Source organism: Theropithecus gelada, chromosome 17 (assembly GCF_003255815.1).
Source record: "Theropithecus gelada isolate Dixy chromosome 17, Tgel_1.0, whole genome shotgun sequence".
Lineage (NCBI taxonomy): Eukaryota > Metazoa > Chordata > Mammalia > Primates > Cercopithecidae > Theropithecus > Theropithecus gelada.
Genome location: NC_037685.1, coordinates 90,284,728 through 90,428,906, shown reverse-complemented (window position 1 = coordinate 90,428,906; position 144,179 = coordinate 90,284,728).

Sequence of the window (144,179 nt, the reverse complement as noted above, 5' to 3'; positions counted from 1 at the left end):
TAGTTTTCCTTATAGAAGTCTTTCATCTCCTCGGTTAAATTTGTTCCTAGGTTTTTTTTGTTTTTTTCTGTTTTTGTTTTTTTGAGGTGGAGCCTTGCTCTGTTGCCCAGGCTGGAGTGCAATGGTGCGATCTCGGCTCACTGCAACCTCCACCTCCCGGGTTCACGCCATTCTCCTGCCTCAGCCACTCAAGTAGCTGGGACTACAGGTGCCCACCACCACGCCCAGCTAATTTTTTGTGTTTTTAGTAGAGATGGGGTTTCACCATGTTAGCCAGGATGGTCTCGATCTCCTGACCTCATGATCCACCTGCCTCGGCCTCCCAAAGTGCTGGGATTATAGGGATGAACCACTGTACCCGGCCACTAGGTATTTTATTTTATAGTGATCATAAAAAATAGGATTACCCTCTTGGTTTATTTTCAGCTAGTTCATTATGTGTGGAAATGCTACTGATTTTTGTATGTTGATTTTGTATCCTGCAACTTTACTGAATTAATTTAGCAGTTCTGAGAGTTTTGGGAGAGTCTTTAGGTTTATCTATATATGATCATGTTGCCAGCAAACAGAGATGATTTGATTTCCTCTTTTCCAATATGGATGCTCCTTATTTCTTTCTCTTGTCTAATTGGTCTGGTTAGGACTTTTAGTACTATGTTGAGTAAGAGTGGTCATAGTGGGCATCTTTGTCTTGCTTGTTCCAATTCTTAGAGAAAAAGCTTTTAGCCTTCCCCTATTTGCTCAGACATTAGTTGTGCCTTTATTGTGTTGCTGTACTTTCCTTCTATACCTAACTTATTGAGAGATTTTATGATGAAGGAAGATTACATTGTATGAAATGCTTTCAGCATCGATTGAGATGATTATATGGCTTTTATCCTTGATTCTGTTCATGTGATGTGTCACATTTATTGATTTGGGTATGTTGAATCATTTTTGCATCCCTGGAATAAATTCCATTTGATTATGGTGAATAATATTTTTGATGTGTTTTTTGCTGGTATTTTGCTGAGAATTTTTGTGTCTATATTGACCTGGGATATTGTTCTATAGTTTTTTGTTGTGTCTTTGTCTGGTGTTGGTACCATGATGATACTGACCTCATAGAATAAGTTAGGAAGAATTTAATCCTCTTCACTTTTTGAAATACTTTGAGAATAATTGATATTAATTCTTTAAAAGTTTGGTAGAATTAAACAGTAAAGTCATCTGGTCCTGGACTTTTTTTTTTTTTTTTTTTTTGGTGATAGACTTTTATTACTGATTCAATCTTGTTACTTGTTATTGGTCTGTTCAGGCTTTCCATTTCTTCTTGAATCCATCTTGGTAGTTTATATATTTCCAGGGATGTTTCCATTTCCTCTAGGCTTTTTATTTATTGGCATATGGTTGTTCACAATAATTTCTAATGATCCTTTGTATTTATGTAGTATCCATTGTGATGTCTCCTTTTTGACTTCTGATTTTATTTATTTGGGTCTTCTTTCTTTTTTTCACAGTCCACTGAGTGGTTTGCCAATTTTGTTTATTTTTTGAAAAACTAACTTTTTATTTACTTGATCTTTTTTATTTTGGAGGAGTCTCAAATTCATTTATTTTTGCTTTAATTTTCATTATTCCTTTGCTTTTCCTAATTTGGGGTTTGGTTTGTTTCTGCTTTTTTAGTTCCTTGAGATCGATCATTAGTTTGTTTATTTGAAATCTTTTACTTTTTTATTATAGGAATTAATTTCTGTAAACTTGCTTCTTAAAACTGCTTTTTCAGCCAGGCGCGGTGGCTCACGCCTGTAATCCCAGCCCATCGGGAGGCTGAGGCGTGTGGATCACAAAGCCAAGAGATTGAGACCATCCTGGCTAACATGGTGAAATCCTGTCTCTACTAAAAATACACAAATTAGCTGGGCATGGTGGCACGTGCCTGTAATCCCAGCTACTCAGGAGGTTGAGGTAGGAGAATGGCTTGAACCCAGGAGGCAGAGTTTGCAGTGAGGGGAGATGGCGCCACTGCACTCCAGCCTGGGTGGCAAGAGCGAAACTGTGTTTCAAAAAACAAACAAAAAATGCTTCTTCTCTTTTCCAAAGCATTTGGTATGTTGTGTTTCAATTTTTATTTGCTTCAAGGAATTTTGCAATTTTCTCCTTAATTTCTTCCTTTACCCACTGGTTATTCAGGAGCATGTCATTTAATTTTTTTGTTGGTATAATTTCCAAAGTTTCTCTATTATTTATTTCTAGTTTTATTTCATTGTGGTCAGGTAAGATACCTGATATGATTTTGATTTTAAAATTTGTTGGGACTTGTTTTGTGTACTAACCTATGGCCAATCCTGGAGAATGTTCCAGGTGCTTATAAAACGTTCTGCAACTGTTGGATGAAATATTCTATAAATGTCTGTTAGGTCCATTTGTTCTACGGTGCAGTTTAAAACTTATGTTTCTTTGTTCATTTTCTGTCCACATGATCTCTGTCTAATGCTGACAGTAGGGTGTTGAAGTCCTCAACTATTATTACATTGGGGGCCTATCTCTCCCTTCAGATCTAACATTTGCTTTATATATCTGTGTGTTCCAGTGTTAGATGCATGAATTTACAGTTGTTATATCTTCTTGATGAATTGATCTCTTTACTATTACATAATGTCCTTCTTTGTCTCTTTTAACAGCTTTGACCTGAAATCTGTTTTATCTAAGTATAGCTACTCCTGCTTGCTTTCGGTTCCTGTTTTTGTGGAATTTTTTTTTCCATCCTTTCACTTTCAGTGTATGTCTGTCTTTACAGGTGAGGTGAGTTTCCTTAGGCAGTATATAGTTAGGTTTTTAATTTTATTTTATTTTATTTTTATTCAGCCAGTCTTTATCTTTTAATTGGAGAATTTAGTCCATGTATATCCAAGGTAATTATTGATAGGTAGGAGCTTACTCGTTTTGATTTAGTTCTATTTTATTTTATTGATTGTATTCTGGTTGTTTTGCATACCCTTTGTTCCTTATCTACTTTCTTAATGTTTGTTTTGGCTGTTGGGTATTTTTCTGTAGTTAAAATGTTTGATTCCTTTCTCTTTCTGCTTTAGGTATCAGCTCTGCCATTGATTTTTATAACTTTGCGTGTTTTCATGATGGTGGTTATTGTCTTTTCACCTCCAGATGTAAGATATCCCTTGAGCATTTTTGTAACACCAGTCTAATGCTTAGTTTATGCTTCTCTGAAAGACTTTGCTTCTCTTCGTCTCTGAAGAATACCTTTTCTGAGTATGATATTCCTGGCTGGCAGTATTTTTCTTTCAGTGCCTTGAATGTGTCATTCTATTCTCTCCTGGTCTGTAAGGTTTCTTCTGAAAAATCTGGTGTTGGTCTGGTGGAGAGTCCCATATATGTGACTTGATGCCTTTCTTTTGTTGTTTTTAGAATTCTTTGTCTTTGACTTTTGACAATTTGACTAAAGTGTGTCTTGGAGAGGACCTTTATGAGTTAAATCTATGTGGGGACATTTGAGCTTCCTGAATCTAGATGTCCATCTCTCTCCCAAGACTTGGGAAGTTTTCAGCTATTTTTAAATTAAATATATTTTATACATGTTTTTCTTTTCTTCTTCTTCTGGAACACCCATAATTCAAATATTTGTTCACTTAATGGTGTCCCATAAATCCTGTAGGCTTTATTTTTAAAATTTTTAAAATGATTCTTCTTCTTCCTCTTCTTCTTCTTTGTCTGCCTGTTATTTCAAAGGATGCCTTTGAGTTCAGAAAGTCTTTGTTCTGCTTGTTCTAGTCTGTTGTTGAAGCTCTTGATTGTGTTTTTTATTTCCTTCAAGAATTCTCAGTTCTAAAATGTCTGATTCATTCTTTTTTAATGATATCTATCTCTGTTGAATGTCTCACTCAATAAGTTATTTTTTTCTGATGTCATTAAATATCTGTCTGTATTCGCTTATTCCCTGAGTCTCCTTAAGATCATTATTTTAAATTCTTTTCCTGACATTTTATATATTTCCTTATGATTGAGGTCTATTACTAAAGAATTATTGTGTTCCTTTGGAGAGGGGTCATGTTTTCTTGATTTTTTATGTTTGATGTGTTAATATGTTGATTTCTATGCATCTGATAGAGGAGTCACCTCTTCCAATTTTCTGGGGTAGGACCAGGTGTGGTGGCTCATGCCTGTAATCTCAGCACTTTGGGAGGCCGAGACAGATGGATCACTTGAGGTCAGGAGTTCAAGACTAGCCTGGGCAATATGATGAAACCCCATCTCTACTAAAAATACAAAATTAGCCAGGTATGGTGGTACACACCTGTAATCCCAGTTACTTGAGAGGCTGAGGCAGAAGAATCACCTAAACCTGGGAGGTGGAGGCTGCAGTGAGCTGAGATTTTTTCATTGCACTCCAGCCTGGGTGACAGAGTGACATTCTCTCAAAAAATAAATAAATAAATAAAAATAAATAATTTTATGGGATAGGTTTTCTAGGGAAACACTTATTTTTATGGGTGGATTTTGGCATGTCAGTTGGGCAGGGTAGTTTCATTATAGGTAGATGCAGTAGTATAGTCTTTGTGCAATTTCTTCAGCTATAATCCATGCTAGTAATATTTGTGAGTGTCTCAGTGGCATAGGCGGTGTATTATGGCAGTGGAGGCATAGCTTTGCTGGGGGTTGGTTTCCTAAAGTGTTTCTCCAGTCAAAGACATTTGTGCACACATCATGGGTCAGCCAACTTGAAGTCTGGCTTGCTTAGGTTGGGGTCACAGGGCTATTACTCTGGCCAGAGGCTCAGGCATGCAACTCCTCAGCCAGCTTGGAGGCATGACTGCCTGGGGTGGGACTGCCTGGCTGTTTCTCTGGCCTTGGGTACTGCTGTTCATCTGCTCACCCAACCTAAAGGTGTGTCTGTTGGGGTTGGGCCCATTATGTCTTTTTCTCGGCACTTAGGTGCCAGTGTGCAGCTGCTTGGCTGGCCTGGGGGGTGTTTTCACTGGGGATGGCTCCTGAGTTTTTTTCTCAGACCCAGAGTATGCGTGTGTGTCTCCTTCAGGGCTAGGGGTGTTTCCACTAGGAGTGGGTGTGCTGGGCTGTTTCTCAGATCCACAAGCCTGCATGGGCAGCCTAGGGGTGTGTTTGCCAAAGGTGGCCCACAAGACTGTTTCTCAGACCCCGAGTGTAGGCACAGGGCTGTTGGGTAAGCTAGGGACATGTTCATGGCAGTGGAAGACGTGGGGCTATTTCTCAGGCATGGAAGGCAGGCATAAGCCATTGGTCAGGTCAGAGGTATGTCTGCAAGAGGAGAGTGCCCCAGGTCTGTTTCTCAGACCTAGGTGTCGAAGCATATCCGCTATGCTGGCCTGGGAGGGTGTCAACTGCTTGGTGGTTGTGGACCTCTCTCTTAAGGGAGGGTGTGCAGCAGTTTGGCCAGCCCAAGGGTGGATTTGTTCTGGGTAGGACTGCCAGACTGTTTCTGAGACTGGAAGTGCAGGCAGTGGGAGTTGGTATCCTGGTTGTGCAGGACCAAAGACACAGCTGATCCTGGGCCCAGGCTTCACACAGCTGGGGTTGTGGAGTTCAGTCACTCATGTGAGCTTGGTATAATGAAGATGGAACCCCAGTGCTGGAGATGTACAGTAGCTACTGGCCCCTGGAGCAGGGTGCACTCCAGAAGTGGCTCTGGTCACTAGATGGGGCCATGCTGTGGCAGCTTGGCTCACAGGGGTTTGGTAGGGGATAGAGAGTACACACCTTGTACTCCTAATGTGGAACAATACAGCTGCTCGAATTCTTGGAAATTCTCCAAACTGGGCTCAGAGCTTGTGAGGATTGTTGGATTCTCCTGTAGTAAAGACTACAGGGTTTGTGGTGGCAATGGGGACTGATAGGGTACTTCTGCTTACTTTCCCCACAAACGGATGTCCCTTCTGACTCCAGGTCAACCCAGGCATGAGAGCTAGGGCTACAGGGGCCAGGTTCTTGCAATGGGCTTGCAATTAGCACAGATTCCTCTCTATTTCCCTGCTGAACTCCAGTGCTTTCCCTTCAATACTCTAGCCAAATCTCAGCTGCTTATGTGTTATCTTGATCCTTTCTTGTAGTGGGGATGAGTGCCAGGTGCCTCTGGTCAACTGTCTTGCCAATGTCATCTTAATATATATTTTTAAAGAAGAAATGGACTTTGCATAATTATTGTAGTAGGCATCCTTTTCATTCAGAGCTCAATAGAAATGCTTATAGTATTTTACCACTAAATGTTGATATAGTTTGTACATTTATTCCCACTCAGATCTCACGTTGAATTGTAAACCCCAGGATTGGAGATGGGGCCTGGTGGGACGTTTGAATCACGGGGACAGATCCCTCATGAGTAGCTTGGGACCATCTCCTTGGTGATGAGTGAGCTTTTGCTCTGAGTTCACACGAGATCTGGTTGTTTAAAATGTGTGGCCCCCTTCCCCCCATTGCTCCCTTTTTTGCCATGTGACAGGCATGCTCCCCTGTCACCCTCTGCCATGATCGTAAGCTTCCTAAGGCCTCCCTAGAAGCCAAGCTGATGCCAGCACCATGCTTCCTGTAAAGCCTGCAGAACTGTGAGTCAATTAAACCTCTTTTCTTTACAAATTTCTTTATAAATTACAGTCTCAGGTGTTTCTTTAAAGCAATGCAAGAACAGCCTAATACAAATATGATATGACCTTTTGGGTTGAGATAGACATTCATCATTATAGAAAAACAGTCTTCTATTCCTAATTGTTAGAGACCTTAAAATTAAGAATGGAAATAAATTTTTATCAAATTCCTTTTCAGCATATACTGAGACTATCCTATAATATTTCCTACTTAATTGACTTTTTATGTTTTTATGTACCTTAACCTTTTTATGTACCTTAGCAAATTTTCTGTAACAAATTATGCTTGATGATAGTGGATTATTATTTTAACATACTGTTGAATTAAATGCACTGGTACCTGATTTGGAATTTTTGCAACAAGTTTCCAAAGTAGCTTGGAGGGTATGAAGTTCAACCACATGCCACTAAGTTCACTTCCTGCCTCACTTCCTCATGGAGTGTATCCCATGTGTTCCTGAAAGGAACGGAACTGATACCAGAATGGACAGTATTAGCACAGCCTCTAAGGTAATTAGCTGATCTTGCACCCCGGCTCTGTGTAGCCAGGGTTGTGGCACCCATGTGGGCTTGGAGGAATGAAGATGGACCCCCAGGGCTGGAGAGGTACAGTGGCTACTTGGAAATCAATCCTCTTTTCCTTCAAATCTTCTGAAGCCGCTAACTGACCTTAGCTTGTGATGTCTGATTCCTATTGTTAAGCCAAAGACCTTCCACCAATCCCTAATTACCTGAAGATTGGTACTCTCTTTTCCATTGTTGTTTCCTTGAACGAGACTAGAGTTACCATAAAATTTGCATTTTCCCATCTTTTGGGATGGTTTTATTGTTGTCGTTTATTTGAGACAGGCCCAGTACTGTTATTTGCACACACTTTGTTGGACATCAGAAGTTAAAGCCCAATTCATCTCAGAATAACTAGTAAAAAGGATTAAACAATACACAGGCAGAGCACGACAACACAGAATAACCTGAGTGCTACCTGACTGGTCACCGTCAGGAACAACTGTTAACGTAGCACCAAGAATGCACAGTGCAGTCTACCATGCATATTTTTGTCTCTCAGAGTACATAATGGTGTACTCTGGGCATGGGGAAAATCATCAAGTAACTTTTTCTGGTGGGGAGGAAATGCTTCAGACACAAACTTTTTGGACTAATCAGTGCTACTTATGACAGCATTAAACAGAATATGCCTGCTTTAGAAAACCCCCAAAGACAAACAGAAATGATTATCTTTAATGTGCCAATTTGAATTATAGAGAATATTATTGCTTCTTTGCAGAATGTAAAGTTGACTCTAATCTAGGTCCTTTTCTAGGTGAACACGGTGGATTTGGAAGAGGCCGAAATCATGTTTGGGTTGTTAAACTGTATTTCTTCACCCATACTGTAGGTGGAGTTATGGAAACATTCCTGATATTCTCAGACTGTTAAGAGGCACCTAGGTAAGTTGACTTGACCTAAAGTCAATGCCAGATCCACTAGATATGGTATTCACAGTACCTGGTACATTCTAAATGTTTAATAAATATTTGTGGAATAAGTCTATGAATAGCTATTTTTGTACCTAAAGATGCAGCTGTTATGTTTTAATAAATATGAAGAAAGTGGTCAATATTTTCCACCCTTTGTGTAACATTATAATCTTTGACATAAGAACACTATAATCTTGAAATACACAACTTAAAAAAAAAAAAACAGAGCACCAACTTGCATGAAACTACTTAAAATATCTCAGCCAGAGACACTGGGTAGCTCAGAAAGTTATGCATGCAAGATTTATCTGAGCATATTCTTTTTCCCTCATATCTGTTCAAAATAACGGAGATGGGGATGGGGTGGGGTAGAAACTCAAAATGGACTTTACCTAAGAGCAATAAAAATGAGCACGGGCGGGGCGCTGTTGCTCACGCCTGTAATCCCAGCACTTTGGGAGGCCGAGGCAGGCGGATCATGGGGTCAGGAGATCGAGACCATCCTGGCTAACACGGTGAAACCCCGTCTCTACTAAAAATACAAAAAATTAGCCGGGCGTGGCGGCGGACGTGCCTGTAGTTCCAGATACTCGGGAGGCTGAGGCAGGAGAATGGAGTGAACCCGGGAGGCGGAGCTTGCAGTGAGCCGAGATCGCACCAGCGCACTCCAGCCTGGGCGACAGAGCGAGACTCTGTCTCAAAAGAAAAAAAAAAAAAAAAAAAAATACAAAAAATTAGCCAGGCGTGGCGGGCGCCTGTAGTCCCAGCTACTTGGGAGGCTGAGGCAGGAAAATTGCTTGAACCTGGGAGGCAGAGGTTGCAGTGAGCCGAGATTGCGCCATTGTAACCTGGGCGACGGAGAGACTCCATCTCAAAAAAAATGATGAGCAGGTTGGATATGTTATCATCAGGAAAGGCTAAGGGAATCAGGACTTCAGATAGGTGAAGAGGAGAATAAGGAGAACATCATTTGTCTTCAAGGATATGAGAGGTTATAATGAAGAAGGTACTGATCAGATGTTCTTTGCTGTCACAGAGGACACAACTAATACAAGAGGGATACTTTACAGAGAAGTAATAGAACTTCATCGTGAGGCCTATTTAATACTTGTCTCTATTATCAAAGTAGGTGGGCTTTGGGCAGATGAGAGGGTCTCAAGTGTTGCCAATGAACCAGCATCATTAATATCGCCTGGAAACTTGTTAGAAATGCAAATCCTTGAACCTTGCCCCAGACCTGCTGAATAAGATACTCTGGGATTGGAGCTCAGCACTAGGTCTTTTAACAAGCCCTCAGGTGATTCTGGTAGATGTGAGGTTTGAGAATCATTGGGATAGGTAAACTCTTGTGGACACTGTGCTTTCAGATGTCCTTGGAAAGCAGGGTTCCAGAAGAAATGAAGACTTTAAGCTTCTTCCAGCTTACTGTTGTCTATCTTTTGTGAAGAAGACACCGTTATCAATGTAGTTCATATCCATCTGTATTCTAAACTATAAGGAATAAAAGCTGTCTGTCTTGGAAGATAAAGTTAGCGGCTATAGTGAGGTATAGTTTGTAATCAATAGTAGTAAAACCTGCCCCGAAGGAAAACGAAATTCCTTTTCCTCCAAGAGTTATTGAAGATATTCCACAAAGAGTGCTACCTTAGAAAAAATGTGAACCACCAGTCTGATGTCAAGACTTTCGGGATCTAGCAAGTGATGTGAGCACATAGAGGGATGATTATGATTAGAGATAGTCTTATCAAGTAGAGTCAGTGAAGAGATAAGTATAAGAATACTGAAAACTGGGGAGGGTGCTGTACAATAGGCCCTCTTATACTCTGTGATATGGTTAGGCTTTGTGTCTCCACCCAAGTCTCATCTTGAACTGTAATCCCCAGGTGTTTAGGAAGTAACCTGGTGGGAAGCAGCTGAGTTATGGGGGCGGTTCCCCCGTGTTGTTCTCGTGATAGTGAATTCTCAGGAGATCTGATGGTTTTATAAGTGTTTGGCAAGTTCCTGCATGTACTCTTCTCTCTCCTGCCACCACGTGAAGAAGGTGCCTTGCTTTCCCTTCCACTTCACCTTCGGCTATGATTGTAACTTTCCTGAGACCTCCCCAGCCATGTGGAACTGTGAGTCAATTAAACCTCTCTCCTTTATAAATTACCCGGTCTCGGGTAGTATCTTTATAGCAGTGTGAAATTGGACTAATACACTCTGCTAGGTGGATTTAAAAGGCCACAACCACAGTCTATCTTAAGAAAAATTTGGCAACATCATTTAGAATCTTAAAAATGTTCTAACTCATTAATTTGCTAGTTTAACTTTTAGGAATTCAGTCCAAGGAAACAATTGGAGGTGTAGTCTAAAATGTTCGTTGCAGTTTCATTTGTAATAGTGAACATTCTTAAAGCAAAAGAAGAAACCCAGAAGCCACAAAGAAAAAGATAGGCATGCTTGACTATATACAAATCAAACATTTAAACAATTGCTGATAGCAAATGCAAAATCAAGACACAAATGATTTATTAGGAACAATAAGTGCAACACATATATGATAGACTAAACTTACAATATGCAATAACCGCCTACAAAGCAGAATAAAAAGATCTTGTTAAATAGACGAAAGATATAAATAGGCGTTTTACAGAAAAGGAAATCCAAGTGGAAAATAAACATATAAAAGGATTAAACTTTACTAGTGGTCATGAAAAGACTCATTGAACTAGCAATGAGAGAGAGGATTTCTCCCATTAGAATGACAAAAAATTAAAGAGTGATCACACCTCCCACTGGTAAAAATCTGAGGAAAAGGGCACTCTTCCACTTGGCAAACAGATGTGTGAATTCTGAAAGGTTTTGTGGCACATGATTTGGCAAAATTCATTAGAATAAAAAATATACACAATCTTCAACATAGCAATCCTACTCCTAGAAATAGTCAAAGGGATAAAAGTGCCTGGCATATTGAGAATATATGTAAGAAGATAAGTACTCATACCTGGTTTGTAGGGACAAAAAAAAAAAAAAATAGAAAAAAATATGAATCCCCATTATGCAGAGAATGAATAAACTCCAGCTATCTGTATTATGGAACATTATGCTGACATTAAAAAATGAATGAAATGTGAACCATTGGCTTGGAGAAATTTACAATGTTTATTACTAAGTGATAAAAGCAAGATAAAGTGAAGAATATATGCAAGTTTTCATTCAAAACAATGACAAGTCCCCCGTGTGTGTACAGATGTTTATGATTCTACTAGAATGCGTGACTGTGGAAGTAAGCCACGATTTAAAAGTTGTTAAATATGTTAAAAACATTTTTTTAATTGTGTTAAAATTTAAAAATGTGTTAAAGAACCATGATAAAGTAACATGGATAAGATGGGCCCATTTATGTAAAATTATACAAATTTACATGTATTTGTATTAATAAGACATATAAAAGTTAGTTTGCTAACAGTGGCACTCTTTGGATTGTAGGAGTTAAGGTGATTTTTACTTATTTTTTTTACATGTCACTTGAGTTCTTTTTATAATAGGCAAGTAGAATAAAGCAGAGCTTTTTTTAATTATAAAAAGAAAAATATAGGCTGAGTGCAGTGGCTCATGCTTGTAATCCTGACACGTAGGAAGGCTGAGGCGGGAGGATTGCTTCAGCTCAGGAATTTGAGACCAGCCTGGCAACATGGTGAGACCTCATGTCTACTAAAGAAAAAACAACAAAAACCAGCCAGGTGTGGTGCAGTGTGCCTGTAGTCCCAGTTACTCAGGAGACTGAGGTGGGAGATCACTTGGGTCCGGGGGATCGAGGTTGCAGTGAGGCCAAGATTGTGCCACTGTACTCCAGCCTGGGCAACAAGTGAGACCCCATCTGAAAAAAAGAAAAATATAGCAGAAACGTAAAAATGAACAGAATCACTAGTTGACATCATTTTGGAACTAGGAAGCAGAGGAAAGGGTGTGTTGAAAAATAAAAATGACCAGTTTTTGCCTTTCCAGAGATCTAACAGTCTCTAGAAAAGTGTTAGATCAGGCTGAGTAGAAAGGAGGTTGTTAAGGAGAAATGGTGGAGACAGTAGTTTCAACAGTTTAGAGTTGGTTGGTGGGAAATGGACTCAGAATGGTGTGTATTCTGTGAAGAACAAATCCATGTGTCTAAGGACTGCTGAGGCTACTGTACCAGCCCTGCTGGTGATTGGGGAAGTTACGAGTTGAGTGTTCATAGGACGCTTTCATGTTACTCTCTGGCACTGATGCTATCTGTCCCCTCTAACTAACTATCATGATTTCTGCTATGAAATGTTGGTGTCCTGCAAAATTCATGTTGAAACTTAATCCCCAATGTGATAGTATGAAGAGTAGGGGTGCGGGGTGGGGGGTGGGCCATCAGGAGGATGTTAAGTCCTGAAGAGTTAGATATATGGTATTAATGCCCTTATAAAAGAGGTTGGAGTTGCCTTTCACTTCACCATTTATTTATTAAAATAAAACCCACTCTTAAGAGAAAAGACCATTGGTGAAGTGAAAGGCAGCAACAAAGCACCATCTTTGAAGCGGAGAGCAAGCCCTCACTGGACCCTGAATCTGCTGGTGGCTATATCTTGGACTTCCCAGCCTCTACAACTGTAAGAAATAAATGTTGCTATTTATAAATTAACCAGACTAAGGTATTTTGTAGCAGCCGAAATGCACTAGACAATTCTAATTCTCTACTCCTGGCTAATGCCTCCCTAAATATTTTCCATTCTTCCCTAGTTATACTTCTAGACAACTGAGGCAGGAGGACTGCAGGAAAAGGAAAAGTAGGAAAGGTGATTCCTGACTCTTGACTCCCACAACCAGTCTTGGGTCTCTGGAAACAGAAAACTGTTTCCTCTCTATTAAAAACCCTGTCATGGGCTTCCCATATAGCACTTACCATGGTTGCTACTTTCTTAGCTGTTGTTGTTACAATATCTGTAATTACTTTCAAAGTTCTTTAGCATTATCTAGAAAGCACAGTCAAGAAGTGGTCAGTTAGTCTACCAATTAAGAAAGTGTAGCCCAGGGTGTCAGATAACATTCTATCAGCAAGGACCACACTCCAGAGGCAGCTATCACAGGTCTTCCTGTTATCCGCATCTCCATCAACAACAGATGCTTTCTAATTAGCACACTACCTGTCAGAAATAGGCTTTTATTAGTGTAAAACAGCCTGTTGCTTAATGTGAGTAATATTAGAAATGACCTGTCAATTGTGAAATAAAGATATTAAATATACATTGATTGTTTTTAAAATAACATGAATAGGATATAAGAATTCAATAGGATCTGTAACTATATGCATCTTTAGGGACTGCACTTAAAAGGCCTGGTTTCTAGAACTCTAGATTCTTTCAGATAAAGGTGGCAGAATTCTGCCTCTGGAATCTTGCATTGTTCTAGAATGAGCCTTTCATACAAAATTGGTGGTCAGATCATCTGAAAAGAAAGACAACAGAAGCCTTCTCCAGTCTACGGAAGTCATATAAATAGTTTATTTAATATTGTCTTTGCTAATAAAATTTTAATTGATAAACATCTAATTAGCAACTCAGATTGCTTTTAGTCTAACCTATTGTAAGGAACCAGCTGATCCTCTCCACTTCAAACTTCTTTGGCAGACACGATAAAAGACCTTAAGAGTTGTGCATACAGTCAATAGGTCAGTCTGGAATAGTTTGCAATATTGTTGATTGTCTTCCTCCTTTCTTAGACTATAAACTCATCATGTTTAATACATGGGAGGCTAGCACGTGGACGGCTATGGAAGAGATATGAAAATAATTAGGTGCATGTTGTGAATATGTTGGCTGAGCTCTCCAGAGCTCTTTCCCATGCTTCTCCAATCTTCCCACTGAAAGTAATCAAAGTAGCAGGATCTTTTGAACTGCCCAGAGCATAATCCAAAGCTTCAGTGGGTTCTGGCAGTGAAGAGATGCTCTTTCCAGGCTAAGTTAATTTTATTCTTGGGCCTTTTGGAAGTTTTACATCATGGCCATATGTTTACCCAAACTTCTCTTCAGGTGTGGTTGTGGCAGATTGGACAAGTGTAGATAGAATAGTGTTGTGATAAAAAGAGTGGTCATGGAATCAAATAGCAAAATTAAACTGTGGTTCACTACTTACTGGTATGATTGTAGGCAGCTGGTACCTTAGTCTCCTTATAAAAACAGTAACTACTTGTAGGTTTGTTGGATTAAAGGAGATAATACATACAAAATACTTAGAAAAGTGCCTGCCTGGCCTGAGGTAAGCTCTAGGTGATAATTAGCATTTCTTATTACTATCATTATTTATCCCAGGAAACACAGAGTTGCAAATAGTGTGTGGGTGCCAGGTGCTCTTTTTTTTTTTTTTTTTTTTTAAGTAAGTATTTTCAAACTGGAGAAACATTAGAGTCAGCTGGAGAACCTGTTAAATATTCAGATTTTCAGCCCCTGCCCCTGGGGACTGATTCAGAACGTCTGTTATCTGTAGCCAGAGATTCCCCTCAGGTGATCTGTATTATAAGGCAAGTTAGGGAAACACTACTTTAAGTGAATAAGGAAATGAATTTCTAAGCCTACATACAATCAACTAGTTTAAAGTTGGCTTCTGATTAAGAAGCCTGCCTAGGGCAGTTTTTGGTGCCTTAGGGCATCTTTTGGAAGTCAGAGCTAATTTTATTTCTTAAAGCAGTAGGTTAAGAGTATGGACTTTGGACTTTAAAACACTAGGTTTGAATTTGTTATTGGAATGTAACCTGGGCCTTTCTTCACTTCTATTTCCTTATCTGTAAAATGTAAATAATAACAGTTACTTCGCACTGGGACTCCTGTAGGACTAAATGAGATAATGTATAAAAAGCACAGTTCCTGTGCAGAGCAAAGGCTCAGTAAGTGATTATAAATCATAATCGGGAATGTTGAATTTTCCCTTCCTGTATGACTGAGTAGCTCCCACTAAATCTCACCCTCCTGCTAATAAAAACCGCAAATTCTGGACCAGATAAAACACCAATGACCTAAACTCACTGGGGAGAGAACAAAAGCAGGTTGATTCTGGAGAAGAGCTGACACTTAAAAAGATGAGTTACCAGTTTTTTTTTTTTTTTTTTTAACAACATTCTATCTGAGGGTCGGTCAAAGTTGATACCAAGATGTCACTATAATTCTGAAAGGAAATTCTCAGTTTTTCTGGTCTGAAGAACCAAATAGCAGAGTTAGGGCAAGTGAAAGGGAAATTCTGGAGAGCTAGGGACAGAGAAAGCACCCAAGTTCTGTTACAAACTCTGCCCAAATCTTTGTCTAGCTGCCAAACCGTCAACATGTGTGATAGACTCCAGCTACAGGTTAAAGAACTGAACTGAACTTGAAGGTGCTTCCCAAGAGTCTGTGTTTGCAGTTTGAATCCAACCAAATCAATGCTTGCTAAAACAGCAAATGTACAATTTTCAGAAGAATGTAAAAGAACCCAGTCTCTCAAACAATATTCACAATGTCTGAGATAAAAATCTCAACTTATTTGCCATTCAAAGAACCAGAAAAATCCATTCTTAAGAGAAAAGACAAACACTGAGATAAGTGAGATGTTCGAAATAGTGAATAAAGATTTAAAGCAACTTATTTAACTATCCTTGAGGACACAAAGAAAAATATATTCGCAACGAATGAAAATATTTTTAAAAATTCAGCAGAAAATAGCAGCAATGTAGAAGAAACATTTAGACATTCTAGAACTGAAATGTATAAAGTATCTGAAATTAAAAATCACTGAATGAACTTAACAGCAGAATGTAGATGACAGTAGAAAGTAAGACTTCCTGGAAGACTGGTTAATAATAATCCAATCAGAATAATAGAAAATAGATTGAAAAAACTGGTGCCTCAGGAACATATGAAATAATATAAGAGTATAACATGTAAAATTGTATGTAGCATAAAGGTGGGGGAGATAATGAAATAAACCATTAATTTTATTTTTTTCTTCTTTCTCACTCTGTCTCCCAGGCTGGAGTGCAATGGCGTGATCTCGACTCACTGCAACCTCCGCCTGCTGGGTTCAAGCAATTCTCCTGCCTCAGCCTCCCAAATAGCTGGGGCTACAGGCATGCGCCACCATGCCCAGCTAATTTTTTGTATTTTTAGTAGAGACGGAGTTTCACCATGCTGGCCAGGCTGGTCTTAAACTCCTGACCTCGTGATCCACCCTCCTCAACCTCCCAATGTGCTGGGATTACAGGCGTGAGCCACCATGCCCAGCCAATATATCTTAATTCTAATCCAAATAAGTGAATAAAGATGAGATAAAGAGGTAGGAGGAAGCATAAGAAATTTAACAGAACTTCACCCTGTGGGAACAAGTTCTTTTAGATGTTTTTGTGTTTCATCTATGGTAGCCCTTTTAAGCTTTCTTTTTTAAAAAAAGAAAAAAGAATCTATTTTTATATAAATTTACAAGTTATATATGTAATTTTGTTACATGGATAGATTGCATGGTGGTGAAGTCAGGGTTTTTAGTATATCTATCAACAGAATAACATACATTGTACCTATTAAGTAGTTTTTCATCATCAACCTACCTCTCATCCCCTCACCTCTCCAGGTCTCCATTGGCTAGCATTCCGCACTCTATGTCCACGTGTATACATTATTTAGCTCCCACTTATAAGTGAGAGTTTGTGGAACTTGTCTTTCTGCATCTGAGTTGTTTCACTGAAGATAATGGCCTTCAATTCCATCCATGTTGTTGCAGAATACATGATTTCACTCTTGTTTATGGCTGAATGCTATACTATTGTGTATACTTTGTAGACTTTCAAAGTGAAAATGGGCTCTCCTATTTCAAGTGATGATTCTCCTTCCTTCCTCCCTCCCTCCCTCCTCTTCTCTCCTCTCCTTTCCTTTCCTTGTCTTTCTTTTTCCCTTCCTTTCTCTTCCTTTCCCTTCCTTTCCAAACTTTTCCTTTCCTTCTGCTTAATGTCTTTCCACTGTATTTTGTGAAGAACAATTATTTTATCTAGTTCCTTTGTGTTACAGTCCCACCTGAGAGTACTGATAAAACTCTCTACTTGGTTAAAAGGGTTCAATGCATGCCGAGGGTGAATTGAAGGAATCTGATTCTGCAGGATTTTTTTCCCCCTTGCGTTACAGATTTGGTTGAGGTGTGAAAGGTCAGAGGCAAAAAGCCACAACTATTATCTACTCAGAACGAAGTGGAAGCCTGGTCTTCATGGCACCATGGATGTGGATGCTATAGATGCTGCTTTCATTCTCTTGAGCACTTCTGAGAGTATTTACTTACGTAATCTCTGTACTATTGCTGCTAGTAGCTTCCTTGCATGTTTACATTCCTGAAACTTCTCTTTTGCAGGATGAGAGTAATTTTTCTTGAATAAAATTTTTTTTATTTGTACAAACTTCTAGTGTTCGTGAGTAATTTTACTACATGTATATAATGTGTGGTGATCATGTCAGGGTATTTAGTGTCCATCATATGAGTAATATACATTTTTTTTTTAAATTTTGAAGCAAAGTCTCGCTCTGTCACCCAGGCTGGAGTGCAGTGGAGCGATCTCAGCTCACTGCAAGCTCCGCCTCCCGAGTTCATGCCATTCTCCTGCCTCAGCCTCCTGAGTAGCTGGGACTATAGGCACCTGCCACCATGCCTGGCTAACTTTTTTGTGTTTTTAGTAGAGACGGGGTTTCACCATGTTAGCCAGGATGGTCTCTATCTCCTGACCTCGTGATCTGCCCACCTCAGCCTCCCAAAGTGCTGGAATTACAGGCGTGAGCCACCGCACGAGGCCAAGTACAATATGTTTTCTGCTATCAAATATTGAATTTATTTATTAAATCTTACTTAATGTTTATACCTTTTAGTCTGCTTGTCTTCATCTTCCCTCTTCTCCCATACTCTCTTTCTAGTTTCTATTATGTATATTTCTCCTTTCTACTTCCATGTGATCAAATATTTTAACTCCCACACGAGTGAGACATGCGATATTTGTCTTTTTCTGTCTGGCTTCTTTCACTTAAGCTAATGACCTCTGGTTCCATCCATGTTGCTGCAATCATGTGATTTCATTCCTTTACCACATTTTCTTTATCCATTCAACTACTGATGAACACTTTTAGCCTTCCAAGTGGCTGGGGTTGTTGGCGTGAAACACTGGGCCCAGATGAAGTTCCCCACCATTATTGTATTGCAATCTATCTCTCTCTTTAGATCTAAGAATATTTGCTTTATGAATCTGGGTATTGCAGTGTTGGATGCATATATATTTAAAATTGTGTATCCTCTTGCTGGATAGATTTTTAAAATTATTATATAATGACCTTTTTTTTCTTTTCCTACTTTTCTTGACCTAAAGTCTGTTTTATCTGATATAGTATAGTGACTCCTGCCCACTTTTTGCTTTTGATTGTGTAGAATATCTTTTTTCATTTCTTTCCTTTCAGTTTATGTGACTTTACTCATAAGGGGAGTTTCTTGTAAACAGTATATAGTTGGATCATTTTTTAAAAATCCATTCAGCCATCCTATATCTTTCTAGTAGAGAATTTAATCCATTTACATTTAAGGTTATTATTAATATGTAAGGCTTTGTTTCTGTCATATCATACATTTGTTTTATATATTTGTTGTTTCTTTATTTTTCTCTTATTGTTTGTTATGGTTTGGTTGCATGCTCAGTTGCCTAAGGTGGTGGATTGTGTTGAGCAATCCCTGGGAACCTGGGCTATGTGCTGTTTCTTAGAGCTAGGGGGTGAAGCTGGGCTAGGTTGGCTAGTGTTCAGGTTACCCAATGGTGAGAACCAGCACTAGCCATGGTGGACAGAGTGGGGTGATCCTTGGGTTCCAGGTGGAGTGCTCAGGTGAGGGGCAGTAGCAACTATGGAGAGACTTTACCACTGGAACAGGTTGTGCCATCATCATTGCCCACAGCATAAGCTGGTGGGTGGGAAATGTGTGTCCTTCCTGTACCCCATTTTTGGTGGGGCTCACCCTCTGGCCCTGGTGGCCATAGCTCAAGCCTAGCTCATGTCCCTGCCCTGGCTGCAGGAGCAAACACCCACCTTGTGACCAAGTCCCAGTAGCACCTCTATGTTCGCATTCCGGTAGCAGTCCTGGCAGTGTTCCCTTTCTAGCACTGGCAGCTGTAGCCTGTGCCATGCTTGCTTCTTAGCCCTGGCCATGGCAGTATTCCCAGCTGGCTTCCCAGTCCCAGCAGTGACAGCCTGACTTCCATAACACTTCAGTCCCAGTGCCACTGGGCCCAGGACAGCATTCAGTCTGTGAGGTTTGAAAATGTCACCTCGCTGTAGCTACTTAGCTCACAGAAAGGGTGTAGGACCCAGCAGGAGCTCCATCTCAGAGCAGTTCTCCCCCATCATCTTCCAGCAGCTTCCCATGTTAGTTTCAGGGGTTGGGAGGGTCAAGGGGTTCTCCTGTGGCACGGATTGCACAATCCCACAGTGGGACTGTGGGCTAGTGGAAGTCCCTTACTCATCCTTCCCTGCATTGGGAAGAAGTTACTCCCTGCTCCCAGCCCATTCTGTCCCAGCAGATTGCCTCTTCCTTCTCCTTCCCCACTTTTGGTGTGCCCTGTCACTGCTCTGTTCAATTCTAGCATTCTCTTAGATAATGTATTCAAAATGTGGCTATCTATTTTTTTTCTAAGTGAAGGAGGTGGGTATGAAATGCTTCTAGTCATCCATCTTAAGCCTCTCTGAATCAGATCCTAACACTCATTTAACATCTTGGTAGCTCAATAGTAGCTTGCCCAACAGAGTCTACACTTCTTGTTTTAACATATAGACCCTTTTGACATTTGTCTAGATATCCAGACTCATCTTAAGTTCTCACCAACTGCTTCAATCCCCAGCTTACCCTGTTGCTTTATGTCTCCATGTATTCCCCTTTTATACCTGTTGAATGCTTGTTCAACAATTAAATACACAAACAGAAAACCAAATGTGGTCAGGTGTGACTTTTTCTCAGAAACCATCCCCAATAATCCCAGAAAAATGTAACCATTCTTTCCTTTATACTATCATATCAAATCCAAAACACACACTATTTTTTCCTCCACATCTTAGTTCTGAAATCAGGATGTCTTTATCATTACTGATATTTTGTGATCACTGGTAGCCGGGAAGCAGTTACAACATGGTTGTTGTTTCATGCACATACTCAAAGCTGGTTACTATTCATGGAAGCATGACTGAAAAACTGCAAACTCTCATTGTCAACAAACTTTAAGAGAGCCATTCAGAGAAGGATTATGAGACTTAATTATTTGAAAGTCTTTTGTTGACAACTTCTCCATAAAGTCAAGAAAGAGTTGTCATCAAAACTTGCAGATACTTGTAGAAAGAGTATCAGCAACTTGAAAGTAAGTCCTAGAAACATGAGTAAAGCACTCTTTCAAGAATTGTTGCATCACCATTATTATTGAGGGCACAGAAAACTATACTTTGTGGAAAGACATAGACATGAAGAGCTCTGACTCAAAAAGTGATGTTAAAAAATAAAACTGGCCGGGCGCGGTGGCTCAAGCCTGTAATCCCAGCACTTTGGGAGGCCGAGACGGGCGGATCACAAGGTCAGGAGATCGAGACCATCCTGGAGAACACGGTGAAACCCCGTCTCTACTAAAAAATACAAAAAAACTAGCCGGGCGAGGTGGCGGGCGCCTGTAGTCCCAGCTACTCGGGAGGCTGAGGCAGGAGAATGGCGTAAACCCGGGAGGCGGAGCTTGCAGTGAGCTGAGATTGCACCACTGCACTCCAGCCTGGGCGACAGAGCCAGACTCCATCTCTAAAAAACAAAACAAAACAAAATACAACAAAACAAAACAAAAAACTCTGAATATGAAGTTTCAGGAATATGTTAGCCAATTTATTTTCCTTTTAATGTATATATAATGTAAAAATCTACATCCAAATAAATTTTATAAGTTCTTTCAATAAGTATAACATAAAGATCCTGTTATAAAAATGTATTGTGTTTAAGCAACAGTGGCTTTTCTTTCTTAATGGTACATAGAATTATGCAGCATCTATGGTATCTTAGATTTGATAAAAAACAGTAATTCTGCATATTCTATTTTGTATCTTTCCTTCAGTATTTTATTTATTTGAAATCTATTAGTTGTAAGCTTCTTAAAAGCCAGGTGATATCATGTATCTGTATCTGTAGATATAGATATGTAATCTTGCACAAATCAGTATCTGTATGTAAAAGACTTTTATAAGTCTTTTTCAAAGTGAGCTAAACAAAATATGTAAAGGAGATCAGAAGCTGGCAAAACCAGCATTAAAAAGATCAAATGAATCAAAGAGTCCCAGATAAATGGTGCTCCAGACACAAAACCTCCGTGGCTGACCCCCACTCACTCAGTCTTTGTTGAGATTAGCATAGAGTCTACTTTCCTCACACTCAGAATACCTGAGACTGGCTCTGGGGAGGGTTCATAATGACTGTGACAGAAGTACAAATAGGAGAGGAGCCGAACCTAGGAACCTAGTGTGAGTGGCTATGTGGCCATGTGTGAGTGATAGATGGTCTGACCCAGAGTGGTTTCGGACCAGCTAGAAAGAGGAAGGGAGTAGTTCTGAAAGATGCTGGGCTTATGTATGTGGTCTTCCAACTTTTTTTTTTAATTTGCCCAACCACACATATTTTAATTGACCTCGAAGATTCTTCGTAACTTTAATTGGGAAAGACGTAGTTTCTGGTGTTTTATAAATGCTGACATTTAAATATAAAACTGCTACATCATTTTCTTAAAGTATCCAACGATATCCAAATATGACAATAATTTAATACTATCATTCATTTAAAAATATATAATTAAGTTATTCATTAAACTTGAAACATTATATAACTTACTTTTGTCTCTTTGGACTTGAGTTTCCAATTTCAGGAAAGTATAGTATACTAAAAAGATGCTATCAAGACTTATAAAACAATAAACAATTTTACATATTTTTAAAATTTAGAGGCATCCTATTTACCCAAGCCCTATATACATTCAGAAAAGACAGGGAAAATAAAACATTGTTGATTTTATTATACTTTTGCCAGGATAGTATGTTTGATATAATACTTTCATTTTGTCATGTGGCTTAAACAGTTTTTTACGTAGAGTAGAAAATTTAGCTCATTAATGATCAATACAGAGCATAATTAGAAAGCAAGGACATGTTGTTAAACCAGCCAACCAAATGTCTGACTTCATTTTTTGGAAAAAAATTTTAAAACTTATTTTGAGATAATGATAGATTCACAGAAAACTGCAAAAGCAATAGAGCAAGGTCTCATACACACATCACTCACTGAGTTTCCTCCAATAGTTACACCTTACATATCAAAACCAGGAAATTGACATCGGCATAATGTGGTGTATAGTTCCACACATTTTTATTATATGTATATATTCCTGTGACCATACCACAATTAAGATACAGAACTGTTCTATCACCACAATGTTATTGAGGGCACAGAAGACTCAGAGATCTTCCTTATGATATCCTTTTGTGGTCACACCCAAAATTCTACCTAACAATCATCTCTGGCTTAAGTCTGTCATTTTATTTTTGTTTTCCGTTTATTCCCTCTGTTTTCTTTTCCTTTTCTCATTTTTGTCTCTTTTTCTTTATTGCCTCCCTGTGCATTACTGAAACATTTTAGAATTTTATTTTGATTTATTTAAAGTGCTTTTGAGTATATATCTTTGTGTAGTTTATGTGTGTGTGTGGTTATTCTAGATGTTATGTAACTTATCACAGTCTATTGGTATTGACATTTTACCAGTTTGCATGAAATATAGAAACCTTACTTCCCTTTTATCCTTCCACATTTCTAATATAATCATCTTAAACATTTCCTCTAGGTACACTGAAAACTAAAGAGAATGTTATTAGTATGGCTTGAAACATCAAACTTAATTTAGAAAACTTAGAGGAGCCAAGATCTACCGTATTTACTCATATTTTTATTCCGTCCATTGTTTTTTCTTCATTCCTTCTTAGGAAATGACGTTAACTATTCTTTTAAGGTAGAACTCCTGATGAAAACTTCTTAGTTTCCCTTCTTTTAAAAATGTCTTAATTTCCCTTTCATTCTGAATGATATTTTTGCTGGATATAAGATTCTGGGTTGACAGCAATTTTCTTTAAGCACATGAAAAATGTTTTACCATTTCTTTCTGCCTCCAGGTTTTCTGATAATAAAATGTGCTATCAATTTTTTTTCCTTTATAGGTAAGATGTTTCTTTCTCACTGCTTTCAATTTTATTCTTTCATTGGTTTTCAGAGGCTTAATTATAATGTGTCTTGGCATGGGTGTCTTTGGGTTTAATCTGTTTGAGATTTGCTCAGTTTTTTGTGTCTGTAGGCTTACATTATTTTCTAGATTTGGAAAATTTTCAGCCATTATTTTCTTTAAATATCTTTTTAGTACTGCTCTCTTCTCTCATCTTGGGATCCTAATGATATAAATTGATATGGTTTGGTTGTGTCCCAACCCAAATCTCATCTTGAATTGTAGTTCCCATAATTTCCACAGATTATGGGAGGGACCTGGTGGAAGATAATTGAATCATGGGAGTGGTTTCCCCCATACTGTTCTCGTGGTAGTGAATATGTTTTCTAAGGGGTTTCCCTTTTTGTTTGGCTTCATTCTCTCTTGTCTGCCACTGAGTAAGATGTGTCTTTCACCTTCCACCATGATTGTGAGGCCTCCCCAGCCACATGGAGCTATGAGTCCATTAAACCTCTTTTTCTTTGTAAATTACCCAGTCTCGGATATGTCTTTATCAGTAGCGTGAAAATGGAATAATACATAAATGTTAAATTTTTAATTATAGCCTGATAAACTCCTAAAGCTCTCTTTATTTTTTCAGTTTATTTTTTTTTCGTCTATTGTTCTGATTGGGTAATTTCTATTGCTCTGTCTTTCAGTTCACTGACTGTCATCTCTACTGTGCAGTTGAGCTCACCAACTGAGCTCTTTATTTCAGCTACTGTATTTTTAGTCCTAAAATTTCCATTTTGTTCTTTTTTTGTCTTCTTTTTCTTAGCTGAAACTTTTTTTACTTTGTTTAAACCATGTTCATAATTGCTCATTGAAACATTTTTTCTCACAGCTACTTTAGAATTTTTGTCAGATACTGTCACCATCTCTACCACTTAAATGGGAGGAGTGGTGATGATCTTCATTCATTCATTCATTCAAGTTAAGCTCTTGGTATGATTTTTAAATTTTTCCTGGACATTTTGAGAATCATGGGACTCTGGATTTTATTTAAATCTTGTGTTTTAGCAGATATCTTTTGACACCATGATGGTCGTGCCACCCAGTTGATGTCAGGTTGGGGCAGATGTCTAAGTTCCATTAATACCCTGGGGGAGGGTACCTCATTACTGCTGGGCAGGGCTGGGAGGTCAGGCTCCCCATGTGGCCTTCTCTGACACCATGGGTGGTAGAGGGAGCTCTAGTTACCACTAGCTGTTGGTGGAAGCTCTGGCTCCCCACTCGCGCTTGTCTGACACCATCCCAGCAGTAAAGAGGCACACTTTGTTATAGACTTCTGATGAGATGGATTTCTGAGCTTCCTATTTGGCCTTTGTACCTGATGGAAGCATGGCCTTAGCTTTTTCCAGTTTGTATGGCCAGAGTAAGGAAGTCATTATCCAAAAGTTTTTGTCTTACTGGGCAGCCCTTTCTTGGTTTTTTGGCTACAGAGAGCGGACTATTAGGGAGACTTTGTAAAATCTCCACCATTGATGTTTCTGGATTACTAGCTCCTCTATCACCCTGTATAGGGTATGTATACAAAGCAAACAGAAAAACCAGGAAACTCTTTGCTAGATGTTTCTTGGAGCCCAAGGTCCCACACTAGCCTGCCTTCTTCTCTCCACCTTTCAGTCTTCTTGCTTATTTTTTATATAGTGTCCAGAGTTTATAGCTGTACTTAGTAGGTGGAAGATAGATATGTATGTTTACTCTTGTCCTAGAAGTGAAAATAACTCTGACTTAGTTTTTGAATTAAATTAAACAAGCATGTGTCAATAAGCATGTTTTAAGGTATACAATAGAAATTCTAAAGAAAGAAATTATAGAGTGCATCTTATAAAATGATTACCATGGCTGGGCGTGGTGGCTCATGCTTGTAATCCCAACACTTTGGGAGGCCAAGGCAGGCGGATCATGAGGTCAGGAGATCGAGACCATCCTGGCCAACATGATGAAACTCTGTCTCTACTAAAAAATACAACAATTAGATGGGCATGGTGGTGTGTGCCTGTAGTCCCAGCTACTCAGGAGGCTGAGGCAGTACAATAGCTTGAACCAGGGAGTCAAAGGATTCAGTGAGCTGAGATCATGCCACTGTACTCCAGCCTGGGCGACAGAGCGAGACTTCGTCTCAAAAAGAAAGAAAGAGAGAGAGAAAGAGAGAAAGAGAAAGAAAGAGAGAAAGAAAGAAACTTAAATCAAGATTAAAATGCTTCAGATCTAATATAACTAATTTATCCCTTTTGTACAATGATATAAAAACAAGATAATTCAATACATACTTTCTCATTACTTAATTTTCTAAAAATGTAATGTAATAGGTAGGTAAAATTATAAGTTACCAAATGGGTTTGATATGGTTTTTCTATGTCCCCACCCAAATCTCATCTTGAATTGTAGTTTCTGTAATCTCCATGTGTCATGGGAGGGACCTGGTGGGAGGTAATTGAATCATGGGGGCAGTTATCCCCATGCTGGTGTTCTTATGATAGTGAGTGAGTTCTCATGAAATCTGATGGTTTTTTTCTTTTTCTTTTTCTTTTTCTTCTTTTTTTTTTTTTTAATTATACTTAAAGTTCTAGGGTATATGTGCACGAAGTACACATTCACTGCATAGGTATACATGTGCCATGTTGGTTTGCTGCACCCATCAACTCATCATTTACATTAGGTATAACTCCTAATGCTATCCCTCCCCCAGTCCCCCACCCAATGACAGGCCCCCGTGTGTGATGTTCCCTGCCCTGTGTCCAGGTGTTCTCATTGTTCAATTCCCGCCTATGAGTGAGAACATGCAGTGGTTGGTTTTCTGTCCTTGTGATAGTTTGCTGAGAATGATGGTTTCCAGTTTCATCTATGTCCCTGCAAAGGACATGAACTCATCCTTTTTTTATAGCTGCATAGTATTCCATGGTGTATATGTGCCACATTTTTTTAGTCTATCATTGATGGACATTTGGGTTGGTTCCAAGTCTTTGCTATTGTGAATAGTGTTGCAATAAACATACGTGTGCATATGTCTTTATAGTAGCATGATTTATAATCCTTTGGGTATATACCCAGTAATGGGATCACTGGGTCAAATGGTAATTCTAGTTGTAGATCCTTGAGGAACTGCCACACTGTCTTCCACAATGGTTGAACTAATGTACACTCCCACCAACAGCATAAAAGTGTTCCTATTTCTCCACATCCTCTCAAGCATCTGTTGTTTCCTGACTTCTTAATGATTGCCATTCTAACAGGTGTGAGATAGTATCTCATTGTGGTTTTGATTTGCATTTCTCTGATGGCCAGTGATGATGAGCATTTTTCGTGTGTCTGTTGGTTGCATAAACTTCTTCTTTTGAGAAGTGTCTGTTCATATCCTTTGCCCACTTTTTGATGGGGTTGTTTTTTTTTCTTGTAAATTTGTTTGAGTTCTTTGTAGATTCTGGATATTAGCCCTTTGTCAGATGGGTAGATTGCAAAAATTTTCTCCCATTCTGTAGGTTGCCTGTTCACTCTGATGGTAGTTTCTTTTGCTGTGCAGAAGCTCTTTAGTTTAATTAGATCCCATTTGTCTACTTGGGGTTTTGTTGCCATTGCTTTTGGTGTTTTAGTCATGAAGTCCTTGCCCATGCCTATCTCCTGAATTGTATTGCCTAGGTTTTCTTCTAGGGTTTTTATGGTTTTGGGTCAAACATTTAAGTCTTTAATCCATCTTGAATTAATTTTTGTATAAGGTATAAGGAAGGAATCCACTTTCAGCTTTCTACATATGGCTAGCCAGTCTTCCCAGCACCATTTGTTAAATAGGGAATGCTTTCCCCATTTCTTGTTTTTGTCATTTATTGATCTTTTGTCAAAGATCAGATGGTTGTAGGTGTATGGTGTTATTTCTGAGGCCTCTGTTTTGTTCCATTGGTCTATATCTCTGTTTTGGTACCAGTACCATGCTCTTTTAGTTACTGTAACCTTGTAATATAGTTTGAAGTCAGGTAGCATGATGCCTCGAGCTTTGTTCTTTTTGCTTAGGATTGTCTTAGCAATGTAGACTCTTTTTTGGTTCCATATGAACTTTAAAGTAATTTTTACCAATTCTGTGAAGAAAGCCATTGGTAGCTTGATGGGGATGGCATTGAATCTATAAATTACTTTGGGCAGTATGGCCATTTTCATGATATTGATTCTTCCTATCCATGAGCATGGAATATTCTTCCATTTGTTTGTGTCCTCTTTTACTTCATTGAGCAGTGGTTTGTAGATCTCCTTGAAGAGGTCCTTCACATCCCTTGTAAGCTGGATTCCTAGGTATTTTATTCTCTTTGTAGCAATTGTGAATGGGACTTCACTCATGATTTGGCTCTGTTTGTCTGTCATTGGTGTATAGGAATGCTTGTGATTTTTACACATTGATTTTGTAACCTGAAACTTTGCTGAAGTTGCTTATCAGTTTAAGGAGATTTTGGGCTGAGATGATGTGGTTTTCTAAACATACAATCATGTCATCTGCAAGTAGGGACAATTTGACTTCCTCTTTTCCTAATTGAATACCGTTTATTTCTTTCTCTTGCCTGATTGCCCTAGCCAGATCTTCCAACACTATGTTGAATAGGAGTGGTGAGAGAAGGCATCTTTGTCTTGCAACTGTTTTCAAAGGGAATGCTTCCAGTTTTTGCCCATTCAGTATGATATTGGCTATGGGTTCGTCATAAATAGCTCTTATTGTTTTGAGATACATTCCATCAATACCTAGTTTATTGAGAGTGTTTAGCATGGAAGGCTGTTGAATTTTGTCAAAGGCCTTTTCTGCATCTATTGAGATAATCATGTGGTTTTTGTTGTGGTTCTGTTTATGTGATGGATTACATTTATTGATTTGCATATGTTGAACAAGCCTTGTATCCCAGGGATGAAGCTGACTTGATTGCAGTGGATAAACTTTTTGATGTGCTGCTGGATTCAGTTTGCCAGTATTTTATTGAGGATTTTTGCATCAATGGCCATCAGGGATATTGGTCTAAAATTCTCTTTTTTTGTTGTGTCTCTGCCAGGCTTTGGTAACAGGACGATGTTGGCTTCATAAAATGAGTTAGGGAGGATTCCCTCTTTTTCTATTGTTTGGAATAGTTTCAGAAGGAATGGTACCAGCTCCATTTTGTACCTCTGGTAGAATTTGGCTGTGAATCCATCTGGTCCTGCACTTTTTTTGGTTGGTAAGCTATTAATTATTGCCTCAATTTCAGAGCCTGTTATTGATCTATTCAGAGATTCAACTTCTTCCTGGTTTAGTCTTGGGAGGGTGTATGTGTCCAGGAATTTATCCATTTCTTCTAGATTTTTTGGTTTATTTGCATAGAGGTGTTTATAGTATTCTGTGATCGTAGTTTGTGTTTCTGTGGGGTCGGTGGTGATATCCCGTTTCACTTTTTATTGCATCTATTTGATTCTTCTCTCTTTTCTTCTTTATTAGTCTTACTAGCAGTCTATCAACTTTGTTGATTCTTCTTTTTTTTTTTTTTTTTCCCCGAAAACCAGCTCCTGGATTCATTGATTTTTTTGGAGCATTTTTTGTGTCTCTATCTCTTTCAGTTCTGCTCTGATCTTAGTTATTTCTTGCCTCCGCTAGCTTTTGAATGTGTTTGCTCTTGCTTTTCTAGTTCTTTTAATGGTGATGTTAGGGTGTAGATATTAGATCTTCCCTGCTTTCTCTTGTGGGCATTTAGTGCTATAAATTTCCCGCTACACACTACTTTAAATGCGTCCCAGAGATTCTAGTACGTTGTGTCTTTGTTCTCATTGGTTTCAAAGAACATCTTTATTTCTGCCTTCATTTTGTTATTTACCCAGTAGTCATTCAGGAGCAAGTTGCTCAGTTTCCATGCAGTTGTGTGGTTTTGAGTGAGTTTCTTAATCCTGAGTTCTAATTTGATTGCACTGTGGTCTGAGAGACAGTTTGTTATACTTTCTATTCTTTTACATTGGCTGAAGAGTGCTTTATTTCCATTTATGTGGTCAATTTTAGAATAAGTGTGACATGGCGCTGAGAAGAATGTATATTCTGTTGATTTAGGGTGCAGAGTTCTGTAGATGTATATTAGGTCTGCTTGGCGCAGAGCTGGGTTCAAGTCCTGGATATCCTTGTTAACCTTCTGTCTCATTGATCTAATATTGACAGTGGCATGTTAAAGTCTCCCATTATTATTCTGTGGGAGTCTAAGTGTCTTTGTAGGTATCTAAGGACTTGCTTTATGAATCTGGGTGCTCCTGTATTGGGTGCATATATATTTAGGATAGTTAGGTCTTCTTGTTGAATTGATCCCTTTACAATTATGTAATGGCCTTGTCTCTTTTGATCTTTGTTGGTTTAAAATCTGTTTTATCAGAGTAGTCTCTGAGTGCAGGGATTGCAACCCCTGCTTTTTTCTGCTTTCCATTTGCTTGGTAGATCTTCCCTTTATTTTGAGCCTATGTGCGTCTTTGCATGTGAGATGGGTCTCCTGAATACAGCACACTGATGGATCTTGACTCTTTATCCAATTTGCCAGTCTGTGTCTTTTAACTGGGGCATTTAGTCCATTTACATTTAAGGTTAATATTATGTGTGAATTTGATCCTGTCATTATGATGTTAGCTGATAATTTTGCCTGTTAATTGATGCAGTTTCTTCATAACATTGATGGTCTTTACAGTTTGGTGTGTTTTTGCCATGAGTGGTACCGGTTGTTTCTTTCCATGTTTAGTACTTCCTTCAGGAGTTCTTGTAAGGCAGGCCTGGTGGTGACAACTCTCAGCATTTGCTTGTCTGTAAAGGATTTTGTTTCTCCTTCACTTAAGAAGCTTAGTTTGGCTGGATGTGAAATTCTGTGTTGAAAATTCTTTTCTTTAAGAATGTTGAATATTGGCCCCCACTCTCTTCTGGCTTGTAGAGTTTCTGCTGAGAGATCTACTGTTAGTCTGATGGGCTTCCCTTTGTGGGTAACTCGACTTTTCTCTTTGGCTGCCGTTAACATTTTTTCCTCCATTTCAACCTTGGTGCATCTGACCATTATGTGTCTTGGGGTTGCTCTTCTCAAGGAGTATCTTTGTGGTGTTCTCTGTAATTCCTTAATTTGAATGTTAGCCTGACTTGCTAGGTTGGGGAAGTTCTCCTGGATAATATCCTGTAGAGTGTTTTCTCACTTGGTTCCATTCTCCCCATCACTTTCAGGTACACCAATGAAATGTGGATTTGGTCTTTTCACATAATCCCATATTTCTTGGAGGCTTTGTTCATTTCTTTTTACTCTTTTTATCTAAACTTCTCTTCTCACTTTTTCATTAATTTGATCTTCAATCACTGATACCCTTTCTTCCACTTGATCGAATTGGCTATTTGAAGCTTGTGCATGTGTCATGAAGTTCTTGTGCCATGGTTTTCAGCTCCATCAGGTCCTTTAAGGTCTTCTCTACACTGTTTATTCTAGTTAGCCATTCATCTAATCTTTTTTCAAGGTTTTTAGCTTCCTTGCAATGGGTTTGAACATCCTCCTTTAGCTCAGAGAAGTTTGTTATTACCGGCCTTCTGAAGCCTACTTCTGTCAACTCGTCAAAGTCATTCTCTGTCCAGCTTTGTTCCATTGCTGGTGAGGAGCTATGATACTTTGGAGGAGGCCAGGTGCTCTGATTTTTAGAATTTTCAGCTTTTCTGCTCTGGTTTCTCCCCATCTTTGTGATTTTATCTACTTTTGTTCTCTGATGTTGGTGACCTACAGATGGGGTTTTGGTGTAGATGACCTTTTTGTTGACGTTGATGCTATTCCTTTCTCTTTATTAGTTTTCCTTCTAACAGTCAGGTCCCTCAGCTCCAGGTTTGTTGGAGTTTGCTGGAGGTCCACTCCAGACTCTGTTTGCCTGGGTATCACCAGTGGTGACTGCAGAGCAACAAATATTGCAGAACAGTAAATATTACTGCCTGATCCTTCCTTTGGAAGCTTTGTCCCAGAGGGGCAGCTGCCTATATGAGGTGTCTGTTGGTCCCTACTGGGAGGAGTCTCCCAGTTAGGCTACACGGGGGTCAGGGACCCACTTGAGGAGGGACCCATTCGAACTCTGTGCTGGGAGAACCATTGCTCTCTTCAGAGCTGTCAGTCAGGGATGTTTAAGTCTGTAGAAGTTGCTGCCTTTTTTTCAGGTTTGCCTTGCCCACAGAGACGGAGTCTAGAGGCAGTAGGCCTTGTTGACCTGCTATGGGCTCTGCCCAGTTTGAGCTTCCTGGCTGCTTTGTTTACCTAGTCAAGCCTCAGCAATGGTGGACGCCTCTCCCCCAGCCAGGCTGCCACCTTGCAGATCAATCTCAGACTGCTGTGCTAGCAGTGAGCAAGGCTCCACGGGTATGGGACCCACTGATCCAGGCACAGGAGAGAATAATGTTGTCTGCCGGTTGCTAAGACCTTGGGAAAAGCACAGTATTTGGGCGGGAGTGCCCCATTTTTCCAGGTAGTCTGTTACGGCTTCTCTTGGGTAGGAAACGGAAATCCCAACCCCTTGCACTTCCCGGTGCAGTCAATGCCCCACCCTGCTTTAGCTTACTCTCTGTGGGCTGCATCCACTGTCCAACCAGTCCCAATGAGATGAACCAGGTACCTCAGTGGGAAATGCAGAAATCACCGTCTTCTGCGCTGATCATGCTGGGAGCTGCAGACTGGGGCTGTTTCTATTGGCCATCTTAGAATGTCCCCTCTCTTTTCTTTCTTTGAGTCAGAGTCTCACTCTGTCACCCAGGAGTGCAGTGGTGCGATCTCGGCTCACTGCAACCTTGGTTTCCCAGTCTCCTGCCTCAGCCTCCTGAGTAGCTAGGATTACAGATGTGTGGCTGTAATCCCAGCAATTTGGGTGGCCAAGGCAGGTGGATCACTTGAGGTCAGGAGTTCGAGACCAGACTGGCCAATATGGTGAAACCCTGTCTCTACTTAAAAATACAGAAACCTGATGGTTTTATAAGGGGCTTTTCCCCTTTTTGTTTGACACTTCTTTCTTGTTACCATGTGAAGAAGGATGGGTTTGTTTCCCCTTCTGCCATTACTGTAAGGTTCCTGAGGCCTCCCCAGCCATGTGGAACTGTGAGTCAATTAAACCTCTTTCCTTTGTAAATTACTCAGTCTCGGGTAGTCCTTTTGCAGTGTGTGCATATGTGGTATGTGCATTTCATATTTTGGTGTTTGGTTTTTACATATAATTAAAAAAAATTTGGGTATAAACAGAATACATAACACCATTTTTTTTAGTTTGACACTATAATCAAAGTTCCACAGATGAAACAAAAGAGAAAGGTATGCAAACTGCTAAATATGAATTGGCCTGGCAGCTAGCATAATTTTATATTTTATTAATAAGAGGGGGACATGTTAAACTTTTCATAAGATGAAGTTTAAAATAAACACTTTAACGTATAACACACACCAAATCTGAAAAGTAATTACATAGAAGTTTATCTGTGAGTTTTATCAAATCTATCTTAAACAATTTGGAGTCCCAGAAAACATTCCACTTACATTTAAAAGATCTGCATCTCTAACCCGTACTGTTTTGGCTAATGGAAGGTGCTTTTCTTTGGATGATGGAAACTGCTTTTTCTCCAGCTAATAACGTGTGTTAGGAATGAGCATTAAGAATAGCTGTAAAAGAAGTGCTTACATTTAAGTATATGAAAAAGAACTATTTTTTAGTGTTCAATATTTCCCACAGATGCCCTTTTTACCTTGCTGTCAACAGATTTGTCCTTGTGAATAATGAATTCTTTGATAATAGGAGAATAGAAGAGGTAACATCATTAAACAAAAATTGTCATCACTCCCACTTTATTTCATTTTTATTTTTATTATCATTAACCCTACTTTATTGTATACCTGAATTTAGAACATCCAAACAGGGATCCAAATTTCTCTTTAGTTTTTGCCCAAAGGGCTAATTTCTCTTTAATGCTCAGCTTCATCCTTTTCAGGAAAGTGTACATAAAAGACAAGGAATGATGGGAAGCCCTAAGACCTTACACTGTCTTGCGTAGTCATGAAAGGAAGACTCCACTTTTTTTTTTTTTTTTTTGGCACCTGATAATTTTTCACTGAGAGTGAAGCAATGGTTCATTTTTGGTAAAGTTGGAAAAAAGGGCTATTGGTGAACACATTGTATACTCAGGTAAATCTTATTTAAGAGAAGGTGTAAATGGAATTTGGGAATCTGGAAATTGATTTTCTGACAATTATAGGAATTCTTTTACCCCTTGGGAAATCATTCTGTAATGCCAGGGCTGTGAGTACCCCAGTTTGATCATCACTGTACAGATTATTGCTCTAACATGTGGACCCTGGGGTCCACATGCTAGAGCAATGAGAGGGAACAAAAGAACACTTAGGAGCACTGAGGTGATATGTGCTCGGTGATAGCACTAACATGCAAGTTGTGAATTATACCAGAATACCAGCTGAGCTTGAAAACTTAGAGTTGCCGTTTTCCACATTGGTTAGAATAACCAAATATTCCCTTTCTGTGCACTCTTGTTGATTTCTGAAATTGTGACTCTCTTCATTAAAGTTACATGGCGGTAATCACTCATCAAGATAGGTTTTTACATTAGCTGTAAGGGTACACTAACCGGATTAATTAAATCAAACAATGAAGCTTAGGGTGAAAAATACTGCGCTACACTCTCTTTCTCATGTGACTACTTCAACTTTTGTTGATCACATTAGCATTTGTGAAGATAGGAGGCAAAACAACTTGCAGGTTGCTTTTCTAGCAGTTAAAGAAACCCTATAGGATTTTTGCAATTGAAATTAAGACCTATTTGTTAGGAATCATGAAGATTGTAAAAATCTGAGCCTGAAAGCTGATGATGAAACATCCCTGAGTAGGAAAGACTGAATTGATATTACCATTAATATACGTGTTTCTGAAAAGCCAGAGTGGAAATAATTTCATATGTCAGAAATCACAGGCATTTTATCAGCCTTCCAGACTTACAAATACCTACTTGCTATTGCCAATCAGGTCCAATGTGTTTAGTTTGCAAATTAACACTTCCCTCCTGTGCAAAGTTTTATGAGATGGTTAACAAAACGTTTGAAGGAGCTGTGAAAAGGAAGTTACATGCAGCACAAACCAGGCAACCAAGAGCTTTTGGTGGTCCTCTGAAGATGGAAACTGTGATAGACAGAACTCTGCTTCCTGAAGAGAAACTACGTATTGAGTATGCATGATCTGTGTGCCCGGATGTCATCTTTACCTGCTTTGTTCTGTGTCTTGTCAAAGAGGATTGCTTTGGGGAGCAGTGTGTCTGTACACTCTGGATGAACCCCTCTGAAGCAGGAGGTAGGATGGAATACTTGTACTTTTGTTTAAAACATGCCTGGGGCCTATATTTACAATTTTGTTAGGTTCTTTATTAAAAATTTATTTGAATAAACCATAATTAATTTACGCCAGAACAAAGCAGCAGAAATTGTGCTGCTTTTCACAGGTTATGGCTGAAGGAATTGATTCTAACCAGTGAATTTGTACATTTGAGTTTTATTTCCTGGATCTTTTCTCAGTAAGTCCAATGGAGTGATGAGCTTGGGATGGAGGCTTTATAGAGATATCTTTTAATAGACTTTTGATAAAGCACTAAGAAAGTTTATAATAATTTTAATTGATAATGAGGAAGCAGAGGAGCAGAACAGAAGATAGTTTCTCAGTGTTTAGAGACCTTGAATTTATTGTTTCCTTTGCAAAATCTATTAGTCACCCCTGACAAGAAGCCTGTAATTTCAGGTGTTTGCAGTTTCCTGACCCTTCAGAGCTACTCTCTGTGGGCTCTTTATCTGGCCTGGCTGCTGAGACTGTGGCTGTCTTATATTCATTATTTGATTAAAGACTCAACAACTTTATTAAGGAGGTATCTCTCTCGCTTTGCAGCCGGGAGGTTCAGAGAGGGCAGTGCGCTGCCCATGGGCCACAGCTGTAGTCACTGTTGAAGCTGAGATTGACCCAGATCTACTCAGCTCCGCAGGACACACCCTTTCCACTGTATTATTCTCACCCCAACCATCACATCAAAGGGTCAGAGTGAACACAGACAGAAGGTTCTTAGGAGCTAGCTGACAGTTTGTGTCAAACAAGGTGAGAGCGGATAAGTCTCCTCCAGGAATATCCCCTACTTTCTACTGAGCAGCAAACCCCAAAGTAGTTCCTATAGTCTTGGCTTGTAGAAAAGGGTTGAAGTCTAAATTAGGCTTCACAGTCCTAGCTCTATGCCTTCTACTTATCCTTGAGAGCTTAGCCTAGATTTGATTCCTTCAAGAAAAACTTCTGTGACATTCCTCTAAAATGGGTTTCCAGATCATAACACCTACCAAGTCATGTTTATCCGTGGCAAGCATTAGACTGTGAGATTTGTAAGTACTTTGTTTACTGATTTTTCATTACCTAGCAAAGATGTCTGGAGCTCAAATATTTGTTGAATAAAGGAAGAATATCACTAGCAGCCTGAGTGACTTGGGGAAGCAAGATGCCTCTAGGTCTCACTTTCCCCTAATGAAAAATGAGTTTTTTGTAAATGATCTCTAAGATCATTTCAGATATAGTATTTTGTGATACTGGCTGCAAGCTATGCATCCTGCTAGAAGATACTTGACCTTCTTGACCTGAATTCCGGGAACATTTTTATGCTTATTGCTGAAGGGGAAAGAAAGGACTCTGTCTTTTTTCCATTGTTTCTGAGCCCCCAAAATATGTGCTCCATACATAACTATCAAATGGATGGATATGTAGTTCCCAAAACCAATGTACAAATACAACAAATCTCCATCAGCATTATCATGTGGTTTTAAGGGCACAATTCTAAATCTGGCTCTGAGACAAAGTCAACATTCTCCATAACTGCCTTCATTTAAAGTTATTTAGTTAGAGGGAGTGGGAAAAGGCTCAGTTCCACATTGAGACATAGAAATGTATACGTCTAGTCACTTTTAATATTCTATTGACATTGCACAGCTGAGGATGTCTGAGATCCTTGGAAGTGGAATGATTTTTCCAGCATCCCACTGGCAGGGAGTGGCAGAGCTGGAACTAGGTCCCAGGTCTTCTGACCCCAAGTCTAATGCATTTTAAACCCCCGTTTGTTGCTTCCAATATGTCAATAATCTTTGCTGACCAAGACCAGCATCCTGAAAATCCATACCACTGATCACACAAGAATGATTTACTGCAAACCCGTTACTTGAGATAATGGCAGATACATACCCTGCTCCTTAACAGAATACCATTACAGTGATGATGTTGAGATGAGGGTGTGACTTACAGTCCGTAGAACACCTTTGTTCAATACTATTGAAATTCCCACTGAGAATCAGGGATTTCCTGCCTGTCCTTGCCTCCTTCAAGAGGATCACTAAATGATTGTGTTGTACCAATCAGTAGATCTATGTATTTTCTCTCCAGACTGTCAGGTTCCTCAGGCCAGTGACCGTGAGTATCCTTTCTGACAATCCATACCTATCACAGTAACTATCACACTGGGACACTCACCCATAGATGCTGAATGAATGAAAGGGCTTAGAAACTGAGGTGACCTGTCTAGATTGAGTTAGCAGTGACAGAAGTTAAATAAACATTTTGTTATTGAAACAAAATAAGCCCTTAGATGACTCTGCTAGTGACAGGCCACCTAGAAATGCCAGTTTCCTTCGCTGTTAGAGGTTTCCTCCAGCCTTGCTGAATTTGACTCCCTAAGACAACAGTTTTATTGGCTGCAATTTGGAGGATCCAATCTTTCCTGCTCTGTTAATTGTCAAGCTGCTTCCCTTTTAATGCAGCATAACAAATTATTTTAATAATGCATTCGTTGTAGAATGAGGTCCTCCTAAATCTAGTTCTGATGGTCATTTGGAAGCACGATGTGCTTATAGTCTTCAAATTTTACTATTGAGGAAAAACTAAATCTGAATATTTCTCTATCATTCTGATAAATTTTCATCATGGACCCTCATGTGAATAGTACAATTTAGCCAATGGCCTCTTATAGATAATAGACCAATATATCAGAATTAAACGGCACAGAGTCCATGCATCTTTTAAAATCATCAAATACAGAGTCCTCCTGGCCACATAAATATAAATGAAAGCTTGATTGTATCACAGTCTGCAGGCGTACAGTGCTTGTGATGATAGCCAGCATAAGCTATCGATTATTCAAGACAGACACGAATTTTTCCAGCAGTGTCTCCAGAGTTTGTACTCTTTAGTTTTGTCTTGTTGGCCACATTTTGTAAAATCCATATTCTTCCTCGTCTCTCCTCTATGCAGGAGGGAGGGAATCTTTCTCCAGGGGCCAGAACAGTGTCTTGGATATCAACCCAAGGTCTAGTATGAGAAAAATGCCTTATCTTCTCACACTCGCATGTGGTGGCATTGTGTCCTCAGCAAAGCAAGACCACAGCAGACCTTGGTAGGGGGTCCTAGGATGCTATAGGAGGAGCCCACATCCCTGCACTAATTCTGATACAAGCTAGACTGTAGGTGGCCTTCCTTGTTTTTTTGTCCAAGAAAGCCCCTACCTTTTTCAGAATTCCTTGTTATTTCTCACCAAAGCCAACACAAACTTTATAGGAGGGAGAATCCTCAAGTAGAATAGAAAAAATTGGGGAGTCACAGAGGTGTATAACAGGTGGCATAGGCGGAAAGAATGGCTTAGAATGTTTTTCTTCCCTATGATCTCAGAAGGGACACATTCTGTGTAACAGTGAATCCAGAATTTCTACATATTAACTTGAACCATGTGAAATTGAGGACAGTCAACTGTGCTTGACATATAAAAAGGGTTGTTCAATATGGTTCAACCTAGTAGAAGGGGCTTAGGAATAGAAGCTAGTCAGAGGTGGGGACCAGGGAGACTTGTAATTGGGTTTGAAAAAAAAAAAAAAAACCCACATGACTTTACTTGCATTTTTACACTGTACTTGTATATGGATTACTTCAGGGAGGCACTAACAGAAATTATTGGGGGTGGGCGGTGGAGCAAAAATGCTGTCTGTAGCCACTCCTTGACATCACCTCTTCTGGGCTTGATGAGAAAAGGCAAGTGAGGAATAACCCTGATAGAAGCATCAAAAATTAACACCAGTTTAGATTACTTTTATATACACAGTCTGTTTTCTTCCTTTTTCTTTTTGGTTCTTTATTTTATTTGCCAGTGACCTGAGGGAGATGGGAAGAGAGAATTCACCAAGAATTAGAAAATGACCCCAAAATATATCAGCTATAAATAGTCAAAATTCAGTGAAGCTGAATCAGGCATATGAATCATAAGCTGTGATTCTACTAGTGTAAGCACTTACAGGAGTACTTTTTTCAATATAAAAAGATGTATTTTGAAAATCAAAGAAAATGTACTCGATGCAAGAGTATGTCTATTCCATGAAGTGCAAGAATCCCATCCAAACAGACGGTGTGTGCATGGCACGAATAGGATTCTTTGACCACTCACGAGACTTTCTCTAGCCACTCTGTTTCTGGGGCTCAATTTGTGTGTGTGTGTATGTGTGTATGATTTAGATTATAAGAAAGTTTATTGGTATAAAAACCTCTTTGCAGTCGAGGGGGGTGGCTCACACCTGTAATCCCAGCACTTTGGGAGGCCGAGGTGGGTGGATTACGAGGTCAGGAGATCGAGACCATCCTGGCTAACACGGTGAAAGCCCGTCTCTACTAAAAATACAAACAATTTAGATGGGCATGGTGGCAGGAGCCTGTAGTCCCAGGTACTTGGGAGGCTTAGGCAGCAGAATGGTGTGAACCCGGGAGGTGGAGTTTACAGTGAGCTGAGATTGCACCACTGCACTCCAGCCTGAGTGACAGAGCGAGACTTCATCTCTAAAACAAAACAAAACACCACCAAAAAAAAAAAAAAAAAAAAAAAAAAAAAATTCCTGCCTCCAAGCTTCAGTCTTGGGTGTCAACCTGAGCTATAGTTCCTTAGTGGAAAGAAAAGATGTTTTCCCCTCACACTGCTATGTACTGTGTCTGCAGCACCACAAAACCACCCAAGGCCCTCCTCTGTGAAATACAAATACTCCTAGCAAGGGTGATAGATCGCTGTTTTCATTTCTATTTTCTTTTTATATCCTAATGTTTTTCAAGGTTTTTTATTTTTGTTTTGCTTCTCTTTTTGCTATGTTAACCCCCACTACCTCATTTCAGTCTCTCATCACCTTTGTCTTTTACTTCTGCAACCACCTCCTGATGGTGTTTCTGCCTCTAGGAGGGCCAAGGTGATCTCTAGCATTCGAAGCTGGCCAGTTACCATTCAAAAATACTTTCTCCACAGTCGGGTCATCATTACGTTCATCACCCTGCCTCGCCACCTATGGAAGGGTCCAGTCTCTTGCACTGCCCCTTCACACTTGTAATTTCCCACAGACTGCACCGCACTTCACACCTCTTCCCTCGCCTCAGGCTGTCTCTTCTGCCCAGAATGACTTTAATCAGGCCCACACAGTATTTGATATAGTCCCACCAATGGTGAATTGGGCTTCCATGCATTCATTCATTTACTTATTCTTTCTTTCTCTGCTGTGTTGTAATGGATAGAAGGTCAAACCCCAGGGGATATTGGCCTTACTTCTACTTCAGGACAAACACTAACTTTCAACAAGTGGAATTTTGAACTGTGGGCAGAAAAGGAGTAAGAAGGCATTTTGTCTTGGATTAATTGTCTAATATTATTCCTTAGAGATGGGTTCTTACCTTGGGGTCCATGGGCTCTGTATGTCTCTATGTTTCATTTTAGGAAGAAAGTCTATAGCTTTATTTAGATTATCAAAGGAGTCCAAGACCCTAAAGATATTAAGAACCATTACCTTAGAGAAAAGTATGTGTGTGTGAAAGTATATTCAAAACATTCTTTTTTATTAAAATTTTCTTCCATTTTTGATCATTCCTCATCACATACTATTTGCAATAAATTGTTTTTCTTTTGTGCATTTCCATTTATGACTCAAAAAATCTTTGCTGACATTTAAAGCCATTCTTTATTTTTTCAATGAAACCATGTTATTAGTAAAAACAGATCTTTGACAGTCCATAGAAACATTTAAGCTTCTGCTTCAAAGTTTTTGAAACATGTCAGATTATAGAAATGATTACTTTTATCACAAATCTATTACTAAAGCTTAATGTCATAAAATATGAGTTGTCAACAGAAGTTAAATAAGGGTAAAACAAGAATAATCATCACAATAGATATAAGAAAATATACAAAGGGGTTAAAATGTACACTTAAATCTGTTCTTGAAAATAAACAGTTTAACAAAATAAAGCAAATAAAGAGGTATGCAGACAGACAAAAAGCCTATCAAATGCTTGGTTAAAATACAACTACCTAATAAGGCTATGGCTCTGAAAGAAGATTTTTATTTTGAAAGATAAATGATCTTAGATAGAGGCTGAAACTGAGTAAGTTTATAAAGATTGTATGGAGGAATTTGCAAATACTTCCCCTGATACTTCATACATCTTTGCAGTGAAAGATCAAAGCTTGAACTCTTAAAGAAAAATGACAAAGACTGATTTTTTTATGCTAGAAAGAATAACTTAATGTAATATTCTCAAGGTTATTTTTCTTCTTGCATGTGCCAAGTTTTCTATGACATAGTAGGCCTGAAAGTTAATCAGGAAAAAGATTGCTTTGGGAAACTTAAGTAGGGATTGGGCTTCATTCCATTTGGAGAAGGAAATAGAGGTTAGAACTACAAAAATGAAGAGTGCAAGATGAAGAAGGAGAAGAAAGAATTAGAAGAAAAAGAAGAAAAAAGAATAAAAAAGAACATGAGAAGAAAAGGGCTAAAAGGAGAGACTGAATGAATGAATGAATGAATGAATTAGAGACTGCTATATAACTTTGGTCTCTCAGAACCAAAGTTGGTGGGATGCAATGTCTTGCTTGTGATTGTTACGTGATCCTGAAGAAGTTTAAGAATTATGTCCTTTAGGCCAGGTGTGGTGGCTCACGCCTGTAGTCCCAGCACTTGGGGAGGCCGAGAGGGGCGGATCACAAGGTCAGGAGATCAAGACCATTCTGGCTAACACAGAGAAACCCCGTCTCTACTAAAAATACAAAAAAATTAGCCAGGCATAGTGGGGGGTGCCTGTAGTCCCAGCTACTCGGGAGGCTGAGGCAGGAGAATGGCATGAACCCGGAAGGCAGAGCTTGCAGTGAGCTGAGATTGCACCACTGCACTCCAGCCTGGGTGACAGAGCGAGACTCTATCTCCAAAATAAATAAATATAAATTAATTAATTGAAAAAAAATCATGTCCTTTGACACCAACATGTCTGGGAAAGGGTAAAGAAGGACTGTATGGAGGCAATATCCCAGGGGAAACTACTCAGTTGGAAAATGAAAGATAATTGCCTTTCATAAGGTCTGAGCTGGGGCCAGAGTTTATGGAGCAAAGGATTTATTTCAAAGCAAAATACATGAGCCAACGTGCTCATGCCATGGGATTCACTGGTCTTACTGTGTACCCCACCGTCTAGAAGCAGCTGGACTAATAGCACAGTGGAATGGTCCATTTAAGACTCAGTTACACCTCTGGCTGGGAGACAGCTCCTTGTGCAGCCCATGTACTGTTTAAGATGTAGGTTTGATGTGAACCAGTGACCAATACCTGGTGCTATTTCCTTCATAGCCACAACACAGGGTTTAATGAAACTAAGATGTGGAAGTGAGAGTGGTGCATCTCACTGTCATAAGTCTTGGCTCCAGCAGCTAGAACAAAATATTAGAAACTGGGTGGCTTATCAAGAACGGAAATTTGTTTCTCACAGTTCTGGGGGCTGGAAGTCTGAGATCATGGTGCCAGCATGGTCCAGTTCTGGTGAGGGCCCACTTCCGGGTTGTAAACAGCTGACTTAAAATAAATCTTCCTATGGAGGTAGAAGCTCAAGCTAGCTCTATAACCAAATTACTCCAACAGCCTTTGTTTTCTCTATGTCTTTGGAATCTCCTTGTTTAAGTGTGTTAGTAACCAAGAGAAAAATGTTTCTGTCAATAAACGCGACAATGATGGAAGTTGAGATTGAGATGAGTTGAGAACACCATCTAGCATTCCTCTTGCTTCTGGAAAACAGGTAAAGTTTAGAATTTCATGTTAACTGAGGTGATGGATCCTTGTTATCAATGAAAAATTGATAATACTTTTATACATGGAGACAGACAGGAAGAATTCTTCGTGTAACCCAGGGAATCTCAGTGATGTCTCCTAGTTTTTCCTTATTCAGCAATGAAGATAAAACTACAGTAACCATCTACAGGCAAGATTACCAAGGACTTGTATATTCTATGAGTAAGATTTTGAGAATCCCACCATGTAAAGAACCTTGACCAGCTGAGGTACTGGCTGCTTAGATTGGGAACACGGAATGGATAGAAGAGAAAGAAAATTTTAAATACTGTAACTTTGTCACTAATTCAGAGACAAGTACTATTGTTCTTACTCATATTTTCTTCCTTACTGTTTCATGTATAAATTTACATATACTAACTTTCCCTGCTTTCCTGTTGCCTTTCATATTTTATTTACAGTGAGTAAAGTTTACAAAATAGTGCATAACTGAAAGACTGTCCAGATGGAATTGTGAAAGATGTAGAGGAGGAATAGACCTTTCAGAGCTCTCGGATTTGGGCCTGGAGGCAGTGGCAGTTAACGATTTATCTCCCTTTTACAGATGTCTTCTATAAGGGGTATATTTGGTGGCAGTATTTTGCATTGCATAGTTGCTAAATCTGTTGCTGCTTAATTATAAGCATGGAAGAAGTATGTGTATGTGAGTGGCAGCTAAGTCCTCGAGTGGACATTTGTTATGTTATTCATAATAAGCCCCTCTCACCCATACCTGAGTTTATGTGAATCAGGTGGCTCTGGATGGGCCCCTAGATAGCTTCAGGATGGGGGCTGGTTGCCAGAGGTACCAACCATGTAATAGAGGGCTGGAACTTTTAGCCCCATCCTGCAACCTCCTGGGAGATTGAGTTAATCACCAAAGGACAATAATTTAATTAATCATGCCTAAGTAATAACTCCTCCATAAAAGCCCTAAATGACAAGGTTAAGAGAGCCTCTGGGTTGGTGGACACATAGATGTTGGAGTACTCACCCTGCATTCCAAGGGGATAGAAGCTCATGCACTCAGGATCCCTCTGGACCTCGCCTGATAGACCTCTTCATCTGGCTGCTCATTTGTATGCTTTATAATATCCTTTATAAAGGATACAAATATAATGCTTGGTAAATGTAATCAAAGTGTTTCTGTGAGTTCTGTGAACCATTATAGCAAATTATTGAACCTCACAACGGGATGTGGGAACCCCAGATTTGTAACCAAGTCATACAGAAGCGTGAGTAAGCTGTGGGTCAACTATTTGTGACTGACATCTTAAGGTGGGGAGCAATCTTAAGGGACTGAGCTCTTGATGTATGGGGTTTGTGCTAAGTTGGTTTTAATGTCAGAATCGAATTACATTGTAGGACACCATTTTGTGTCCACAGACAACCATTTCTTGGTGCAGAAAATCCACTCATTTGGTGTCAGAAGTGTTGTGAGTAGAGACAGTTTTTTCCTTTAGCACTTCTATCATGTAATTATTTTAACTACCCAGAAGGGATGGGAGGAGAACTTGTCACAATTGAGAGTATGTTGCAATAGCATAAGTTCATTGTTGTCAGAATGTATCAATATTCACTAGACAAATTGGTTTATCCCCAGTACACCTGCTACTGTGATGGATCAGCTACTTACCATCACAGGAGCATTAATTCTTAGAGGACATCAGATATCTCTTCTAAGTATTTCCTATAATATATGACTGGAGTCTTTTCTGCTCATCCTTTCCAAGACTGGAGGGATGAATTCTGAAAAGCATTATTTCTCTTTCTTGCTTTTTTCCTTCTTTTTTTTTATTTATTTAATTAAAAAACCTTTATTTCCTTTCTTTTTCATCTCCTCCTATTCTTCTTGGCCTCTGGTAACCACTAATTTACTCTCTATTTTCGTGAGATCCATTTTTTTTTTCTTTTTTAGCTCTCACATATGAGTGAGAACGTGTAACATTTGTCTTTCTGTTCCTGGCTTATTTCACTTAACAGAATGACCTCCAGCTCCACCCATGTTGTTGCAAATGGCATGATTTCCTTCTTTTTATCACCAAATAGTATTACACTGCATATATATTTATATATATATATATTCATATATATATATACACACACACATATATATATACACACACACACACTTTCTGTATCTTTTCATCCATTGATAGACATTTAGGTTGATTCTATATCTTTGCAATTATTAATAGTGCTGCAATAGACATGTGAGTGCAGATGTCCTTTTGATATACTGATTTCTTTTTCTTTGAGTAAATATTCAGTAGTAATCATATAGTAGTTCTACTTTTAGTTTTTGGAAAAATCCCTATACTGTTTTCCACAGTGGCTGTACTAATTTAAATTCCTACTAACAGTATACATGGATTCCCTTTTCTCTATGTCCTGGCCAGCATCAATTGTTTTTTTTTTTTTTTTTTTTAAATAAAAGTCATATTACCTGGAGTGAGATAACATCTCATTGTGGTTTTGATTTATATTTCTCTGATAATTAGTGATGTTGAACATTTTCTTCCCCATGTGCCTGCTGACCATTTGTATGCTTTCTTTCAAGAAATGTCTATTCAGGTTTTTTTTTACCTATTTTAAAATCAGAATATTTTTCTCTCTCTCTCTCTGTGTGTGTGTGTGTGTGTGTATGTGTGTGTGTGTGTATGTGTGTGTGTGTGTTTGCTATTGAGTTTAAACTCCTTGTTTATTCTGATTATTAATCTCTTGTCAGATGAATAGTTTACAAATATTTTCTCCCATTCCATGGGTTGCCTCTTTATTATTTCCTTTGCTCTTCAGAAGCTTTTTAGCTTGATATAATCCTACTTGTCTATTTTTGCTTTGGTTGCCTGTGCTTTTGAGGTCTTTTACACACAAAAAAATCTTTGCCCAGATCAATGTCTTGCATTGATTTCCAAATGTTTTCTTCTAGTACTTTCACAGTGTAAGTCTTAGATATGTCCTTAATCCATTTTGATTTAATTTTTGTATATGGTGAGAGACACACATACAGTTTCATTCTTCTACATATGGATATCCAGTTTTTCCAGCACCATTTATTGAAGAGACAGTCCTTCCCCTAATGTATGTTCTTGGAGCCTTTGTCAAAAATGAGTTGGCTATAAATGCGTGGACTTATATTGGGTTCTCTATGCTGGCAGTGGTCTCTGTGTCTGTTTTTATGCCAGTAGCATGCTGATTTGGTTACCATAATGTTGTAATATACTTTGAAATTAGATATTATGATACCTTTAACTTTGTTCTTTTTGCTCAGGATTGCTTTGGCTACTTGGGATCTTTTGTGGTTCCACATAAATGTTAGGATTTTCTTTTTTCTACTTCTGTGAAGAAATTATATTTTGATAGGAATTGCATTGAATCTATGAATTGCTTTGGGTAGTACTGCCATTTTAACAGTCCATGAGCATGGAATATCTTTCCATTTTTTTTGTGTCCTATTTAATTTATTTCATCAGTGTTTTGTATAAAACCTTTCATTTTTTGGCTGAACTGATTCCTACATATTTTATTTTCTGTGTAGTTATTGTACATGGGATTGCTTCCTTGATTTCTCTTCAGATTGTTCACTATTGGCATATAAAAATGCTACTGGTTTTTGTATGTTGATTTTTGTATCCTGCAACTTTACTGAATTTGATTACGAGTTATAACAATTTTTGGATAGAGGTTTTAGATTTTTCTAAGATTACGTTTTCTGTGAACAAGGCTAATTTGACTTCTTTTCCAATTTGGATACCTTTTCTTTCTTTCATTTGCCTAATTGCTTTGGCCAGGATTTCTAGTATCATGTTGAATAAAACTGGTGAAAGTAGGCACCTTTGTCTTGTTCAGATCTTAGATAAAAGGTTTTATGTTTTTCCCCATTCAGACAACGTTAGCTTTTGGTTTGTTACATGTGGCTTTTATTATTCTGAGGTATGCTTTTTCTATACCCAGTTTGATGAGTATTTTTTTTTTAAACCATAAAGGGTGTTAAATATTATGGAATACTTTTCCAGTATCTATTAAAATAACCATGTGATTTTTGTTCTTGATTTTGTTAATGTGATGTATCCCATTTATTGATTTTCATGTATCAAACCATCTTTGCATCCCTTGGAGGAATCCCACTTGATTGTGGTGAATAGTCTTTTTAATGTGTTTATAAATTCAACTTACTACCATTTTATCGAGGATTTTTTGCATCCATTTTCATCAAGGATATTCTCTTGCAGTTTTCTTTTTGTGTTATGTCCTTCCTTGGTTTGGTAGAAGAGTAATGCTGGCCTCATAGAATGGGTTTAAAAGTATTCTCTCCTCTCTAATTCTTTTGAAGAGTTTGAGTACAATCAGTATTAGTTCTTCTTTAAATATTTAGTAGAATTCAGCAGTGAAGCCATCAGGTTCTGGAGTTTTTTTCAATGGGAGATTTTTTATTACTGCTTAATGTAATTACTCATTGTTGGTTTGTTGAGGTTTTCTATTTCTTCAAGGTTCAGTCTTCAATGTATGTGTCCAGGAACTTATCCATTTATTTTCCATTTGTTGGTGTATATTTTTTCATAGTAGTCTCTTAAAATTCTTCATATTTCTGTGGTCTCAGTTGTTATGTCTCCTTTCATTTCTAATTTTGTTTAGTTGGGTCTTCTTTCTTTTTTCCTTAGGCTAACTATAGGTTTGTTCATTTTGTTTATCTTTTCAAAAACCCAAATTTTTGTTTTGTTGATATTCTTTATTGTGTTTTTAGTCTCAATTTCATTTATTTCTGCTCTGGTCTTTATTATTTCTTTCCTTTTACTAATTTATTTTTCCTTGCTTTTCTAGTTCCTTAAGGTGCATACATTGTTAGATTGTTTATTTGGAGTCTTCCTACTTTTTTATAGAGATGTTTATTGCTATAAACTTTCCTGTTAGTGTGCTTTTGTTGTATCCCATATGTTTTGATATATTTTATTTCCATTTTCATTTGTTTCAATAAATTTTTAAATTCTCAGTTGGGCATGGTGGCTCGCTCTTGTAATCCCAGCACTTTGGGAGGCTGAGGCAGGAGGACAACTTGAGCCCAGGATTTCAAGAATAAGCTGGGCAACAATGTGAGACCTTGTTTCTACTTTTTTAAAAAAGAAAAAAAGACAAAATTTTCTTCTTAATTTCTTCATGACCCATTGTTTGTTCAGGGGAAATCAATACATGTTAATTTCCATGTGTTTGTATAGTTTCCAAGGTTACTCTTGTTATTGATTTCTAGTGTTATTCTTTTGTGGTCATAAAACTTGATATGATTTCTATTTTCTTGAATTTGTTGAGACTTGTTTTGTGGGCTAAGATATGTTCTATTCTGGAAAATACTCCATGTGCTGTTGAAAAGAATGTGTATTCTGCAGCAGTTGGGTAAATGTTCTATAAATGTCATTTAGGACTATTTGGTCTAGTGTGTAGCTTAACTCGAATATTTCCTTGTTGATTTTCTGTCTGGATGATCTGTCCATTACTGAGAGTGGGGGTTGAAGTCCCCTACCCATTATTGTATTGCAGTCTCTCTCTCCCTTTAAATATATTAATGTTTGTGTTTTACACTTGGGAGCTTTGGTGTTTGGTGCTTAGATATTTATAATTGTTACATCCTTTTGCTGAATAGACCTTTTTATCATTATATAGTAACCTTTTCTTTATCTGTTTTTACAGTCTTTGATTTATAGTCTATTTGATCTGATAAGTATAACTATTCCTGCTCTTTTTTAGTTTCCAGTTGTATGAAATATCTTTTTCTACCTCTTCCCTTTCAGTTTATATGTGTCTTTACAGGTGAAGTGGGTTTCTTGTAGGCAGCATGTAGTTGGCTCTTATTTTTTATCCATTCAGCCACTCTCTTTTTAATTGGAGAACTGAGTTCATTTACATTCAATGTTATTGCTGATAAGTAATGATTTACTATTGCCATATTTTTGCTTGTTTTCTGGTTGTTTTGTAACTCCTCCTTCCTTTCTTACTCTATTTCTTTGTGGCTAAGTGATTTTCTCTGGTAGTATGTTTCAATTTGTTGTCTTTTACTTTTAGCAAATCTATTATAGGTTTTTGCTTTGTGGTTACCACAAGGCTTCCCCCAAACAACATATATGTGTGCATAAATAAAAATAAATATGTGTGTATGTGAGTATATAATATACGTATCTACGTATATATATTATTTTAAAGAGATGACAGCTTATCTTAGACCATAAAGCAAAGAACAGAAAAAAATTAAAAAAAGAAAAATTCTACATTTCAAATCTGTCCCCACACAGTTTGACTATTGATTCTCATTTTATATATATATATATTTTTGTCTCATTTTATATATATTTTTTGTTGCCTATCTCTTAACAGATTGCTGTAGCTATTATTTTTGATAGATTTGTCTTTTGGCAGCTTCATACTAGAGTTATGAATGGATTACACCTCATCATTACAGTATTTGAGTATACTAGGTTTGTCCATGTACTTAATTTTACCAGTGGGTTTTATATCTTCAATTTGTGTGTGTGTGTGCACATTAGTGTTTTCTTATTTCAGGTTGAAGAACTTTCTTTAGCATTTCTTGTAAGTCAAGTCTGGTAGTGAATTCTGTTTTTGTTTGTCTAGAAAAGAGTATTTCTCCTTCAGATTTGAAGAATAGCTTTGCTAAATATAGTATTCTTGGATCATAGTTTTCTTTCAGCATTTTGAAAATGTCGTCCCACTCTCTCCTGGACTGTATGGTTTCTGTTTAAAAGTCTGCCAGACAAATTGCAGCTTCTTTATTATTATTTATGTCTTTTCTCTTGCTGCTTTTAGCATCCTCTCTTTGTCCTTGGCCTTTAAGGGTTTGATTATTAAGTACTTTGGGCTGGTCTTATTTGGGTTGAATTTGTTTGGTGTAATCTGACCTCTTTGTATCTGAATATTTATATCCTTCTCAACTTTTGGAAAGTTTTTTGTTACTACTTCTTTGAACAGACTTTCTACTCCTTGCTCTTGCTCAAATCTCTTAAACACCAATAATTATTAGATTTGGTCTTTTGAGGTAATTTTCTATATCTCGTAGGTCATCTTTGTTCCTTTTTATTCCTTCTTCCTTTTACTCCTATGACTATGTATTTTCAAATAATCTGTCTTTGAGCTCATTGATTCTTTCCTCTGCTTGATGCATTCTGTCATTGAGAGCCTCTAATGAATTTAGTTCAGCACATGTATTTCTCAGTTTTTACTTTTCTGTTTAGTTTTTAAGAATTATCTCAATATCTTTGTTAAATTTCTCTGATAAATTTCTGAATTGGTTTTCTGGGTTATTCTGGAGAACGTTGAGTTTCCTTAAAACTACTATTATGAATTTTTGGTTGGAGAGCTCACATATTGAGGTCAGTCACAGGGTCCTTGCTATGTCCGTTGGAAGGTCATGGTTCCCTGTTTGTTGTTGTTTCTTGTGGATGTATGTCTATGTCTTTGCATTGAAAGATTGGTTATTTATTCCATTCTTCTCTGTCTAGCTTGTTTTTTTGTTTTTTAAAATTAGGTATATTTGCCTAGATTTTCTTTGTAATCTACCTGGTTGTCCTGTTGATTTTCTTTCTTTTTTTTTCCTGCTATGTCACTGCCTCCTTTTCAGTACTAGATGGCACCTTCAACATAGGTTTGCCTCTATTCTAGCAAACAATCAGAGTGCTGCCTATCCTGAGTGAGGAAGATCCCAAAGGGGATATCTTGGTAGTGTAAGAGGGCTGGTTGGGAGCTTGTGTCCAGGATACCTGTGGAACAAAGCTCTTCCAGCATGCTGCTGCTGAACAGCAACTTTGATTTGATGTCTCCTTTGGCTGAGTTACACAGTAGAGTTTCTAGGACTAGGAATGTCACTCCACCCTCCCTCCTTAGTCTCTGGCTTCAGGGGTATCTCTCTCCAGGCATTCTGGATGCTTCTCGTGGGTCGAGACAAGAACAGGGCTTCTGGCAGGGAACCCAGGATGGTGGGGAAGCTTGTTGTCCAACTCAATCTCACTTTTTCTAGTATACAAACCATAAACTGGGGATAAATTTTCAACATAGCTGGTGCTGCACAGATTAAGGGAAGGAGCATCTTAAATGGAAGTCCAATTTTCACTTCTCTGTGACCCCATGAACTGCCTAATCCTCATAATTTGAATTCTAAGATATTGCTGGGGATAATCTCAGCACTGTATATTTGTTTTTAGTTTTCTATGTGTGGGGCGAAGCCAGCTTGCTTCTATACTGATATTTAGGAACTCAGAGTCCCTCCCCTTTTTGCTTCTAATAAATATGTTTCCTTGGCTTTGTAAGCTTGGAGACACAGCTCCTCAATTCAAGGCTCCCAGAGGACTCTGTTGGTGCTACTAAGCTCCAGGTCTCTGTTACCCCTGGCTTTTTGCTCTCTGGTGGGCTAATCCTTTCTCTTAAATTACTTTACAATTCTTTTCACTACTTTTCCTCTTCCCCACAGAAAGGATGGTTCTGGAAAAATGTTATTTGCATATACTGCTTAGATCTAATAGCTTTTGTGGCTGGAAAGAAAATTCCTGATATTTTTGAAATAATGTCATACATAAGATTATTTCTAGGTATGAGCCTTTTCTGAAGCTAAATAATTGCTCTTCTTCATAGTGTTTGCACCTATTAAATAATTGCAGATGTTTCTTTTGTATTGAAATTATAAATATTTATCCCTATTAACCTTTTTATTTGCATCACCCTTGGTGATTCTCAGTTCAGATCTGTTCTGTAGTCTCAGACTTTTCCAGGTTGAATACTCGGTGCCAAGTTAGACATGCTGTTCTGAGTTCAGCTCCATAGAGTCAGGAGGAAGGGAAAATTTCTTCTCTCCCATGAAGCAGTATCTTCATATTTACCCTAAAATAGGTCTCTTTTTTGGGGAGTGGGTTTAGGGTGGGATGATAGCTTTCATATAACATCACGAAATGTGCATGTTCTGTGTCACTTTCAGACATGTCCTATCTTTCCCCCTTTTTTCCTTGTATTTTTAACCATCATGAGTTTATTTATTACTCTGTTGTCTTTACTGGTATTAGCAACAGCTCTGAATTTAGCATCATCTGCAAACTCATTTAAGTACCATTTGCTGTCTCTGCAAGATCCTTAATAAAGATGTCAACCAGAGCATTTTAGAAAGTTGCTACAATACTTCTTCATCTTCAAGAAAAAGACAAAGATGTAGAGGATGTAGAGAAAGTTTACTCTGATCTAAACTATTGAGATCTTCTCCTTGTTTGTTTGAGTTTCAGGCCCTCACAAGTGTCTTCTGTGAGACAGTCCATCTCTTTAGCAGAGACTTGGCAACATGCTGCCTCTTGTCATGTTTTCCCTGTGTGTTGAAATTAATTTTCTTAAAAAAAAAGCAACCTTAGGATAAAATTGTCCAGTAATTCCAAAGATTGACTTTCTTGCCATCCAGATGACACAGGGCTTGGGGTCAGATTGAAAATATTTGAAGATAAAAAAGAATGTAATTACTTATTCCCACCTAAGTTTGTGGTCTGAGATTTATTCTCTATTTATTTATCTGTATTTATTCTGGTCTGAGATTTATTCTGCTGTAATTTGACTATCTGGTTGCTCAATTACCAGTAAACTAAAGCAGTGACTGTTTTTTTAATCACCAGTGTTTCCAATACTAACATAATGACAAAAAGCATACTTAGATATTTTGGGAACAGTTAATAAAGGATCTTTGAGGACCAATTATGTTCTAGTAGGTGTAGAAGAGATTATTGTCCCCAGCCATCCCTTCTCTCCTTCTTCCTTTAAGTCATAGAGCACACTGCCCCTCTGCCTACTATATTCCTTAGCCTGCCATACAGCTGTATGACAACGTGACCAAATTTTGGCTAATGAGATATGAGCAGAGTGATGTGAGCAACGTTTGCTACACATCCTTAAAAATAAAAGTGCTTGAATTTGCTGCTCTCTTTTCCACTTCCTGTGGGCTAGAACATGGGCATGGCACCAACTTAGCTTTGATCATGCATAAAAAAGCAAAAAGCAAAAACCAAAACAAAAACCCAGAGAAAGGTCAGGTACCAAGATAAAAGAAACATGGTTCCCTGAATGACCTTGTGAGATAGAGCTACTCAGTGAGCCTAGATTAGCCAAATGATTAAATGAGAGAGAAATAAATCTTGTCTTATTTAAGCTGTTGTCTTTTTTTTGTCTCTTTGTTATAGCAGCTTAGCATTTGCCTTAGCATATAACACAAATACCAATCTTTGTTATAATAAATCTTTCTCAAAAATATAAATAATGATGTTAGTATATTTTGTTTAAGAAGTGCAGGGATTGAATCCAAAAGTTTCAAAAGAAAGATTTGATGTTCAAGTTTTAGGCAATACCATATACACGAACGTATAGCTTTATGCTTGAATTTTGCATTTAAAATATAATGAGCAGCTCCACCTCCCCTTTCTCCCCACATCGCTGAGTATTCTTTGGAAACATTTTTTTCAATGGTATGATATCTGGGTATACATAATTTATTAATAAATCTCATGTTGTGAGGCATTTAAATCACTTCCACATTTTCATTTTACTTGTAGTGCTACCATAAATATTTGGTACATAAATATTGGTCTTCATTTTTTATATTTTTCTAGGGATGGCATCTTAGATGGAGAATATGCTGTATCACTTTACTCTTTTTTTCTAACCGTGGACCACCCAAGACCCATCTTCAAAGAGCTCTAATACAAAAACTTTCCCACATGTACTCCAAAAAGAAAATATTTTAAAATCAAGTTTTACCTAAACTTGCTTCTAGAATCAAATTTGTCCTCTCTAATACGCACTTCAGGGCCCTCCTCAATTAGCCCACAATTTACCTTTCACAACAGTATTTTTTATCACGCCTGTATATGAACACTGCTGGAGTTGAAATACCCTATTCTATTTTTTAACCACATCTAAACATTGCTTATCTTCATGCTCTTTAACCTTGTGTCACATAGTCAAACTGTGTCATTCTCAAAGATACCGCTTAACAGTCACTTTCTCTATTTAGACTTCCCAGTGCTTGCAGTTCACTTAGATATCTGATACCATGGAATTGTTGGAGGAATCCTGTTTTTACTATGTGCATTGGGCAACATACAATATATCTCATGTGATACCTTAGAATAGCTGTGAATGACTACCTTTGCATGGTGCTTGAACTGTTATACATATATTGTCTTAGTCCATACAGGTGGCTATAACAAAGTGCCATTGACTGGGTGGCTCATAAACAACAGAAGTGTATCACTGTTCTGGGGACGAGAAGTCCGAGATCAGAGTGCTAGCATGGTTCTCACCAGAACCCTCTTCCTAGTTGCAGACTGCCAACTTCTGGTTGCATCCTTACATGGTAGAGAGAGGGTAAAGGAGCTCTCTGGCTCCCTTTTATAAGGGCACTAATCCTTTTTTTTTTTTTTTTTTTTTTTTAGACGGAGTCTCACTCTGTCACCCAGGCTGGAGTGCAGTGGCACGATCTCGGCTCACTGCAAGCTCCGCCTCTTCACGCCATTCTCCTGCCTCAGCCTCCCAAGTAGCTGGGACTACAGGAGCCCACCACTGCGCCCGGCTATTTTTTTTGTATTTTCAGTAGAGACGGGGTTTCACCGTGTTCGCCAGGATGGTCTTGATCTCCTGACCTCGTGATCCGCCCGCCTCGGCCTCCCAAAGTGCTGGGATTACAGGCGTGAGCCACTGTGCCCGGCTAATCCCATTTTTGAGGGTTCTACCCTCATGACCTAATTACATCCCGTAAGTCTCTACCTCCTAATATCACAGTTTTATAGGGGTCAAATCTAGACTCAGTGTGCTCACAAACCTCCTGCCAAGCCAATTGACAACTGATAAATTTCTTGGCCAAGGGCAAACAATACAGCTGACTGCAGTGATGAGAGGGGGACACTGCCTGACAGAAAAGAGAGATATGTGCGGGTAGCATAAAGTGATGGACTCTAGAGTTAAGAGTCAGGCTGCATTGGGCTATTTTTAGATATGCCAGCAGAGGAAACCAGGTGAACCAGAAAGGAATTCAGAGCAAATAATCCATGGAAGGTTGAGATTAGAGAATTCGTCCTGAACAGGAAAGATTAAGTGCCTGCCTCAATCCCTAACACTGTTTCACTTTGCAATTCTAGTTTACTTGGCTCAGGCATACTTCCTTTTCTTTCTTTGAAACAGCCTTACAATAAAGCATCTGAGTTATCGTGAATGGGTTTTTGTTCATGTGACTTAAAAGAACCTTGAATACAATGTCTAAGTTCTTCATTGGTAGGAAGAATATCTTATACTCTTTTGCTTCTCTTGAAGCATTGCCCTATAAATTAGTTTAATTAAAAATTGTCTATGTCTCTTCACAATCTGTTATTCTATCACAAAGGATATGTTCTCCAAAAATGTACTGTGTCATTCTGAATACTCTTTTGTTGTTGTTCTGTTTTTTGTTTTAAGGAGCAGAGAGTTTAATAGGCAAGAAGGGGCATGAATGAAGGGAGAAGGAAGAAGCTCCCCTGTACAGAGAAAGAGGGAGGGGGACTCCAAAGCCAAGAGAGGGAACCCCTCATTCTATATATTATCACAACTTCAACATTTATTTCTGGGTCTGATTGGATTTGAGCCCAATTCTATCATTTACTAGCTGAGAGATCTCACTAAAGAGAGAGGTCTATACCAGAAAACTCCTGGAAAGCTCTTTCTGTTGGGATTGGAAACTGTGATCCACCAGGGAAAGAAATTTGAGTTAGTGGCCTAACAATTACATTCATAATTTTCCCACTGAGCAAATGCTGTGCATAGAATAAAAATATAGAATTTTCAATAAAACTAAGCTCATCAATAGAGCAAATGAAAATATTTACTGTATTTAGGGTTGGAAGGTGCAGTACTCTGTTTAGATACAGTGTATATTTATATACAATACCATTTAAGGGAAAATAAATGTAAAATTGGAAGGTAATTGAGACATTGTTACTGAATAAAATTTTAAAAATCTAAGACAATAAGATCTTTAAGGCAATACACTACCAAGCTTTGTTATACACATTCATATTTAACAAATCTTTATTTGGGGATAGTAATAACAAGAGCTCACATTTATGGATAACTTAATACTTGCTTGATTGCTTTTTGCATGTACTAAATTAACCCTTAAACAGACCTATAATATGAACGGTAATATTTTCCATTTTACAAAAGAGAAAATTGAAGTTTAAGCAATAATCTCATTTTTCCATGGATTGAACACAGATAATCTCTTATATTTATGTCAAACTATATCACTTCATTTAAAACTCTCTTTCAACATGTAAGAGTGAACAGGAACAACAAACTCATAAGTGTATCATGGTGTTTTTGCTTATACCTGATAGAGCAGGACCTTCAGAGCTTTGTCAAGTTCAGCCTAGTTATTCCTAGCAGTGCCTGGGGGTGTTTCATGTGTGTTAATGACCAGTCCTGATTGGCCACCATGGTGTGCTGCAATTACTTGAGGTCAGGTAATTGAAAGGACTCACAGGACTCTAACAAGGTATACTTATGAAAGATTTATTACAGGCAAAGTATACACAAAACCAGGAGCAAGAAAGCATATAGCAACATTATGACAGCCAGGAACACCTGAGCCCGGTGTTGGTCCTCTCTCAGTTGCACAGACTATGCTCTATCTCAGGATCATGATCCACCAATATGAGAAAGAGATATCTGTCTCAAGCAAGGTGAGGAACAACTTTACTGGGTTGTCTTTGATTTTTCTGATCGAACAGCTAACACTGGGCTGAGTGACCAGGTAAACCAGGTGAGGACCATCAATCCATACATTTTCACCAAACAATGTAGACAAGCTGGTACCCAGTGGGGGAATTCCCGGCTTTAAACAGTACATCATAAATCATTAGCTAGTACATTTCATCCCTATTTTGGCCCAGGGTTTGTACCATAGCTCCAGGCTTCCTTGAAGATGCTGCAGATAAGCTATAATTTAATCTTATTTTTACACATGTGGATTTGTCATTTAAGAAGTTCTTCCCTTGCTATAGCCCAGTGCTGTCTACTAAACTTTCTGTAAAAATGGAACTGTTCTTGTCCAAGAGGGCAGCCATTAGCCACAAGTGGCTCACTTGAAATGTGGTTAGTGTGACCAAAGAACTGAATGTTAAATTTTGTTTAATTTTAGTTTTAGTTTAAATAGCCACCTGTGGACAATGGCTACCGTATTGGACAGTGCAGCTATAGTTCCTCCCTGTGCTTGACTCTGCTGTCTGTTGGGCACCACTGTGTCTACCAGGAACCACTGATGCTTCCATTTGCTACTGCCTTTCCTTCTGGGCAATGCTACCTCTGGTAGGCATTGCAGCCACTTCTGCTGAGTATGGTTCTGTCTACTGGTCACTGCTGTGCCTTCCTCTAGGTATTGTAGTGGATATTCTGTGGCACCCAAGGTGAGTGGTAGGCACTGTTAATAAGTTTGCCTATCCAACAGCCATTCCACACCCCCACTTAAACTTACTAGCAGAACCTGTCTCCCAGTCTAGAGAGGGAAAATCCCACCTTTCCTTGTTCTATTCTCCCTTGCATTGATAGCATGAGTATGTGACCCAGCCTGGTGAATGTGACCTGGAGGAGTGCATACTTGCACTCCATACATGCAATGGATGGAATGTTTGTGTCATCCCCAAACTCATATGTTACAATTCTAACCCCCAGTGTAATGGCATTAAGAGATGTGTCTCTGGGAGGGAATTAGGTCATGAAGGCCGAGCCCTATGAATGGGATTGGTGCCCTTAAAAAAGAGAACCCAGAGAGCTCGCGCTCTCTCTCTCTCTCTGCCATATGAGGATAAAAGAAATCAATAGTCTGCAACCCAGAAGAAAGCTCCTCTTTAATAAAGGAGAGATGCATGGCAGGAAACAACTCTTTTCTTCACGTAGATATTGGGGGCTGTGGCAACTTCCGTGGGACTACTACACGGGGGCAAATCTGAGGACCAAGTCAGTGATCTGAGGATGCTAGTGTAGAAGCAGCCTGGCTCCTGATGGCATTGTGTTGCATGACTAAACCAATCTTGGAAATAGCTACTTCCTGACTTTTCATTATGTTCAATAATAAAATTGGCCTTCAAATCTCACAGTGCAGTTAATTATAGCTTCGCCTCTCCGAAGACGTGACTGCATGGTGGGTGGAGGTAGGAAATAATTATAATTGATAACATCATATTTGACTCTGAATTTATCCTATTGAAGCTTTGTTAGTTTAAAAAAATACCTTTAAAAGAAAAAGTGGATGGGAGGCAAGAAAATGGAGGCCTCATGTATAACAACCCTTCCAGGCAGTTTGACTGAACAGGACTTTAACTGCAGGTGGGAACAGTCACTGCAAGAACATGAATGCTGATGGAAAAAACAAATCAAAACAGAGAGGGAGAAGTGAAAAAAAGAGCCTACATGGATAGAGTGAAAAAAAGGAAAATATCTTTTTTTTTTTTTTTTTTTTGAGACAGAGTCTTGCTCTGTTGCCCAGGCTGGAGTGCGGTGGCATGATCTCGGTTAACTGCAACCTCCACTTGCTGGATTCAAGCAATTCTCCTGCCTCAGCCTCCCGAGTAGCTGGAATTACAGGTGCCACGCCACTACACCTGGCTAATTTTTTTTTTTTTTTGTATTTTTTGTAGAGATGGGGTTTCACCATGTTAGCCAGGATGGTCTCGATCTCCTGACCTCATGATCCTCCTACCTCGGCTTCCCAAAGTACTGGGATTACAGGCATGAGCCACCATGCCTGGCCAGAAGATATCTTTGATTTAAAAGTTTTTATTGTTTTTCATGTTTATTTTTCTCTTTCTTGCCTCTTTAACTTTTCCTTCCTGCTTTATGTAACTGTATGACTTCACCTCATTTGCTTAGGAGAAATCCTATTTAGAGAACTAAAACATCCTATCATGGAAACACTTCAGAGCCTACTCATTGTCCTCTCTCCAAGAGGCAACCACATTCTGAATTGGTTATTTTTCCCACGCAAGATTTTATTATTTAGTACATATTTTCGTAGAAATATAATATTGTATTTCATGTTTTTTTAATAGAGTCAGCCATGCTCTACATATCTTTTTCAATTTGCTTGTTTTGTTGTTTTGTTCAGCATTGTTATTGGGATTTTTCCATCTTGAAACATGAAAGCTCCATTTTATTACTTTAAGAGCTATACAATCAGCCAGGCGCGGTGGCTCACACCTGTAATCCCAGCACTTTGGGAGGCTGAGGTGGGCGGATCACAAGGTCAGGAGTTTGAGACCAGCCTGACCAACATGGTGAAACCCTGTCTCTACTAAAAATACAAAAATTAGCTGGGCGTGGTGGCACGCGCCTGTAATCTCAGCTACTCAGAAGGCTGAGGCAGGAGAATCACTTGAACCCAGAGTGAAGGTTGCAGTGAGCTGAGATTGTGCCACTGCACTCCAGCCTGGGTGACAAAGGAAGACTGTCTCACCAAAAAAAAAAAAAAAAAAAAAAAAAAAAGCTACACACACAATCCATTGATTAAATATGCCAGTGGTTATTTTCATGGTGATGGAAAACTATTTGTTACTCTTGAAGTGTTTTTAAAAATCAAAGTTTTATATATGCACATAGTTTAAAAAGTCAAATTGTTCTACAAGGCTTGTTTTCTTTAAAAAATTTATTAGATTTAAGGGGCACATGTGCAGGTTTGTTTGTTACAAGGGTATATTGAATCATGGTGAATGGGAGGCAGGACTAGATTGCAGCTCTGGACAGAGCAGCATATGGAGGCTTGCACTGTGAATTCTGGCTCCAGATCAACTGCAAGAACAAACCAGCAATCCCGAGAGGACTCACAGACCCTCTTAAGGAAGCGGTCTGCTCCTGCAGGACCCGGGAGACACCCAAATACTGTGAGTACCACAACTGCAGAAGTGGGAAAGGGACAGTCTCCTTTCCCAAACACACACCCCCACTGGAGAAACTGAAGGTCTGTTTGCAGGAGAAGTTTCTGACCTTATCTGGAACTGAGTCAATTTAGAGAGCTGAGCAAAATACAGGGGTAGATGCAGAAAAGCCCTTGGAGCTCACTGGGTCCCCAAGGAGGCCATTCCTGCCTGGCACCACAGGGATCAATTGGGAGGGTGACCAGAGGAGTGAGGGATAAAAATCCACAGGAGAAGGAAATCTCTAGTTGAACTGTGTAACAATTTGAACACAGTAAGAAGCCTCCTGGCCAGAACTCGGGGGAGGGCGCAAATCCAGTGTCCAGACTCCACAGGCAGGGGAAGAACCCAAGACCTTTTCTTTCACAGCTGGAAGGTGGGTAGTCTGGGGCAAGTTTTCAGGCCCAGCTAACCTCCAGCTTGGAAACAGACTTGGGACTTTTGGGGGCAGGGGTACGGAGGGAGTGAGAGCAGCCCTTCTGTTTGCATGGGAGCTGGCTGAGGCCTGTGACTGCTGGGTTTCCCCTGCTTCCCTGACAACCTGCATGACTCAGCAGAGGCAGCCATAATCCTCCCACATATACAGCTCTAGCAACCTGTGACTCTCACCCGTATCCCTGACAGCAGCCGCAGCAAGACCTGCCCAAGGAGAGTCTGAGCTCAGACACGCCTAGCCCTGCCCCCAGCTGATGGTCCTTCACTACCCACCCTCATTGTGGAAGACAAAGGACATATAATCTTGGGAGTTCTAGGGCCCTGCCCACCAGTGGTCCCTATTCAAACTATCATAACTGATGCTCTCTGGAAAGCGCCACCTCCCGGCAGGAGGCCAACCAGCACAAAAATTGACCATTAAACCACCAAAGCTAAGAACCCTCACCAGGTCCATTGCACACCCCTGCAGCCTCCGCCGGAACAGGTGCTGGCATCCACGGCTGAGAGACCCATAGATGGTTCACATCACAGGACTCTGGGGGACAAAAGAATCTTAACAACAGCCTTCGGCCCTAGATCTTCCCTCTGACAGAGTCTACCCAAACGAGAAGGAACCAGAAAACTAACCCTGGTAATATGAAAAAACAAGATTCTTAGCACTCCCCAAAGAATTACACTAATTTCACCAGCAATGGATCCAAACCAAGAAATCCCTGATTTACCTGAAAAAGAATTCAGGAGGGTGGTTATTAAGCTAATCAGGGAGGCACCAGAGAAAGGCAAAGTCCAATGCTAGGAAATCCAAAAAATGATGCAAGAAGTGAAGGGAGAAATATTCAAGGAAATAGATATCTTAAAAAAAAATCAAAAATTCAGGAAACACTGGACATACTTAGAGAAATGCAAAATGCTCTGGAAAGTCCCAGCAATAGAATTGAATAAGTAGTAGAAAGAAATTCAGATCTTGAAGACAAGGTCTTCTAATTAACCCAATCCAACAAAGACAAAAAAGAACAAGAAAATATGAATAAAGTCTCCAAGAAGTCTGGGATTATGTTAAACAACTGAACCTAAGAATAATTGGTGTTCCTGAGGAAGAAGAGAATTCTAAAAGTTTGGAAAGTATATTTGGCGGAACAGTCTAGGAAAAATTCCCAGCCTTGCTATAGACCTAGACATCCAGATACAAGAAGCATGAAGAACACCTGGGAAATTAATCACAAAAAGATCATTGCCTAGGCACATTGTCATCAGGTTTTCCAAAGTTAAGACAAAGGAAAGAATCTTAAGAGCTGTGAAACAGAAGCACCAGGTAACCTATAAAGGAAAACCGATCAGATTAACAGCAGATTTCTCAGCGAAACCCTACAAACTAGAAGGGATTGGGGTTGTACCTTCAGCCTCCTCAAACAAAGCAATTATCAGCCAAGAATTTTTTATCCAGCAAAACTAAGCATCATATATGAAGGAAAGATAGTCTTTCTCAGATAAACAAATGCCGAGAGAATTCGCCACTACCAAACCACCATTACAAGAGCTGCTAAAAGGAGCTCTAAATCTTGAAACAAATCCTGGAAACACATAAAAACAGAACCTCTTCAAAGCATAAATCACACAAGACCTAAAAAACAAAAATGCAAGTTAAAAAGTAAAAACAAAAAACCAAAAACCAAAGGTCACAGGCAACAAGTGGCATGATGAATGCAACGGTACCTCACATCTCAATGTGAATATTGAATGTAAACGGCCTAAAAGCTCCACTGAAAAGATACAGAACCACAGAATGGATGAGAACTCACCAACCATCTGCTGCCTTCAGGGGGCTTACCTAGCACATAAGCATTCACATAAACTTAAAGGGATAGAAAAAGGCATTTCATGCAAATGGACACCAAACATGAGCAGGGGTAACTATTCTTATATCAGACAAAACAAACTTTAAAGCAACGGCAGTTAAAAGACACAAAGGGGGACATTATATAATAGTAAAAGGCCTTGTCCAACAGGAAAATATCACACTCCTAAACATATATGCACCTAACACTGGAGCTCCTAAATTTATAAAACAATTACTGATAGACCTAAGAACTTATATAGACAGTGACGCAATAATAGCGGAGGACTTCACTATTGCACCAACAGCACTAGATAGGTCATCAAGACAAAGTCAACAAAGAAACAATGAATTTAAACTTATACCTTGGATCAAATGAATTTAACAGATATATAGAGAACATTTTATCCAACAACCACAGAACACACATTCTATTCAACAATGCATGGAACTGTGTCAAGATAGGCTATATTATAGGCCATAAAATGAGTCTCAATAAATTTAAGAAAATTGAAATTATATCAAGCACTCTTTCAGGCCACTGGAATAAAACTGGAAATCAAATTCAAAAGGAACCCTCAAAACAATGCAAATACATAAAAATTAAGTAACCTGCTCCTGAGTCAAAAACAAAATGAGTCAAAAACATTGAGTCAAAAACAAAATCAAGATGAATATTAAAAAATTCTTTGAACAGAATGACAATAATGATACAACCTACCAAAACCTCTGGGATACAGCAAAGGCAGTGCTAAGAGGAAAGTTCATAGCCCTAAATGCCTACGTCAAAAAGACTGAAAGGGCACAAACACATTCTCTAAGGTCACACCTCAAAGAAGTAGAGAAACAAGAACAAACCAAACCCAAACCCAGCAGAAGAAAGAAAATAACCAAGATCAGAGCAGAACTAAATAAAATTGAAACAAAAATATACAAAAGATAAATGAAACAAAAAGCTGGTTCCTTGAAAAGATAAAATTGATAGACCATTAGCAAGATTAACCAAAAAGGAAGAGAGAAGATCAAAATGACCTCACTAAGAAAAGAAAGAGGAGATATTACAACTGACACCACTGAAATACAAAAGACCATTCAAGACTACTGTGAACACCTTTATGCAAATAAACTAGAAAACCTAGAAGACATGGATAAATTCCTGGAAAAGTACAATCCTCCTAGCTTAAATCAGGAAGAATTAGATAACCTGAACCGACCAATAACAAGCAGTGAGATTCAAATGGTAATTTAAAAATTACCAATAAAAGAAGTCCAGGACCAGATAGATTCACAGCAGAATTCTACCAGACATTCAAATAAGAATTGGTACCAATCCTTTTGACACTATACCACAAGACAGAGAAAGAAGGAATCCTCCCTAATTTATTCTATGAAGCCAGCATGACCCTAATACCAAAATCAGGAAAGGACATGACCAAGAAAGAAAACTACGGACTAATATCCTGGATGAACATAGATGCTAAAATTCTTAACAAAATACCAGCCAACCGAATCCAACAATATATCGAAAAGATAATCCACCATGATGAAGTAAGTTTCATACCAGGGATGCAGGGATGGTTTAACATATGCAAGTCAATAAATATGATACACCACATAAACAATTAAAAACAAAAATCACATGAGCATCTCAGAAGATGCAGAAAAAGCATTTGAGAAAATCCAGCATCATTTATGATTAAAACTCTCAGCAAAATCAGCGTACAAGGGACATACCTCAATGTAATAAAAGCCATCTATGACAAATTCAGAGCCAACATAATACTAAATGGGGAAAAGTTGAAAGCATTCCCTCTGAGAACTGGAACGAGACAGCGACACCCACTCTCACCAGTCCTCTTCAACATAGTACTGAAAGTCCTAGCCAGAGCAATCAGACAAGAGAAAGAAAGAAAGGGCATCCAGACTGGCAAAGAGGAAGTCAAACTGTCACTGTTTGCTGACGATATGATTGTTTATCTTGAAAACCCTAAAGACTTCTCCAGAAAGGTCCTAGAACTAATAAAATAATTCAGCAAAGTTTCTGGATACAGATTAATGTACACAAATCAGTATCTCTTCTATACACCAACAGTGACAAAGCAGAGAATCAAATCAAGAACTCAATCTCTTCTACAATAGCTGCAACAAAACAAAATAAAACTTAGAAATATACTTAACCACGGAGTCAAAATGGAAACACATCCCATGCTCATGGATGGGTAGAATCAATACTGTGAAAATGACCATACTGGCAAAAGCAATCTACAAATTCAATGCAATCCCCATCAAAATGCCACCATCATTCTTTACAGAATTAGAAAAAACAATTCTAAAATTTGTATGGAACTAAAAAAGAGTCAGCGTAGCCAAAGCAAGACTAAGCAAAAATAAAAAAATCTGGAGGCATCACACTACCTGATTTCAAAGTCACCAAAACAGCATGGGACTGGTATGAAAATAGACACATAGACTAATGGAACAGAATAGAGAACCTAGAAATAAACCCAAATACTTACAGCCAACTGATCTTCTACAAAGCAAACAAAAACATAAAGCGGGGGAAAGGACATACTTTTCAATAAATGGTGCTGGGATAATTGGCTAGCGACATGTAGGAGAATGAAACTGGATCCTCATCTCTCACCTTATACAGAAATCAACTCAAGATGGATTAAGGACTTAAACCTAAGACCTGAAACTATAAAAATTCTGGAAGACAACACTGGAAAAACCCTTCCAGACATTGGCTTATGCAAGGATTTCATGACCAATAACCCAAAAGCAAATGCAATAAAAACAAGAATAAATAGCTGGGGACTTAATTAAACTGAAAAGCTTTTGCATGGCAAAAGAAACAGTCAGCAGGGTAAACAGACAATCCACAGAGTGGGAGAAAATCTTCACAATCTATACATCTGACAAAGGACTAATATCCAGAATCTACGATAAACTCAAACAAATCAGTAAGAAAAAAGCAATCCCATCAAAAAGTGGGCTAGGGACATGAATAGACAATTCTCAAAAGAAGATATACAAATGGCTAACAAGCATATGAAAAAATGCTCAACATCACTAATGATCAGGGAAATGCAAATCAAAACCACCATGCGATACCACATTACTCCAGCAAGAATGGCCATAATAAAAAAACCAAAAAACAGTAGATGTTGGCGTGGATGTGGTGATCAGGGGACACTTTTACGCTGGTGGGAATGTAAACCAGTACAACCACTATGGAAAAGTGTGGAGATTCCTTAAAGAACTAAAAATAGATCTATCATTTGGTACAGGAATCCCACTACTGGGTATCTACCCAGAGGAAAAGAAGTTATTTGAAAAAGACACTTGCACATGCATTTATATAGCAGCACAGTTCATAACTGCAAAATCATGGAACCAACACAAATGCCCATCAGTCAATGAGTGGATAAAGAAACTGTGATATATATATATATATACAATGGAATACTGGGTCAACTATAAAACGAAATGAATTAACAGCATTTGCAGTGACCTGGATGAGATTGGAGACTATTATTCTAAATGAAGTAATTCAGGAATGGAAAACCAAACATTGTATGTTCTTGCTGAGCTATAAGGACACAAAGCCACAAGAATGATACAATGGATTTTGGGGACTTGTGGGGAAGACTGGCAGTGGGGCGAGGGATAAAAGACTACAAATATGGTACAGTGTATATTGCTTGGGTGATGGTGCACCAAAATCTCACAAATCACCACTAAAGAACTTACTCATGTAACCAAATACCACTTGTACCCCAGTAACTTATGGAAAAAATAAAAGGTTCCCTGAATTAAAAACAAACAAACCAAAAACAAGGGTACATTGCATGGTGCTGAGGTTTTGGATTCTATTGATCCCGTCATGCAGATAGTAAACATAGTACCCAATAGAAAGTTTTTCAGCCCTTGTCTTCCTCCCTTCTTCCCTCCTTTTGGAGTCCTCAGTGTCTATTATTCACATCTTTATGTCCATGTGAACCCAAGATTTACGTCTCACTTATATGTGAAAACATGCAATATTTGGGTTTCTGTTTTTGCATTAGTTCCCTTAGGGTAATGGCCTCTAGCTGCATCCATGCTATTGCAAAGGACATGATTTCTTTCTTTTTTATGACTGTGTAGTGTTCCATGGTGTATATGTACCACATTTTCTGTATGCAATTCATTATTGATGGGCACATAGGCTGATTCTGTGTCTTTGCTATTGTGAATAATGTGGCAATGAACATATGAGTGCATGTGTGTTTTTGGTAAAATGATTTATTTTCCTTTGGGTACATACCCAGTAATGGGATTGCTGGGTCAAATGATAGTTCTATTTTTAGTTCTTTGAGAAATCTCCAAACTGCTTTTCACAGTGGCTGAACTAGTTTGCATTCTCAGCAACAGTGCACTCCCTTTACTCCACAACCTTGCCAGCATCTCTTGTTTTCTGACTTTTTAATAATGGCCATTTTGACTGGTGTGAGATGGTGTCTTATTGTGGTTTTGATTTGCTTCTCCTGCTGACTAGTGATGTTGAGCATTTTTTCATATGTTTGTTGGCCACCTGTATGTCTTCTTTTGAGAAGTGTCTGTTCATGCCTTTTGTACAAGGCTTGTTAAAACCACCTCACAACCTCCAGAATAATCATATTCGACTTTTGTAGCTGACTTTGCAATTTGCCTTTAAAGCTCTAAATACATATAGCAATCACTTATTTTTACATTTAGGCTTTATCTATTATCATATGGAAAACAAAGCTTTAGCTGTCTTTCTCACAAATACTCTTCTCCACCACAGGCCAGCACTGTCATTCTTCTTTCCACCTTTTCAATGTAAGTTTATTATAATTTTGATTAGATCAATATATAGTTTTATTAAGACTCTGAGAACACTATCAGATCTGAGTCATACAAAGGTCAATGATTATTATCTTTTTTTTCCTTTTGAGATGGAGTCTCGCTCTGTCACCCAGGTTGGAGTGCAGTGGCACGATCTTGGCTCACTGCAAGCTCTGCCTCCCGGGTTCACACCATTCACCTGCCTTAGCCTCCACAGTAGCTGGGACTACAGGTGCCTGCCACCACGCCCAGCTAATTTTTTGTATTTTTTAGTAGAGACGGGGTTTCACCATGTTAGCCGGGATGGTCTCAATCTCCTTACCTCGTGATCTGCCCACCTTGGTCTCCCAAAGTGCTGGGATTACAGGTGTGAGCCACTGTGCCCAGCCTATTTTTTCATACACAACTTTTTGCTATCGCTGAAGTTAATAACGGCTTTTTAAAATTTCCATAGTTTTTTCATATGCTTAAAATTACTGCACACGAAGAACCTTCCCTAGTTGTGTAAGTATTCTCTGATCCATATAAACAAAATTGATATTCTCTCATTTTTATCTTTTTATTTTTTAAGAGACTTAAAAAGCTTTTATGATTATCTTTAAATGACACATAATTATAGATATTTGTGGGGTACAGTGTGATGTTTTGATACATGTATAAAATGGGCAATGATCCAATCAGGGCAATTACCTTATCTATCACCTCAAATATTTATCTTTTTTTGTGGGTTCAGAACATTCAAACTCTGCTCTTCTAGCTATTTGAAAATATATAATAAATTGTTCATTAGAGTCACTCTACAGTGCTATAGAATATTAAAACTTATCCAGCTGTAGGCCAGGCATGGTGGCTCACGCTTGTAATCCCAGCACTTTTCGAGGCCGAGGAGGGCAGATCACCTGAGGTCAGGAGTTCAAGATCAGCCTGGCCAACATGGTGAAACCCCATCTCTACTAAAAATACAAAAACTAGCTGGGCGTGGTGGCAGGCACCTCTAATCCCAGGTACCAGGGAGGTTGAGGCAGAATTGCTTGAACCCGAGAGGCAGAGGTTGCAGTGAGCTGAGATTGTACCACTGCATTCCAGCTTGGGTGACAGAGTGAGATTCTGTCTCAAAACAAAAAACAAAAACAAACAACTTCTCCAGTTGTAATTCTGTATTTATTAACTAACCTCTGGCTATCTCCTCTTCCTCATTACCCTTCCCATCCTCTCATAACCACTATTCTACTCTCTACTTCTGTGAGATCAACTTTCTTTAGCATCCACATATGAATGAGAACATGTGGTATTGTCTTTCTATGCATGGCTTATTTCCCTTAACACAATATACCACATTTTCTTTATCCACTCATTTTTTTGAGGGACAGTTAGGTTGTTTCCATATCTTGGCTATGATGAATAGTGCTGCAATAAACATGGGAGTGCAGATATCTCTTCAACATACAAATTTCCTTTCCTTTGGATGCATATCCAATAGTAGGATTGTTGGATCATATGATAGTCCTATTTTTAGTTTTTGAGGAAGGAATCTCCATGCTGTTTTTCTTAACAGCTGTGCTAATGTACATTCTCACCAACAGCAAATAAGAGTTTCCTTTTCTCCACATCCTTGCCTGCATTTGTTATTATTATTTTTTTGGTCTTTTTGATAATAGCCATTCTAACTGGAGCCAGATGCTATCTCATTGTGGTTTTGATTTGCATTCCTTGATGATTAGTAATATTAAACATTTTCTTCATATACCTGTAGGCCATTTGTATGTCTTCTTTTGAGAGATGTCTATTTAGCTCATTTGCCCATTTTAAAATTTAATTATTTGTGGTTTTTTTGTTTGTTTTCTGCTATTGAATTGTTTTAGTTCCTTGTATACTCTGGACATTAATTCCTTGTGGGATGAATAGTTTGCAAATATTTTCTCCCATTCTTCTGGTTGTCTCTTCACTCTGTTGACTGTTTCCTTTGCTGCGCAGAAGCTTTAAAGTTTGATATAATCTCATTTATCTATTTTTACCTTTGTTGCCTGTGTTTTTGAGATTTTATCCAAAAAACCTTTGCCCAGACCAATGCTCTAAAGTGTTTTCCCTATATTTTCTTCTAGTAGTTTCATAGTTTTGTGTCTTACTATTAAGTAAGACAGATCACGAGGTCAGGAAATCAAGACCATCCTGGCTAACACGGTGAAATTCTATCTCTACTAAAAATACCAAAAAATTAACCAGGCGTGGTGGCACGTGCCTGTAGTCCCAGCTGCTTGGGAGGCTAAGGCAGGAGAATGGTGTGAACCTGGGAAGTGGAACTTGCAGTGAGCTGAGATCACGCCACTGCACTCCTGCCTGGGCGACAGAGCGAGACTCCATCTCAAAAAACAAACAAAAGAACAATTACCTTTTTCAAACTTCTAGACTGGCTTTCATAAGGAAAGACTTCCACCTGCAGATGGGTCTTAGTGTGCTGTTTGAAAAGGATGTGTTAAATCTGCTTCCAGATATATAGTGGTACAGTCTCCATGCAGCTTCTCTGGTTGTGTTTGACATCAGCAGTAACTTTAGGTACTTCATTGGCCTAGGCTGCCGAATTTTGGAAGCTGTAGAATGGATAGGTTGTTAAGGTCCTCAGGAGCAAGGGTTTCTGGGGTCTTCCTATTCTCATTTTCTCTACGATAAGCTGAAACTTTCCTTCTTGATGTCAAGTCTGACATGTCCTACAGGCAGCTGCAGTGGTTCTGGGCTCTGGGTGCATATGTCCAGAGCATCTGTGGGACTGGGGTCCTAGGCTTAGGGTCTCACATACTGTGGCACCAGAGTCTTGGGGCATAGTTTTTCTCTCTGTGGCAGTGTTGGATATAGGTTGCCCACAGCCAGGACCTGTGACTCTGAGGTACCCCCTAGCAGCTTGGGCCCAGGGGCCCATTTGTGATTCTACCCTTGGGAGACGGAGCACAGGACTGGTCTAACTGTGAGTAAGAAGGGGTGCTCTGGATATTTGAGCTCAGAGACCAGAGTATAGCTGCAATTTGGGAACATGAGCCAATAGGGCTCCGTGGCAATTTGTGTCCCAGAGGACGAAACACTGTGTAGTCATGCCTTTAGCCCTTGGGATGGCAGACCTTGGCTGTATTTCAGACTGTGCATCCAGGTATAAGTATCCTAGAATGGTGGAGCCCACCTCTTGTTTGGGTGCTGGGTGGCATGGAATAACATAGTGATGAGTCCACTCTGGGGAGAGGGGTGTCTCAGCAGTTCAGACTCGAGAGAACTAGTCCAGCTCCAGGGGAGCAGGATATTAGAGCTGTTTGGCCTGTAGGGTGGGGTGTCTTGGCCTAGCTACATCTGTTTCCCTAGAACACACAGTACTATGTCAGTTCAGCCCTGGATGTGCAGCTGCTCAGTTTGGTCAAAGCACTGCCTCCCTAGGGGAGAATGTGCCTCTTCAGCTCAGGCCCAGAAGGCATGACTATTCTAAATGGCCCGGGCACTGTTTCCCTGGGATGTAAGACGCTGCATCAATTTAGGCACTGGGAAGGTGTGACTGCTCTGGGCAGTGAAGGCACTGCTTTCTCAGGAGGGCAGGGTGTTGCTTCAGCTCAGGCACAGAAAGGTCCTTGCATTCTCTGTGTGGTTATTCTGAGTTTCTGTGCTCTGGGTAGCCAAGGCACCATTTCCCCAGGATGACTGATATTGTTTCAGCCCCAGCACAGGAGTGCAAGGTGCAGCAGTGACTAGGAGAGGTATTTGAAGCAGCTCTGCCAAGGCACCATATCTCCAGGAGGCAGTGTGCAGCTTCAGCTTAGCACCCTAGGGGCAACTGGGAGAGGCAGATGGAGTTGTTCTGCCAAGGCACTGTTTCTTTCAGAGAGAGTGGGCAGCTTTAGCACCAGTTCCCAAGTGCAAGGTGCAGCAGCAACTGAGATGGGTAGATGGAGTAGCTCTGCCAAGGCACCATTTCCCTAGGAAGGAGTGTGCAGCTTCAGCTTTAGCCTGAGCGGGCAGGCTGCACCTGGGCACTCTGAGAGAGGTAGGTAGAGTGGCTCCACCCCTAGCTGTCACACAGGGATGGGTGTAACAGCTGCTTGTAGCTCAGTTTGGAATTGTTGGGCCACTGAGTGGGGCTGGTTCAATGGCAGCTTAGCCTCAGGGATTAAGGGGTGCCATGAGCACTTGCCCCCAGAGCAAGATATACTCCAGTAGCAGTTTCAGTTCCAAGATGGCATAGCAGAGTAGCCAGGTGGGTGGTCACAGGGAGTGGGGCACAGTGCTGGCTCCTTCTCTGAAGGAACACAGCTATGTAGACTCCAGGTAGCTCTCTTAGCCGGGCTTAGTGTTTGTGAGGACTGCAGGGAACCCCAGTGGAGAGGACTGCAGGTGTTCCAGGTATTGATGGGACTGCTGGGACTCACTCGCTTACCCTTTTTCCTGCAGGGAGAAGTTCCTTCTGGTTCCCAGGTGGGGGATGGGATTGTGGAGGCCCAGGTGTTTTCTTTTGTTCTCTGTGTGGTTATTCTGAGTTTCTGTGCTCATCAGAGTTTCTGTTACTACTTTGGTGTACTGTGGCACTTTCCTTTTGCTATTTTCATTAAAATCTAGTTGTTTATTTGCTGTTTTTGGCTGTCTTTGCTGGAAGGACAAACTCTAGGGACTTCTACATGGCCATCTTGCTGATGTTGCTACAATTTTATCTTCTTGAAGCAGTTTCTACCAGAGCCAAATGATCTGCTTCAATCTAGAACACTTGTCCTCTATACTGAGTGACTTGTAGACTTTGTATTTTGCTTTGACATAATCTGTAGATCCAAGAAATGGAACCTAATTTCCTAGGGCTTTTTTGTTCGTTTTTTTGAGATGGAGCCTCACTCTGTCACCCAGGCTGGAGTGCAGTGGCGCAATCTCAGCTCACTGCAACCTCCACCTCCTGGGTTCAAGTGGTTTTCCTGCCTCAGCCTCCTGAGCAGCTAGGACTACAGGTGTGTGCCACCACACCCAGCCAGTTTTTTGTATTTTTAGTAGAGATGGTGTTTCACTGTGTTAGCCAGGATGGTCTCGATCTCCTGACCTCGTGATCTGCACGCCTTGGCTTCCCAAAGTGCTGGGATTACAGGCTTGAGCCACCATGCCCCGCCTATACTGAGTGACTTGTAGACTTTGTCTTTTGCTTTAAAATAATCTGTAGATCCAGGAAATTAAAAGTAATTACTAGTTTTATGATCCCATGTTTTTATTTTATTTTATTTTCTGATTTTGATGAAGACTACTCTTGGTTAGCTTCCTGAGAAAAGGCCAATGGGAGATAAAGGGAGATAGTCACCCCTCATGTTTATTTGATAATATGGCTGGGGATAGAATTTTATCAACATTGAGCAAGTCATCTAGTCTCCAGTTTATTTAAAGTCTGGTGCCATTCTGATTCTTGATTCTTTATATAAGTCAGAGGTTAGCGAACTACTGCCTACAGGACAAATCCAGCACAATGTCTCTTTTTGTTAATAAAGCTTTATTGGAACACAACCAAGCTCATTTATTTACATGCTTTCTATTGTTGTCTTTCATGCTACAAGAGCAGAGCTGGGTAGTTTTGACAGACTGGCCCCAAAAGCCTAAAATAGTTATAATCTGTTGTCGTCTTTTTTTTTTTTTTGTACATAAAAGGCTTTCAATGTCTTACGTAAATGCTGGGTTTGTTTTCTTAGAAGTTTGTGAGATTTTCTTTTTGTCCCCAGTGTTTTAATGTAGCTTGGTATGGGTCCATGTTTTTGTATTGTGTTGAGTGCAATATCCTTCATTTCTGGTATATTATCTTGAATTATTTCCACTATACTTTCTCCTCCTCCTCTTATACTTTCCTCATTTCTTTCTTTTTATGGTTTCTATTATTTGAAACATCTTCTATTTTATTCTCTCAAAATACTTTTTTAACTCATCTTTTTACTCTAATTTCTGAAATATTTTTGTAACTATGTTCTAAAGTTTCTATTAAGATTTCTGGTTCTGCTGTCACATTTAATCCCCCCTACACCAGCCCCTAAACAGCATCCTATTTGTGTTTTAATATATTCCTTTTCCTCTCTGAGGATAGTTAGTAGTAGTTTTCCTTTTTGATTTTTTCCTCTTTCCCGTATAGCGTCTGTATTCCATAAGTTTTGCTTGCTTGTTTGTTTAGGGCTCTGGTATTCATATCTGTTGCCTTTCTCAAATGTTGGTGATACTTGGTTTATATCTAACATGTGGCAATAAATAGTTGTTTAAAGATGTATATCCATGAGTTTGTTTGCCACTGTGAGCTTCTCTATATAGTGATTTGACATGGTCTTTTTTGGAGAAAGATATCAGTATTTCTCAGGTCTTTTCTCTTGGGTTGGTCAGATTCTCTAGGGAAAGCTCTTCCAGTATCTGGCCCAGAAGGTAAAAACCTGGCTAATACCTGCAGGAGTTGATGGGGGAAGAGAGCTAGAAGGTCTGAACATTTAATATGTTTATTTTCTCTTAACTGCCCTGTTTCAAGAACTGTATCCCCCGCCATCAACTGAGTTTAGTGTTCTAGTCTAGACATCATCTGTTTTATACCTCATCATCCTGCACCAGGGAGGGGCAATTACGTAGTTGGACAAATGAGGAATGGGGTCCAGGAAGTGCTCTCTGCTGGACTGACAGATGGCAGCACAGCTCCATGAATCCCCCTGCTCCCCCTGCCATCATGCCTCTTCTGTCTCCTCTCATATTTCAGGGGCTGGAAGACCAGGAACTGTGTTCCCAGAGTCATTTGCCTGTCATATTCTGGATTGAAGTCTGACAATGAGAGGTACACCTCAAGATTTGGAAAGCATAAGAAAGGCACAAACTATATTATTGCCATCAGCAGCAGTAGGCAATTTTGCAGATTGCAGCAAAAATGACATTTTACAGCAGCCTCAGGGTGTTTCTTTGCAAATCCCCTGCTCTGATGCTTCAGATAGCTATAGTCATCTTTGACACTTTCTGAAGTTCTTGCAACTTCCTGACTCTCTGATAGCTGACAAATCTCAGGAGTAGCCATGGCTTTCCCTGACCTGTGCTTCTCCAGTCTTTGCAATTAGGCGGCTAATTCTCTGTATTACGTTCCTTCCTGACCGGTACAGTTTAAGTGCTTCTTGAATGGTGTTTTTAACCAGTCCTTTTGTTTTTAGCCTCGCCCTTCCCCTATTTCACCAGGTAAATCGGTAAACTGGGTAACTTCTTAGCTTTCTGCACTGTGGCTTTTGTCGGATTGGATAAAACCACTTTTGACAAGCTTTTCAAACTCTAAGGATTCTATTATTTCACCTGCATCTCTCTTTGTTCTTGGGGATTTATGCCTTTCATGAAAAATTACTCTCTGTTATTTTATAATGGGTATTTGGAAGGGGGTAGAGGAATTCGATCCTGCATTCCATCCATTACCATTCTGTATCAAGTTCCCCATTCACTCTTCAACCTTTTCCCATATGGACACTGGCCACCTCTCCAGCCTCATCCTGGGCCGTGTTTTCCTTTATTCCAGCTATGCTGACCTTGACTGATAGTCCTCAAACTCATCAGGGTCTTTCCTGCTTCAGGATCTTTTGCATACTGTTCCTCTTGTCTGGTCTCTCTTCTCACCTAACTTGTCTCTGCTCTTTGCGATTCTCAGAGAGGCCTTCCCTGATGACACGTACAAACTGGGTTATCTTTTTTTTTTTTTCTCTATCCTAGAACACCATTCTTCTCCGTTATTGCACTTGTATTTTATACTCATATTTATTTGTTAATTTATTTAATGTCTGTCTCCTGCAAGAGCATAAACTTTAGACCTAGTAGACATAATCAGATCTCCGTTAGTAATTGAAAATAGAGAAGAATTATTTTTAAGGAAACTTACAGAAAGGAAATATTATGCCCTGTCTGGTCTGAGTGTTGCAATACTGGCAATATCATTCAAATAGAAGGGACATTACAAAAGATCCATTTCTTAAAAGACTCAATCTCAAACTATAAGTTTTCCCATACTGCTTTAATTCTACAAACTACCATCAAGGAAAAAAGAACAGGATCAATTTATAGCTATAAGGCTTAGTATCCCCATAAGCCTTTTCTTTTCTTTTCTTTCTCTCTCTCTCTCTCTCTTTCTCTCTCTCTCTCTTTCTTTCTTCTCTTCCTCCCTCCCTCCCTCCCTTCCTTCCTCCCTCCCTCCCTCCCGCCATTCCTCCCTCCCTCCCTTCCTTCCTCCCTCCCTCCCTTCCTTCCTCCCTCCCTCTCTCCCTCCCTTCCTTCCTTGCTTGCTTGCTTGCTTGTCTTTAACAGGAAAAACCCCATTCATTTTCTATTATATCCCCTTAGGCTTGAGCCTGTTGAAAAAACTTCCTTAATAGTGTTCAAATGAAAAAAAATAAAAAGAAAAAAAAGGAAAAGTGATGAGAAAATTAATATAATGAAATAATCAATGCAAATGACAGACCGTTGTCCAGAAAACCCCTCAATCAACTCTCTTAGAATTACTGAATCTGAGGGGTAATTGTGCCCTAATCTCTAATTGTAAGATCAAGGCGTGCTGTCAGAAGTACTGCCAATATTAAATAGATATTTTATGTTACTCATTTTAAGGTGGAATTTCTAAGAAATAAAAAACCATTTATCCAAAACATAAATCATTCACCTAAGTATTAACTAAAAATCCATAATTTTGGTAAAACCAAAATTTATATTCATCCTCAAATAGCACCCATTAATGCTTTATTTTTCTAGAGTCTGCAAGTGCAGAAAAAGTTTGAATAATTTTTTAAATAATAATTTTAAATTATACCTGTATCAGGTGAGTTAATCTGAAGTGTGTTGACATAGCTAAAGAATCAGAGGTTTGGGAGGAGAAGAGACTTATGTATAATATTTGTTTTATGAAAATACATAACAATGTATCTACTGTTTAAATTCTATGTTGTTTTGGGGAAACAATTTAATGTGCATACATAGTAGCGGTTTACAATTTATAAATGATTTTTCATTTATTACTCATTTTACAATATGTTTATAATGATTTTTTTAACCTCCCCTAGACCTTATAAAATGATGTGATTGGCTTAAGCAATCATTAAGCTTCTTTCCAGCTTTGATTCCATTATGTTTTCAAACTGTGACTCTGCCTAATCACAAGTACAGCTCAGTAAATCCCCTTTCCTCTGTTTCTGTGTTTGTCTCCGTCACTTTGGTGTTCTCCCAGTAGACACATCGAAGGGCATGCTGATTAAACTAGTCAAATTAACTCTTTGCCTGACTCCATCCTCATTAGGCTAATGAGCAGACTTAGGAGTACATCTGTGTGTCTCAGTTGTCTTAGGTCAGAAGTACTGTCACTGGGAGCACCAGTGAAAAGTTGTAATTGTGACATTCTTTAGGAGTTTTTAGCTGGCAGCTCATTTTCCATCCTTTCTCAAGAGGGAGCATGTGGCTCTGCTGAATGGAAGTTATAATGTGTTGGGCAATCTCATTTTCTCTGCTGGATCATTGTTAAAGAGGGTGTAATTTTGTTTCCTCCCCTGGAAAGAGTTTCTTGGGTAGGCATGTGTGAGAGATGTTGAACAAGTATTAATCAAAGGGTGAGGGGGTAAGATCCTATTATCACCATAAGGTGCTGTGAAGTGATCGATCTTCATGATGAAGTAGCCATGTGAGTAGCTACACTACAGAGTTGTTTATGATTAAGTGTGTGTTTGTGTGTAGGGGATGAGAGAAGGTGTCTTGGAGATAGATTTGGGGGAAGGACAGACAAGGAAGGGAGAGAAAAAAAAAAAACAGTTTCAAAGATTGAGTGTCCTCTGATTCTAAAAGGCATACTTCCCCTGTTCAAATTACACATCAGAGCACTCATTTGACTAAGTGACAAGTCATATACATATTAAAACATAGGTCTAAAATTTTTACACTGGCCAAATGATTTTTTTTTTTTAAATTTATTTATTATTATTATACTTTAAGTTGTAGGGTACATGTGCATAACGTGCAGGTTTCTTACATATGTATACTTGTGCCATGTTGGTCTGCTGCACCCATCAACTCGTCATTTACATCAGGTATAACTCCCAATGCAATCCCTCCCCCCTCCCCCCTCCCCATGATAGGCCCCGGTGTGTGATGTTCCCCTTCCTGAGTCCAAGTGATCTCATTGTTCAGTTCCCACCTATGAGTGATGGCCAAATGATTTTTAGTGCTTGGATATATTTGTAAAACAGAAAACACTGAGGGTTGATAGCAAAGTAGCCAGCATATGGTAGGTGCCAAATACATGTTTTTGAGTAGACAGAAGGACACTGTGAACAGTAGTTGTGTTTAGATATTACAGCTGGCTGAGTCCCCCAGTGGGAGCTGGTGATAGCCTACACAATACCTTCCTTTGGCTCATCAAATAGTGTGAATGAAGATACGGTAATACCTCCAGGGATTATGGTCCATTTATGATGGAAACTATTTGTTTTCTAGAAAGAAAAAAAATTTTGCTGTCTCTAACTCTGAGATTGGGTTAGGTAGAAGTTTCTCTCTTTGGGGCTCTCAGGGGTACAACTGTGTTGCTACATGAGCCCTACATGGGCTAAAAGGTGAATATAGTCATACACTGCATAATGATGTTTTGGACAATGACAGGCCACATATACCGTGATGGTCCCATAAGACAACTGTATTTTATTGTTTTTTTTTTTTTATATTTAGATATGCTTAGATACACAAATACCATTGTGTACAATTGCCTTCAGTATTTAGTACACTACATGCTGTACAGGTTTGTAGCCTAGGAACAATAGGCTATGCCATATAACCTAGGTATATAGTAGACCATATCATGTAGGCTTGTGTAAGTACACTCTATAATGTTCACACAATGACAAAATCACCTAATGATTCATTTCTCAGAACCTACACCCCTAGTCAAGTGATGCATCACTGTATATACAACCAGCAAACATCTAATATTCTGGAAATTATGAGGAAACTATGAGTTTTCTAAAAACATAAGACATTTAAATTATGGCTTTGTTTTTTTACAGTTCAAATCTTACTACTTTCCAGTTGTGTAACACTATCCTCACAGGGCTCAAAGCATTGAACAGTAGATCCCAGCGCTTCATTTATGGTTCTGCGGCAGCTGAGAAAGTCATCTATTGGGAACTACAGCAGATCCAGGGAGTGCCTGGCACAATTTCTGTATCAACAGTCTACGTTTCTATGTTTCCTAACTTTTTATTTACACAGATCTTGCCAAAATGCTTAGCAATTGTAGAACATCTAGACCCACCTTTGCAATGAGGATTAGGTATACTGTAGAGACCAGTACCATGTGAAAAACAAAACCTGTTGGTAATGGAAGACTCCTTTGTCACTATACTCTTTCAGATTTCACCAGTAGGTTTACGTCCTGGCTCTGCCTCTTAGCATGCGTCTGTTCTTTTTTTTTTTTTTTTTTTGAGACGGAGTCTCGCTCTGTCACCCAGGCTGGAGTGCAGTGGTGCAATCTTGCTCATGGCAAGCTCCACCTTCCTGGGTTTACACCATTCTCCTGCCTCAACCTCCCAAGTAGCTGGGACTACAGTTGCCTGCCACCACACCTGGCTAATTTTTTTTTGTATTTTTAGTAGAGATGGGGTTTCACCATGTTAGGCGGGATGGTCTTGATCTCCTGACCTCATGATCTGCCTGCCTCAGTCTCCCAAAGTGCTGGGATTACAGGCATGAGCCAACGTTCCCGGCCAGCATGTGTCTGTTCTTATCATGAGTCTCCTCAACTATAAAATGGGGATAATTAAAACCACCTACATCGTAAGTTCATTGTGAGGAATAAATGAAAAAATGCATGCAAAATGCTTAATACACTTCTTTGCACATAGAAAGCTCTCAGTAAATGCCAGCAGCAATTACAAATGTAGCTCACTGTGGCTGGGTTGGAGTAGCTTCTTGAATCTCAAGATGTTACAATAATCAGTGACATAACTTTTTTTTTTTTTTTTTTTTTTTTTTGAGTCTCACTCTGTTGCCCAGGCTGGAGTGCAGTGGCCAGATCTCAGCTCACTGCAAGCTCCACCTCCCGGGTTTATGCCATTCCCCTTCCTCAGCCTCCCGAGTAGCTGGGACTACAGGCGCCCGCCACCTCGCCTGGCGAGTTTTTTTGTATTTTTCAGTAGAGACGGGGTTTCACCGTGTTAGCCAGGATGGTCTCGATTTCCTGACCTCGTGATCCTCCCGTCTCGGCCTCCCAAAGTGCTGGGATTATAGGCTTGAGCCACTGCGCCCGGCCCCGACATAACATTTTTATTTGATAAAATGCAACTTTTAAAATTTGGTGTAATTAAATCCTCCTAGCCAAGAGGAGGTCCCTCGGCTACTGTGGTACCAGGGAATTAGAATGGTTCCTTGGAAATTTATATCAATGTTGTCTCTCTTGCAAAATAAACAGGATGCTCTACTCTCTTTTTCTCCATCGGAGAGAAAGGCTACCCAAGCAAAGTGACTTAAGCCCTACAGTGTAACTGAGTTTGGCGAATTAGCTCTTTTTCTGTGAACACCAGCCTGTGCCTACCCATTATGCACAGAGGAATGAACTTTTAAAGGTGCACTGAAGTATCACAGGAGTTTATTGATTATGGTGAGCATTCCAACCCAAACCATGCTCGAAGACCCAGAAGTTTAAGAGTGTAGAAAAAGTTCAGGAGATGTGAGGAAGAATTGTTGCCAATGTTACCTGGGCCAACAACGAGGGCAGCCCAATAATCTGGACATAAAAAATCAATTATCCACCAAGTGTTTCTATAAAACAAACAATATATCAGAGCAAAGATATATGATTATCTTAAAAAGGCAGAATATCTTCCATCCAGGCTCAAACTTGAAGGAAAAGTATTTTTATGGCAAAAGCAAAAAGGAAATAAAAAAAGTCTTAAAGCTGATTGATCAACAGTATGGCAGGGCACAGTGGAAAAATATAAACTTTCCATCTCTAGCTATGTCCAGAAGACTGGCTTTCCTGAGCTGTGGGTCCAAGGACCTGGCCTGTGCAGCACACATATTCCTCAGGACTCTGCTGACTTGACCACAGCAGCCATTTGGCTCAGGCAATAAGCTTCTAATTCTATATCCATCAAGCAACTTTCCAGTGAGCCTTGGCCTGCCCAGATCCATCAATGGAGCATTATATTTTTTTATCATAAGTGAATACATTGGCATTCTAGATTCCTTAATGTCAGACTTGTGAGTTGGGTTGGTGTGAGTTATTTCCTTGTGCCTGATTAACTCTGGATGTACTGACTATTGACTTTCCAATCTCCATATTTAAGACCACACCCTTGGTAACTACACCAAGGTGACTTTTTTCAGGAAGCCACACCAGCTGGCTTTTCCCAGGAAGTATTGCTTTCTCTTTCTCAAACTGCAATGTGCATATGACATGAATATAAGGAAATATCAAGACGTTATCGATGCAGGTCATATTAACATTGTGTTAACATCACCAATGAAATACTTGCGAAGGGGATTTAAAAGTTGCCTCTGAATTTGAACTTCTTTCCAAAGTCTGCTGAATACTGAAAATAAACATCTGTCCAATAGGAGATGGTGGAGCAAAATGGCTGAATAGAAGCCTTTGCTCTTCATCCCCCGCAGCAGGAACACTAAATTTTAACAACTAGGCATAAAAAAGCGCCATCACAAGAACCAAAAATCAGGTGAGCAATTACAGTACCTGGTTTTAACTCTTCTTGCTGAAAGAGGCACTAAAGAGGGCAGAAAAGTCTTGAATCAATAATGCCACGCCTCTGCCATCCTCTGGCAGTGGCCATGTGGTGTGGAGACAGTCTGTGCACTTGGGGGAGGGAAAGCACAGTGACTGGGGCACTTTGCATTGAACTCAGTGCTGCCCTGTCACAGCAGAGAACAGAGCCCTACTGTGCTCAGCTGGTGCCCACACACGGAGGGAGCATTTGGACCAGATCTAGCCAGAGGGGAATCACCTATCCCAGTGGCTGGAACTTGAGTTTCTTAGCAAGCCTCACTACCATGGGCCAAAGTGGCCTTGGGTTCCAGGTAAACTTGAAAGGCAATCTAGGACACACTGATTCCTAGGCAACTCCTAGTGGCATGTGACCTAGCCATGTGGCATGTGACCTAGGGAGATACCAGAGGAGGAGGCTAAGGAAGTTCTTGTGCCACCTCCCCCAACTCTAGGCAGTGCAGCTTGCAGCAAATGAAAGTGACTCCTCCCTTCTGCTTTAGGAGAGGAGAGCAAATAGTGAAGAGGACTTTGTCTTGGATGTTAGATTCCAGCTCAGCCACTGTAGGGCACTGCGTCATGAGGTCCCCATTCCAGGCCTTAGCTCATGAACAACATTTTGAAACATTCCCTCGACCAAAAGGGAGCCTGCTGCCTAAAGAGCTCTTGGGCCCTAAATAATCAGCAATACCCAGGGAGTGTGCTGTGGGCCTTAAGTGAGACTCTGAGATGTGCTGGCTTCAGATGTGACCCAGCACATTCCCACCTGTGGTGGCTATGGTGAAAGGCCCCTTCTGTTTGAGAAAAGCAGAGGGAAAGATAAAGGAGACTCTGTCTTACACTTTAAGTACCAGCTCAACCACAGTTGGATAGAGCACCAAACAGGCTGTTGGGGTTCCCAAGTCTAGGTCTGGGCCCCTGGACAGCATTTCTGGACCCGCCCTTGACCAGAGGGAAGCCTACTGCTCTGAAGGGTGAGTCCCAGGTCTGGCAGCATTCACTACAAGCTGAAGAGCTCTTGGGCCATTAGTGAGTATCAGTGGTGGTCTGGTGAACCTCCCCTGTGGGCCGGTGGCAGTGGTCGCCACAAGGAGAGGCTCCTTGGCCTGTAGAAAAGGGAGGGAAGAGGGGAAAGGACTTTGTACTGTGGTCTGAGTGCTGGCTTAGCCACAGTAGAATAGAACATCAAATGCATTTCTAAGGTTTTTGACTTCAATCCCTGGCTCCAAACAGCATTTCTGGACCTTCCCTGGGCCAAGGGGAACTCATTACTCTGAATGGAGGGAAACAAACCTGGTTGGTTTTACCACCTGCTGATCGTAGAGCCCTAGGGACTTGAGTAGACATAGGTAGTAGCCAGGTAGTGGTTACAGTAGGCCTTGGACGAGACCCAGTGCTGTTCTGGCTTCAGGTCTGAACCACTGCAGTTCCAGTGGGGGTGGCCATAGTGGTGCTTGTGTCCCCCATTCCCAGTTCCAGGTGGCTTAGCACAGAGAAAGAGACTTCAGTTGTTTGGGAGAAAGGGGAAAGAACCAGAGTCTCTAGTAATCCAGAGAATTATTCTGAATCTTATCCAAGACCCACCAACACAGTACCTCTATGAGTCTGCAAGAACCATAGCATTATTGGGCTTGGGGCCAAAGTTCCTTTGAATATTTACAAAGTCTCCTCAAGAAGGATGGGCACGAACAAGCCCAGACTGCAAAGACTACAATAAATACCTAATTGTTTCTTGCTAAGACACCTATGAACATCTATAAGTATCCAGACTATCCAGATGACCTCACCAAAAGAACTAAACAAGGCACCAGGGACCAGTTATGGAGAAACAGAAATATGTGACTTTTCAGACAGATAATTCAAAATAGTTGTATTGAGGAAACTCAAATTCAAGATAACGCAGAAAGAGAATTCAGATTTCTATCAGATAATTTTAACAAATAGATTGAAATAAAAAGAAGCAGAAATTCTAAAGTTCATAAAATGCAATTGATATTCTGAAGAATGCATCAGTCTCTTAAGAGCAAAATTGATCAAGCAGAAGAACTAGTGAACTTGAAGACAGGCCATTTAAAAATACACAGAGGGGATAAAAGTAAAAAAAAAAAAAACAGTAAAGCATGCCTACTGGGTCTAGAAAATAGACTTGAAAGGGAAAATTTAAGAGTTATTGGACTTTAAAAAGAGGTAGAGAAAGAGATAGGGGTCAAACATTAGATAGTAGAGGACTTTCCAAACCTAGAGAAAGATATCCGTATTTAAGTACAAGAAGGTTGTAGAATACTAAGAAGATTATACCCTAAGAAGACTACCTGAAAGCATTTTATAGGCTGGGCACTGTGGCTCACACCTGTAATCCTAGTAGTTTGGGAGGCCGAGGCTGGAGGATCACGAGGTCAAGAGATTAAAACCATCCTGACCAAAATGGTGAAACCCCGTCTCTACTAAAAATACAAAAATTATCCAGGTGTGGTAACACACATCTGTAGTCCCCAGCTATTCGGGACTCTGAGGCAGGAGAATCACTTGAACCCAGGAGGCGGAGGTTGCAGTGAGCTGAGATTGTGTCATTGTACTGCAGCCTGGGTGATAGAGCCAGACTCTGTCTCCAGAAAAAAAAAAAAAAAAAAAAAAAATAAAAAATATATATATATATATATATATATATATATATATAATCAAACTCCCACTTATTTGTGGGAACATCAAAATAAAAACGATTGAACTCATGGAGATATAGAGTAGAAGAATGATTACCAGAGGCTGGGAAGGGTTGTTGGCAGATGGCTGGGGGGAAGTGGGGATGGTTAATGAGTACAAAAACATAGAATGAATAAAACCTAGTATTTGATAGCACAACAGGGTGACTTGTGGATAATAATTTAATTGTACATTTTAAAATAGCTAAAAGAGTATAATTGGATTGTAACAGAAAAGAAAAATGCTTGATGGGATGTTTACCCCATTTCCCCTGATATGATTATTATGCGCTGCATGGCTGTATTAAAGTATCTCATGTACCCCATAAATATATACACCTACTATGTACTCACAAAAATTCACAATTAAACTCTACATAGGACTTTTGCACTTTCAGTAAGACAAGAACAAAAGAGAAGTACCCCTTTGCAACAACCGTCTCAATTTGCTCTTTTTAAAGTAAGAATGTGTTGATATAAAGTTTGGAAAACAATAAATCTACTATCAATGGCATATTTTGCTATAAAAGCTGAGCCTTGAGCAAATGTGAGAATAAACTCTGGCAACTTTGATCAACAAATACTAATAATGCTGTATGTTTATAAGTGCTTTCAATATTTCTAAAGTTCTTTCTACTTCTTTCACATCATTTGATATTCAATAACACCCCAGTAAGGCAGTAGAGAAGGCAGAATTGTTATTCCTACTTGAAAACAAGAAGCAAAGAGTCAGGGAGCTTATCAGGCTTCCTCAACATCAACTGACTAGTTAGTGGAAGAGCAGAGGAGGTACAGCTCACCTGTAGTCCCTGTGTGTTTCCCTCAACACAAGATACTGCCTGTTCATATTCACTTTGGCTGTTGACAGTACTCATGGCTATAGAATGGATGGTAGAACAATCTCCACAGATAGTAAGGATTAACAGATTGTGCTGTAAATGATCAGGTGCGGTGACTCATGTCTGTAATCCCAGCACTTTGGGAGGCCAAGGCGGGTGGATCACTTGAGACCAGCAGTTCGAGATCAACCATGGCCAACGTGGTGAAAACCCATCTCTCCTAAATATACAAAAATTTTGGAGTGGTGGCCCACGCCTGTAGTCCCAGCTAGTAAGGAGGCTAAGGCAGGAGAATCACTTGAACTTGGAAGGGGGAGGTTGCAGTGAGTCGAGATTGTACCACTGCACTCCAGCCTGGAAAACAGAATGAGACTCTGTATCGGAGGGAAAAAAAAAAAAAAAAAGGTTGTGCTGTATTCTGCTTATTTCATGTCAGTTGTCATTTGTCTATAGTCATAGCCTGGGAAACTTTCAGCTCTAGTCATCATTCAGATTATTTTGTGGGGACTGTTTTCAATTAACATTGTAACACTGGTCCTTTGTTACATATTGTTTATCCACAAATGGTGATGGAATCAACTCTATATGATCAGTTCTGTATTTCCACATCTTTTCAAGATGTTTAGCCAAGATGGAAATCTCGTTTGTTGTCATGGAAAAAATTTGATTCCCACAGAGGCATTGCACCTGTAATTCTGGTCTTTTCATTATAGCCTCAGATAAAAAAATATCATCTTATCCTTTCCAACACAACTCTGGAAATAGCTATGTATTCTTTCATAAAACCTTTTTACTTTGTTGCAGTTTCCTTCTGAGACTTCCTGATTTTCAATGATTCTACTCTGGATGGTTGAAAATGCTAAAACATTTTTCTTTTTCATCAGATCTGTTCTCTTCAAATCCCTCTGCTGCTTTTCCAAACCACATTTAAACTTTGTGAGTTTTTTTTTCTTTAAGATTTCTATCAAACTAAAATTTTAAACCAATCAAAAGAAATAGTAACTATAATACAATTCCTCAATTTTCAGCAATAAATAATTCTGGCAACAAGAAGGAAAAGAAAAGAAAATTAAACTACTGAATGCATTTTCATACCATGCTGGGAAGGACAGCTATAGAGAATTATTAGATTCTCCTCCATAAATGTCTTAGTACAGAACGTGGCATTTTGCTAAGTTTTTTAAAATCCCCCCAAAGGATGTGAATTATCTAGCCAAAAATGTTTATAGAGGTAAATGAGAACCAGATACTTTATAAATAGAACAAGGAAGGGAGCCAGCGAGGGAAGGAAGAAGGGGAGGGGAGTGGGAAAGGATCAGGAGAAGAAGAGAGAGAGTGAGAGGGAGTGAGAGAAGGAAAAGACTGGAGAAAGAAAAATCTGCCCAGCACAAGCTGGTGCCTTGCAGCAGTCTGACATGATACTGGGTAGTAGAAGGATCTAGCAAGATTCTTCTACTTATAGATGAAGCAGGAAGCTCTGAAACTTTCCAATTTCTTTAGAACAATATGAGATAGATCCTATAGTTCTTCTGTTGTCCCAAGGACTGGACCTGACATATAAGGAACAACCACAGAACCATTCACTTGTAATAGTAAAACTGAATTTTAATTTTTGTTCTATTTTAGAAATGCACAATTTATTGAACAAAATGATCAATGCACTCCACAATGCATTGTAAATATTTCTATAGGCAGTTGTAAAGGATATTATCTCTTGAGAAAAGTGCTTCTGGTATTTTCTATAAATGTGGCTGGGGTCAAGACCTGTTGGTCTTGACTAACTGGTATTTTATGCTGTTACAGGAAGTCTGGGGCTGGTGGGGGATGGCTTAGTAAACATTAGCTCTTTCTGAATCAACAGGAATATTGAACCTGATATCTGAATACTCAGGTTAGAATGTTATTTCAATCCTGTCAGTCTCCCATTGGTAGGTACTGATTGCAATAAGCTCTAGATTTTCAGAAGTACTTTATGGAAAATGCCATAAATCAGAAATTAAGACAAAGTGCAATTTTGACAAAAGTACATTACAATTAGCATTAACTGTATTGATTGGTCTATAACAGAACACTGTTTACCAATGCAATCTAGATGCATTTGCTCTTCTGTAACTGCTTATTTAGGTGGAAGTTTGAGTTTTCTATGCTAAGTGTCTTCCTTTAAATCTTTTTCTTTCACACTAGTAAATAGAAATAAGAAGCTTTCTCCCTTGTACAGACCAGAAGGAGATTAACAGAATGCCAGTACTATGTTTTTCAAGATTAATAGATGTTAATAAAATGAAGTCATAAAATTACTAATTGGATTCAGAAGGTAGAACTGTGACAAGAAATACTTTTTAAAGGGTTTTTAAAAATTGTGATTCTTATTGGAAGGAGGTGGATGGGAAGATACTCCTTATGATGGGATCTGGAATGGCCTAATTATCTTTGGAAAGTCCCTGTTTTATTTAATTCTGTAGTCATATCTTCCTTAGAATACTTAGTTTTCTTCGATTTTGTTCTCTCTTGCAAAATGAGAGGGTTCAAAATTACTTAATTTCAATTGATGCCTTTTTCTCTGGAAAGCTGCAAAAAGTCATCAGACAGCAATTATTTATGCATTTACTATTTTATTGTTAGTGCCATGTACCTTCCAAATGGAACTGCTACAAATAAAAATTTCGTATTTGTCAGCCTTCACAATGTTACGTTGGTAATATTAACTGGGTCTACCTTTGCACATGTGTGTATATCTGTACATGTCTTTCTAGAAAAGAATATTCAGCACATGGAGAAATTTTAATAAATAGTTATCTAAGATAGACTACAAGAAAACACACATTTAGTTTTAGGCCTATTGCAGAGATAATTTGAGGCCTAAAAGTCGTAAGCCTTTCATGAACACATTTATTTGTAGAGAAAATTTGTCTCTGAATATATAGTGGATTGAAAATTCCTGGACAGTGAATGAGTCATATGCCTTTGTATTTGCCGTAGCAACTAATAAGAAGCCTGAGTAATTTACCTGATAATCTGTAATCTTGCTTCAAAAAAGTATTTAAGGTAGAGTACTGTAGAAGCCACACATAGAGGTGCAAAAGATAAAAGAATGAAAATCTGTTAGGAAAGAGAATGACACTCTCCAACCTGGGCTAATATTGAATTCTGCAATTTTAGCTCTGAGTTTCCTGGAAAATAAGACAAGAAGTAAAACATGATGGATAAATATTTGTCATTATCAAATGTAAGAAAGTAAGTCATTTTGACAAGAACAACAAGCTTTTACTGATAAAAGAATCTGAAATGAATTCATATGGAACTGTATGAGGAGAATATTGAGCTACATGAAGTGCAGCTTGAAGACCAGATATTTAAAAAGCGGAAATGTTTTTGGTATAAATATTTCTTATATTGATATTTGAAAAAAAAAGCTCTGCCTGCTTAATATTAAAATATAAGTCAGCAGTCATGAACAAAAATGTTATGTGGAAAGATTGTCATATCCTAGAAATTAGATGGCTGCCTAGAGAGTTACATAAACAAAGAATAGCTGGAAAGAGTTCAGCATAACAGCAGCAGCTACAAAAATAAACTCGGGCAAAAGCTGTGCTAAACAAAAGCTTCACCCTGGCAAGCTGCCAAGGGAAGTTACTCAGGCTAGGCAGAGCCTTTCCTGAGAAACCTCTGCCTCCTGGTCGGGAAGTTTTCCCCTCAAATCCTAAGCTTTTCCGGTCGTTTTATCTAAGAATTCTGCCTAGAGTAACATTTGTTAGGTTCTACCTCGCTTAGCATACTGTGATCTTGACATCAGGGCAAGGAGCTCACTCTTATCTCAGTGCATCTGCACAGTCAACTTCCTCAGTTACAAACCTCTCCCACCTATCCTCAGCCCCTGCTGGGCCCAGTATCTACTTATCAGTTCACATATAGCCTCTGCTTAACTACTGCTTCCTTCAGGAAGTCTTCCCTGACTGCCTAAATCTGAGTAAGTTTTCCCCAGGTCAGTGATTCTCACGCCTGGCTGCATATCAGTATCACCTGGTATGCATTTGAAATGCACAAGGCCTAGGCTCCACTTTTCGTTATTTAGACCAGGAAGTTCTGCTTTAATTGTCCTGGGTGAGGCACAGGCGTAGAGAGTTGTGAAAGTTCTCCAGGTGATTCTTTTTCCTTTAATTTTTATTTTTCAGAGCCAGCACACTGGACCCAGCTGATTCTAAGGAGCAGGTGATACTAAGAAACTCTATTCTGTATTATCTATTAGATCGCTGCATTTCCCTGTCATAACACTTACCAATTCAATTTAATGCAATATTAATTTATTGAGCATCTGCTATGTGTCAAGGATAACTTGGTGAATAATTAGTGAATAAAATATACAGGATCACTATGTTTATAAGGCTTACAGAAGACTAGTGCAACGAATACTGAGCCAGTTCTTTGTAAATGCAAAGAGTATTTAAAGAGGAACATTACAGAGTACAATGTACTCTGTATTTTGTAACCAAAAAAAAGTAATCTGCAGCAGGTTGAATCATCTTTTGCAATTTTTTTTTTCTTAGGATCTCACTCTGTTGGAGTACAGTAGTGTGATCTTGGCTCACTGCAACCTTGACCTTCTGAGCCTCCTGAGTAGCTGGGACTACAGGCATGCATACCATGCCTGGCTAATTTTTGTATTTTTAGTAGAAATGGGGTTTCACTATGTTTCCCAGGCTGGTCTCGAACTTCTGAGCTCGAGCAATGTGCCCGCTTCAGCCTCCCAAAGTGCTGGGATTACAGGTGTCAACCACCGTGCCTGGCCTATCTTTTGCAATTCTTGACACCAACCTATCTATATTGACAATACAATATAGATGTATTAGAATTATACATCTATATCTTTTATCATATGACTTTGCAGTACTTTCCTACAATGAGCCTTTCCTGCACTATGGACATTGAGCACATGGGACTTGCTTTGGCCAATGGAAAGTTAATGGACATCATGGGGCAGAGGCTTATAATGTATTTGACATTTTGTGCTCTAGCGATTCACCAGGCAGAGAACATGCTCTGAGAAGCCTGTGCCCCAGAATTAACACAAAAGTGTCTTCGACCTGAACCCAACTCACAGTGAGGAACCATGCCCAGACAAACTTCAGTCTGAAGTAGAACCTCCCACTGGAGCCTAGCCTAGATCAAGCAAAGTAGAGAGAACCTGCAGACCCATGGGCATGAGAATGAATACTTTTGTAAGCTACTGACCTTTGGGATGGTTATATAGCATTACTGTGGCAACAGCCAACTAACACACGAGTCTGGGGCTCAGACCACACTGCATTTGCCTAAATAAGCCATGTTTCCTTTATCTTGTTCATCATTGTATTTCTTATTCCTATTATACTGTGTAATATGTAGCAGGTGCAAAAAATGTGTTGAAGGAATAAAAATATGGTTTTTGACTCCAGCGATCTCATAGGATAGTGTATGAGACAGTTCTGTGAACAAATAGTTACGATGTGAAGTGACAAATACAGTAATAGAAGAGCTATGATAGCATGGAGGTAGGAAGTCTTCAAGTCTGGTGTTACCTACACCAGGGAAAAGTGTCAAAAAAAAAAAAAAACAAAAAAAAAAAAACCAAAAACAAAGCACCCAGATTTGAATATAATAAGAGCTACTTATTTTGTCCATCAGAAGTTTTTATTAAACTTGCTGGTATAAGGTGGGCTACTTTGGAAGTCATATAAAAAGACTTACAGTTCCTACCGTGACTTAATAAATTATATGTTCAAACATTTTCAATATATGCACTGAATAACATGAGATATATAGAATCTACATTGCACACAATAAAAAGGGCAATGGGCTTACAGCTGGGGTCTAGTGAATGAAATTCCAGAGAGTTGTAGACTGGAATATGTGTTTATTCTGAAAAGGCAAGTTGTGGCCTTATAAATCAAAGTGAGAACTCATCAGAAATTGCATAGTGAGGGATAAGGAGTGGGAGAAGATGAAAGTGCAAGATGCACCTACTCCCTGTTTTCAACCGTGCATTGTAAATAAACGTCCTCCCCAAATCACCAGTGATCAACAACTGTCTTCCTTCTTCTGACTACTTGACTCAGTCTCTTCTTCTGACTACTTGACTTCACACATGGCCCTGTGAGAGCTTATGGATTCATAATTTGATCAAGGTTAGAAATGCATTGTCACTCCTGACTAGGTATTGCAGAGAGATATTTAGAAGGGTTGTTTATAGGGAAGAAATAGCAACATATTTTGAAGAGCTGTGCCTCTCAGTGTTCATTAGTACCAATTTGTTGGCTTCTCATTGGAACCCCTCTGCAGCCTTCTGCTAAGTCAGTTACTCCTCTCTATTCTTTGTCTTCCAAAAAATGTGTTAAAATCTCTAACTTGCTGAGGTCTCCTCTATTTTTATCTTCCAAATATACACTGAAATCTTTAATTTGCTGAGATCTCCTTTACACTATCTTTTTTCCTTATGGATTAATGCCCCCTTTCTGGTATTTTAGCAGGGTTTGGAGAAGCAGAGGGCTAAAGTGTGTGTGATCAGTCTGACATTTTTAAAACCAGAAATGTACAACCTTATTCATTATAAGTAAAAATTGGAAACAATGTACATTTGCAAAGACAAGGAAGTTGTTAAATAAATCAGGTGTATGCCCAGGCTGAAATTACATGTGGGCACTAAAAATTATGGCTTTGAAGATTATTTAATGACAAGGTGAAATGCTCAGAATAGAAATTAAGGACAAAAGTCAGACTGTAGAATTCTCTTTACAGTCTGACCGTAATTCTCCATTCACATATCAAAATGATAATAGTTGCTAGTACATTTGGATGGTGAGGTTATAGCAAATTTATCTTATTTCATTATTTTTGCAATTTAAGATATCAGCTTATTTTGTGTATTGCTTTTATAATTGAAATAATACAAAATTATATGCAAGTCTTTTTTTCATTTAATGTTTTACAGAGCAAATCCCTCAAATCTTAGCAATAGATGCTTTTATCTGTAGGTGACTAAAGCAATCACAATTTGATTATTTTACTGTTCAATTTCCAGATTAATTGATAACAATTTTTAAAGATCTCAAACTCCCAAATTTTAGATGATTAAAAGTCTCCAAAGATACCATTTCTTCTGGAACATTTTGCTGTCCCCCACTACTTTCCAGATAATAAGAGAAGATGGTGGGGTTTTGGAGATAAAGAAAGGCCTTTATGATATAGCACTGCTAGCACAAATCCACTTTTTCGGCACTCCACCCTTATGCATTCAGCTATGCACAACTGGGTATGAAAAGCATTCACATTTCATCTATATTAAATGTTGTAAATTACATTCTCAAAAGTCCCTGAGGTGTACCTACCAGTCGCACTAATAACTTTCACACAGCATGACCAAAGCAGGAAGTAGCATCCCTAAATAAGACAGGAGGTTCTGCTTAAAGCCTCACCATGGGACATTTCATTTATTTTGAATGTGTGTGCAATGATTTGTTCATTTCTAGTTTTTCAGATTGCAAGCAAGCCTTCTAGATTATAGAGGTGAGAGTACTAACATTTTCTTCTAGGTTGTTAAGTTTCTTAGCTCAAGTGAGAGGGTACATCTATAATCGATTATCTTAAATGTTATGATGGTTCTGTTTCTTCAAAGTCTATTGCCCTTGAATAAAAATCCAAGCTCCCTGTTATGTTCTTCAAGGTTCTGTATTGCTGACTCTAAAGGTAATGTTAAAGGAATGAACAAGGTGAGCAAGGGTCTTGTTGGAATGGTCAGAAATAGCTGTTATAAATGTGAAAGATGAGCACAGTGTGGACGAGAGCGCAGAGACTCTTGGCTGTGGTATAGTGGGGTGGAGTAGGGTGGAGCTTGGCTTTTTAGAGGGATGGAAAGAAAGCCTATGTGACTGTAGCACATGTAACAAGATGGAGAATCATGCAATATGGGACCTGGGGAAGCTGTGGTTTTCAACAATACTAGTCTTGAGTAACCCAGATCTCTGACTTGGGCATTATTTTCTCCTCCTCAAAGTTTCGATTCAATGCCCTGTGTTCCTGATAGCCAACACTATGTGTCTTCTTCTACCCAGCATCGTGCCTTGCAGTGGGCCCTGGAGCAGGTGAGCAGGAGACACAGAAGTGGGTTCCAATCCTAGGACAGAAGCTCTCTACAACAACCTTCTCTGCTGGCCAAAGATGGCCTTTGACTGAGAGTTATTTCTTATAGAATGCAAGATCACAGTGCCCTAGATTTAGACAAGAGAGAAATTTTGAGATTATTAGAAGGTAACTTAAGACTCATTCCAATACCTTTCAATTCAATTGGTGAGAAATTTGTGTACTTCACAACAGGGTAAATGAGTGTGAGGCATGCAGAAAGAAAAAGATTAATGTCTGTCTCATCTACTTCCATTAGGAAAAGCACAGTGTCTACTATGGCCCATCACCATGTTTGTGGAGCCCAGCAGAGTGCCTGGCATATGGCAGGTTTTATAATAATGTGTGTGATGCAAATAAATAAATGGCTACTTTCAGGACTGGGGCAGGGAAGGTCCAAGATGAGCCTGGACTATTCTGTTATACCAGAAAGTAAGGAAGTAATTAAAAAATTTGTGGACATATTGAAAGGATCTAGAAGCCAGCTTGAAGAGGTTTTCACTGGCCAAATACAGAACGATTTTAATTATAAATGTAAATAAGGACATAACTCATTAAAGAAAATAGAAATTGGCTGGGCGCGGTGGCTCACGCCTCTAATCCCAGCACTTTGGGAGGCTGAAGCAGGCAGATCACGAGGTCAGGAGATCGAGACTGTCCTGGCTAACACAGTGAAACCCTGTCTCTACTAAAAATACCAAAAAATTAGCTGGGCGTGGTGGCAGGCACCTGTAGTCCCAGCTACTTGGGACGCTGAGGCAGGAGAATGGCATGAATCCGGGAGGGGAGCTTGCAGTGAGCTAAGATTGCACCACTGCACTCCAGCCTGGGCAACAGAGTGAGACTCTGTCTCAAAAAAAAACAAAAAACAAAAAAAAAAAACAAGAAAACAGAAATCTATGAGTCGATACTGAAAAGAATTAGATAGTAAATAAAAATGGGAAACAAGAGGGCCCTTCCTTACAGGTTATTTTAGACAGGTAAATATGGATAGGATAGTGAAGTCGGAAATTCAGCATTTTGCAATTATCGTAGTAAACATTGGTTCAGGCAAGAATCATCAATGGACGCTAAATCTATGGAGAAGAGTGTGATGAAGAGCAGGATATTTATATGTTCTTAAGATGACTAATCCCAGATAGCTTACTAGTTGCAGTGATACATGACATTACTTAGAATAAATGCAATCTATATACAACATGTGATCTTAGACTGGATTCTGCATTGGAAGTAAAAGTAAATATCATACAGGACTTTAGTAGAACAATGAACAAAGTTAGAATATAGACTGCTTTCTTAAAAGGTATATATCATTGTTAAATCTCCACAGTTATGTTAATGAATAGCCTTATTCTTAGGAAAAACACACTAAAATATTAAGGAATAAAAGGGCGTGACATATGCAACCTATTCAAAAGAAGTTCAGGAAGGAAATATACGTAACATACACAGAAAAAAGAAAAGGTACAACAAATATTGCAAATGTGAATGTATCTGTGCAAGGGGTATTATGTTCAGTATAATTTTTGTAACTTTTCTGTGAGTTTGAGAGTATTTCGAAATACAAACTTAAAAAACTAATATGACAAGTACATAAAACAAAATAAGGTCAGGGAAGGTACAAACTGAGTACTAACGCTAGTCAAATAATGAGGGGAATTTTGACCAGTGGAAATTAGGGCGAAGAAGTCTTTCAGTCAGAGGGAAAAAAAAATGCAGACAAAAACTGTAGGAACTGAGCTACCAAAGAGGGAAAACAAAGGCATAAGGGAGAGCAAAGGGTCCTGTTCAACTAAACTGTATAAAGTTAGAAAGATAAATCGGCCGGGCATGGTGGCTCACGCCTGTAATCCCAGCACTTTGAGAGGCTGAGGCAGGCGGATCACGAGGTCAAGAAATCGAGACCATCCTGGTCAACATGGTGAAACCCCATCTCTACTAAAAATACAAAAATTAGCTGGGCATGGTGGCGCGTGCCTGTGGTTCCAACTACTCAGGAGGCTGAGGCAGGAGAATTACTTGAACCCTGAAGGCGAGGTTGCAGTGAACCGAGATTGTGCCATGGCACTCCCACCTGGCAACAGAGTGAGACTCTATCTCAAAAAAAAAGAAAAAGAAAAAGAAATAAATCAGCAGTTGTGATTTGGAGATACGTTGTGAGAAGCTATCTTGAAAGTCCAAGGGCAGACTATCAATGCATGCAAATTCAAACCACCACTGAGGTTGAGCATCCCTAATCCAAAAATCTAAAATCTGAAATCCTCCAAAATCCAAAACTTTTTGAACACCGACTTTATGCTACAAGTGAAAAATTTCACACATGACCTCACGTGATGGGTCACAGACAAAATGCAGTCAAAATTTTGTTTCATGCACAAAATTATTAAAAAATATTGTATAGACTGGCCACAGTGGCTCACACCTGGAATCCCAGCCCTTTAGGAGGCCAAGGCCGGTGGATCCCTTGAGCTCAGGAGTTCAAGACCTGCCTGAGTAACTTGGTGAAATCCCATCTTTACCAAAAAAAGAAGAAGAAGAAAAAAAAAGGCCAGGCTCAGTGGCTCACACCTGTAATCCCAGCACTTTGGGAGGCTGAGGTGGGTGGATCACGAGGTCAGGAGTTCAAGACCAGCCTGACCAATATGGTGAAACCCCATCTCTACTAAAAATACAAAAATTAGCCAGGCATGGTGGCAGGTGCCTGTAATCCCAGCTACTTGGGAGACTGAGGCAGGAGAATCGCTTGAACCTGGGAGGCAGAGGTTGCAGTGAGCCAAGATCGTGCCACTGCACTCTAGCCTGGGTGACAGAGTGAGACTGTCTCAAAAAAATAAAAAAATAAAAATAAAAGATATAAAATTACCTTCAGGCTATGTGTATATGGTATATATGAAACATAAATGAATTTTATGTTTAAACTGGGTTTTCATCCCCATAATATCTCATTATGTATATGCAATATTCCAAAATTGAAAAAGTTCAAAATTTGAAATGCTTCTGGTCCCAATCATTTTAGATAATGGATACTCAGATTGTACTATAAATAATACATCCAGTCTTAATAAGTGATAACATACCATAAGGGTCGAGAGAAAAAAATTTTAAGTGTGATTTTAGAGAAGAAAATATTATTTCTAGCTCTTTCTAAATCTAAGTTAAAAAAACCAACCAGAAACCCCAAATACGCTGCTCATATATTTACTTATAAAACTAAAACTCAAGTGTGCTACTCAGAAAAAAAAGGGACAAGTTTTTACAGTGAACTTTGGACTCAATTCAAATTCCTTCAGAAATTTTATTTTATACTGCTATTTGTTAAATTGCTGTAAAATTATTTGAAAGAAGGTCTGCATTTTCTAATCATTGGCAGCTCTTTCTTTCCTCAAGGTACTTCAGCGTACTCGATCAATCCTTCATTCAGCATTCAAATGATAAAACTCATTCTCATCTCAAGGCTCCCCCCCTTTAGCTGGGAGCTACTTTACAGCATGCAATATGCCCTGGACAGCCAGCTGCTTCAGCTGGCCCTTGTGGGAGCCATCAGTTGACCCAGAGAGAGTGTTTGACAAGATCAAAGGCAGCTGTAAGGTCAAGGAGGCTAAGGTTGGCACAGAGGCCAGGAGGCTTAGCCCCTGAGGAGGAGGTAATTGGTAGTTCTGTATTTCAATGGAGTGAAGTGGGTAAAAGCCAGATTAGAGAAGGTCAAAGAGAGAATTGAAGGAAAGAAATTTAAGGGCACAGATGCAAACTATTGGCCAGAAGAATTGCTTAACCAAAAGAATAAGGTTAAGAGGAGAAGGAATCAAAGCCAAAGGAGACAACAGGGGATACAGCACTCTCCCGGGACATAGTTCAGAGTTTGGGCAAGATGAGAGAAAGGAGAATGGCATTACAACCAGATGAGGGGGTTGAAAATAAAGGTTATAGAAAAAGCTACCAGTTCTGAGACAGAGTTGGGAAAATTGGACCCAGAGAAATTAGATCCTATAGAGTGTAATAAGAAGGGCATTTAAATCCATATGTCAGAGTGGTTAATGGATTAGCAGCTGTGAAAAATACATGTGGGACAAGGATAAAAGAGGAAAGAGTGTTACTAAAGAAAAAGGAACAGAGAGAGAGACTTCCAGGGAGAAATATTTTATGTTAAAAGCCGTCACTAAGCCAAAAAAAAAAAAAAAAAAAAAAGAGCCCAGTACAATGTTCCTTTATAGGTGCCTATAAGATTTCTTATTAAAGAAAGTTGTAACCATAAAATATTTGCTTTATAAAAAGTCTGTTTAATATACATGTAGGATATAAAGCATAATAATAAAATACTCATGAACCTATCACCCTACCAAGCAGAACTTTACCAAATACATGTAAAATGGAAGCCTCTTCTCCTGACTCCATGCACAGCAATAATATGCATTTATGCATTTGTGTTTATCCTTTCCTAAGATAATTTTTCCACATATGTATATATTCCTAACATTAGATTGTTTAGTTTTCCCTCCTTTTTGACCTTTCTAATTATGGTAGAGCAGTACCACTATACTCAGTTTTATATGCTTTTTTTGCACCAATGTTTATGTTTTGTCTTTGTCAAGACTCTCCACAGAGATAGAGTTAATGGGAGAAAGAGGTGGGGGCAAGAGAAAGAGAGCGAGACAAATTTTAAGGAATTGGCTCATGCAGTTGTGAGGACTGGCAAGTCTGAAATGTCTAGGTCAGGCCAGCAGGCTGGAAATGAAGACTCAGGCAGGGTTGGGTTTCTTTTTTCTTCTTTTTTATTTGTTTTAAATTAACAAATATTATATATATTCATGGTGTACAACACAATGTTCTGAAATATGTATACATTGTGAAATGGCTAAATTGAGTTAATATATATATCACCACACACACTTATTTATTTGTAATGAGAAAGCTCAAAATCTACTTGCCCAGCAATTTTCACGTAATGTTATGAACTATAGTCCATGTTGTACAATAGGTCTCATGAACTTATTCCTCCTGTCTGACTGAAATTTTGTGTTCTTTGACGAACATCCACACAATTCACTGCCCTCCGCCACCAGGCACTGGTAACTACCATTCCATTCTCTGCTTCTATGTATTTGACTTTTTAAAATTCCATATATAAGTGAGATCATGTGGTATTTGTCTTTCTGTGCCTGGTTTATTTCTCTCAGGCCAATGTTCTCCAGTATCATCAATGTTGTCACAAATGACAAGATTTCCTTCTTTTTTAAGGCTGACTAGTATTCTATTCTATTCACATACTACATTTTCTTTATTCATTCATCTATTGATGGATAGTTAGGTTGATTCAATAAGCTATTTTGAATAATGGGGCAATGAACATGGGAGTGAAGATAATCTCTTTGATATATTGATCTCATCTCCTTTGGATACATATCCATTAGTGGGATTGCTGGATTATGTGGTAGTTCTATTTTCAATTTTTTTAGAAGCCTCCAAACTGCTTTAATGGCCACACTCATTTACCTTCCCACCAACAGTATACAGGTTTCTTTTTTCTCTACATCCTCACCAACACCTTTTTTCTTTCATCTTTTTGATAATAGCTATTCTGACAAGTGTAAGGTTATATCTCATTGTGGTTTTAATTTGCATTTCCCTGATGATTACAGATACCACTGAATATTTTTCATATACCTATTGGCCATTCGTGTGTCTTTTTTTGAGAAATTTTTATCAGGTCTTTTGCCCATTTAAAAAATCTCATTATTTGACTTCTTGCTATTTAGTTGTTTGAGCTCCTTAAATGTTTTGGATATTAACCCCTTATCTCTGTGTAGTTTGCAAATATTTCTCCCATTGCAGAGGTCGTCTCTTTACTCTGTTGAATGTTTCCTTTGTAGTACAGGAGTTTTTTAGCTTGATATAATCTCGCTTGTCTAGTTTTGCTTTTGTTGTTTGTGCTTTTGGAGTCATATTCGGGCAGTGTTTCTATGTTGCAGTCTTGAGGAAGAATTTCTTCTTTTGTGAGAAACCTCAATCTTTGCTCTTAAGACTATCGACTGATTAAATGAGGCCCAACCACATTATGGAATGGGGAGACTCTGCTTTACATAGTGTCTACTGATTGTAAATGTTAATCTCATATAAAAATAGCTTCACAGAAATATCTAGACTAGGTTTTGACCAAAGATCTGGGCTTTATAGCTTAGCCATGATGACACATAAAATGAACCATCCCATGTTTCTAAGAGTGACTTATTGTTGTGTGTAGCTCTAGTTTATTTTAGAACACTTACCATTCCATTATTTTAGCATTCTCTTCTCAGTTGACACTTAGATGTTTTCATTTATCTGGTGTTGTGGACCAAGCGGCAATAAATATTCTTGTACATGTCACTTGTGCACATATGCAAGGTTTAGGAATGGAATTGCTAGTTCATTGGCTACGTTAATTAAACTTTAAGAGACTGTAGGCTGGGCGCAGTGGCTCACCTGTAATCCCAGCACTTTGGGAGGCCGAGGTGGGCGGATTGCCTGAGCTCAGGAGTTCAAGACCAGTCTGAGCAACACAGTGAAACCCTGTCTCTACTAAAAATACAAAAATTAGCCAGGGGTGGTGGCGTGCACCTGTAGTCCCAGCTACTCAGGAGGCTGAGGCAGGAGAACTGCTCGAACCCGGGAGGTGGAGGTTGTAGTGAGCCAAGATCGTGCCACTGCACTCCAGCCTGGGGGAAAGAGCGAGACTCTGTCTCAGAAAACATAATAAAAAAAAAGTGTAAAAACTGTTTGCTAAGGTGATTGTATCAACTTATTTCAAAACATTTTAATAAATAGAGTTATAGTTTTCAATATTTGAGTTCCAAAAATAGGTTTAGGTACATGAAAAGAGTTCCTTTATTTTGACAATTTGACCCTCATCTACTCTTCTACTCCCTTTGCACTTTTATATTTACCCCAGGTGATTTAGAAGCAGGAATCAGAAGTGAGGAAAAATGTTTAAGGAGCTTTTAGTAAAGACATTGTAAGCTACTCCTTCGTGTAGTAAATATTTATTGAGCATCTGCTATGTACCTAGCACTGTGCTAGGCATTAGATAGGGTATATAATGATTTATCACAACTCATACCTGCCTTCAGAACTAAGAGATTGAAAGACAGATGTGTAAATAGGTAAATTAATTACTAACAGTTTAAAGTAAGTATAGGATACCATGTTGGCACACAGGAGGAGTACCTATTTATAACCTTGAGGATTGAAAGGCATTCCATAAGATAATTTAACCACTTATTCTAACTATAATATATAGGCATGGTTAGATATGGATAGGTATATGCATAAGTAGATGTGTGGCATTACATCTAATCAATATTTGAATTGTTATGTAGTATCTATTGGAGTTTGTACTAAGTCTGCCTCCCTGGAGTTGTACATTATAGAACTTCTCACACATACAGAGATATGATGGTTAATTTTACGTGTCAACTTGACTGGGCTAAGAGATGCCCAGATAGTAAAACATAATTGCTGTGGTATGTCCATAAGTATGTTTTCAGAAGAAAGGAGCATTTGTATCAGTAGACTGAGTAAAGATTGCCCCTACCAATGTGGATGGGCATAATCCAATCCACTGAGGGCCTAAACAGAATAAAAAGGAAGAATAAGAGTGCATTTTTTCTCTGTTTAAGCTAATTGGACTGGGGACTTAGCACCATCATCCCCAGACTTGGACTGAATTACTTCACCAGCTTTGCTAGTTCTCCAGATGGCAAGTTGTGGGATGCTCAGCCACCATAATCGTGTGAGACAATTCTTGTAATGCATTCCCGTGTGTGTGTGTATGTGTGTGTGTATCTCCTGTTGGTTCTGTTTCTCTGGAGAACCCTGACTATTGCAAGGGAAATTCAGTAGAACAGTTTTTCAGCTATCTGCAGCAAGAAAGCACTATCCTTAAACTAGGAATGACTAGTAATAGGTACCCCAAATCCTTTAGGTCATGTCAAAGCCATTTCTGAACTCACCTTATGGACAACTGACTTTATTTCTTTCAGCACTATACCAAAGTAGCTTGAGAAGTGAAATTTTCTTAATTCTGACATGAGCCTAACTTGAACTGAGAGTCTAGAAAGAATGTAGAGAGACATTTCTTCATTCCCTCCCAGTGATGACACAAGGTAAAGCCCTCATGGACTAAACCCTTTTCATCTGCTTGAAGTTCACATAAATTTACCAGATGATACAGGTTATTTGTAAACAATACATTTCTTAGAATAATAAGCATTTATTTTTAAGATAGTAGCTGGTTTTTAGCCTATTGTTTCTTTGCTGCGTATTTGTTAACAAGTATTTGTATTAAGAATGTAAGATCTTTCCTTTTCATAATTCATTTTCTGTAGCTACTTTTCATAATCAGGTCTTTGCAGTCTGTAATAAGTGTCTTTATAGGAATACATGACTATAAAAATAGGCTAAAATTCAATACATAGGAACAGTGAGCTTCAGATCAGCTACCAGGAAGATTTATTTTAGCAATATCACTCTATGTGAGGCTGCTGCCTGGTACTTTTTATCCAGCTTACAACATTTTATCTCCTTACGTTGGCTAGAGTTAGTCCTAAGAGTAGGATTCATCTTTAGGAAACTTTATGTGTCAATAAGGTATACTGGTCTTGCAGAAGACTCCAGCCCCATCTATTCTGAAGAGTACGACACTTCATTCCAGTAATCTAACAGTTCCTTTAGTTTCTACACTTCATCTGTTCCTGGTGTCAATTTGTCTGTCTTCCTTCTAGTCACACTAGGTATCATAGTACTTACAATGGTACTGTAGAAGGCATGGAGTAGGGAGGGCACAGAGCTGAAAGCAGGCTACTAAATGAAACTCTATGCACCAATCTTTAAAATCATCAGTGATCTCCCACTGTCCCACTTTTGGAATTCTGATTGCCAGAAGTATGATGTGTATTCACAAAGTTCCCTCACCTCCAGCAGGGAATTAGATAATTTTTGGAGAAATATAACACTTCTAGAGTTGGGATCCCCAGATTCTAACATTTGCTCTCTCACCAAACCTTGTTTACTTCAGGGCTAAACATCTTCCAAATTCATTCATCGGTGGACAAATCATGGCCTTGCACACCACACTTCCACTGATGGATGAGTCAGAATCAAGAACACTGAGCTTCCAATCATCAACTTTGGAATTGCCAGCCTTAAATGTGAATGTACAGCCAAGGAACACTATATATTTCAGCAAGTCATCCACCATTAAAGGAAAAAACAAACAGACAAACAAATAAAAAAGGACCCATAAAAAACAGAGGTGAAGAAGAAAACAAAAATCTATATTTAATATCTTCAGAACAATAAAAGATACTACATCTATAAAACAAACACAGGTGCCATAAAAAGAAATAATCAAGGGATTAGAAAGAGCCCTGAAGAATGAGAAATATGGTGGTAACATAAACAATTCAATAAAAGGATTGGAGGATGAAGTTGAGGAACTCTGAGAAAATAGAACAAAAAGAATACGGAGGAAAGAGAAAGATATTAGAGCAATCTAAAAAGTTCAACATCAGGTTAATGAGAGATAAATCAAAAACGAAGATGAGGAAATTATAAAAGAAATAAAGGTTTTCCCAGACATGCAAATAGTGAAGGAAAAAAAGAGAAGGATCTCCCTTGTTCCTCTTTTTAGGAAGCTGCTGGAAGTTGTGCTTAAGCAAACTAGGGAGTGAGCAAAGATAAAGACCAAGAAAAATGGATATTCACCTAACACAGGAGAAAGAAGAAAGGGAAGTCCTAGGAAGTTCTTGTGAGGGAGGACTGACTATATGATCTATTTAAACATCTGGAAACATTAGGAAAATATTAGAGATAATTACATAGAAATAACAACTATTAACTTAAAAATTGTACAGGAAAGGAAATCATGTAATCATAGCACAGTTCTTGGCTTAATACAATATTTACACTGCTATAATGAAATTAAATGAAGGTTGTGATATAACAAAATTGGGAGCAGGAAAGGACAGAAAGTAAAGATGAGTGGTGTTGATGATGAGGGGAGAGTGGACCTCTCGGCCCCAACAATATCAAGATAGTTTATCTAAAACTGGAAAAACAAAAAGCATCAAGGTAAGCATATTATTTAAAAATATAGAGTTACATATTAGAAGAAACATCAAAGAGTGGAGGGAGGTAGAAACTGAGGAATGGGCTTATGGGAATGGTGAGCCTTGAGTCAAGGCTGCTATGTTCACTAGAGGCTTATGCTATGTTGTAAGCCTTATAACCTACTTTGTGTTTCAAACATGCACTTGTATTCCATTCATAAAAAACAAAAATTAACTTTAAAATAATGTAATTCTTATATATAAATTGCTGAGCATAGCTCTAATTTTTTCTCTTAGGATTAATTACTGGAAATGGAATTACTGGGTCAAAGGATTTGATCATTTTTGCAGCTATTTATATATATATAACTCAGTTTTCTCCAAAGCTCACTGGTGGTACAGAGAATGCCCATTTCCTCACATCCCCATCAATATGGGGTATCCACTTTTAAAAAGTCTTTGCCTGTTTGGGCAACCTACAGAATGGGAGGAAATTTTTGCAATCTACCCATCTGACAAAGGGCTAATATCCAGAATCTACAAAGAACTCAAACAAATTTACAAGAAAAAATCAAACAACCCTATCAAAAAGTGGGCAAAGGATATGAACAGACACTTTTCAAAAGAAGACATTTATGCAGCCAACAGACACATGAAAAAATACTCATCATCACTGGTCATCAGAGAAATGCAAATCAAAACCACAATGAGATACCATCTCACACCAGTTAGAATGGCAATCGTTAAAAGTCAGGAAACAACAGGCGCTGGAGAGGATGTGGAGAAATAGGAACACTTTTACACTGTTGGTGGGAGTGTAAACTAGTTCAACCATTGTGGAAGACAGTGTGGCAATTCCTCAAGGATCTAGAAGTAGAAATACCATTTGACCCAGCGATCCCATTACTGGGTATATACCCAAAGGATTATAAATCACGCTACTATAAAGACATATGCACATGTATGTTTATTGCAACACTATTCACAATAGCAAAGACTTGGAACCAACCCAAATGTCCATCAATGATAGACTGGATTAAGAAAATGTGGCACTTATACACCATGGAATACTATGCAGCCATAAAAAAGGATGAGTTCATGTCCTTTGTAGCAACATGGATGAAGCTGAAAACCATTCTGAGCAAACTATCGCAAGGACAGAAAACCAAACACTGCATGTTTTCACTCATAGGTGGGAATTGAACAATGAGAACACTTGGAAACACAGTGGGGAACACCACACGCTGGGGCCTATCGTGGGCTGGGGGGGGGGATGGGGGAGGGATAGATAGCATTAGGAGCTATACCTAATGTAAATGACAAGTGAATGGGTGCAGCACATCAACACGGCACATGTATACTATATGTAACAAACCTGCTCATTGTGCACATGTACCCTAGAACTTAAAGTATAATTTTTAAAAAAAGTCTTTGCTTGTTTGATGAGTAAAAACTGTTTTTCAATTAGTTTAAAACATATTCAACTCCTCCATATTCCACACTCCCCTAGGAGTGGCCCTGGTTAACAGGTTTCAGATCATTATATATATACATATATAAAAAATACTTATTTTTATATAAATGAAATCTTACAACCCATGTCATTTTGCAAATTGCTTTCTATGCTTAAGAATATGTCTTGGGATTGTAGCCACCCGGGGCTCAAGCTGGCATCTTCCCTGAGCCTGTTAATAATTTTGATTTGAGTTTTAAGTACCTGTAGATTTTCCTTTACTTTCCTAGAAGTGTTGATCCAAAAGCAGCATGTTTCACTTAAAAGTGCATTACTAAACCCAAGAAAAAGTTCCGGCAGACTTAGTGATAGCAAAACTTTCGTGTTTCCTTTTTGTTAGTGACTATTATCCCTGCTATACGGATAATAATGAAGCAAAATATACAGCAGTGAATGCTCTCTGTTCCATATTTCAGTTAGAAGGTGCCACCGTGCATAACTCTGTTGCAAATGGTAGAGTGAGAATAGCAACTCCCACAAGTGTGGTATAGTAGATAATTTCCATCTCAAATTTTACTTGCCAAGATTTAAAATTTCCCTTTGGGGTTTTGAAGTTCCTTGGTTTTATTTTCCCAAACAAATTTCTGGGTTATGGGCATCCTACTTACTTTCATTACCTGGCAGAATTTGCAGGATAATTGCCTAGAACTAGCATATTGATTTACATTTTTACATCACCCATCCCCCCTTTTTTTATCCAGGCTGCAGGAGATCACTGCTTGATTCACAGAAATAAGCAGGGTTAGTCTAAAATGTAGGCGAAAAGCCTAAAAACAATTCGTGAGACTAGGAATTAATGACAAATATACGATAAGCTTTGGAGCAAAATTTTTCTCTCCAGTTTTCATTTTTGGTAAAAACCAATTATGAATAAACTTTATGCTTGGCCTGATTATTTGCACAAAGTGCAGCAAGAATGGTTATTTCTATATAGGCTTCTTAAAACCAAATAATAATAATAATAATATGTCTTCGATGTCTCCTGGTCAAGTATTGCCAGTATGCATTTTAAACAATGTGTTGTGGTCAACCCACAGAGGTGGGGTGGACCTCTAACTCAAATTTGGTTGAGATGACATACATGCACCAAGAATGTGCAAAGGTTTATTAGTCATAGAATGAGACTCTCTATGGAGAGCAAGGAAAGCTCCAAAGCTGGTCTGAAAACAGCTTGAGAAGGCAGAGAAAGGAGATTTTTATAGTGATTAGTGAGGTGTGGCCAGGGTGAGAGTTCTGTGCATGGACAGTGGCTTCTGTTATTTGGACTTGTTTTTGATGCCAAAAGAGGGACCACCTGGGCTTTCTTAAGAGCGTGCTCAGACGTGGGGCAGAGAGGAAGAAGGAGTGGTGGGGCTTAAAAGCTGTCAGCATTCAAACATCAAAAATGGAGTCTGACTCTTCGTTACACAGTGTTTGCTATTCCTTGAGTGCTGAGTTACACAGATCCTCTTTACTTTTGGAAAATAATCCTTACAATTAAAGAAAAACTGGACAGAGCAGAGTGACATACTAAGGCAGTGAATGTGTGTTTCTCTTTGGTTTAGTAACCTCCCATGCATGATGGCTGTGCTCCTGATGGCAAATAAATGGCAGTGACAAGCCACCGTCAAGCCGGCACACACAGCAGCATCCAGCACCATCCAGAGTCTCCATCTGGAGAGGCCGATGCCCTCTCGCTCTTCTGGCTCTGGTCTCATTTTATTGCTTTGTGCAAACCAACCCACTTCATTCTTGAGAGTCCACGTTGCCAGCCTGGTTGTGCCCTAGTTTTTGAATGTGACCTTGTGTTGCTTCAGGCCTGCCTCCCGTATGCCTCTGAAGGGCTTTCTCTGTCTCTTTTCTATAAGTGAGTTATACTCTGCTTTAGTCCCAGGAGGAGCACTCATCTTTGGTCTTCTCCCCTCAGTGCTCTGTAGGCACAGAGATTAAAGGTGGAAGGAGGCCTAATACTTTTCCAATCTCAGAACCACAGGATCGACTATTGCCTGCTCAGCAAGTGTGAAGGGCTAAGTGAGGGTAACCAGAAGGCATGCCGACTGAGGTCTAATCACTGATTTTCGGGTAAAAGCTTAAAAACGGCCTGTTGATAGTACATAATAGCCAGAACAATTATTCTCTCCCTTGTAAAGAATTCTAATTAATGTGGAAATGTAAAAGAAAAGCCTGGGCTTAGAACATAAGGTCTAAGGCAATAAGATCTTAGTTCTCCCAGAAGCATTTAGAGCACTAGGAAGTGTTTAGGCCCAATTTCACATTTCAGATCGAGCAGATTAAAGCACGTGGTTTTTTCCACCTGGCATAATCCTAGCCTATGGAAGCCACAGTTAATAATTATTTCCCTGAACCCAGAGGGTGTTTCACAATAGAATCTCTTTTGTCCTGGCAAACCGAAGTCATATTGTGGCCAGCATTTTCAAAGCTGGCAGACAAAGGTTTGGCCTGCTCTGGGTGAAAATGTCTTTAGCATGACAAGCACTGTTGTTCCCTCACCCTCTAGCACCTTCCGGGCCACGTTGTGTCTTTGCATCATGAATCTCTCAATTCCATTTGTGCCTTTTGTACTTCTGAGTGACTTTGCACTTGGAAGAGTTTGTGGGTGTGTGGAGGTAAAGAAGGGAGAGGTTCACGGTTTACATGTTGGGGATACATCAGCCAAAGACTCCCAGTAGGTATTCTCTGGCTATGTCTGGTCAAGCATTTTGGAAATCTGAATTGCTGACAAGCTGAGGGGTAAGGATTTGGACACTCACTAATGACAAAAATGGGGAGTCCCTCAGGACACAAAAAATTATAACCCGAAGCAAACCAAGAAGTGAATATTGGGCATCTGCTCTACCCAGGATACTGTGACAGTTATTACGGGACACTCGAAGCAAAGCTGATAAAATAGCAGATAATATTTCTCGAGGAAAGCCTATAAAGCAGAGCTTCCGCCATTGACTTTCTGTTATCAAACGACAGGCACCAATTTTGTCATCCATAAATGATGTACATTGCTCAGTTACTTCTCCTATAGGTAAGTATTTGGAGACAGGTATGAATCCACTAATTACTACAGTTTGTTCCAGGAGATCTAAAGTCATAAATGCCATCGAATAAGATAAGGTATATAAATCATAGCATGGTGCTGAGAACACAGTGCTCACATAACTGTTGTTACAGCCTACTTAAAGGTGTATGTGCTATCCTTTGCCCTTCACCCATTTACATTTTCCTTTTCCACCTCCCTTCCTCTGATCTTGATATTGTTGGCCATCTTTCTACAGAGATGCTGTCTCTCTTCCATGGAGCTCTAAGCTCGTGAGAGTAGGGTTTGTGTTTGTATGTTCTTTCTACTCCTATTGACTCACGCAGCATAGGGGCTTGCTGTGGATTGACTTAAACACACCAGAAAGTGTCTTGTAACTGTAACATCTTCTTATCCCAAGAGGGCATTACCTCTCAATGGGAATTGCCCACCCCATTATATATTTACTCAGTTTAAAGCAGAGTAGGACCTGCTTAGCTTAGAACCCCTAAGTGTCACCATAATCACCTCGTCCAGCACAGCACACACAAGGCTTGAAGGTGGGAAGAGAGGAAGAAGGCAGAAGTGTTGCCAGATGGTCACTGTACGTCTTCTCCTGTACTTCGTGGGCTTCAGAACTTGCTACATTCTTGAGGAAGCTTTGTAGCAAAATGATGGGAAGATGATGACTTGTTTGGGAGGTTTTCCTTTGCTGTCTGAACTCAGGGAGACTTTTCTAAAATGGACTTTCTGGTTAAAGGATCGACCACCTTTTGGCCATACATACCCAGAGAAAACCTTAGGCAAGCGTGTTTAAGATAGACACAGAAGTTTTCTTGCCTTTTCTGAGTGAGAAGGGGTTAAAAAAGGAAAACACTCAATGGAGATATAATTCTCCAGAGATGGTAGTGCTGGTCATTGGTCATTCATGGTTTCCAGTGTGTGGGTATTACTCATCCACTCCAATGCTCTTCATCAGAGCCTTGTCTCTCTTATTTCCCAGTCTATTATAAGCACTCACTTCTGTCCCTCCAAAGCTTGTTTCCTATCCAGACCTTCAGATTCCAGGTACTCACCATTGTTCTCAACCATGTCCAATGTCCCTTCTTGTCAATGCATTCTGTCAGTTACCTCCATCAAATATGATCAGTCCCCTGTCCCACCAATTTAGGCCCTGATTTCCAGCGTGGTAATCATGCTGAAGGATTCCTTGGACAATTTCAGGGGATAGCCCCTGTTGTATAATATATGATTTCCATTTTAACAGTATTCTCCTAGGAATGCAATGGTGTAAATTTAGAGAAAGACCTACAATGGTGAGGTTTTCAGGCATAAAGCCAGACTAGAGGCGATGACCTATTTGGGTGGAGAAGGAAACAAAATTCTACTCTTTGGTATTGCATTTCTCAGGCAGGAGCAAAGCTTCAGGCTTTACTTGTGACTCTCAATAACCCTTACTGACATGTGCTCCAGTACATGCCCCAAACTATCCCTGGTTTGGTGTCAGGAAATCTGAGCTTCAGCTCCAGTCTGCTGCCCTAAAACTGTGATTTTTTTGGACAGTCTGGGTCTGAGTTTCTCATTTGTTAAATGAATGTAGGGATTAGAGAATCTATAAAATTCTTTTCGGCTATGATTCTATGACTTTCTGATACCAGGCTTTATAGCACTTGATGTAAACATGGCAGTAGGCGATAATCAAATGGTACTTAGAGAGGAAGGTTGACTGAGAATGGAATACCACTGTAAATCTGGTAATCTTGCCTGCTCTGTGTTAAAGACAACTACGGAGGCAGTACTTCCCTAAACAGCTCTAATTTGTGTGGAACTTCTATAGCCAAAATAGAAAAACTCAACTAACACTTTCAATTAAGTTAAATGACTTCATATTCTGTTAAGTTCAGGCTGGCTGGGAATTTCATAACTTTAACTGACTTCATTACACAAATGGTTACCATTAGGTTCACATAGGTGATGTCTACTTTGATAGTATTTTCATAATTGTACAGCTATCATCAAATTATGTTGATTTATAGCTGGATGCAAAATGACAGTGAATAGCATAATTGTGAAATTTCACAAGGCACTGACATTTGTCTTTAAAGCAGAAAAATTCAGCAAGTACGACTACTGCAATGGAAGTGCAATTGTAAAGACTTCATGGAAAGTTCACGGATTCAAATGTAATTAAGCATGAATTAAACATGATGAGCTACAGGGCTAATTCCAGCACTGCTGAAGCTCCATTATGGAAATCCGCTTCAGAAATATGACCAGCTCTTTTTTAACATATGTCAGATGCCTAACATATGGTCTCCTAAGGCCTCCAGCATACCTTGGGTGATCCAGGGCAGTCAACGTATGTTTGGCACTGTTGAAGGTCTAGTTTATTGAGCCAAGAAGCTAGGAAACATAATGGGAAATCAACCCATGCTTGTCAGAATCCCACTTCTTCTCCTTTAGAACAAGTATTATAAATTCAAAGAAAAATTTGAGCCCTTGTAGTGCAGTTTTCTGACTTTTCATGCTGCTGCAACAAACAATAAATCATGAATGTAGGCTAATGCCTATTTACAATTAATTTATCAAAGATAATAAACTAAAGGGACAAATTTTATAAGCCACAGCCACAAACAAAATCAATTGCTTGACAACTCTATATCTTGCATATGTTGTGGGACACAGATAACCTGGAGAACATCTTCTTGTAATATTATCTTTCATCCCTGACCTCCCTTGCATCTCAATCCCTCAACCTCAAAAGGAAAGAGCAAAAAAGCTAGGAGACTGAAAGGCAGAAATTCAGGCACAAATCTTCCATTGATTGCTGTGGCACAGTTGATCTGCTTCATTTGGTGTAGCTTTTCTGTATGTAAAATTAAGATAATTATATCACTGAGGCCAGGCATGGTGGCTCATGCCTGTTATCCCAGCACTTTGGGAGTCCAAGGTGGGTGGATCGCGAGGTCAGGAGTTCAACATCAGCCTGGCCAACATGGCAAAACCCCGTCTCTACTAAAAATACAAAAATTAGCTGGGCGTGGTGGCGGGCGCCTGTAATCCCAGCTATTCGGGGGGCTGAGGCAGGAGAATCGCTTGAACCTGGGAGGCGGAGGTTGCAGTGAGCCGAGATGGTACCACTGCACTCCAGCCTGGGTGACAGAGTGAGACTCCATCTCAAAAAAAAAAAAAAAAAAAAAAAAGATAATTATATTACCTTACCCATGTCACAGGGATCCTAAGTGAAGGTGATGTGATAAATGCAAAAGTCATTCATGTATATGTATATATATGTGAACATACATACATAACTATCTAATCTCCCTAAATAGAAGACATAGTAATACATACTAACAGTTGCCTCTGTCCTCTGGTCATATCCCCACTGGAGTATGGGAGTTGATAATCATAATGACAATAATAACAACAGCAATGATGATGTTTGTTATACTTACCCTGTGTTAGGCACTAGCACCATGTTTATATACACAAGTAAATTTTATGAAAATCTTTTCTGAATCCTAGAATAATAAGGAGTAAGAAGAATAAAAATGTCTAAAATGTAATAGCTAGTATCTCTTTTAAAAAATAATGTGCTTTTGGCCAGGTGCAGTGGCTCACGCCTGTAATCCCAGCACTTTGGGAGGCCAAGACGGGCAGATCACGAGGTCAGGAGATCGAGACCATCCTGGCTAACATGGTGAAACCCCGTCTCTACTAAAAATACAAAAAATTATCCGGGCGAGGTGGCGGGCGCCTGTAGTCCCAGCTACTCAGGAGGCTGAGGCAGGAGAATGGCGTGAACCCGGGAGGCGGAACTTGCAGGGGGCCGAGATCGCGCCACTGCACTCCAGCCTGCGCGACAGAGCGAGACTCCATCTCAAAATAAATAAATGAATAAATAAATAAATAAATAAATAAAAACAAAATTAGCTGGGTGTGGTGGTGGGTGCCTGTTGTCCCAGCTACTTGGGAGGCTGAGGCAGGAGAATGGTGTGAACCTGGGAGGCGGAGCTTGGAGTGAGCAGAGATCGTGCCACTGCATTCCAGCCTGGCAGACTGGGCGACAGAGCGAGACTCCGTCTAAAAAAAAAAAAAAAAAAAAAATTGCCTTTCATTATTGGCAGTGGTTTGTGGTCTTTGTGTTGAATGAAAGTAGTGGCTGTATCCTGCCCCAGTGAAAGATTTGGGGGAACAGTATTTTGCCATTTTATCTCATGGTTTTACTCAAATGTTTTCTCCTTTAGCCCTTTATTGTTTTTTTCCCTCAAATCTAGGTATATCGGAGTGACCCCTTTAGATCTGAAAGAAATAAGTTTGGAATGTGAGAAACTCACTGTCCACAAATGTTAGAGGAGGCTAATAACGTAAATAGCTTGTCAACCTGGTTTAGATAAATAACAATGACAGATCATTAAGGGAAGTTCAGGCGTGTCTTAGAGGTTGCTGTGAAAGAGCACAGAGACATCCTTTTGCAGCATAAATTTCAGTGCCTCTGACAGAGACAAGGTCTGCCACCTGTGATTCTGCAAGATGACTGTATTTTCATGTAAACCCTCCTTAAGGTTACCAGGTTCTGGAAATTTCTCTTGTCAAACGTATGTCATATAGGTGGGTTAGAGAAGAGACACTGTTGATCAGCATCTTCACTGTCAGCATTTGATCATTTTTTCATCATTAATTACCTGGGGAACATCAGTTATAACTTGAGTTTCCACTGAGTGCAATACAGTTCTTATCCTATATGTGTCGATACTTAAAGATTTCAGACAGAAAAAGCAAAGATCTTATCCATTAACCAGCAGCATCAGTTAGAACATGTTTCCACTGAGTGAAATATAGTTCATCTTACCCTGTGTGTGTCTATTCTAAAAGATTTCAAAAAATGAAAAAGCAAACAAGAAAATGCTAACAAATCATTCCCAATAGAGGTAAAAATAAGAAAGAAAGAGATCTCATGGTTAATGTACTCTTTATCCCAAATTGTTCTGCCTACTTACATGTCGGTTGTAGAAATCAGAAATTCAATCTTTAAGCCACTGAAGGCCTTAACTGATATCATGTCAACCATTTCTTCCCAAGTAAACTGGAATCTGAAGTCTGCTGGGCCCACACTTGGCTTTCTGGGCACCTTAACACTGGGATGCAAATCACCAAATCCTCTGCTGAGCATCTCAGTTATTTATTTATTGAACATTTATTGAGTTTTTACTAGACGATTACATAATTTTTTGAGTACTCTTTTGTATGGAACCCTCTTCTAAACCTTTTACATATAATGAACTCATGAAATATTATGCAATAAGTATTATCAACTTACCTATAATGTACTGATTATGAGGGGAAGTAATGATGTTCTTCAGATTGGGAATAACTTATGTGACATGGTAGAAGTTTTCTTATTTTCCCCAAAATTTGTCTTTTAAAAAATAAAAGCATAGAACTCTGGAGGACAAATTTAAGATAAGAGTATAGCAGAGGCGATGAGATAAATTAGGAGTGGAGTCCCTTACTACAGTTCCGGAAAGTAATGATGAGCGCCCTAACTGTAGCAGTGAAAGTGAAGATAGACTTGAGTAGAGCTGTTAAGACTTACTTAAGAGGACAAATCAATCGTATTTGGTGAACAACTGTGTGTGAAGGGCAAAGGGTAGGCAAGATTCTAGACTGATTCTTAAGCTCTGGGTTTGGGTGACTTTGGGGGAATTAAGTAATCATCGGAGACTGAAAACAATAAAATAAGGAATTTTTGTGAGGAAGCGCATGAGTTCAATTTGGGATGTGATGAGTTGGAGATCGTTCTGGAATGCCCGCATAGAAATGATTAATAGACTCTTTGCACAGAGTAGCCTGGAGCTAAGGAGATCAGGGTTGGCTCTTTGAAAGTCCTCTGTATATATGTGGTTGGTGAAAGCTGGTGTTGGTGAGATTTTATAAGTAATAAGGGTAGTGTAAGAAGAGAAAGGGAGAAGAAGAGATATCAGTTAAAGAGTCTATGAAGCAATAGAGAGAGAATAAGATAGAAGAGACTGGTGTCACAAGAGCCAGTGAAAGAAAAAGTGGACAACAGTGTTAAATGCAGTGAGTGAGACATAGAAAAGTGTCCATTGGTTTCCATCATGAGCAGGTGATTGTTGACTTGGTGAGAGCTGTTTCAGTTGTGCCAGGTGAATAGGAGGTGACAAAGGAAACATTTTTGAGTTATAGAAGAGCCTTTTAAGTCACCTGGGAAAATAGGGAAGGAAAAAGGTAAAGGTATAACTTTTTTCTTTTTTTAATGTGGAAAGAGTAGCTAAGAGTTGGTGCAAGAAAGAAGTTGAAGATAGAGGAAAGGAAAGGAGGATGTAATTGATGGAGCAAGTTTGCTGAGGACTTGGACAGGGTATAATTCAGAGTGCATGTGGAGGGCTTAACTTTGAGGAGCAGAAGAGTCACCACTTTTTCTGAGGTTGAAAGGAAGAAGGTCAGGTGCGGTGACTTATGCCTGTAATCCTAGCGCTTTGGGAGGCCGAGGCGGGTGGATCGCGAGATCAGGAGATCGAGACCATCCTGGCTAACATGGTAAAACCCCATCTCTACTAAAAATGCAAAAACAAAATTAGCCAGGCATGGTGGTGGGTGCCTGTAGTCCCAGCTACCCGGGAGGCTGAGGCAGGAGAATGGTGTGAACCTGGGAGGTGGAACTTGCAGTGAACTGAGATCATGCCACTGCACTCCAGCCTGGGAGACAGAGTGAGACTCTGTCTTAAAAAAATAAAAATAAAAAAGGAAGAAAGCAAAGGTCCAGATACCTTTTCAAGTCAAAGGGTAGGGGCAGGAGATTGAGTTATTTTTACCCTAAGATTTTGGTTCTCTTCACAAAATAGAAGGTCCAGTTGGCAGAGAGTCGTGGTGAGAATGGAATATAATGGGAGTGGAGAGGTTGAAAGAACCCACTGAGATGTCAGTATTTTTAAATGGAATCTTGAGGAAGATGACTGGGTACACTGGGCACGCTCAGATGGAGGTGAAGTAGGTCATTGATTTTAGTAATTAGACCATCCTGCTCAGTTAGGATAATTTTCTCCTGAGTTACCTGATTAGCTGACCAGGTATGTGAATAGAGATGTAGGTAGTTGAATTGATCCAGGGTTGGGGATGTCCCTGGCAGATTCATCACAGGGACAAAGATCAAAAAATGAGCCCATTAAGAGCGTACACCCTTACGGAATCTCAATAAAATTCAAAGATGAGCATGATGAGCGACAGGGAGTCAGTCTGGTTGGCTTTTTGTCCTCTCTGTTTCTCAATTACCCCTGCTCCTTTCCATAAACCAGGTTTCCTTGGCCAAGGACAGTGATTCTTCTTGCGTGCTTACTACTGGCCCCTTTCTTAGAGTTGGATGCTGCTTCTATCATCTTTCACAGCCCATGGCTGATGCCCAGAACTCCTGCCACCTGTAAGTCCTTTGTGGTGCTCAGCCAGCACCTGGGGACTGGACACATGCATACTGACTCCTTCCTGGAGTAGGTGAGCATTGACTGCATACACTGGGCCCAGCGTTTGGCCTCTTGGCTCCTTCCCAGAGGTGGCCATCTCTCCTCCCTAGGTTGGTCACTTCTCTGCCTTCCACATCCCATATGGTCAAGACGTGATATCTTTGTGGGAGCTACAAAAGAGAGGGTCAGAAAGCATTACCCTTATTTTTGTCTCACTAAAATATGTCACCTGGAAATGCCAGAAAGAAGAAAAATCACTGTCAAAGCATTTAGTCTCTTGCTCTTGGAGGTTAAAAAGATGATAGCACATTTGCAGGTAATACAGAGCGGCTGAAAAACGGTCATATATTTAAACATTGGTCATATATTCAAATTGTCTGGAATAATTCCAAGACAGCAGCTCACCCCTTCTCTACATTTTTGCCATGTTTTACTAGACCTGAGAGGGTCAAAGCCGGAGCTAGCCTTGTATTTTATGGACGTCAACAGGCTGCCGGCACTCGGCTCTGGAGCATCATCCTGCTCTCTGCTTTATGTGCGGGTCATATCTGAGAGCCATTCTGCGAGGCTGCTGCAGGGTTTCCATCTGTCTTGAGCACAGCAGAACTTCAGGGATCACAATAGGAGGTTCACGTGCCCTGACAGGATTTTTATTCCACCTGCTGTTGATGGTTGATGAAGAAAGCAAAAGTGAAAATTCCGTATATTCAGGCTATTTCTTTTCTCTATCCAGTATTCATTCAATAAACACATATTGATTACCTACTAAGTGCCAAACTTTGATGCTCTTAGGAGCAAAGGACATTATAGAGAACCCACATGTAGTCTAGTGGAGGTAGAAAAATAGTAATTAAATAATTTTCCAGACACATGTACAATTTCAACTATAATTAGTGCTGTGAAGAAAAAGTCCATTGTATTTAGAGAATATATGAGAGGTACTCTGACTTTTTACATGGGGGCTAGGGAGGATTTCTTAGTGGAGGTGACTTTTGTATTGAGTAGCCAGTATAGCAAAGAGGGAGGAATAGGCAAAGTCCCTGAGGAGAAAGGAAATGATCCAGGAGCTGAAGGATGGCTGTGGGCTTGAGTTCAGAGTGAAGAATGGGTCAAGATGAGTCCCCAAAAGGGACCAGACCAAGCCTGGTCTTTTACCAACAAGAAAATGGGAGGCCTTGACCTTTTTTTTTTTTTTTTTTTTTTTTTTTTTGAGACGGAGTCTCGCTCTGTCGCCCAGGCTGGAGTGCAGTGGCACGATCTAGGCTCACTGCAAGCTCTGCCTTCCGGGTTCAAGCCATTCTGCCTCAGCCTCCCGAGTAACCAGGACTACAGGTGCTCGCCACCACAGCTGGCTAATTTTTTGTATTTTTTAGTAGAGACAGGATTTCACCATGTTAGCCAGATGGTCTCGATCTCCTGACCTAGTGATCCACCTGCCTCGGCCTCCCAAAGTGCTGGAATTACAGGCGTGAGCCACCATGCCCGGCCGAACATTCTTTAAACAAAGCAGTATGATGATTCAATTTATATTTGTGAAAAATGACTGAGTGGCTGCAGTCACAGGGGATGGATGCAAGGTAGGAAAAGTGAATATTGGGAGAGGAGTTTAGGGGCTACCTCAGTGGTCCACTAATAGTGTATAGTGGGCTGGATTAGAGCTGTGGCTGTAGAGACGGAAAAATGGAGATGAACTCATGCTGCATTTTGGAGCTAGAACTAATAGGATTTATTGATGGATTGAACATGTCCCAGGGTAGAGAGAAATAGAGGAATGATGAATGATTGCTATGCTCTGCCTTGAGGGGATGCTGTGTGGATATTGGTGACATTTAGTGCTCAATTAGAAGACTAGGGGAGGGGCAACTTTGGTTAATTAGGTCCTAAAACTAATAGAACACAATAATGCAGATTTTTTCCATTCCATATGAAATTCAGAACTCCTAAATTATTATTAGTATCTTAAAATTTAAAAACAAGTTTTTCATGAAGAGTGTATTTGCAGGTCAGTTGATATCATCAGAAATACTTTGTAGTCAAAGATAGAATAACTCCATTTGCAGCAAGAGTCGTAATATTTATATGGAAATTTGTAAAAGAAAAAATCAAGTAGAAGTGGGAATTTAAGGCTCCCAGCGATGGAGATATGTATGTGTATGTGTGTGTATGTGTGTATGTATGTGTGTATGTATGTGTGTGTGTGTGTGTGTGTGTGTGTATATATATATATCTTTGGGGGGCTGTATGAAGGGGTACATGTGAGTAGATTATAGTCAACAGATGAGCTTGTTTCCACAGCTACCACATCCATAAATTTGCTATGGTCTTCCCCCACCTTAGTGTGTTACAAGCATAGTAGACCTTATCCGCCTGTGTAATGATAAATTGAGAGAGATTTTCTCCTTATTGGTTTTATGGATATTTCTTCTCCCTACAATCTGGAATAATGTTTTTTCTTTAAGTTATTGTAAATAACCATTTCAGCTTCAATGACTGAGTATTCCAGCTATTATTTTTTCCCTCTAGTTCATTGCTATTGCTGTTTTGTGTTAGATGGGGCACTGGGCCCAATTATAGCTTTGCATTTAATTATAAACTTTGCATATGTGTGCATTAATTAGAAGATTTTATTGCTTTGTATTTTATGGCTGGAGGTTGTGAACTATAGCAATTCAATATACCACTTAAGGGGATAATACAAATTTAGAATAGTAGAAAGAAATTTATAATGTTCATCTCAGGCATCTGAAGTAGTATATAGAAAAATAATATAGCATAAATACAATATGCACAAGGGTCAAGCCTATTCTTATTTAATGAAGAGCTTTAACCTGATAAGGAAGACAAAGATCTGGTACAATATATAATTGCCACTCAATTAGACTGCACATTTAAAAGCAGGACCTAAAAGTATGACCTTAAAAGCATGTTTAGTTGTGTCTGCCCTAAGAATGAACTACCTAGGCAACTCTGGAAAAAGGTATTTTGACTAAATATTGTAAAGACAAAAATAACTGTATACTAGTAATGTATTTTAGTTAGTAAATGTGTTTCTCACGGGGTCATGGGTTAGAAATCCTGAAATACTTTATGCATATACTGGAGTTGAATAAACAAGTAAATATATCTACTTATATAATAAATAGAATCAGAAAGTAGATAATAAGCCAGATCTTTCACTATTGAAGAAAGATGTTACAGATAAGGAACGGGGTAAGGCTAAAATGAAACCTATGGTGCTGGACTAGAATCAGAGGTATCAGCATAAACTCATGGACTTTGATCTATATATAGATAGATAGGTACAAAAATATAGATATGTGGGTACGCATAGGTTAGTCTACAGATACGCATTCCCACCTCTCTCTGCTGAAAGGGCCTACGAGCAATGACACTACGACAGCAATGAATACACCTGATGCCCAGATCTTGGTTTCTCAACACTGTTTTTCAATAAAGGAAACCAGAGCTTCATAAAGGAGTGATAAATTCCTGGGTAGGCTGGGAAAATACAAAATTAATCTGGATCATCTCATGGAGTAAGGAAGTGTGTAAAAAGAAAGATCTCTTTCTGGAAAGACACAAGTGTCAACCTAGAGTAACTTTTTTGGTCGTTGTTGTTGAGACTGAGTCTCCCTCTGTCACCAGGCTGGAGTGCGGTGGCGCCATCTCCGCTCGCTGCAAGCTCCGCCTCCCTGGTTCAAGCAATTCTCCTGCCTCAGCCTCCTGAGTAGCTGGGATTACAGGCATGTGCCACCATGCCCAGATAATTTTTGTATTTTTAGTAGATACGGGGTTTCACCATGTTGGCCAGAATGGTCTCAATCTCCTGACCTTGTGATCCACTCGCCTCGGCCTCCCAAAGTGCTGGGATTACAGGTGTGAGCCGCCAAGCCCCAACCCGGAGTAACTTTTAAGAGTGCCGAAGTTGGAACAATTTGAGCAAGAAAATAAATGATAGAAATATTAGATGATAACGAGGGTTTCCTCAGGGAGTGCCTAAAGAGGGTTGGCTTCTTTGAGAGGAGCTGGCCCCAGAGGCTATAAGGAATTCCAAGAAGGAGTTTGGAGGTCTAGGGATGGAAACTGGCAGGAGTCATTCAGGCTGTTCTTTGGTTGCTTGTTGGAGCAGAATCAGTCCCCCAGGGGAACAAAGCCTGTAGGGGATGGTGAGGGCAATGACTAAGTGAAGTGAGGCTTCTGAAGGAAGCAAGCCTTGCTTAGGCAAAGTGGGTTCCAAGGGGAAGAGGACCCTGGAGCCTGGGTTAGTTTGGGTCATATTAGGTTGGTGCAAAAGTAATTGTTGTTTTTGCCATTGAAAGTAATGCCCAAAACTGCAATTACTTTTGCAGCAACCTAATATGTGTGTAACAAGACCCTCCCATGCTAATCATTCAGGATAAACAGACCAAATGTTCCCCTTGTTTTCTTCTCGAAGGTAAAGAAAGGTTTTTGGAAGGAGAATGGAAAGAGATTTCTAGGACTGACATCAACCGGGCAGCCGATCTATGTCTGTCTGCAGTGAACATACTGGTTCTTCTCTGAGGGAGGGGTCTAGGAGGAGATCTTAAAAGACATGGTGATCCCCTACCTTCAGGCTCTCAAAAACCTTGAGAGCAGAATATGCTGGGAAATATTATGGGTTATGCCATAAATGTCTGATGTTCATTATGAAGCTTGCTGCCTTTCCCAACCAGCTGGGGTGCTTTGAATAGCCTGATATCAGTCTAATGGCTTTCCTCAGCCCCTTTTACTGCTTCCATTAATTTCTTTAGTTGGTTATTACCAGGAGAAACCCCTTCCTTCCTTCCTTCCTTCCTTCCTTCCTTCCTTCCTTCCTTCCTCTTTCTCTCTCTCTCTTTCTCTCTTTCTTTCTCTCTTTCTTTCTCTCTTTGTCCCAGCTACTGAGAGGCTGAGGTAATCCTCCTGTCTAAGCCTCTGAGTAGCTGGGACTACAAGTATATGCCTCCGCACCCAGCTAATTTTTTAAATTTTTCTTAGAGATGGGGGTCTGTCTATGTTTCCCAGGCTGGTCTTGAACTCCTGGCCTCAAGTGATCTTCTAGCCTCAGCCTCCCAAAGTGTTGGGATTACAGGCATGAGCCACTCTGCCTGGCTGAGAAACCCCCTTCTTGTTAGCATGTAAACTTCAGGTAAATTGTTTCCTCAGAATTCTAAGAGTAAATTATATAAAGTATTACAAACTGTTGGAATAGCAAAGATTAAATAAAACTACTGGACTTGATTAGTAATCATTCCTTCTACCGTAAATGATAATAGCATAAATGAATCTCTGAAAAGAAGTTTCTACCTATCTAGTTTGGACCGGGACTCCTTGGAAGAAAAGATGACCTGAGACCTGTAAGCCCCTCTAAGATTTGACATGCCCATCTGTCAATGTTGGTGATGGTCATGGTGGGAAATGAAGTGAAGTGTGAGGATGTAGGTTGCCTATCTAGCATTTGCTCACCACACCTTCTCATAACATTAACTCAATATTGTTCTGTAATTCATCCTCCCCACCACAGCCATATGACTTAGGAGAGGTGGATCTTACTTTTTGCACCAAGGGCTTGATTAGTTCGAGGGTTATAACTCTTTCAATTATGTAACAATATCAAGAGACCCTTATTATGTGACAGATACTGTTTTAAGTGAATAAAACAACCCTGGATCTCTAACACAATGAAACTGACATTCTCGTGTGTGTGGAAGAAAAAGTACAAATAACAAAGCAAATCGTGTGATGATAAAAACTAAGGAGAAAAACCCGGCCTCAGCAGGGGCAGAAGGGAATGCTGGGAGATGTTGTCAGGAGCACTTGCTGTTTTAAAAGGGTGATCAAGGGATCAAGGAAGGCCTTGATGAAGTGACATGTTCTCATTCCCTTGCCTTGTTTTAAAATTAGGTCAATTCTGCCAATGAAACCAGAGGGAAGTCTACCAGGGGAACTTGTGGGAAAACGTTTCCTCACAACAAAGGTAGAGGCACAGGAAGAGACAATCGCCCTTCTTCCTCTGGATGTTGTTTTAATTGGATGTGATGCCAGAAAGAGCCACAGACACCTTGCTCCCAACTTGAGACACAAGAATGTCAGCGTGGAGAGAGAGAATGAAACTGGGACCTTGATTATTTTTCTGAGCCACAGAGTTAACTAACCCTGAAGTCTGATCCGTGTCTGTGCTTCTTGTAATGTGAAATAGTAATTTTTCATATTGTGTATGCCAGTTTAAATCAATTTCTTTTTCTTGCAGCTGAAGGCATCCTAACTGATATAGAATGGGTCTTGGTAGCTTTAATAGGCTACAGTAAACCAGTTTGCAAAATTCCATGTAGATAGGAGTAGAAACTTATGATACTCGTTATAACACCGGCACTTCCCCTGTACACACTATTAGATGTTAGCAACTTCTTAGAGCTTGAAGCGGCGGGGATAGAAAAATGACTACCTGTTAGAGCTCATTTTCCCAAGACAATGACATACAGGATTCTAGACACTATTCTTGAAAACCTCATATTCAGGTGGTCGTAGTCCACATGTCCTAATTTACAACTATGTATGGAGAAGAGCTGTACAGATGCAGGGACAGATGGGTGAAGACTACTTCACAGTAAATAAGAGCAACAATTTTAGACTATTAGGGCTGCTGTATAGTGGTTGTGGAGGGGATTGGGCCACATCGAGGTTGTAGTTAGCTTTTTAAAAATCCCCATTGTAATGGAGAGTGGGTGAGAACTAGAATCTCTGATTTCTTCCTGTTTTTTTTTCTTTTTTTTTTTTTTTTGAGACAGGGTCTCGCTCTGTTGCCCAGGCTGGAATACAGTGGCATGATCACGACTCACTGTAGCCTTGACCTCTTGGGCTCAAGAGATCTTCCTGCCTCAGCTACCTGAGCAGCTGGGACTACAGGTGCATGCCACCACACCTGGCTGTTTTCAAAAAATCTTTTGAAAGCAAGGGGTCTATGTTACCCAGGCTGGTCTCAAATTCCTCAACTCAAGTGATCCTCTTGCCTCAGCCTCCCAAAATGCTGGGATTACAGAAGTGAGCCATCACTGCCAGGCTGTCTCTGATTTCATTGCCATAAGTTGCCAACTATTGTAGTCAGAATAATGTATCCCTTCTTTTTTGAAAATATCCACATCCTCATCCTCAGATCCTATGAATGTGCTATGTTATGTGGCAAAAGGGGCTTTTTACAGATGTGATCAAGGTTATGGATCTGGAGATGGGGAGATCATCCTGGATTATCAGGGTGGGCCCAGTCTAATCACATAAACCCTTAAAAGCGAGAAATTTCCTCACTGGAGTCAGAGAAATGTGATAAATGAAGAGGCAGGAGAGATTTGAAACATGAGAGGGACTTGACCTACCTTGCTGGCTTTGAAGATCAAGGAAAGGAACTAACAGCTGAAACATGTGGGTGGCCCCTGGAGGCTGGGAACACCCCTTAGCTCACAGCCAGCAAGAAAACAGAGCTCTCCATCCTACAGCAGCAAGAAAATAAATTCTACCAACAATGTGAATAGCAAGGAAACTGATTCAGAGCCTCCAGGAAGGAACGCAGTTCTGCCGACACCTTGATTTTAACCTGGTGAGATCCATGTCAAGCTTCTGACCTACAGACCTTGGAGATAATAAATGTGCATGCTGTTTTAAGTTGCAAAGTTTATGATAATTTGTTATCATAGCAAGAGAAAATGAATACGCTCACCCAGCAGAGAGTGGTGTCTTGAGTGGATGAGGCACCAGACTGAACTACCGGCTAGTTGGAGAGGGTAGGCGAGAGTTGAATAAAGGAGTGAGGCTTTGAAGCAGCCCAAGTAAGCAAGAGACAAAGAAGATAGTCTGAGTATTAGGGTAGAGAAGACATGGGAAGTGGGTAGGTGGTGTACCAGTTGCCTCATGTATGTAACAAACTACCTCAAAACTTAGTGGCTTAAAACAATAGCAGTGTTCTGTGGATCCGCAGTTGGGACTGGTCTCAGCTGTGTGGCTCTTCTGCTGATCTCTATTGGAGTCTCTCATGCATGTGCGGTGACTGGCAGTCAGCTAGGCAGCTGCATCTGGGGTTTGACTTGATGAGCTGACTGGCCATGTTATCACCCCATCCAGCAGATTAGCCCAGACTTAGTTGCTGGCAGGGCTCTCAAGAGCAGCAAGAGATACTTTCCAAGTCTTTGCTTATATTACATTTGCTACTGCCCCTTGGCCAAAGAAAGTCACATGATTGGCCCAGTGTCAGTATATTAGTTTTCCTGGGCTGCCATAACAAAATACCCCAGGTTAGGTGGCTTAAACAACAGAAATGTGTTTACTCACGGTTCTAGCATCTGAAACTCCAAGATCAAGGTGTATGGGGTTGGTTTCCTCTGAAGCCTATCTCCTTGGCTTGCATATGGCTGCCCTCTTGCTGCCTCTTCACATGGTCTTTTCTCTATGTTTGCATCTCTGATGTCTCTTCCTCTTCTTATAAGGACACTGGTTATGTTGGATTAGGGGTCATGACCTTATTTTTAACTTAATCATCCCTCTGAAGACCTTATCTGCAAATATGGTTACATTCTGAAGTACTAAGCGTTAGGCCTTCAGCATATGAATTTTGGGAGGATGCAATTCAGCCCATAACAGTCAGTATGGGAGGAGACTCCCCTGGGGCCCGGAGAGTGGGAGATATGAACAAATGAGGGAGCTCCGGCTCTAATAATCTACCACAGAGTTATCAAAGTGTAGAAAAGTAAATGAAACCCACAGTATTTCCCAGAGCTGACTTTGTTTAAGATGCAGTGTCTTAGAGAAAAGATCCCCAAATTATGGCTATGGGCTAAATGTGACACCCAACCTATATTTGTAGATAACGTTTCTTGGGGCTCAGCCATGCCTATTTATTTGTGTATTGTCTGTGGCTGCTGTCATGCTATAACCTCAGCGTTAAGTAGTTGTGACAGAAACTGTATGGTCTGCAAACTTTTAATCTATTTACTATCTGTCCTTTTACAGAAAAATTTTTCTGACCCCAGCGTTAGAGGATTATAAGAAAGCTATGAATCAGGTGGTGAAAGGGTAAAATAAAATAACCAGACAACTACCAGCAGGAAACATATGGTCTAAGGGAGGGAAGGAAGGCGGCAGGCATGATTCTCCTTGCTCATTTTATGAAAACAAATGACCAGATAAGCAACAGTCCAGGAATTGTTACACAGACGGGTCCTAATGGTGCCACGTATGAAGCTTGCTGAAACTCTTTCTTAGAGGGTTGTTTTACACAGCCTTGGCCTCCCACCCATCCGCTGCCACACCTCTCAGTCCTTTCAAGTATTATCTAGAGAGATCCAATTGTCAGACACTGAGAACAAAGCCTGAGTCTCAGCTTTAATAGGGGTTTCCCCTCCTGTAATATTTCATACAAAGCCTCATTCACACCCAATATGAAGGCAGTGCTGTTTTAAAAACCCATTTCACATTTTTAAACCAATTCTGTTAAGCATGACTTCATCTGTCACTTCTTGTTATTTTTGGAGAAGCTTGATGCTCGTAGGTTTGAAACGTCCCATCCATTTGTTCAGTGGGCTTCTGATAACTATCCCTGCCCGTTGGGTATGAGGTTGACACCAATTAAGCAGCTGACTGCCTTCATGATAGAGTATTTTAGAACAGGCCACAATGCCACGTAGTTATAATTGTTCTTACCTTGTCTAGATACTTGGCGCTTACTATTTTAGAAAACCCAGGACTTCCAAACTGGTGAGATTTTATTATTGCTGCAAATGATGAGTGCAGAGAGAATTTGGGAATGAATGAATGTTGATAGTGGGCTCAAGGCTGTCCGCACTGCAGACATAGTCTGTAATCCCCCTGGAATCAAGAGAAGCAGGCTTTTCAAACTCTTGCTACATAAGCCTTGTTATCGCTGAAATAGACCACTTGAGATGGAAGTACAGACAGATTTGCTGCTGATGACAGCTCACCAGGACCCAGCTCTCCATTCAGGTACATTGATATGCATATTCACTCTACTGGAAAAAAAATCATCTCCTCTTCTACCCTGGGACACGGCTTCTGTAGGCTCCGGAATTTGCTATTTTATACCCACCTGCTGGTACAATATAAGCAGCTGCAATAGGCATCAAGCTATGAAAAGCTCTGAGGAGCACTATTGCAGTGCGAATTGCTTCCTTGCTCTGCACTGTTTGGTGATTGTAAGATGGATTGCCAGATTAGCACAGGCACACAGTATTTGTGTAGGGAACAGGGAGGGTGATTTTTCCCTGTTTCTCCTACCAGCTATTTCTTACCAGTCCCTTTGCCACCTATAAAAAATTGGGTATTTGCTAATGTTTCTTAGTGGAAATTCAAAGGCCGGAATCACTAACTCAAGCCCACAGTAATACCACTCTGTTTCTTTCCACCCTCGACCTGCCACATAAGAGCCTCTGATGCTACTGGCCAAAGAGGCCACTTGCCTATGCAATTGCTCACTCACAGAAGCTTCCAGCACAGCAATTCTCTGTTCTTAATGTTTTATATCACTAACTAACTAAACATAGCCACCTTTCACAAATGCAGAAAGTTGTTTCCAAAACACGAAAACAACTTGACCAAAAAAAAAAAAAAAAAAGTAGAAGTACAGATAACTTGGAGGTGTGGAGGCTGTCTCATGCTTTGGGAGACTGGTACAGCCGTGTGGGTAATCTATGTTAACATCTTGTCTTCAAGATGCTGACCTCACTTTGATTCAGACATTCTAGAAAAGGATTCATTTCTTCTCCATTTCAAAGCTGTTTATCTGGCTTGGAAAATAGCTGTTTTAAACAGAAGCCTTTACACTTGTCTGAGTAAATTCCATTCCAATTTTTGTTTTGGCCATAAGTCAAAGATAACAGCTGTGCGCTTGTGGGTTCACTGAACTCTACGTGCTTGTTGGCTGCATCACCGACCAGAGGGAATAACCAATAATTAGAACATTTCGGGTCATCTTGGGAAGAACAGAGTTTTCTCTTGTTTGGAAAGGTGGTGTGACCTCCCTCTGATTTTCCCAAATGCGGATCTTTCAGTGACTGAGTGTATAGCTGAATATGTAAGCCTGGACTCATCGCCACTGCGTCCCCCCTTTCCCAAAATATTGCCTGATAAATGGAAGCTTAAAGCCATATTTACTGTTTTTCAGCTTAATTCTTGCTCTGCAACAGGCCTGGGCCATGATAATAAGCAAAAATACTGTGCATTCCTAGCACATCAGCATTTCTGATCACAATGATTTGCGACTCAGGCCTTGAAAGCTGTGGGGTTTCTTCCTAGTTGAATCAATACAAGTTTACATAAATATATGTTTCTGTTTTTCTTTCGTTCTTGATTCAGCATTCATATTTACTTGTTGGTAACTACAGACAATGGGAGCATAGGGGCAGGGGAGAAGTCGAGCAGATAGAGAGATGATTCAGAAGAAAATATTTGGGTGGGTTCTAATGTCTTAACTGATCATGACTTTTTTTTTTTTTCTTGTGAAGAGTAATGTGTTGGAATTTTCATTTGAAAAGATAAAATTTATTCTATATGTCTAAAGAATATAACTGCTCATCTATTGCACTGAGTATATACTACTATATCCATGCCTACAGTAGGAAGTATTCTTGTATCAGGGCATTTGGTGTGCTAGAGCCTTTTGTATCAGAGATATGTATCCTAAAGCATTATTAATCCAATAGTGACATAGGGGCTGGTTTGCTACTGATGCAAGAGCATTTGTTCTATATTTAAAATCTCCCCGAGTCAAGGAGACAAAGTTGGCAAGAGATATGGTGATTATTTTTTGCTCAGTTTTATGTCATGACAGGGAAACCTTTCACTTTCACTTGAATAAGCACAAGGATGAAGCAGAGGCCACCTTTTCAAAGATCCTCCTGCAAGACAGTCTCTGTTATTAAGCAAGGACTCATTACCGATCCGCTCTCTCACTCTGTTGTGGAATGCAGCTTGGGCTGCTTTTGGTGACTGTACTGTTTGTGAAATGTAAAAATGCACCTGGCTGAGGTAGAACAAGGGGTCTGAAATTTAGTTCCCCCTACTTCTGTTCAACAAACTCTTGGCCCACAGGGCTGCTCAGGGTTGGAGTGGGAAGACAACAGGTTTTTCCTGGATTGCCTCCATTTTCCATATTGACTAATGGCATCTCTGAGCATGTTTAGGCTTCTTGGTGTCAGTTTGAACCCAAGACATTTTACTTTAATCATCCCTGGTTTCCTTACCCGTAAGTCCTGTTTCAATAAGGAAATAAATGATTTATTAATAAATGAAAGTAAATCAATAATTATTGGTTAATATGGGTACATTTTCTATGACTGGTTTCATTTAGGTAAAGCCTGCCTAGATATAGATATTTTTGTAGAATATCCACATATTTTTCATTTATTTCCTTAGGAAGACTTTAAATGACATTTTATATTCAAAGGGAAAAATTAGAACTAATTTGAAGTTGATGTGATTATATTCTATTGAGCTATTGGTCAGTGTAGGATCATTTAAATGGATTCTTGAAGTGTGACCTGGATTAGGACTGATATTACTGATTGGTAACAAAAAATCCTGCCCGGGAAGTCATGATAAGAAAATATCATAGCTGGCCGGGTGCAGTGGCTCATGCCTGTAATCCCAGCACTTTGAGAGGCCAAGGCGGGTGGATCACCTGAAGTTGGGAGTTCAAGACCAGCCTGATCAACATGAAGAAACCCCGTCTCTACTAAAAATATATAATTAGCCGGGCGTGGTAGCGGGTGCCTGTAATCCCAGGTACTTGGGAGGCTGAGGTGGAGAATCTGCCTCCCAGGAGGCAGAGGTTGTGGTGAGCTGAGATCGTGCCATTGCAATCCAACCTGGGCAACAAGAGCCAAACTCCATCTCAAAAAAAAAAAAAAAAAAAAAGGGAAAAAGAAAATCAGTAGCATACTCCCATCCCTGAAGGTATGTATTCAAAGTGCTGTGCCCACCACGGCCATTGTGTCCCTGCAGGCAGCTTCCTAAACTGGTCCTAAGAATAAAGGACTCTGAATAAGCCAGAACTGTTTAAAACTTTCTCCAAAGATGGAATGTGTGAGTTCAACTAGAGGAGACTGAGAAACACTCATCTTCCTAAAACAAGACACAAATGTGTCACCACACTTCTGGGTCACATTTCCTGTCTGCTTGGAGCATCCCTCTAGGATTAAAAGAACAAAGGGGTGGTAGGGAAAACCCACTGAATCCCAGAGATGCCTGTGCTTGCAAATTATTTTCAGTGTGAAGATTTAGAATCTGGGGAAAGACAGGAAAGTGTGCAGCAGGGATTTTTTTTCCACATCAGCATTTCTTGCAATGGACTGATTGGTGTGAGAAATTAGCTGTCCTGCTGAGAGTTAGGTGTAGCATCATAAAGAGTACTTCAAGGAAGCCTTTGTTTCTAGCATAGTGGTCTTTAAACTGTGGGCCCTCTCCACGAGTTTCCCTGATTACCTTTATCATGTTGTCACACAGGGGGTGTAGAAAACGGATTGCAGGTCTCTATCTACTAATGCCCTTAATCTGATTAATTTTTATGCTAGTGCCTTTTCTCTTTTATTCCTCAAAGTGCCTTTATCTCCTTTATCTGTGACAATACCACATAGGTGCTCATTTAACAATGAAAAAGAGCCTCCAGAATGTCTCCTTCTGTTGTGTGAACTGAAATAAATCTAATGATTTTAGCAGAATAGATCCCCTCTTAACACACAGGAATAAATTATGATTCAGTTTTCTAGGGACCAAAAAAGAAAACCATAGACTTTTCTATTAAAGAAACAGAAGCCAATTTTCCTACACTTCTGAAGCTAGATATTATTAGTGATTATTACTATTATTATACTCATTTAATTCCTATATTGAAGTCATTCTTTCTGACCTATCTACATTAAGGAAAACACGCATTTGGGGAAAGAATAAATCAGTAGATATGGTATAGGCAGCAGTGGCTTAATGACAGAACTAATTCCCCACTTCCCACTAGGCTTTTTACCTTAAGCCATTAGTCCCTTAAGAGTGTTTAGTAAGGGCTGTCTGTAGCTTAAGGAAAGAAGGAAAGAAATGAATATAATCGGCCCTCTGTACCCATGGGTTCCACACCATGGATTCAAGAAACTGCAGATCAAAAATATTTGAAAAGAAATGTATCAGTAGTGACCATGTACAGATTTTTTGTCATTATTCGCTATACAACTATTTATATAGCATTTACATTGTATTAGGTATTATAAGTAATCTAGAGATGATGTGAACTCTATAGGAGGATGTACATAGGATGACACCTACAAATCCTACACCCTTTATATCAAGGACTCTAGCATTGCTGATTTTGGGATCTGAGGGAGGTTCTGGAACCAATCCATACAGATATCGAGAGACAATTGTATTTTTAAACTATCTACTGTATGTCAGGCACTGTGCTAGCTCCTTTTAATTTGTTGTCATTTAATAAAAAGGAGCTCATCACGATACTGTGAGGTGAGTAGTGGTTTTATTTTTCAGATGAGGGAACTGAGTGAAATAGAAGTGGGGGCCAGAAGAAAGGGGCTCTAGGGTTTCAGCTGTTAAATCATTTGGCTTCTGAGTTAAATAGACTTTCTGTTCTTGGAATTATGAAAGGGGCACAGCAGAACTCTTGCGGTATGGCCATAAGCTGTTCCTGCTGGGAGGCTACAGGGGCGCAGTTGGATTCTTCTGGAATGAGTCCTTTCTGAGTCTCAATAGGATGATTTGCTGGAGCAAGCACAAGATGTGAGAGCAGGTCATGGGACATATTTCTGCTTTGGGCAGATAATGATATGGCCCCACCCAATTCAAAAGAGGTCAAATACCATATGTGTAATAAGGACTGACACCTACTAAACACTCTGAACCAGGCACTATCCTAATGACTTAATGGGTATCAATTCATTTAACCCTCAGAACCAGATAAGGTAGATGTTAATATTATTCTTACTTTATAGAAGGGAAAACTGAGGTAGCGGTTGAGTAGCACAGAGATTCAGTAACTTGTCAAGGGTCACAAAACCAGTAAATAGCGAAACTGGGGTCTGATCCAAGGGAGGCTGGCTTCAGAGTCATTGCTGTTTAAAACTTTTACTTACTGCCTTTAACCCATTCCCTTCAGAATTGTCCTTTGTTAAGCTGACTCTCTGGGATAAGGCTTCTGCCCCTGTTCACCTCCTCCTTCTCAGTTGCTTTCTTCTGACTTACTTTCATTCTGGGGAAATCTTTCTCTCTTAGAGGAACTTCAGCTCTCTTGAAATTGTATTTTTCTTTGTTCTTGCAGAGTGGATGGCCCATTACACCTAGAACCCTTGGCATCCAAATTGTCAGCAACTCATCGGCTAGTGTTTCTTTCTTGAAGGGCGAAGTCTCAATCCTCAGATGTTCTAAGAGGTGAGTAGAAATGTTAGCATTCCATCCTTTTAATGTAGCAAAGCAAAAAACAACAAAACAGCTGAAAAGGGTAGTTCACAAAACTACTGTAGCATCTTAGGCTCTGATGTCAGCCTGGGTTTATGTCTCCACTATTCCATTCTACATAACTAGCTGGCTGAATATATAACCAGTGCAAATCCTTGGTACGTCCCCCGTGAATCAGCTTTACTTTCTAGTTCACTGACTGGCTATCAGAATCAATGGAAATGGTGTGCAGAAAGTGCTCATCACTATACCTGGTAGCTACAAGCTTTTAACAACAGATATTTTCATTAGTTGTGATGATGATAATTATTACAGCCCTGGATGACTAATGAACTGGCTAAGGCTATTGCATTTTAACTCTGCAAAGGCATGGAAGACACTCCCTGTGACTGGGACTCTTAAATCAATGTGGGACTTGCCATATTCTGATGGCTCTTTATAACATGTTAAGGTGGCCTCACCTAATTTCAGATTTCACTGAAGATCTGTTATGAGAGGCTGGGAGGAGACTTTTATAAAGCTGTTTTCAAAAGCAATTATATTATTTTCAGGGTATTTTTTTTTTAATTTATTATTATTATACTTTAAGTTGTAGGGTACATGTGCATAATGTGCAGGTTTGTTACATATGTATACTTGTGCCATGTTGGTCTACTGCACCCATCAACTCGTCATTTACATCAGGTATAACTCCCAATGCAATCCCTCCCCCTCCCCCCTCCCCATGATAGGCCCCGGTGTGTGATGTTCCCCTTCCTGAGTCCAAGTGATCTCATTGTTCAGTTCCCACCTATGAGTGAGAACATGCGGTGTTTGGTTTTCTGTTCTTGTGATAGTTTGCTAAGAATGATGGTTTCCAGCTGCATCCATGTCCCTACAAAGGACGCAAACTCATCCTTTTTTATGGCTGCATAGTATTCCATGGTGTATATGTGCCACATTTTCTTAATCCAATCTGTCACTGATGGACATTTGGGTTGATTCCAAGTCTTTGCTATTGTGAATAGTGCTGCAATAAACATACGTGTGCATGTGTCTTTATAGCAGCATGATTTATAATCCTTTGGGTATATCCCCAGTAATGGGATGGCTGGGTCATATGGTACATCTAGTTCTAGATCCTTGAGGAATCGCCATACTGTTTTCCATAATGGTTGAACTAGTTTACAATCCCACCAACAGTGTAAAAGTGTTCCTATTTCTCCACATCCTCTCCAGCACCTGTTGTTTCCTGACTTTTGAATGATCGCCATTCTAACTGGTGTGAGATGGTATCTCATTGTGGTTTTGATTTGCATTTCTCTGATGGCCAGTGATGATGAGCATTTTTTCATATGTCTGTTGGCTGTATGAATGTCTTCTTTTGAGAAATGTCTGTTCATATCCTTTGCCCACTTTTTGATGGGGTTGTTTGTTTTTTTCTTGTAAATTTGTTTGAGTTCTTTGTAGGTTCTGGATATTAGCCCTTTGTCAGATGAGTAGATTGCAAAAATTTTCTCCCATTCTGTAGGTTGCCTGTTCACTCTGATGGTAGTTTCTTTTGCTGTGCAGAAGCTCTTTAGTTTAATTAGATCCCATTTGTCAATTTTAGCTTTTGCTGCCGTTGCTTTTGGTGTTTTAGACATGAAGTCTTTGCCCATGCCTATGTCCTGAATGGTACTACCTAGGTTTTCCTCTAGGATTTTTATGGTATTAGGTCTAACATTTAAGTCTCTAATCCATCTTGAATTAATTTTCGTATAAGGAGTAAGGAAAGGATCCAGTTTCAGCTTTCTACTTATGGCTAGCCAATTTTCCCAGCACCATTTATTAAATAGGGAATCCTTTCCCCATTTCTTGTTTCTCTCAGGTTTGTCAAAGATCAGATGGCTGTAGATGTGTGGTATTATTTCTGAGGACTCTGTTCTGTTCCATTGGTCTATATCTCTGTTTTGGTACCAGTACCATGCTGTTTTGGTTACTGTAGCCTTGTAGTATAGTTTGAAGTCAGGTAGCGTGATGCCTCCAGCTTTGTTCTTTTGACTTAGGATTGTCTTGGAGATGCGGGCTCTTTTTTGGTTCCATATGAACTTTAAAGCAGTTTTTTCCAATTCTGTGAAGAAACTCATTGGTAGCTTGATGGGGATGGCATTGAATCTATAAATTACCTTGGGCAGTATGGCCATTTTCACGATATTGATTCTTCCTATCCATGAGCATGGTATGTTCTTCCATTTGTTTGTGTCATCTTTTATTTCACTGAGCAGTGGTTTGTAGTTCTCCTTGAAGAGGTCCTTTACATCCCTTGTAAGTTGGATTCCTAGGTATTTGATTCTCTTTGAAGCAATTGTGAATGGAAGTTCATTCATGATTTGGCTCTGTGTTTGTCTGTTATTGGTGTATAACAATGCTTGTGATTTTTGCACATTAATTTTGTATCCTGAGACTTTGCTGAAGTTGCTTATCAGCTTAAGGAGATTTTGGGCTGAGACAATGGGGTTTTCTAAATATACAATCATGTCATCTGCAAACAGGGACAATTTGACTTCTTCTTTTCCTAACTGAATACCCCTGATTTCTTTCTCTTGCCTAATTGCCCTAGCCAGAACTTCCAACACTATGTTGAATAGGAGTGGTGAGAGAGGGCATCCCTGTCTTGTGCCAGTTTTCAAAGGGAATTTTTCCAGTTTTTGCCCATTCAGTATGATATTGGCTGTGGGTTTGTCATAAATAGCTCTTATTATTTTGAGGTACGTTCCATCAATACCGAATTTATTGAGCGTTTTTAGCATGAAGGGCTGTTGAATTTTGTCAAAAGCCTTTTCTGCATCTATTGAGATAATCATGTGGTTCTTGTCTTTGGTTCCGTTTATATGCTGGATTATGTTTATTGATTTGCGAATGTTGAACCAGCCTTGCATCCCAGGGATGAAGCCCACTTGATCATGGTGGATAAGCTTTTTGATGTGTTGTTGAATCCGGTTTGCCAGTATTTTATTGAGGATTTTTGCATCGATGTTCATCAGGGATATTGGTCTAAAATTCTCTTTTTTTGTTGTGTCTCTGCCAGGCTTTGGTATCAGGATGATGTTGGCCTCATAAAATGAGTTAGGGAGGATTCCCTCTTTTTCTATTGATTGGAATAGTTTCAGAAGGAATGGTACCAACTCCTCCTTATACCTCTGGTAGAATTCAGCTGTGAATCCATCTGGTCCTGGACTTTTTTTGGTTGGTAGGCTATTAATTATTGCCTCAATTTCAGAGCCTACTATTGGTCTATTCAGGGATTCAACTTCTTCCTGGTTTAGTCTTGGAAGAGTGTAAGTGTCCAGGAAATTATCCATTTCTTCTAGGTTTTCCAGTTTATTTGCGTAGAGGCGTTTATAGTATTCTCTGATGGTAGTTTGTATTTCTGTGGGGTCGGTGGTGATATCCCCTTTATCATTTTTAATTGCGTCGATTTGATTCTTCTCTCTTTTCTTCTTTATTAGTCTTGCTAGTGGTCTGTCAATTTTGTTGATCTTTTCAAAAAACCAACTCCTGGATTCATTGATTTTTTGGAGGGTTTTTTGTGTCTCTATCTCCTTCAGTTCTGCTCTGATCTTAGTTATTTCTTGCCTTCTGCTAGCTTTGGAATGTGTTTGCTCTTGCTTCTCTAGTTCTTTTAATTGCGATGTTAGAGTGTCAATTTTTGATCTTTCCTGCTTTCTCTTGTGGGCATTTAGTGCTATAAATGTCCCTCTACACACTGCTTTAAATGTGTCCCAGAGATTCTGGTATGTTGTATCTTTGTTCTCATTGGTTTCAAAGAACATCTTTATTTCTGCCTTCATTTCGTTATGTACCCAGTAGTCATTCAGGAGCAGATTGTTCAGTTTCCATGTAGTTGAGCGGTTTTGATTGAGTTTCTTAGTCCTGAGTTCTAGTTTGATTGCACTGTGGCCTGAGAGACAGTTTGTTATAATTTCTGTTCTTGTACATTTGCTGAGGAGTGCTTTACTTCCAATTATATGGTCAATTTTGGAGTAAGTACGATGTGGTGCTGAGAAGAATGTATATTCTGTTGATTTGGGGTGGAGAGTTCTATAGATGTCTATTAGGTCTGCTTGCTGCAGAGATGAGTTCAATTCCTGGATATCCTTGTTAACTTTCTGTCTTGTTGATCTGTCTAATGTTGACAGTGGAGTGTTGAAGTCTCCCATTATTATTGTATGGGAGTCTAAGTCTCTTTGTAAGTCTCTAAGGACTTGCTTTATGAATCTGGGTGCTCCTGTATTGGGTGCATATATATTTAGGATAGTTAGCTCTTCCTGTTGAATTGATCCCTTTACCATTATGTAATGGCCTTCTTTGTCTCTTTTGATCTTTGATGGTTTAAAGTCTGTTTTATCAGAGACTAGGATTGCAACCCCTGCTTTTTTTTGTTCTCCATTTGCTTGGTAAATCTTCCTCCATCCCTTTATTTTGAGCCTATGTATGTCTCTGCGTGTGAGATGGGTCTCCTGAATACAGCAGACTGATGGGTCTTGACTCTTTATCCAGTTTGCCAGTCTGTGTCTTTTAATTGGAGCATTTAGTCCATTTACATTTAAGGTTAAGATTGTTATGTGTGAACTTGATCCTGCCATTATGATATTAACTGGTTATTTTGCTCGTTAGTTGATGCAGTTTCTTCCTAGCCTCGATGGTCTTTACCTTTTGGCATGTTTTTGCAATGGCTGGTACCGGTTGTTCCTTTCCATGTTGAGTGCTTCCTTCAGGGTCTCTTGTAAGGCAGGCCTAGTGGTGACAAAATCTCTAAGCATTTGCTTATTTGTAAAGGATTTTATTTCTCCTTCTCTTATGAAACTTAGTTTGGCTGGATATGAAATTCTGGGTTTAAAATTCTTTTCTTTAAGAATGTTGAATATTGGCCCCCACTCTCTTCTGGCTTGTAGAGTTTCTGCCGAGAGATCTGCTGTGAGTCTGATGGGCTTCCCTTTGTGGGTAACCCGACCTTTCTCTCTGGCTGCCCTTAAGATTTTTTCCTTCATTTCAACTTTGGTGAATCTGGCAATTATGTGTCTTGGAGTTGCTCTTCTCAAGGAGTATCTTTGTGGCGTTCTCTGTATTTCCTGGATTTGAATGTTGGCCTGCCCTACTAGGTTGGGGAAGTTCTCCTGGATGATATCCTGAAGAGTGTTTTCCAACTTGGTTCCATTTTCCCCCTCACTTTCAGGCACCCCAATCAGACGTAGATTTGGTCTTTTTACATAATCCCATACTTCTTGCAGGCTTTGTTCATTTCTTTTTCTTCTTTTTTCTTTTGGTTTCTCTTCTCGCTTCATTTCATTCATTTGATCCTCAATCGCTGATACTCTTTCTTCCAGTTGATCGAGTCGGTTACTGAAGCTTGTGCATTTGTCACGTATTTCTCGTGTCATGGTTTTCATCTCTTTCATTTCGTTTATGACCTTCTCTGCATTAATTACTCTAGCCGTCAATTCTTCCACTTTTTTTTCAAGATTTTTAGTTTCTTTGCGCTGGGTACGTAATTCCTCCTTTAGCTCTGAGAAATTTGATGGACTGAAGCCTTCTTCTCTCATCTCGTCAAAGTCATTCTCCGTCCAGCTTTGATCCGTTGCTGGCGATGAGCTGCGCTCCTTTGCCGGGGGAGATGTGCTCTTATTTTTTGAATTTCCAGCTTTTCTGCCCTGCTTTTTCCCCATCTTTGTGGTTTTATCTGCCTCTGGTCTTTGATGATGGTGATGTACTGATGGGGTTTTGGTGTAGGTGTCCTTCCTGTTTGATAGTTTTCCTTCTAACAGTCAGGACCCTCAGCTGTAGGTCTGTTGGAGATTGCTTGAGGTCCACTCCAGACCCTGTTTGCCTGGGTATCAGCAGCAGAGGCTGCAGAAGATAGAATATTTCTGAACAGCGAGTGTACCTGTCTGATTCTTGCTTTGGAAGCTTCCTCTCAGGGGTGTACTCCACCCTGTGAGGTGTGGGGTGTCAGACTGCCCCTAATGGGGGATGTCTCCCAGTTAGGCTACTCAGGGGTCAGGGACCCACTTGAGCAGGCAGTCTGTCCCTTCTCAGATCTCAACCTCCATGTTCGGAGATCCACTGCTCTCTTCAAAGCTGTCAGACAGAGTCGTTTGCGTCTGCAGAGCTTTCTGCTGCTTTTTTGTTGTTGTTGTTGTTGTTGTGTAGCTGTGCCCTGTCCCCAGAGGTGGAGTCTACAGAGACAGGCAGGTTTCCTTGAGCTGCTGTGAGCTCCACCCAGTTGGAGCTTCCCAGCAGCTTTGTTTACCTACTTAAGCCTCTGCAATGGCGGGCGCCCCTCCCCCAGCCTCGCTGCTGCCTTGCCGGTAGATCACAGACTGCTGTGCTAGCAATGAGGGAGGCTCCGTGGGCGTGGGACCCTCCCGGCCAGGTGTGGGATATGATCTCCTGGTGTGCCTGTTTGCTTAAAGCGCAATATTGGGGTGGGAGTTACCCGATTTTCCAGGTGTTGTGTGTCTCAGTTCCCCTGGCTAGGAAAAGGGATTCCCTTCCCCCTTGCGCTTCCCAGGTGAGGCGATGCCTCGCCCTGCTTCAGCTCTCGCTGGTCGGGCTGCAGCAGCTGACCAGCACCGATCGTCCGGCACTCCCCAGTGAGATGAACCCAGTACCTCAGTTGAAAATGCAGAAATCACCGGTCTTCTGTGTCGCTCGCGCTGGGAGTTGGAGACTGGAGCTGTTCCTATTCGGCCATCTTGCTCCGCCCCTCCCTTCAGTGTATTTTTAAAAGATTCAGAAAGAATGAATTATTTTCCAGAAGTAAGATTTTTTAAAATTCCTTGATAACATATAAGGCTGGTATGGTGGCTCACGCCTGTAATCCCAGCACTGTGGGAGTCCAAAGCAGGCGGATCACAAGGTCAGGAGTTAGAGACCAGCCTGGCCAACATAGTGAAACCCCGTCTCTACTAAAAATACAAAGAATTAGCCGGGCATGGTGGCGGGCACCTGTAATCCCAGCTACTCGGGAAGCTGAGGCAGGAGAATCGCTTGAACCCAGGAGGCAGAGGTTGCAGTGAGCTGAGATAATGCCATTGCACTCCAGCCTGGGTGACAGAGTGAGATTCCATCTCAAAAAAAAAGAATAATAATAAAAATAAAAAGATAATATATAAGAAGTCAAATATATAAAGAGTGAAATATGTAGAAAGGGGAATGAGGAGAAGAGAGGTTGACAAATTGAATTAACAACTCAGCCATTTAGATCGAAAATAGCAAAATTTGAAAGTAAGGTCATGGTTTGGTGCCAGACAAAAGACCACCCCAATTTCTAGTTGTGCATCTTTTCAAGTAAGATAGTAACAGGAAGAAAGGGTAAAGAGAGGGAACTGAGTTGACTGTTCTGAACAGGAGAGGAGGTAATGCTCTGTACATTGTTTTCTTTTTGAAACAAAGACACAAAACAAGCAAACACACAAACATGTTAGCGGCACAGGCCTTAAAATAATACAGACACAAATTCCATATCTGACCAACTATATTGGGAAGAGTGGCAAATTCTCATTTCACAGATAAAATATCTTCCCAGACATGGGCAATAACTAAGCACATAGGGTAGGAAGTCTTGACCCTGTGAGTCAGAGGAAACCTACAAGCTAAGAACAGATCAAGTGGCAACTAATAAAAAGCAAGGATTATAAACAAAGAGCCAGCCTCTGAGATGTTCAGTAATTCTGTTTTCAGTCTTTCAGTAAACAAATCTTTCTCAGGCATCTATCCTATGTCAAGCACTGGACAAATCATGATAATAAAGATTTCAGAATAATCCCTAACCGCAGAGAGCAGGCAAGTTAGTTTCTGCCAGTCTTGCTTTAAATGGAATTTTCCATAAGCCTCATATGTAGACACAAGTCTAATTTTCAGTTAAGATTCATTGTTATATAAAAGTAATGGCCATAATTTTAATAGGGAAATTTGTAGTACTTAAATTATGTGTGATAGTTTTTGAAATCTTAGAGAAATACACTTTGCTAAAGTTTCTGAGGGATAGGCCCATGCCTAATGATAGACACTCTAATTTTAGGCACAAAGTGGTTATGAGGATTTAACCATTTTCTAGAAAGTATATATGAAAATTGACTTATGGGCTCTAATACTGTATCCTGCCTGGTATCCACATCACTTGCTGTGGGACTTTGTGGCCTGTCCCCCTAGTGGGGAGTGCTACTTGATTACTTGATCTTGGTCTCAGCCAGGTAGTTTGTATTGGATTTTGGCACAATTGCTTGAACTGTGCTCAGATGTTGGCCTTGACTGCTTGCACATCTGCTGTTTGACAAAAGAAGAGCCAGTTCTAAGGCATAAAAGACACAAGGATTAACCCTATACCAGCCTTCATGGAGGTAAGTCCAGCTTAGTACCACTCAGATCAACTGATTCCAAGCTGGCCAACTGATGCATGTATACTGCGTCATGAATACTGGCTTAGAGTGGCATATTGCATGGCAATAGTTGACTGATACAACATACCTTGTGATATAGTTTGGATGTGTGTCCTCCAGGTCTTATGTTAAAATATGATCCCCAGTGTTGGAGGTGGGCCTAGTGGGAGGTATCTGAGTCATGGGGGTAGATCCCTCATGAATGACTTGGTGCCCTCCTCTTGGTAATAAGTCAGTTCTTGCTCTATTAGATTAGGGGAGAGCTGGTTGTTTAAATAGCTTGTCACCTCCTCCCTTCCCTCTTGCTCCCTCTCTCACTGTGTGACACATCTGCTCCCCCTTTGCCTTCTGCTAGGATTGTAAGCTTCCTGAGGTTGCACCAGAAGCAGATACCAGCACTATGCTTCTTGTACAGCCTGTAGAACCATGCGCCAAATAAATCTCTCTTCTTTATAAATTACCCAGCCTCAGTTATTCCTTTATAGCAATGCAAAATGGAGTAACACACCTTGCAAATTCAATTCTGTTTCAGTGAGCAAACACTGGAGATATCATTGTGAGTTTTCCTTGGAGCCATTTATAATTCAAAATCATGGAAGTCCCAAGTTCTTTGCCCAAAAAGTACCTTCCACAGAGAAGGCAGTCAATAAATGCTTAGTGAATTTGGCCTCAAATATGTCTCAATCTGTCTTACTGTACAACATGAATCCAAGTGAAAATGAGAAAACAACCATTTGGAACAACACCTATGATGTTTGGAAACATCTCTTATGTGTAGGCAAGTTCTTAGTGGCCTTTGGAGGTGTAGGCTGGAAGGGCCTTGTTCAGCTAATGAATTCCCTTGCACTCTGTATTTAAATAAATTCCCAAAGCTGCTTCTGCTCATATCCAGAATAGTAGCACTTTGAAGAAAAATTTAACACTCCTTCAGGGGAAGGCATTTTTTCTGTTTCTAGCCTGTGAATTCTTACAGTGGTATGGGAATTTTGTTATTATTATTATAATTACGAAGACCACTATTATTATTTGAGTGTTCATTGTTCTGAATGATACTGTTTTAAACCCATCTGCACTAAGTTTCTAATGTAAACGTTTTCCATCTTGCTTTGACTCACTACCAGAATCAAATAGAAGTTTCCATACATGAAGGCCAACTGGGTAAGGACGTATCCCTAAGTAAGAAATTGGATACTAAAACCCAAGATGATTAGAAGTTTCCATGAAAATATAATAACATAATGGCAGCAGCCAATATTTATTGAACACTTTACAGCATGGGATGCAGTGAAATACTTTCCATATACTTTGTAATATTCACAAACACCTTATGAGGCACATACATCTCTAGACTCATCTCATTCAGTGGTTCAACCCTTTTACCAAGTTCTGCAGCTGGGAAGGAACAGAGGTGGGACGTGAACCCAGAGCTTACCCACTACATTTTGCTTGTGGCCAGAAACAGAAGCAGGAAGACTCAGTGACAAGATTCCAGGTTTTGGATGGAGACCGTTAAGATTCAAATTCCGGAATGCTAAGTGAACTTAATCCTCTGTATCTCTGATTCTAGTTTCTTCCACTAGAAAATGGCAAGAGGATGACCAATACTACATAGCTTTTTTTAAGAAACAAATTGGTCAGTGCAGTGGCCTACACCTGTAATCCCAGCATTTTGAGAGGTCAAGGAGGGTGGATCATGAGGTCAGGAGATCGAGACCATCCTGGCTGACACAGGTGAAACCCCGTCTCTACTAAAAATATAAAAAAGTAGCCAGGCATGGTGGCAGGCACCTGTAGTCCCAGCTACTCGAGAGGCTGAGGCAGGAGAATGGCGTGAACCTGGGAGGCGGAGCTTGCAGTGAGCCGAGATCTCGCCACTGCACTCCAGCCTGGGCGACAGAGCAAGACTCCATCTCAAAAAAACAAAACAACAAAAAAAATTAAGTAACGGCCAGGGGCTGGCATTGATGCTGACTGGATCTGATGTTATTTTTCCCACAGCATAAAACACTTGAGGTCGGAATGGGTTGAGCGTTGGTTGTCTTCCCACTTCAGGGAAGCTGAGCAATGGGTTTACTCAGTATAATGAAGCTGCTTTAGGAGAAAGTGCTCACCCTGCAAAATAGTAGGGAAGGCAGTCTATTTCCACAAAACCTACTTTTCACCTGTCGGAATGTGACTAAGAGAACACTCTAAATATAGAAGATGTAACCATCAATGACCAACTATTCCTTTCTAGAAGTAAACCTGATTCTGAAGTAAACCTGACTCTTTGATAAGAAACTGTAAATTATCTACTTCCGGTTCTGCAGTTACAATAATGTGATCAGGAAACAAAGAATAGGCTAGGTCCTGAAGGCATGAGTTCTGTGTTAAAATAAATCAGTTTATGGCAAGTGAAAACCTGAATAACTTTGTAAAATATTGCCCAGAGAGCCCAAGTTTTCCACTATTCAGGCTTTTGATGCCATTATATGCATCATTTTGACAATAGGCATAAAAGGATGATTTGAGTCTATGACAATTTTGCTTCCTTGTAAGGAATTTTGCTAGTTTGATTTTAAATATGTAGGGAAGGCTTATTCTTATAATATTTGAAATAAAAATTTAAAATGTGAATAAGGTGGTAAATGAAAAAAATCAACAATTCTCTAAATGTCACTTCATTCAGCAATATACATTGTGTTTCTCCTCATCAAGTGGGGGAATGAAAAATGTCATGTACACACAAGGTTGATAAGTTGATTTTTCTTTGTGAGTATACATCTTTGCATTAAGAATCAGAAAAAAAAATATTTGTACTTTGCAGGTTTAAATGCTGAATTTATACCATTTGGCCCATTAAAAAATTGCTAAGACGAGCATAGAGGTAAAACATCAATATTTCTGTGATGTTTTGATTCTTACTGGTGATGGTTTCTTAAATACCACCTGCTCCACTGAAGCTGAATTCAGAAGGTAAATCATAATTTCCAGACATTATTGTTTATTTTCAGCATTTCTAGATAGAAAACATAAAATGTTAAAAATACTTCAAAAGTGACTTGATATGTAATTCTTGTTCTTTCAAAAATGGCTTGGCATGTCATTTTTGTTCTTTCTTCACTCAGAATTCCTAGATGCACATATGGCTTTTGCTCTAAACTTTGCTCCTCTGAGAACCCACAGACCTCAGAATAAATATAAAATATATAATTTTTCCCCTGAGACCATCTGTAAGATTATTTCCTAAAAGAACGAAAAATTGCTTTTAAACGAGGGATAAACCTGGAGTTCTGGTAACTCTGATTAAACTTCTTTGAAAGTTTTAAGCCAAGGCAGATGGGGACAAGTGAAACTGCAATGGAATTCATCTTGCCAGCAGCATCATACAACATTTGCTCTCCTGAACGCTAACTTCAGCTGTGATTTATTAGGGGACCAAGTTCATGTCATTGTGTCTGATCTTCAGAGACCTGGCTTCAAATCCTGATTTTACTCACAATTGAAAATGAGGCTGGTGGTCAGATCCTAGCCCCATTTGACATGATTGTCAACCTGCGCTCGGAGAACCGCCCTCTGGAAAAACAGGGAGTGTTAACTTGCAGGTCAGGGACTTAAGTGCCTATCAGTGGAGTTTTTATCTGCAATGAGGCTGGGAGGGACTGCAGCTCCTGACCCTCTCAGTGGGACACTTACTAAGCTGCCTGACAAAGTAGGGTAATACTAACCTAATGTCCTCCTAAGGAGATTTTGTCCTCTATCTCTTCTTGTTGTTGTTAAAGCTTAAGAAAATGACTAATTATTAAAAGTTTGGAACATAAATTGCTCTGGGACTTGGAATGTCTGTGTAAAATCTTAAAGGCAGCCAATTTTGCTTCCTGGCATTTACTTGCCTTGTGCAGCTTACAAATAGTTTCCATGTGGTTGCTGCTCCAGTACAGACCTCTGATAAGAGGATGGGGAAATTAGTTTTGTAGAAGTCTGTCAGTCTAGGCATAATGTGTATGCCTAAGTGGAATTTTTTTTTAATGTTCTAGAGAAGGAGGGTTGTTTGCTAACTTTTGTGGACAATAGGGAAAGCTGAAGATTTCTGAAAATGAATTTTATAATCTGAGATAAGACAAAAAATCCAATCAGTGTAATTAAATTTGATGCTGAATTTACGAAAAGAGACATATGAAAAGATATATGTCAGTTATAATGCTAATTTGTTATCACATCCTGGGATCTCTGCTCCTTTAATATGAGAGAGCCTCTTGTGTTTTTTTTTGAACATCTATTGTTAATTCAGGAGAAGAGATGATGGGTACCACCATGCCAAGAGTCTTTTGGGAAAACGTATTCCATTCATATCTGGAGGGAAGGGGACCCTAGAGCTATTTTTTATTTGAATATGGTCAGTGTATTAGGCAGGGTTCTACAGAGGGACAGAACTAATAAGAGATATATATAGAGGAGTTTATTAAGTTGTATTAACTCACACAATAAGCTATCTGCAAGCTTAGGAGCAAGGAAACCAGTCCAAGTCCCAGAGTCTGACGTTCAAGGTCAGGAAACATCCAGCATGGGGGAAAGATGTAGGCTGGGAGGCTAGACCGGTCTCTTCACATTTTTCTGCCTGCTTTCTAACTGCGCTGACAGCTGATTAGATTGTGCCCACCCAGATTAAGGGTGGGTCTGCCTTTCCCACCTTTCCCGCCTGTCTGTGTGGCAACACTCTCACAGACACACCCAGGATCAATACTTCGCATCTTTCGATCCAATCAGGTTGCCACTCAGTATTAACTAACAGTCACGGTAGGTCTTTTTGGTTGAGATGGAGGCTACATCAGACATTTTTTTCCCCCATAGGAAGGTCATCTCATCCTTAGAAAAAGTAGGTATTACCTAGAATAAATGCTTCAGCCACCCTGTCTTGAGAGACTTTGAATTAGGGGCCTGGTGACACTGACATTTACTTAACCCGTTCAAAGCACTAAGGGTCAAGCACTATTCTAAATACTATAGAAATATAAACTTATTTCTTTCTCATAACAACCCTGTGAGGTAGATATGATTATTATCCCCATTTTTCCGATAAGGAAACTGTGATATAGAGAGGTTGAGCTGAAAGTCAAATTTCTAGTAAATGGGAGAACCAGGCTTCAAACCCAGTCACTCCAGCTCTGGAGTCCTTGCTTGTTCCAAGCTGCTTGAAGGTGATGCATTCCTGACTAGCAAGACTTCCCCAATAAACCAACTATAGATTGCCTACAATGTACTTGGTACATGAGGATTTTCTAAGGGGGCCAATGAGTTCATCTTCATGTCAGATTTCCAACTCCTTTGAATTTGGTAATGTGGTTCCATAATAACTTGTTTTGTGTGTGTCCATCATTGTTCTACTTAAATTCCTTAGTCAAACTATAAACTCTTAGAGCTGGTTAACCCTGACTAAGCATATCCAGGTCTACCAAAACCTGCATCAGAATTAACTTCTAAGAATGAACTCTTGGAGGGACATTTTCCCCTAATTGGTCAGGAATCCATTCCTGACCCTCAGTAGGTAGCTGCCCCTGTTATATTAATAAATCTGTATTATGATTATTCTTTCTTTAATTGTCTCCCTCGTAAATATATCAGCTCTGTGAGATAGAGTTTATGCCTTATTTGTCCTCTTGTAGCCTCTGCCTAGCAAAGTGCATGATAGGTAGCAGCTATGCAAAGGTGCTCAGAGAGGTTTGTTGATTGAGTGAGGCCAGTTGACCTTTGCTGCCTACTTTCTGTAGATCTCCAGGCTGTGCTGATGGACAAAGACTGTCTCCTCTCTACCTTGGAAGAGAGTTTTGTGACTGATTTTATGAAGCGATAAAATAGCTTTACTTGAACTTGTCAAACAAAATTTAATGATTATTGGAAATTCTGAAATAGGAATGGGGAAAAAATGGGATTTTTATTGGGAGAAACTCCCCAAATAGCTGTTAAACACCAATTTCACAAAAGAAACTAGAGGGACTTTAATTGCTTCTGGATCCATTTTGCCAACTCTAAGGTGCCTTAAAAAATTAAAATTGTACCTAATGAGAGGTTATCATGAAAGCAGAAGCAGCCATGTTAAGAGTAGGAAAGCTTCCTTCATATTTGTCCTGTTTGTGATTTGCAGTATCTAAATTATAGGACGTAGTATAGTAACGGATCTTCCTTGATCTAATATCCCACATTTCCCAAGTAATCTGAATAGTC